Genomic DNA, 123,193 nt, shown 5'->3' with positions numbered 1-123,193 from the left:
GCTGCCAAACTACATAAACTTAAAATATCGAAAAATATACAGCGCGCGAATTTTAAATGAGAATTTCCGAAAACTTTTCGGTCTTAATGTATGTACGTATAATATTAGAAAAAGTACAAACTAAAAACTAATTTATATTTACATATGTATGTGCATATGTATATCAGAATGTTATTAAAATTGAACACTTTCTGTATATCTTGTAGGGAAAAAACGGCTTCGAATATAAATAAATTAATAAAGCGCTTACCATTTTACTATTTTGCTTTGCAATACGCAATACGTATTTAATGGCAAAGGTTATATTAGTATTGTATTTTACTTATATTAAGGCTTAGATAGGCTCAGATATTGCTTAGGATATAACTATTATACCTACATATAATTCAAATGAGTACGGTAGTCAATATGACACACAAAATAGACTAGCAAGAGTTAACCAAACCTTAATATATGTATTGTCGTATAAACATTTGGTATTTCGAGTCAATTTTAGATTTTATATTGTTGAACTTTGATCGCCACTGGTTCTTCGAGATGAAGGTATTACTTACAGCAAGTTGAAGAATTTTAATTGATTCCTTTTCATTACGATCAATAGAAAGCAGAGCAAAATCGTCAGCTAGGTCTTTATATAGTTAAATTTGCAACCTATGGAGAATTTGTTACAAACTGTAGCAATTCTGCATATAATTCACATAATTTTACAATTTACTTGTTCAAATTCACAAAACAAAAGTTCAGCAAATTCTCAGTATATTCACAAGTGGTTCAAACTCTATATTCACAATATATGTTAGAGATTATCAGACTTTTAGTGATTATCGTCAAATTTTAATGATCATCGATTTAATTTATTTTTAAATATAATATTAATATTTATTACCACATAGATTATATTTAATTTTATAAATAAATGTATTATTACTTTAGCCACGTGAACGGGTTATCGACATGTCACCCGAAGATCAGAAAAAATGGGAAATGGAAGAAATGTTAAAACCTATTGATCTCGAAAAAGCAAATATACACATCGATCCATCACCATTTCAATTGGTCGAACGTACTTCGATACTTAAGGTGCACTCTTTATTCTCCATGGTGGGAATAAATCATGCCTATGTCACAAAAATTGGTCGCCTTGTGGGTGTGGTTGGTCTGAAAGAGGTAATATATTATATTTAACGCTATGTAAAAGATTTACCAACAACTATAAATATTTTCTCATATTTTCCAGTTGCGCAAAGCAATTGAAGACATCAATAGTAATAATTTTGTTGTACAAAACCAAATTAAAGTTGAAGAAAAACCCATAATCGAGAAACCCTTGCTTCCCGACGCTACAAGTGACAAGCAAGTGAACACTACTGTTACTTCAATGGATTCGGCATTATCGAATTCCGACAATTGTTCTGATATTGAAATGGAGAATATTAAGACTCAAACACAGCAACAAGAGCAGCCCCAAGCAACAAATCAAATTACTTGCGAAAGCAATGAAACCAGTAATAAGTGATCTAATTGATGCCATAACTATTTTATTATCGTAAACCACGAACCTCATCCAAAGTTTAATATAATAGCATAGATCAACTACTTTTAATTATTGTGTATTCTGAATTGTTATTTTTTCTATACTATAAAATTAAAATAAATTTTTATATGTAGATATTTAATATATTGTAATTATTATTAAATAATTTAATATTTCATGCATTATGTTTTAGACAATATTTCATTGTTTGAATAGTTTATTCAGAAATTTTGTATTATAAGTCAGTAATTGTTATATTTAGTTTTATATAATTTATACTTCTGAGGAAATAAAGTCCCCGAAAATATGTATATAGTCAAAATGTAATAAGCAACGCCTTAATATTAAATCAGTCACAAAAATAAACGATTTTATTCGAATTAAAATATATTTTCTTCTATTCATTTCCCCAAAAACCACTAAAAAAGAATAGTATTATAGTATCCGACATTAGCTTCAAAATTTTATATGTTATATATTATGATAAATAATAATATACAATGCTAGCTTTAGATTTGCCGAAGCTTAATTACCCTTAACTACCTTTATAAAAAACTTTGAATCAAAATTGAAATCTCATATATATGGTGACAATATAAAATGTGTAATAACATATAGGGTAAGGCGATTGAAGTGTTATGATGCTTATCAAACGACCATATCTTTTTTGTGTGAAATTATTTTTTATTAATTTAAATTACAAAAATTTGTGGAAATAACCAAATTTTCAGAATCCATTCACTCTAGCTCGAGATGACCACTTTTTGCCTTCACCTTGACTATGGCTTTCAAACGGTTAAAGAATGAGTTTCATGCTTCACGAATGTGATCTTTCGATATTTTGGTTCATTTCTGAACAATGGCTTTTTTCAGCGCATCCATCCATGCTGGCATATTTTTAAACCTCACTTTTTGCTCTCCAATATAGCCCAGATGGAAAAGTACATTGAATTTGCATCTGTCGAGTTCGAAAGCCATTATGTGAACGAAATGAAGTGTGGAACATAATTTTTTAACCATTCGTGGTTCACAGAAGTTTTATGAGACCAAAACCAGTGCCGAATCTTGTTGGAATCTTGTGGCCATTCGTAATCTCAAATTTTTTTAGGATTCCAAATATTGAACCAACTAAAGGACTAAGTCAGTATGTTGAACAATCTAAAAAATAAAGATTAAGTAGAAAAATGGTGCCATTGTTCCTGTTGAGAATATATAATAAATAAATATATAAATAAAATAATATTCTAACAGATTACAGCTCCTTGTTTTCCGATATATAAAGGGCGATATACGCTCCTTACATATCCTTTTAGAAGACTTTCGAAAAATGAACTACAAAAATTAAAAAAAATATATATATTAAATTGAAAACACATTTTATTTAAAGTTTTTTTGCATTCTCTGCATTTTATTTACTCTCTGTTTGTTTCTGCTGAAATGTATAAAACAATAACTTTTTTTAGATTTATCAGTTGCTTAAACTTTAAAAACATTCTCCTTTTTATAATTTATATATATTTTTATATTCTCGTATTAACTTTTCGTTTTAAACTCATAATCACTCCAATTTAGGTGACAAAAACCCCAATGTTTTTAACAAAAGTATTTTTCGTTTTACACTTTGCATCTTTAAGATACAAATTTATTTTATTCGTTTTTAATTAACTTAAGTTGACTTCAAACAAATAAAAACCAAATACTCACTCACACATATTTGTTAATTAAAAGTTAATAAATGTTTAACTTAATATTATAATGAAACATACATTTAAAAAGTGCGAGAGCAACTTAACGATGTTAAAGAATGCTGTAGATAAAAACTTGATGAGAAGACTTTTTTTTTGTCAAATATTGTATAAATATATACTTTTCGATATTTATTCTCTTACAAAATTTAAAATCTTTATCGGTTATTGATTTTTTTTTTTTCATTTTATGCTTAAATAAGTAGGGATTGCTAAGTAATTACATTTCTTCTACATTGTTCTGTTCTTTTATTTATTATTTTGTATTGTTTTAAAAATGGAAAAAGTAGTGAACATTGAGGATTTTTGTTTATCTTAAAAATTAATGGGGTTTCGGTTTCATAGTGAAAATAATTTTAGAAATAAATCGTTATTTGCTCTAAACTATTCCTACCAAAGAAAAGTTAAATATTTCTCTTTTCATTTAATTATGAAATATTTTGAAATTTCTTTTACACACTTGAGCATTGTCTTTTCTGTAAATATTTTACTAAAATAAAATGCATTTTTAGATGAAGAAAATTATGATGGCACATTTTAACAGTACGTTTTGTTTTTAGGTATTTATATAGTTAGATCTGCAAACTATGGAGAATTTGTTCCAAGCTGCAGCAATTCTTCATATAGTTGTTAGATTAAAATTTATACATAATTTTACAATTTAATATCACATAATAAACCACTAAAATTTTCAAGTGCAAGAAATTAATTTCGAAAATATAGCAAAATAAGAATTAAACAGTTTTTTCATTTATAATCGCATCGAAAACTAATCAGACTTAGTAGATATACTACATAAAATATTGCACTTCAACTACTAACAATGTTTAGCATTCGATTTCAATTATTTATATGAGACAATGGTTTTTTCTTTAATATATGTTTTGTATTACTTCATCAATCAACTTATCATTACAGAAAGATACTTAGATGTATACACCGCATAAACTGATCTCGTCTGTTAGATCCTTGTTACATGAAATATTACATATTTTTATATGACTTCTGATAATAATAATTTTTATTCTCAATATTTAGAGAAATTGCTTTTACACTTTTCTATTAATTATAAACATTCGTACTTCAAAGTTGATTAATAAATCAATACCTGATTGAAATAAAATATTTTTATCATTATATTATAATTTCATAGTTTCTTTAAATAAATATCTTGTTACTTTTAACAAAGTTCAATCGACTTTCGATATGATATAAATATAAGATACTTTATGTATAAAAATAGTTACTTTTTATAGATGATACAAACTAAACATATTAGCATTAAATTTTTTACAATTTCAACAAAGAATATTAGTTTAATCTTATAAGGATTTTTTGTACAATGTGTATTTTATGTATGTGTTGGTTAACCGATAATATGAAAAGTTGCTGGATAAATTAACACTAAGTAGTAAATAGAAAAAGTATTGTTAAGACCATATGAAAATAATTTCAATAAACAAGTGCCTCTCTTTTTCACATAAAAATTTCATTGTAATTCTGTAATTATTAACATCAACATCCATCAACTATTATCAAAAAAGTATGCAAAACTATTCTACACATCAAATTGAATATATGCAATCATGCACTTACGATATTATATATATGTAAACATATAAAAGAAATTTTAAATGCATTTTAAGTTCTATCATAAACAGTTTATCACAGGACATCTGTCTGTTTTTGCATTTGAAAATTTGATATGCCGTGATACTATAATTTGAAGACTAAAATATTTTAAATTTAACTTATGCAGCGGTGTTTAGTTTATTCTGTTAATGGCGTTTTTATTATAGCCGTTGGTGATCTATTCTTACTTCATACTTCTCTTTTTCACTGCGAAATTCATACATTTGATTCGAATTGAAAGCTGATGATTGTGTTGGAAACACAAACCAAAAAAGGCAAATGCAAAAACTATATTAAAAAAAAATTATTTTACAATACTACGATATTGTTTTGTTTACACTTACAGAATTCATTTACTTGAATATTACGAAATATTAAATTAAATTGTCCATTTCAAATGCCGTTTTGAAAATTGTTATTTTGCAAGCTAGTTATTGATTTGCAAGACTACTTTTAATGTCTTACATATGTTTGTATTTGCGTGCTCTTTACTGGACTTTATATGCTTTGAATACTTTAGAATCTCATCGAAGTTCAAATTTTTGAACAAGACAAGTGTTAGAGACAAGACAATACATATTTGTATTAAATATTCTTTTAAGCATTTCAATATAATTTATTGTACCGGAAATATTATGCTTAGAACATTATTCTAGCAATTAAAATATTTTACAATTTTTTAAGAAGCTATAAAAATTAAATAAAATACAATTATACTTTTTCAATAATGGCAAATAAATAGTATAATAATTAAAAAATTTTACCAACAACTTTAAAAAAATCAGAAATTTCATAATTAAATAAAAAAATTAATATAACAAAGTTTTGTTTCGTTTTTTTTTTTGGTAAGACAATATAGATTGTCTACTAATAGAAAAAAAATTTAAAAATGTATTTAGTGTAAATGTTGTGTAGGAATAATTTCTTAGTTGTTTTATTACTTATTAGTATTTGTTTAATAAATTTTCTTTGTTTTGTATAACAATTCCAATAAAAACATATTTCTTTAACATTTATTTTTTAAGGTTTTTTATTTTTTTTCTTTTTTTGGCAATAAAATGTTTTTTGCTTGTAAGTAAAATATATTCCCCCTTTTTAAAAATAAAAACAGTTCTATAAGTTCATGAATATTTTTTTTTAATATTTTCTTTACATAAATCAGCGAAGAAAATAATTAATTATACAAATTTTAATTATAAAATGGTCAAAATTTTTTAAAAATGGAAAGTTATGAACGTACAAAAAGTATGGTTTGTTTAAAGTTATTATTTTCAAAACTGAGACTACCAGAATTATAAATTTTTTTGTTGCATATTGTAAGGGGCTAAAGATGACAAGTAATAAGTAAAAGAAAATATTAATTTTTTTTACAAATATTATTTATACTTGTATAAAAATGAAGAAAATTGTATATATTTGAGAAAATTTATAATTTGAAAATTATAATTTATTAAACAAGGTAAAAAATTTATTTTATCTATATAAAAAAAATTGTTTTTGTCGAACGACTTTTAGCATTTCGTAGCTTTTAATTAAATTAACAACAGTTGATGTATGTTACAAAACAAACATATTAAATTTTTTCGATTAAAAAATACTCAATGATATAACATTTATTTAAATATAAAGAAACGCTAAATATTTCTTTAATGAATGTCGTTCATATAAATCTAAATATTTTAATTGAATTTCTTTTTAAATAACCAATTCTTAACCAGAGCTTTTAAAGAAATACTTGAAATCAAAAAATTTTAATATGATTATCTTATTAAAGAAGCTCTTTGAAATATTACAATTTAGAAAAAAAAAAAAAGAAAAAAAAAATTTTTTTTATTTAACACCCTAAACACATACCTAACCGTTTGCTGCAGCTGACTGACAAAAATCACTGACCGCTAAATCGTTACGTTGCTGCTGATGGGGTCCACCAACGCCACTATTATTAGTTGCAGACATACGCATGCGGCGTTGTAACAACAAACTTTCACTTGGTGGTGAAAGACCAATTCCTAGTGGTCCTGTTACAACCTGTTCTTCACCATATACGGCTTTTGGATGCATATAAGTGTTAGAATGGAAAAAGCGTCCAGATCCAATGCGCGGTTGTTGTTGATGAACCGCAGGTGGTGAGTAACGTTGTTGGTATTGCGGTTGTTGATAATGCTGATAATTATTTTGATATTGTGGTGATGAGTTCATACCGCAATTACGAACTGAGGAATAGATACAATCTTTACGCCAATTACGTATTTTGTTAGAATTATTAGTTATATTATCATCTGATGGTGGTGATCCACTGCTACCACCACCGCTGCCACTGCCACTTCCACCGATGTTGCGCTGTTGATGATAATAACTAGGCAATACATAGGTGCGTTGTGCTTGTGATCCACTATGTGAAAAGCTGCCAAGATAATTATGCTGCTGATTATCATAGTAACCAGCAGAATTGTTTGGTCGATAACGACGGAAGGAATTTTGTTTCTGTTGTTGGTTATCAACATAATTCTGTCCTCGATAACGCCAATTTTCATTCGAATGTTGTTCATTATGTTGGTGTTTTCGTTGACCCATATAACGCTTCCCATTCTGTTGTCGTTTAGGATAGGTATGATATGGTTTTCTAAATGTATCTACTTCTTCGTCAGATGCATCATAATTTTGGTAAACATCATCTCCATAATAATCATCTGCAGCAGCAAAATATACATTACGGTTTTGTTGCTTGTTTTTAGGTGAACGTTTATATTGCGATGTTTCTTCTTGAGCTAATTGATTTTGTTGTAGTTTGTCTTGCTCTTGATTGCCAAAAGTCGTTCCAATTGACATCGACTCAATCTGCGGTGTAACTGGTATGGATATTTTTTCAATTTCATTTGGTGGGTACAAAACTGATGTTATTGTTTCAGTTGGAGTGTTCGTAGTTTGCTTCATTTCTTTTATCTCTTTTGCTGCAGTTGAGTCGATACCAATATTTGCAGTCTCATTAATTTCAGGTAGCTTTTCTTTTAAATCACTAATACTATCCAATAATTTAGCATTTTTATTATCATATGAATTTACTATTGTTGTTACTATTTCAGATAAATTTTCATCTTTATTATTAATTTTGCTACTATTGTTGTTTATATTATTAATAATATTCATATTGGTGGTATTGCTGATAGTTACAGAATTAATATCACTTAATGAATCTTCTTCATTTGATAACAATTTATTTTTAACATTATCTCCATTGCTGCTGATATTTTGTTTCAAATCATGGTTATTAATATTATTATGTAAATTACAATTTATACTTGTGCCAGCAAAGTCATTTTGCTTGTCCAAGTTATTTAAATCAATCTTATAATTATCATCATTAATAACATTACTTCTATCATTCATATTCAATTCATCATCAACTATAACAATTTTATCAAAATTTTCATCATTTCCAAACTGTTCATTCTTTAATTTTTGATGTTGAATTAAATTGTACTGCTCGTCAGCACCATATTGCCAGGAACTTTGAAACTCATTATCATACTCATCGTCCTCATAATCGTCATCTTCTAGTTCACGCCAATGATGATAACTATCAACCTCAGCATTTTTGTCTTCAACAATTTCGTCAGTGGTATTCCGTATTAATTTTCCCTTTGCCCATTCATCATCTTCATCTAAACGCCCAAACTCCTCTAACGCTTCTTCTTCATCGTCATCATATTCTTCGTGTACATTAAGTCCTTTATAACTTGAAGAGCTATTATAAATACTCGATGTATTACGAGAAGGTGTTAAAGTATTGCTATTAGCATATTTATTGATCGATTGCCGTTGCGTATAATTGCTGCTTCTTTTGTTAACTCCATACGTAGAACGATTACCACTCGAGGTCGTATTCATTGAACGACTTTTCAATGGCGCTTTGATTGGTGAATTAGGCTTCGTATCTGGATTACCACTATATGCATCTAAATAGGACTGAGAAGGTTGATAGATATTTGGACGCTCCTTAATATAATCATAACGCATAGAAAAATGTTGTAAAATCACTCTTTTCACAGCCATAGCTGATTCGGCAAAGTTTGAAATTTCACGTGCTGATTGATTACTATATAAAAATCTTTAATCAAAAATAATCATTTTTAAGTATGAAACTGAACTTACCGTCTTATATTACCAGGTGTTCGCAATGCCTTACGACGATTTTCCATTCTTACACTATTTAGTGGTTCTTCTTCGGATATTTTAATCCATGAATGATTTAACACAGCTGCAGCACTTAAACGTTTTGGTGCTTCCTTGACAAGTAAACCACAAATAAGATCTTTTGCTTCGTCACTAACATCTTTCCACTCAGCTTCGGGAAATGAAAAACGTCCTAAAATATTTTAATTAATATATTTAATGTGATTATTTTTTTAACAATAATGAATATTTTAATATATATAATTGTGATGTTTTCTGTATTCGCTTACCTTCTTGAATGGACTCAAATAATAATTCTTGGCATTTACGACAATTTTCACCACGATTCCAACCACAATCCTCTTCACAATTGCCTGAAAAAGGCGGATAGCCGCATAATAAAATATATGCTATAACTCCCAACGACCATAAATCGCAACGTTTATCATAATAATTTGCTTCACCAACAAACAAATCAACGACTTCAGGTGCCATAAATTCCGCACTACCGACTGGTGTCAATAATTGTGGTGTAGCCGCTGGCGAAGATATATCAGTTGTGAATTTAATGCCAGATCCCAAATCAAAATCACATATCTTTATTGGGCATAACTTATCCGGAAATACACACAGTATATTTTCTGGTTTTAAGTCTCTATGTGCTATACCCTTCTTATGTAAAAAGTCTAAGCCAGATGCAATTTCTTTAATTATTTGAGCAGCTTCATGCTCGGAAAAACAAATATGCTCCTGAATACGTGTTAATAAAGGACCACCGTTAATCTGTAAAAAAAAAATATTTTTATAATAGTTAAACATTTTAATTGATGATCTGATTAACTAAATTACCTTTTCAAAAACTAAAAAGAATTTTTCATCATCTTCAAAGAACTCAATTAATTGCAAAATGCCTGGATGTCCCTGACAATGATGGAATGTTTCCACTTCACGGAAAACTCGCGCACGTGCATGCCCTGGTATCTTATCAATCACTTTAACAGCGTACTCTAAATCCGTGTAGATGTTGACACATGTCTGAACTGATGCGTAAGCTCCTTCACCAAGTATTTCGCCAGTCAGTTTATAAAGCTCTAAAAACGAAAACAAATTTCTTTTTAGTCTTTAGTCTTTATTATACCACTTTAACTGATATTAATATGCAAATTAGTTTTAATTTAAGAACTGCAAAGATATACTATATTAAAATGCAACTGAAAAATTATTATATATTAATATATATTCGTAAAAATTAAAAACAAGTAATAAAAATACATAAATATATCCTCGTCGTATTTCCAAATCGTATAAATTAGAAAATAAAAAACGATATAGATTATAAGAAACCGACCTATCTCAATAGTTGATACTTCTTGGTAAGGAGAGGTCTCTTTAATATGAAATTATATGTTATTACTAAAGGCTCTATATTGGTCTAACTGTTAACGAAACATACTGATCCATAGCCACCATAACAATCGACTCACCTTGATTATAATTGCTATATCATCCAGTTCTATTTATAACAACTAAACATTGTTAATATAATTTACCTTGAAATGTTGAAGAATGCAAAGAAGAACTTGTTCGTTTCTTCTTACGTCTTTTTTTTTGCATTTCCTCTTTATGACGGTTAAAGTCCGCTTGACGTTCAGTTTCCGTCATTTTTGGAGCCTCATTGGATTCGTTACCTGAGACATCCTCGCTACTATAACGTGTTATTTCATTGCGACCGCCTAAAAACAATTATAAAAAGACGTACATTAATATAATTGTGTATTATTGTGTTATTAAATTTATATGAACAAACAAATGAAACTATATATGTAAATTAAATAAAGTTTTATACACATGTTTATACTCGTATTGTATCCCAGAGACGTTGACGTTGTGTAGACAATAAATATTTTGTTAAAATAGGACAAATTGAAACTTTTATAGATAAATATTAGAACAACATACACAGACCTATACAATGGTGTACACAAACACTTTCAGATAAGATAACTCAAATGCAAAGCTCAGCTGTGCAAAAAAAATTGGCATTGATGACTACTACCAACTAAAAATATACTTTAGGTTATTAAATCAATTTTGTTTTTTATCTCAGGGTCAAAATGATATTATACTTAACTAAATAAACTAGTACACAGTACACATATTTAATATGTACTAAAAGGTTTTAAAAACTTTCCATTCTTCGTCATCTTATTGTTGTAAAAAAAAAAAGATAATATATTCATTTTATATTAATGTAAATAATATTTTAAATGTAAAACAAAATTTATGGTTTAACATAATGTAATTTATGCGTGATCCTCGCTGAAAAGACGCAATTTTCTTTTAAGACGACAATTAACGATCCATATTTTCTAAAAATAGGTATTTTTTGTCTGTATTTTTAACTTAAAATATATGATAATAAAAATGCGTCTGATGTGAAGAAATGAACTTTATATATATATACAATATTTATTTAATATACACAACATCTAACTACGCATTTTCAAAATGTTAATACGGGATATATATTCTAAAAACAACTTTTGTTTTTACATTTATAATATAATATTTATTGTATATTAATCTCGTGAATTGATTAAAATTAAAGAAATATGTATTAATATGATATAGGTACGGGTACGGGTATGGGTCTGACATTATTTTAAACAAACAGAATTTATTTTTAGTTAATAATGGGACACAATTATTGGCTGAATTATTTACTGTTAATTTTTACTTGTAATTATTCAGATTTATGTATTTGTATTAAAATAAAAAACTACAACAAATTAAAGAAGAAAATGGTTCAGGAAAAAAAAAAATTACTATCAGTACAAGGTTTATTAATATTAAACACAGATGGACGAAAATTTATGACACACTTCAATTATGAAAACAAAATTATTTTTATAACAGAAGAAACATGACTACTGCCATGCCACAGAATGAAAGATTCGTAGTAAATCAATTGGTTTGATTGAAATACATACATACGAATTAAACATACCAGTTGAAGATATATCTGAAGGCCGAGTGATAAGGAGAACGAGATATAGTACACCATTTTTGAAGCCGGTACTTCCCTTTATAAAACCAATATCTTTTAATCTGGAAACACTATCTCCAACACCTCAGTGAAAAAAAAAACCAAACATCGCAATGATGCAGTTAGTGGCGTATGTGTGTCGACATTGGTCGATAGACGTATAATTAACATTCTCACTACAATATTTAGGAAATATTTTTTATTATATTGCATTTCAATCGAACTAATTAAATGGTATAAATTGCAATCTAACAATCATTATATGTTTAAGTATATTTTTGTGAATATTGAACAAGAGTAGATTGACAAATTATAATCAATTTCCAAACGACTACACTAATTTATAGAACTAGAACTATAAAACAATTGCAATTGCAATAATATCTGCCTGCTTGCCATTGTGATATTAAATTATTTAACATACACGAAAGTTTTAAGTGAAAAAAAAAATAAAAATCTGTAAGGTGTATCTACGCTCAATTTTTACATATTTTCCAGAAATGGAAACAGACACAGTAAACTATTACAGATATATCCACACACCCATTAAGACATGGTCTGTGTACAACTTATGGGTATGCAATACAAAGAAATATATGAAATATGGAAAATAGTATTTTTAATTAAATTAGAAGATTTATGTTTAAGATTCAAGAGTAAAGAAAATTGTATTCAAAGAATGATAATTTTTAGATTCGTGAAAGAAATAATGAAAATTAATAAAAACGAACATAATATCACACAATCCTCAAGATAATATAAATGTTAGACATCAAGTTTTAATTATTAAAGTATGATATTATTATATCATACTTTATGATATTTTACTCGGAAAATTCTGCATCATTTTGCAATAAAAATAAAATTTAAAAAATTTATGTTGGAACTATACCTTGCTCTAATACAATTAGTGACATTCTTTCAACTTGCAATGTTTTCCGGTACTAAATACTCGCGACGTATACTATATATATGACCGATGTCGAAAGAGTGTAATTCAAAGTTTAATGATTTTAAATATAATTAAAATGAATATAACAAGCTCATGAGTAGATAGATTATAACTATTTTTATATAATTTTCGTTTATAACATACGTTTTAATATAGATACGCCGACAAAATCGCACGCTATTTATTTTTTATATTTGATGCCATTTTCTAGGTTCTACTGCATTCTTATGAATACGTTGAACCTTCTTTACAAGTTGCATAGATTTAAAAACATTTTAATTAAAATATAAAGTAAGAAAAAAAAAATATAATACTAAAAAAACAATATACAGAGCCGATGACTGACTGCATATGTGTTATTTAACAAAAGCAAATAGAAGCATAGAATTGTGTGAAAACAAAAAAATGAGGGACGGATTAGACTATCAGCACAAGGTTTATCAGCATTAAGCACAGAAAAACGGAAATTTATGACACACTTCAATTATTAAAATTATTAAAATTATTTTTATAACACAATAACAACAAAATTAATTATTTAAAAACAATGTAAGTAACTAAAAGTTGCTACAACAAGTGAAAGAAAAAGTTATTCAATACTTTAGAAAAAAGAGTGAGAACGTAAATGCAATTATGTAATTTTTTTTAGAGATTGTTTCCTACTTGTTTGCATCAATAGGTCTGTTCCACGAGCTACTCATAGTAACTTTGAGTAAACACTGTGTATACACAAGCGCGTTCCACCAGCAAATTTTCAAGTATTTTTTGTAAATTTTACTTCTGTTTTACTCATATGTTACTATGAGTAGCTCGTGGAACAGACCTAATATTGCTAAAGTAAACATATAAAAAAAAGCTTAAAACTACTACATATAACACAGACATTTTGAAATTCCTAGTCGTTGTGGTACATTGTTAAATTGATATGGATATTTATGCTGATTTAATAGATATATATATAAATATACAATTTCTCCATAACATGATGACAAGTTCTTACTTTAATTTAGGCAAAATAAAAATACGGAATCTGAAATAGAATATGCGTTAATAAAGAGGATCCCACTCATACAGAACCGAACTATACCCGTTTATTATAGTTTTTACGAGCAAAATATTCCATTGTACTCTAAGTCGATATAACAGTATCTCAAAAGTCAAGCTATATCTTATGGGAAAAATGCTCATATACTAAAGTTTATCAAAAACGCCGTTTAGTGGAAAAATTTGTTTACCAATTATACACTGAAATTAATACAATTATAGTACAACATATATAAATAATATATATATATATATAAATATATAGCTTACATACAAAGTGCGCGCAATTTGAAACCGCTCCGTGACTTTTAATGTTTTTGACCGAAAAAGCGTCGGAAGTGACCCGAAAATTGCTAAAATCACCTGAGCAAGTAACTTTAAAGTTTAAACTATTAAGCTAGTATACTATTTCGGGGTGAAAAGTGAAATTTTTGTAAATTTAAATCACTGTGTATTCTAGCAAAGTAAATTTAATTTGCAAAATCAGTTTGATAAATTTGTTTTTCCATCTTCCATCACATTCACTTAAAACAGCTGATAGAGACAGCACTTGAAGCCCAAAAGCTCGAAAATAATATAAGAAAAACAGTGTTGCACATCGATAAAAAAAAAAAAAAAAAAACAACACTAATACGTGTTATTGTGTAATAGTGTAATAAATTTTTGCTAAATAATTTTTTTTCTAAATTTTTGCTAAATAATTAAATTAAATAAATAAGCGAAAGGACGCATAAACTATAAATTAACATCATTTCATATTAATTTTTATATATTAACTAATATTTATATATACTTATATAGTTGATTCTTAGTGAAAACTAAGGATCAGTTAATCAGACTCGTGCGGTTTGGTACGTTTTTAGCGTTCTTATTTTCGGTCGCGAGTTCGGCGCGACAATATGGATTGCTCGAAATGTAATAAGTCGCTTCGCAATGATAGCTTCATAATATGTCAAGGGGCATGCCAAAAACGATTCCACCGCACGGTTAAATGTAGTGGCTTAGACGATTACGCGGAAGGAGTTTTGGATAGGCCCTTTGTAAGATTTATGTGCGATGACTGCTTTACACTCATCCACAACATCGATGAAGTGCTTGAAAAAATGCAACGAACAATGGCAAAGGATGGTCAACGCTTCTGTGAACAACTGGGCGAATACAAAAACCATTTCGAAACAGCACTAGCTAAAAGTCATGACAGCTTAATGCAAGCCCAGCAAAAAAGCGAAAATGAGCTAAAACTCTTGCTAACAGCAGTCGAAAAAAAATTCAGCCAGCGTTTGGAAAATATGAAAGAAGTGAAACGGGTATGTGAAGAGGGTGCCATAGAAGTTAAAAAATTTCGTGAAATTGCAGAAACGATAAAAACCCATAACGAGAAAGTGCGCGATGAAATCGAAAGCAATAATAAGCAAAACAAAAAAATTTGTGAAGAGCTAAAGGAAATCCAAAGTAACGCTTTACAGCCGCACAGTTCAAAGCAAGCTTCATATGCCGAAGCACTAAAAGCAAACAAACCCAAAAGGGTAGAAAAAGTGCCAGAATTCAGAAAAGAAGTGCCTCTCGTGATCAAACCTAAATCCAAACAAAATATTGCAAAAACAAAGCAAGACCTAAACAACAAGATAAACCCGGAAAATTTGAAAATCGCTAACATCTACGAAAGAAACAACGGCACCATTGTTATTGAGGCAGAAAGTGATTCCGAGCGTGAAAAAATAAAATGTGCTGTAGAAGGCGCTATGAGCGAGAATTATGAAGTAAAAGTTCCGAACTCTATTAAGCCACGATTTACTATCTCCAGAATCAGTTTTAAATATAACGAACAGGAAATTATCGAAAAATTGCGAAAACAAAATCAGTGCCTCTCTGATTGTGAACTAAAACTAGCAAAAATGTACGAAATAAAACGAGATAATAAAGTATTTTACAACGCAATATTTGAAACGGACTCGAATACTTTTACAAAAGCTATGGAAGCAGAAAAGCTAAACATTGGCTGGGAAAAGTGTAAAATTTACGATGGAACGGATTTAATGATATGTTACAAGTGCCAGGGCTTCAACCATAGAGCGCCTTACTGCAGGTACGACGAATGTTGCCGTAAATGCCATCAAAGACATCGCACTCGCGATTGCAATGAGGAGCCGGTTAACAAATGCATAAATTGTATACGTGCAAATGAGAAGCTAGGCTTGGGCCTTGACGAAAATCATGCAGTGCTTGACAAAAACTGTCCCGTGTATCTCAAAACACTTGAACAGAAGAAAAAGAAAATCGGTTACTAGCAGAGAACAAACAAATCGTGCAGTCCTCTCCCTGGGCCAAAAGGGTTGAGCGCTGGGTTCACAACCCGCCTCGTCAAACATATTGTGACTCATCATCAACCAAACAAAAAACATAAAACAAGTCAAAAAAAACGGAAGCGTGATATAATTCTGGGAACATGGAACGTACGTACGCTGCTGAGAGCAGGAGCACTACAAGAAACAATTAAGCAAATGGAAAAGTACAACGTTGACGTGCTAGCGGTCCAAGAAGTACGGTGGCAAGGATGTGGTGAAATTGAATGCAACGGTACAAAATTCCGTTTTAGTGGTAACGCTGAAAGGTCTGGTAGGTCGGGGACTGGATTTCTGCTTAACAAACGAGTGGAAAAATCGTTTTTGGGCTTCAGACCAATAAATGACAGAATATGTGTAATCTCCCTTAAAGGAATGTTTAGCAAATTTACGCTGATAAATGCCTATGCTCCAACAGAAGACGCAGATGATATCGCTAAAGAGACCTTTTATACAGACTTAGACGAGACATTGTGCAAAATTCCATCACATGATACAAAAATATTACTTGGAGACTTCAATGCAAAAATTGGAAGAGAGCAATACATTTCTAATGTAGCTGGCTTACACTCACTACACACCGTGTCATCAGACAATGGTAAACGGTTGTGTCAGCTCGCAACTGGCTCCGGTATGTACATTAGCAGCACGCATTTTCCACACAAAAACATACATAAGGGGACATGGCAGCTACCAGGCTCAACAACAGCCAACCAAATAGATCATGTTCTTATAGACCATATTAAGAAATCGTTTATCCTTGATGTTCGTAGCTGTAGAAGTGCGAATGTCGATAGCGACCATTTTCTGGTAAAAGCCACAGTAAGACAAAGTCTAAAGGGCGTGCGTAGAAATTACGGATCTAGAAGGAAAAAATGGGACGTTGACAAGTTACATGATAGCGAAACGGTCCATCAATATGAGCAGAGAGTAAACGAATCACTTAGACATATCACGAACTATACCAATATAAACGAGCATTGGAAAGTTTTTGCAAATTCAATCACAAAAGCAGCAGAAGAAACCGTTGGTGTGAAAAGAAATCGTAGACGCAACAATTGGTTTGATAACGACTGTGCAGTTGCAGTGGAAGCTAAGAATGTAGCCAGGGAGCAAATGTTAAATGACAACAGCACTAATAATCAAAACAACTACAAAAACAAACGAAAAATAGCAAATATAATATGCAAAAGAAAAAAAAAAGAAGCCGTCAATAGAGAAATCCTAAACATCAATAGAGATTTTGCAGATCGAAATGCTAAAGGTTTCTTCCACAACATCAAGCATCAAACAAAGGGTTTTCAAGCGCGAATCAACATGTGTAAAGACAAAGATGGGGAACTACTAGTAGAAAAAGAGGGCATTATCAAAAGATGGCAGGAACATTTTCAAGAACTTTTCAACATTGGTTCGGAAAGTAATAACCTATCCTTAACAGACTTAGCTACAAGTACAGAACAAGAACCTGAACCCAGCCTTGAGGAATTTACAGAAGCCATAAAGCAAATGAAAAACGGAAAATCACCCGGTGAAGATAGTATATCAGCAGAGCTCATTAAACATTGCGGAGAAAGCGCAAAAATAGAGCTGTTTACATTAATCAAGCGTGTCTGGGCTGAAGAAAGGCTGCTGGAAGCGTGGCTCACTGGCGTAGTAGTACCACTGCACAAAAAAGGTGACAAACTAGATTGTAATAACTACCGAGGCATAACGTTGTTAAGCTCATGTTACAAAATTTTTACATGCATTTTAAACAAGCGACTAAAGAATGCAGCGGAGGAAATCTTAGGTGAATACCAAGGGGGCTTCAGACCGAATCGTTCAACGACCGATCAAATATTCCTGCTTAAACAGAACTTGGAAATGAGTTATGAGTTCAATGCAGTAGTGCATATCCTTTTCATCGACTTCAAACAAGCATTTGACAGCATCGATAGAAAAATGATACAGGAAGCTCTACAATCACTCGGGATCAATCAGAAGCTCATAAAACTAATAATGATTACATTGTGCAATACAACTGGAAAAGTGATAGTGCAAGACAGTCTAACAGATGCCTTTGAAATTAAAAGTGGAGTGAAGCAAGGTGACTCGCTTTCAACTACCATTTTCAACCTAGTCCTTCACGATGCTATTAAGTCACTGGTGGCAACAGGGAACATATTCAACAAAACATCACTGACCATTGCCTACGCAGATGACATAGCCATCCTAAGCAGATCACTTCACTATATGAAAGAAAAGTTCATCGACTTACAACTCAGAGCTAAGATCGTTGGGCTAAACATTAATGAGAACAAAACAAAATATATGAGGGTTGGAAGAAACATGCACAGCCGAATTTTAGAGCCCTTTCAAGTTAGTGAGTTTACGTTTGAAGAAGTTGAAAGCGCCAAATACTTGGGTGTCCTTATTAATAAAAACAATGAAATCAGTGTTAGTATACAAGACAGAATTGTAGCAGCAAACAGAAGTTATTACGGACACGCGAAAATCTTCAAATCTAAAATCGTGACCAGAAGTGCCAAACTACACGCTTACAAGGCAATCGTCCGCCCGGTATTATGCTATGGGGCCGAAACGTGGACTCTAACGACAGCAGATGAAAACCAAATTAGAACATTCGAAAGAAAGGTGTTGAGAAAGATTTATGGTCCCATCCGCCTGAATCAAGAAGAATTTCGTCGGCGTACGAATGCTGAACTACTACAACTTTGTGATGGTGAAGATGTGGTGAAGTTCGCAAAGTCGCAACGCTTGAGATGGTTAGGACACGTCATGAGAATGCCGGACGATAGACCACAAAAGCGAATACTCCATTTCACGCCGTATAATGACCGCAGCAGAGGTAGACCGCGTATAAGATGGCTCGACAACGTGACTGAAGACATCAGGAAAATGGGTATACAAAGCTGGAGATCTAAAACATCATGCAAAGCAGAATGGAGAAAGCTGGTTGATGCAGCTAAAGCTCACCCCGAGCTGTAACGCTGATGATGATGATGATGATAGTACAACAAAAACAATACTAATATCTAGTGCGTTATAAATATAATTTCTGTAAACTTTTTCTTTGCGTTATTTATTTAAGTCAGCTAAATTGGTAATCTAAATTGTGTCTGTTAAATAAGTAGCAAAAATACATTTCTTTAAAAAATATATTGTACCCTCTATTAGCTCAAATTAAAAAAATTCGGAGTTTATTTTTTTATCAATTGTTTGTTTATTTGCTTTTTTTAATATTTCAGTTAATTCTATAAACATCTATCTATCTCTATCTCTACACTACACATTCATGTATATTTACAAAAAACATTCGTACACAACAATCGCACTATACATAAGTATAAAAAAAAAACAAAAAAAATAAAAGATACAAATACAATAGAAAACATTTTATATGCATACACCCAACACCCAACCAAGCGGCCGGCTTAGCTTGACTTAACTTGACTTTGACTTGGGACTGTAGGTTCGTTCGACTACGACTCAAGCTCTGACTCTTGCCACAATTTTGTTTACTTATTTTATTGCGTCTCATTTATTATAAATATGAGCTCTAAAAACAAATATAAAAATTCTTATACTTAAGCTGACTTACACAGAAAATATCGTAGATATTTTTTCGCAAGCAAATATACATATATATGCATATTTTGTAGATATCTTATAAATATGTACTTTAAAAAATTCAGAATATGAGTAAACTTTACACAAATGTTTAAATATATATATATATATACATATCATTACGCAAAATAAAAAAAAAAACAAAACTAACGAAGTTGAGGTGCTAAAAACGGCCGATTATCATATTTTCAGATAGACAAAAGAAAAAAGGAGTTGCAAATAAAACATAAAAAATATCTATTAGATTAAATGAAGTAAGAAAGAATGGAAGAAGAAAAAAAATTTTAAATAAGTTAGTGCAAAATAATAAATGAATCAAACCTGATAAGAGACACACAACATAACTATAAAGAATGTAAAAACAAAGATAAAAGTAAAGTGGAATTTTAGACAAAACAACAAAACAACAAAACGAATATAAATTAATTTAAAAAAATAAGAATATTTACTATGTTTGAAGGAAAAAAAAAAAAACAAATTTTAGATTTAGCTTTGCCGAAGCTTATCATAAAAAATGACTGGACAATTACATTCATGGGCGTACACAGGTAGGGGCAAGGGGAGGTGGAGGCGCTCGCCCACCCTAGATTTCAAAATGTTTTTATTGTTTTGAATAAAAATTTATACTGTTTACAAGAAAAGTTTAAAATTTGTCTTTTTTTTGTGAACAAAATCTAATTTTCCAGTTTTCAATGAACTATAACTATGGGTGAAATATACTAGCAAATAAAAGCCTTAGCACACTTTAAAATATATAATAATATCATATCAGTATATCAGCGCCCCCTCCCCCATCCCCTAATTTCGGTCCTGGGTACGACCATAACTACATTTTATGGAATAATCTTATATATAAAAATGTCATTGTAAGAGCAAAAATCCAAATCATTAAATTGCAATTACAGCTAAATCCAAATCTGTTTTTTTTTGATATTCTTGAAAAGCTCTAGCGCTCATAATTATCACAATTTTGATCATAAGAACTTGATAAGAAAGTATTAACGATATAATATAAAATTATTTTAAAATATTATTATAATTTAATTTTTTCGCTCACGGTTCTTGCAAACAATTGTTGCGAAATTTTCACAATACGTCATTTTGTGTAAAATATCAATTAAGTAATTTATGTAAATAATAAACAAACAGATATGGCTTATTTATATAAAATTTCAATGAAACGTAAATTAAGTAAACGCTAATAATTTTTTACGTTTTCTATGAAACGGCACAGCTCTGCGTATTTATGTTTTACTAACATTTCGTGTAATTATAAATTATTATTGAAAAGAAGGGATCGTGCACTGCGACCTAAAAGATCTATTGTGCCCCTTAGTCGGATTAGAATTTTTCTCCAAGTCCGATTTCTTTAATGAAAGACAGTATAGAGCCTACCCTGGATCCTTATACTACTCTCCTAGGTTTTTCTTCCGCTTGTTCATCAGTGCCGGACACTCCCCAAATTAATAATATTGAAATTTAAAATATCAAATTAGTTAAAACGTTGAAGACCGCATTGAAAAATCTTATTTCTCACTTAGGGACCGGCATTTTTTTTATTGTTATGTATGTCATTTTTTAAATATGTTTTTAGTGTACAATAATTTGTGGAACACATTATTTAACACTTAGATTTATTTCAATTAAAGTGCCCACGGGTGATCATCCGATCTCAACAAGTACATTTACTTTCGTAAACCGCATGCCCACCGGTGAGAGTCAGTTTGTTTTTCACATTCTAGCTTCGACGAATTGAATCTTGTCGAGAATCCTCAGCTAAAACATGTCGTGTGCCCACCCGTGAATAAGCGGGCCGGTAATGTTGTTGTGGAGTGACTCACCGGTGAGCATACGGTCTCTAACGTATGCTCACCGAGAATATTAACGCAGAATATTCTTGAATATATGTTCTCATAATTCGCTAATACAGTGGACGTCCAATATAACGAATTTTATGTTGCACCCCTTGTTCGTTATATCGAAAAATTCGTAATATCGAATGTTATACATTTACCTACCAATATGGTTATTTTTAGGAGATTTCATATATTTGAGTTCATAAATTAACTTATAAACACGTACGAGTATATATTTATTTAAAAGTATTTTTTATTCGGTTGTTACAAAAATTATTTATAAAAAAGGACGCATTCAATCATAGTGTAGAGTAAAAAAAATCATTAATTTTTGTTTGTTTTTTACTACACTCAAGACTTTTCTGAACAGCTTTTTAAAAACTAAAATTTAATTCACAACGATTTAAACGTCTGCTTTGTCAAAATTAATTTTTAAATGATATTTTCAAACAAATACATATTAAATATAAACACCTTAATATGTACATATGTATGTCTGGATAGTATTTCGTATATGATAAACTGAATTTGTGAACAACAGATCAGTGGCGCCTGCATATATGCATTTTGCCATATATAGGCATTTTTCTCAGAAAATAAAAAAAAACGGACAATTACATGCATATTCTAAGCTGAATAATGCTAGTTTTATAGTAAAATTATATTCAAAAGCATAATTTGTATAAAACAAAAACGAATAAGAAACAAAAAATTTTTTGTTCGTAATATGGAGCAGAATTTTTTTTTTCGTTCGTTATATAGAACAATCAATGTAAATATTTTGGGTGTTCGTTATATCGAAAATTCGTAATATCGAGCGTTCGTTATACTGGACGACCACTGTAATTGTAAAAACCGTATAAAAAAGATCGATTTTAAACAAGTGTTAAAAACTTTGTGTTTTTGTTCGCTCCAGATCAAAACTTGTGTAGGTGACTAGCTATTGTTTTTAGATCCTAAAAATACTGTATTTAACGATACCTATACTGTACTCATCATTATTAAAATATATATTATATATATATTTACATATATTTTAATGTAAATGCAAATAAATAAAATTGACTAGATGGTTATAAGCATTTAGTAATATAGCTATTGCCATCATACCGATATCTGGTTGTCACATGTTATTGTAATGTAAGACACACACATTATTATTGTTGTAAAATGAATTCGTAGGGTTAGGTGCAAATGAAAAGATTTTGATTATTGGAGGGCGGAACTTTTCATTGTAAAGTAGAGTCTTATGGTATGTACAACAGGTTACAATGTATATAGCTTATAAAATTATTTGTAATATGTTAAATAAAATTATACGTAAAAGACTTCTCGATTAGCTTCAGATAAAAGTAAGAAATAGAAGACAACCGACAAAATATAACCTAGTATTTATGAACTAGGTATAATTATCGCAATACGCAATATTCATGCGGTCTTATAATTTTAATATGAGTTCATAAATAGTATTTGTTGTTATTGGATGAAACAGCTTGTAAATTAATGGGTTTAAACGACGCAGTATTTGATATTGTAAACTATATTAAAACAGCATAGTAAGCTTGTTAACACTATTGCTATTATATCAAAATAAAAATTGAAACGTTAATACAAGCTTAGAAAATTACAAATATCATAAAATGATTCGTTGAAATAACATATATACTCGTTCTCCTATATGCAGCAACAATCTTTATTACAGAGGTTTTTTTGTTTTTTTTTTGCAGATTTTTTTAAAATTTATTTTCGAAAACACAATGCTATATTATTTGGTTAATTAAAACAATAATATGTCTCACATTACTTGAAAATTTTTAAGTTTGAAATCAGCACGTGTTTTATTCAAATAATTTTATTAAACATATTTGTAGTTTAAGTAAATTCAATTTTGCGGCTTTTAATCAACAAAAACTAAACTACAAAATAAAAATATCTTGTATCTTAAAACAATTACGCCGATAGAATCGAACAAAGCACCAACAAGCAAATACGCATAAATTTCACGCCAAGGTCGTTCATACTAAAAAGCACATTGTTGTTTTCATTCTGTTCCACTTTTATTAAAGGAAAAAAAAAAATTCTAAAAATTTGTTAAAAAAAAAAAGAGGAAATGCAAAAAACAAAATCAGCATATATAAAAAAATATATATATTAATATACAAATATAACAATTATATTAGATTTATTGAAAAAACGAAATTTTTTTGTAGACGTAGCCATGTGTTTGATACATCGTTTGTTTGTTATTGTTTTGATTAACTAATAATGATATATATATATATATATGTATATATTATGCATTAATATATTGGACACACACACGGGTATATAATTATACATGTATTTCTTAAAGCTGACGTCGCACAATAATAGCGGCAAATTTACGTATCGGAAAATGAAAATATTTCATCAGCAATATAAACCAACCATGCGTTTTTAAGTTTTCAATTTTTTTAATTTTAAAGTTATATACGAAAATTGATTTTTAATTTCTTTTTTTTTTAAACTTATTTTTGCATATTCATTTTTACAATTTTTCCACTAAATTAAATATTCTTTATATGAATTAATGTTATGAAAAATATATTTACCGATCATTATGATTCCTTTTCTATTAAGATTATTTCTGAAAATAGTTTTAACCTAATTTTGACTAATTTTAAAGTTAATACGCAAAAGAAATCGCCACACAGCATGGCAAAAGCCCCGCGTCCGTCCACAAACCAATAGAATATTTTACTCAGCAGCCGAACACGCGACTAAACTTTGACGAGCTGAACAAACCGAAAATACATAACCGACAAACAACAAAACAACATACAGCAACAAAAACAAATGGCGCGTGTTGAGTAAAATTGTATTTGCATGTGTTAAAAAAGCTACCAGACTGATAAAAAAAAAAAAAAAAAAATATATAGAAAAGGGAAAAACAATATCAAGGATTTGTTTTTAAAAAATAACAACAAATCTGTTACAAGCTTTAAAAATATTAGTACATAAATATGAGATATCTTTTGGAAGATTTTTCATATTTGGTAAATAGTTACTATACCATTCTTTTTTTCACTAATCCATACACATTTGTGTTGGCAAAGAAAATTCGAAAATAATACAAAATAATTACACTCAAATATAAAAATTTTGCCAAATTCTATCCAGCATTGAGGCGGGCAGAGCACGATCATATAATCGAGCATCAAAAAAAAAAAAAAAAGATAGATGCAATAAGCTATGCAATCACTCGAATATATAACGTACAAGTGCAGTTGCAAATAGAAACAATAAATGGAAATTGCTACAACATTGGTTTCGTTAATAGTAGGATTACACCTAATATCTCAATGTTTACAACAACAAAAGTACAGACACAATTATAACAATAAGAATAATGAGAACAATTTTAGCATTTACATTAAAAACAAAAGACAAAAAAGTACTATATACGATTACTATTTCTTTGATCCTGTAATTGGAACACTGATGTTTGTGGGATTTCTAATGTTATTTTATATACACATATTTTATATATGTATATGTACATGTTTAAAAAAATTGCGAAAGAATTTAAGAAACACAAACAAGTAATATACAAAACATCCTTACTAAACTAAATCAATAATAAATGAACACAATTTTTTGAACTGGAATTGTTTTCTATATGATCGGATTTAATTAAAAGTTGAAGACATTAACAAATGGAAAAATTATATCACTTGTGTATGTGTATGTGTAATAGATATTAACGTAAAGTTTATAGAATTACACATTTTTGAAACATTTTTACTTTTTCTTGTAAAGTTTAATACTTTAATATACGTTATTGTAGTTAGCAATCATAGTTATTTTACAATTATGAATATTTTAAAAATTAAGCTCAAAAAAATAAAACAAAATATATTGTAAAATTAAAACAATTTAATTCCTTAAATTAAATTTTATTATTAAAACTATGTATTACTATTATTAATAATATGTAATATATCCAATGTACAAAAACAGAACAATGAATTAATTTACGTAAAATATGGCTACACTTTTCTTTTAATTCATGAAAATAGTAAGACTGGGGAAAGAATATGCGTTCAACAAACGGCATAAGTAAGAGCAAACCGGCAACAATTTATCAATGATAAAAAAAAAAAGTTGAAACTAAACATACGTAGTGTATGTGTATGTTCAAAACAAAAACGCAAATACATAATTTCATATTACGAAAAAAAAAGCATACGTATGTATATTCATATGTATATATATTTTTCGTTTTTGTTTTAATCAAATTTTGAAGACGCAGGCTTACTGAAATAAATTTAAGTAACCGCATGGCAAATATGGTTGCCATTATTAGAAATTGTTATTAATAAAATTTCTAGTTAAAAACGAATTTCATTTATTTTTATTCATCATCCCATATACCTCAAAATAACATCTACAACTTAAGTTAATTTACTATTAAAGGTTTAATCAATAAAGGCAATATAAAATCTGTATTTAAATAGTTACTTTGATTTTCTATAAAAAAATATGTATATATAATGTACTAAAATATAAAAAAAATCTGAAATTCTATTACTATAAGCAGAACATAAACTGCGTCATTTTTAGCATAATTATTAAATAAAAAGCGTAGTGCATATTTTTTTGGATAGAGGTACGAGTGAGAAAGATATAGAAACAGAATGGAAATAATAAAGAGTAAGAATAAGAGTAAAGCTTCTGCACAATAAAATTATAATTTCCGCACAGCTGTAGTTAAGCTGTTTTTGTTGCACTACAAAATGAACACGATGTTAAAAAAAAGTTTCGTTTTAAATAAACAATTTTATAAAGTTGCTTTACGAGCGGGGGAGAGTTCCGCAACAGAAAAGCGACCGGTACAACCACGCAATTAAACATAACGTAGCAAAATATAAATATCAATACAAACATATATATTATACTCATATAAGAGAAGATATATAAAAACACAATAAGAAGTATAAGAAGGAAAAAGGTGAAAAGAGCGTAACGAAATAAGACATCGTATGAGACATTGTTGTTTTAGTTTGTTTATCATATTTTCTGACTTGGTACAAATAATGATTAAAAAATATAAATATTCATATATATAGACGTTTTATATTTTATGGCTTACCTCTTTGAGTTTGTTATGGAATTTGAAATAAAAACAGAGGGTTGCAACTAGTTTTTAAATGCGTCATATATGTGAACACAAGAAATGCAGAAGTTGTTTTCATTAGAATATTAATTCTTTTCAATATTATTACTTTACATTACAAATTATTTATTGTTATTGTTTTTATAGAATAAAGTAAAATACATCCCACATCCCTATCGATTTACCTGTCTATAAACATAACATAAATGATTAAGTTTCTTGTTCTACAAACTGTACAAAAGTGCAATAAACGTCATCAAGGTTAGTTGGTGGCTCTGCATTCTCAATAACAAAAAGTCGCAAGTTGTTATTAGTTTTTTGTTTTTATTTGCATAGCCTTTCGCTATTTCTTGTTCGTTTTGTTATGCTATTTAAACCGCAGCGGCAAAATTTATTGATTTATCATAATTATTTAAACAAGTAGTTTCGTTTATTTATTATATGCAATATGCATAAAATGACATTATGTTGAAATTCTTATTTCTTACTGTGCAATCCATTTTGAGACTCTGACTCATTCGAGGAAAACAATAATTTCATAAAAAATATTATTTTGGAAATCAGCTGTTCGAATGTTTTCGAATAAACATTACTTTATCTACAATTACGATGCAATTGCGTTATTTAATTTCAGATAATTTACACTGTATTTTCCACTTCCAAATAAACTGTGTTATTCATTTCAAATTGAGTCTTATTGGAATTTCCTATAGCCAAACAAAATTCCTTCCCATTCCCTCAAAATGCCTACGTGACTTTGCAATCGTTACATATTACATATCAGGCAACTTCAAACACAGAGGTATGCATTGTTTTGAAAACTATTTATTAACATTTAAATTACCTTTAATATATTACTATACTATATTCTAACTTTTAAATAACAAAAAGTAAAATTTACTTAGTCTTTAGCATAGAATCAAATCTATAATAAAACAATGACTAGTAAAATTATTGATATAAAAAAATTATTTGGAACTTAAATATATGTACACTATATAAAACAAAATACATATTATGCATATATTATTATAAATTATTACTCATATCCAATAAATTATTGTATTTTTTAAAACACATTTCGTTTAGGTTTTTTTCCTCACTCAAACAACGAGAATATTATTTCGTCAATTTAAATAAATTGCTTTAATTAAATATCAAGACAAATATATAACAAGCTGTGTAAATAAAGTTAAACTTACCAGATTGACTGCAGCTGTTGTCGGTATCAGTGCTGGTACCATTAGTAGTACTCTCGACTGTACGAGTATTTTCTTCTAAAATTCGTTCGACCATTGCAAGAAATTTAACTTAAAACACTTTTCAAATAAAAAAAAAGGAACACACGATACTGTTGTTTGTTACAGATTTCTGATTTTAATTTGGAATCGAAGAAAAATTAGTGTTCCGATAATTTTTTTATATATTTTCATTTAAGCGTGCCTGCACCTTCGTTCTTCTGTACCCTTTTCCAACAAATTAAAAACAAACTGTATTCGCGTTCAGCTGCAATTGTTGTTGACGTATTTTCTTTTATTGCTGTCAGCGTTTCTTCTTCCTTCTCGTTATTTTACTCAGTTAATTTCTCTGCTGTTTTACTGATTCAAAATGGTGGATGCGTACATATAAAACTTAAAATTTTCTTTCCCAGAATGTATTAAAATATTTATGAATATATTAAATTTCTTTATATTGGTAAAAGAAATATTATGTCCAGCTTGGTGTTTCTATTGCATTGATTTCAAATGGATTTTAATATAAATGGATATGAGATGAGCGTAGTTTTGCAGCACAAATATTGCGCAGCATGAAAAAAAATTAAATATTTCACAATTTCTTTAGCTTTAAATCAACAAAGCTCTTTTTGTGTTCCTCAAATTGATGTAAGCAATTTATTGGGTTTTGAAATTTTTGCTGCTAAATGGTGGAAATTTTTAATTTGCTAAAATTGCCGTCATTAACTGCTCTGCTTGGTAAAAATCTATAGTCGCTGGTATTAGGCTCTATTGTTGTTGTAGCTGTGATTTTCTTGTTGCAAATTGGATTTTACATTTAATTTTCTCATTACAAAAATTTTGTTTTTTTTTTGTAATTGTTAAATGTTTTAATGCTGTTGTAATAATTGGTAGTAGTAATTCGTCGTCGTTGTTTTTTATTTAACAAAAAAAATTCGCTGAAATAGCGGACAAAGGCCGTTTCTTTGCGTTTTTAATATTAATTTCATTAGCTACCGCTCCATTTTCCACACGCAAACTTCGATGATGAACTCCGACTAAATTCAATACGAAGATACGATTCGTTAAAACAACGAGCAGACACAAATGCAAAGTGATGCCAGATGTAAAGATATGTTTGACCATTTCGTAAATATATGTGAGATTACAATATTTATGACCCGATCAATTTTTAGTCCAAGTAGGTGCTTAAGATAGCTATTTTGATTAAATGCAGTAAACGAAACACAAATGTTTGATTGTAGGTGCAATTAAATTATTGTCGTTTATATTCCTCATGTTTTAAAACAAATTATGTTATTTGTTGACATCTTTCTGTACATGTGGAGAAAAAGCACAATAACACGTTTTAAGGGCTTAATAGACATATATAGCGAACAAATATATTAACTTTGTGTACATGTGGAGAAAAAAACACAATCAGCGCTTTTAATAAAGCTTAAGGGCTTAATAAACATATGTGGCGAACCCATTAACAACTGCAACGCCATCTCGTGTGTCGAACAAACAAAAACAACAGTCAATGGCCGTAATTTTTTCTTTCAGAATAGCAAAAAAATAGTCACAACTTACGTCATTTAATTATATATATAGTAAGTGTTATTCGATATGCGAAATATTAAAATCAGTTTTGCAGTCTTTCAAGTGTTATGTTTTGGTAAATATCAAATCTTATATATGTGCACATAATGCAAGCAAAAATTTGTAAATAAAACACTAAAATTTGTGATTTTTTCCGAATTTTCATATATATGAAATTTTTGAATTTTGTTTCAATTTTTGTTTACATATGATTGCAATATTTGTTGGAATTTTGAATGAATGTTTCCAATAGTTCGCTTAAGCATGATATAGACGATGAAACATGTTTGCAAACCAATTATGCAATCCGAGTATGCGTTTTGCTATACACTTTGAAACAAGGTTTGCATACTTCATTTTGATTTATTTTCTACAGCGTTCATATCAACAGCGGAGCAAGTACATAGTGCAAAACAATAATCGAAACTTGTAATGAACCTTACCGCCGAACCTTTCGTTCGTCGGATCCCAGAGTCGTTACAAGAATATTTTTTTGTGACCCTGAATCTCCTCGTAATACAATAAGTTTGGACACTTGATAATTTTTTTATACTTTTTTTTTATTGTATATTTTCTTTATTTTACAATATCTTATAATTTATACTTATTTACTAACAAAATTTATTATAGTTACAAATATTCAGTGTTTTTATAATTCCTGATCCGAATACCATTAATTTTTTTTTTGCATGTTCTAAAGTGGCATCTAGAAAATCTTAACTTATTCCAAACTTGCGATTTCAAATATTTATTTTTATACGCATCACTTTTAACTTCTCACAAACACCGTTCGCTTTTGTATTCTTCAATTAATTCTTTATATATATTATTATGGGGAAAAGCCATATTAATATTTTATTCACACACAAAATAATTGTTTTTAACACTTTTTTTCCAATTTTACTTTTTTTATTATTTAAAAATTTTTTTTTACCAAAATTGTCAAATAAATTTGTAGATTTCGATATTTCACTTTTTTTATTATTATATAATTTTTTCCCGAGTTTTTTGCACATCCGACGTTCACCAAAATTTTCAAATTATGAAAAGTTTGCAAACTTCGATATACACAAGCAAATATGTTTGCACACTTAACAAATAATTGATAAGTTTTAATTTCACCGCAAACTTGTTGCAGACCGAAATTTGGTTTGCAAACTTGAATATAGAATATAAACTTGAATATAGAATATAAACTTGAATATTGAAACAAAATTTATAAGACGCAAAAAAGGTCGATATGGTAGCAACACTTTTTAAGGTTACTTGGCAAACAAGTATTACCATATACATATTTTCAATGAATTTTATTTTTTAGCATAAATAATTTTACATTCTGGAAACATTCTTAAAACAGTACTGTACTGTGCTGTATAGTACTAAGTAAAATTTATCTTGGTAAGATATTTTAAATTAAATTTTTAATTACTTTATATAAGTTAATGCTGCTGACATTTAATGTCATAATAATACGTAATATTAACTCAAGCAAAGGTTGCAGCAGTCGCCAACGGAATTCAAATTATTCTAAATAGTATGCAGGTGCTGCCATAATCATTGCTCTTACCTGTTGCAGGTGCAACGTGCATTACAGACGATCATATTTTTCGTGAGAAGCTACATGAGCAACAGTTCTTGTTGATGCTGAATTTTCTATTACTAATTTAGACTATAAGAATCGATTTAAGATTTTGTTCAGTGCAGTTACTAATCGAGGTTAGAATAAACAGTTCGGAGTATTCCGAAAAACCAAATATCGAACATAACTCATTCATTTATATATTGGCTTACAGATCAAAATTTCTAACTACGAAGCTATCGTTTCAGTAGTGAAATATTTTGTAAAACTCCAAAATCATAATTATTTTAAATAATAATAATTATTTATTTATTTATAATTATTTTCATAATTATTTTTATACTTTGTGTCTTCAAAGAATATGATGTATATATACATCAAATTAAAGCTGAATCTTGTACTAAAATTCTAAGGTGCATAATGTCGAATTTGCTTAAATGTTTGTCTAATATGCTATAAAATGGCTGATATAAAACCAAATAATTCGCGTGTCACTTCTATATGGATGAGTGGCGTTTAGCAAGGCTTCACCAGCTAAAAATTGCACAAAGCCAGGCTCTGAGAAGACTTTTCAAGATGACATGGTACATTAGGACGAATGACATCCTCAGGGACTTCAAGATTGATCCTATCAAGAAATACATAAAGGATAGATCCCTGAAATTATTTACAAAAACTGACCAGTCTACCAACACCACGTTTTCGAATCTCAGAATGGTTACAGGCTGCTCGGGGAGATATGCAGATCTGAGGATAGTTATTTCTTAGTCTGATAAAGTGATAAACAATAATCCAGTCAAGACGTAGAGAGGAGTTATGTAAAAACCTCGCAGTTAATAGAGAGTAAAAATGCTCAAGTGTACTGACTCAACATTTTTCTATTTTCAATGCGATGGGACGGCCACAGAAATATAAAAAAAAATTTTTTTAAACTGTGACAAAGATGATTAAATACGAACATTTTAAATGCCTTACTAAATGAACAATTCAAACTTTCTTTTCATCATAATTTTCTTAACAGAAATTATTTTTTTTCTGTAAAATGAATCACAGTAATAACTTAACTTAATACGCTGTTCAGACACACCTTAATTTCACAAAAATCTTAATTTCATCTTCGTTTCAGCGCAATTTAGTTTTTTTTTTCCTTACAAAACTTAGTTTCAATGTCAGAATGAGACTAAGGAAAATGGCCTTAATTTCGCTGAAACGAAGCATGGAATTAAGGGAATTTTCAAATGCAACTATGTAAAAGACAAATTTTAAGCAAAAGATAAAGTGGAGATAACGAAAAAGTGACATGTATTTTTCAAAACAGCTGACTTTAATAAAACCGGGAAAATATTTTGAAACTTATGTAAAAAAAATAATTGGTGACTTTAAATGAGAAAACATCAAACAACTTCAAATGGAAAATATTAATGGTAAATAAATATTAAAACATAAGTTTTTTACTCAATCTGTTATTTATTTGTTATTTTTATTATGTTTATCTGTTTAACGGTTTTTTCAATATTTTAGATGCAAACTTTCATGACGATTACCTGGAGAAGGAAATGGTAATGTCATCATCCCATATGTTAAACTGGAATCTTTCTGGAACACTTTCAAAACAAACTTAATTTCATTTCTCCTAAATTAAGGAAATTTGGCTGTGTGAACATAGCATATAAACACATAGTATATTTTTTACATTGACGAAATATTCTCATTGTTATTGTTGTTGTTGTAACCCGATGAGACTTGTAAGCAGATAACATAAAAGGATTAACAAGACGATTACACGGATAGGGAAGTGGGTGGGTGTTGGTTGAGGGTGATGGAGGTGGAAAGAGGATGGAGCGGATTGGGTGGGTGAGATCTAATTGAACGTTAACCTGAATCCAGACGAAGAAACTTGGCCACTTCGATGGGGTAGGCCCAAATGTCAATTGGTCGAAGGTTTGTGTGTGTAGAAGGACAGGAAAAGAGCTGCAGTTAGGAAGAGACGTGTTTATGTTAACTGTTTAGCACTCGGCTATATCCTGATCTCAATTGAGCTAGGATTGTTCTTGCATCATAGAGATACGATTCAAAAAGAATTACGTATTTTCTATGATATTTGTAATTCGATGAATTTTGTCTATAGTCCGGAATCCAAACTGGTGATCAGGTATAACATCATTTTCAGATATAATTGGATTAAGTTTTTTTAATATCGATTTTTCAAGCAACTTTAAAATCGTTGAGAGTAACGTTATAGCTCAATACGGCTTGACTTCATTAGCCAGCTTGCCTGGCTTAAATATCATTAGCACTTCTGGCATTTTCCACATTTTCAAAATGTATTTAAGTCGTTGTATAGCGTTGAGAATTTCCGTTAGCTTAAAGATACTTTTGATGGATAGCTGCCTCAGTATCTCAGAAGTAATCAGGTCAAATCCAGGTGATTTCCTTAGTTTTAGCTTAGTATTAATAATTTGAATGACTACTATTTCCGATATGCTGGGAATTTCATTAGATGATGATGAGAACTGTATGTTATCCAAGTCCAATTCGTTGGTATCGCTATTTCCTAAAGCAAAAACGTTGGATAAGTGCTCGCAGAAAGCATTCGCTTTTTCTTGATTATTTTTCGCCCAGTTACCAGCAATTGTTTTAATATGTTAGGCGAATTTTGAATAGCTGGTCTTTTTAAATTCTTCGTGCATTTCCATAGTGAGTGATTAATACTACTGTCATATGTGAGCTTACGGAGGTATTTGTTAACAGATTCGTTTTTAAATTCTTTAATCTGCATGCTCAATCGATGAGTGATTATCGTTATCATATGGTGATAACGCTTTTGTTAACAAATCAGCTAGCATTTCTTCTGTTGGACAGTGCTTCCACGATATAATTTGTTTCTTCACATAATCTTTTACAAAGTTTTGTTTGATTTGACAGTTTCTCCTCCTAAATCATTCCTAAGCAGATTTGGTTGTCTTCGTATAATTTTACATTTGAAATGCCCTTCTGATTCAAGTTTTCAGTAATCGAGCAAGCCAAAATGTTTATTGACACGCTTCTGATAGTGTGATAAATTCCGCTTCAGTTGACGATAGTGCCACTCTACTTCGTTTAAGACAACACCAGCTCAATACAGCTCCATTTACAATAAAGACGAAACCACTGTTGGATTTAGGATCGCTCCGATTTTTAGCCCAATTTGCATTTGCATATCCATATAACAGTTTTCTCTTATGTCATAGAACTTGCTTTAACCATTCCAGTCATCCAACAATACCAATAGATATCTTTTCCATAGTTTACATCTATTGGTTTGTTAGAGAATTTTGCATCACTAAGATCAAAGTCAGATTTAACTTTATTAATATATGCTGAGATTTGTATGATATATGGTATAATTGATAGAAACTATCATTAGTTTTTGTAATCCCAATTCCGAGGTACTGTTTTATTTCAAATCTTCAATTTCAAATTTTGAGTTGACGACGTTTTTGACTTCTGTAATTGCTCTCATGGTCTTGACTGCAAGAATCATTTCTTCAGCATAAACTAATATAAAACATCAATTTTCTTTAATCTTCTTGAAGTCTTAAAAAGCTGTATGTAGTGTATCGTTCTATAACTCAGCAGATTGCTTTAAATCATACAGACTTTTCTTTAATAAACATACTGTTTATTTTATTTTTATTTTATTATTATTAAGTGCATTAAGTACATGCTTTTTATTGCACTATCTTAAAAACTAACTTAAAAGGTAACAATAGCTGCGTTTCAGCAAAGATGATCCGCTCAATTTTACATGCAAAACAAAAACAATGGGGTGAACCAGCAATTGATCTGGTTCACTTTCTGGTTCAATGTGGAATGTATGTAAAAGATAAAAGTGGAACGCATTTTAATACAAATAAGGTTGGCAATGCGATACAACGGTGCAGTAAAATTATAAATAAATCTACATTTATATTTATTTATTATTGATTTTATTTATTTATTATTTATTTTATGTACTTATTTATTTAATATATCGTTATTATTTACTTCTTTGTTTAAAGTTATATTTTAACTATTACTATAGTTAAAATTATTACTTTTGATAATTTATTAAAATCAATTAATTTGAAATGAATATATATAAATTAAGTTGAATACATTTATTTAATTAAAACAGAACAATACATAAGGAACCAGGCTCTCCAACATAAACGTTTATAAAAAAACCATTTTCATCGCAAACTGCCTGCAAGATTAAGCCATAGTCATGCTTTCTTTTGAAATAAGCCTATTTGCTATGGTGTGGTGCATTTATATTTACATGTGTACTGTCTATGCAACCAATTACGAACGGGAATTTTTTCGAAGTTTCCACTTTTGCATTATTAGCAAGTGCGGATTTTATAAGTTAGTGTCCAATTGATATACGCTAAACACTAGTTCTTTTAATTATTCTCTATACAGAAGCTCTTGGTATGCCAAAACAAATACCAAATTCGCAAAAAGTATTCATATTTGCCATATACCACAAAAATATATAAAATTCCTTCATTGCTCTCGTCCGATTGTGATCATCACGGTTATTTTGCATTTGCTTATTGGAATTTATTAACAAATCTATTAAAATATGAAACATAATTAATATATAGCAATTGTATTTTTTATGTGCAAATACCAATCAAATAATCTTTAACGGAAAAATTATTGATCGTTTCCACAAAACTTCCACTATATCCATGCTGATGCACTTCATCCCTTGAGCTTAATACACTTGAACTAGTATTTAAAAAGGGAATGGAAGAGTCAGTTTCGCTCGATGATTCTAATAAAATCTGCAATTTTCATTTATTTACTATAGAATTAAATTTAACTTTTTAAGTAAATACTAAATAAAAACTTACATTTAATACTTCAGACATTTCAACAGATTTTATTTTTTTCTATTTTTTAGATTTTTTGTATTCAAAATTTCCTCACTTATTTTTTTCGCGCCAAAATTATTCACACAAATCAAAAAATTTTGAACACAAACCCAACTGGCATAATTCATGCGTTGCCAATTATTTTCAAACGTGATCCGTATCGTTTCCGCAAAGATAATCCAGATCATTGAGCGGATCATGTTTGCTGAAACGCAGCTAATATACACTTAATTATAATCTATTTAGAAATTACAATAATTAGAAAATATAATAATTGTGCTGAAATATTAGTGTGCTACAATTTCAAATTAATATTATTATATAATGATAAAGAAATAAAGAAATTAAATTGAAGTTAACATTGAATTTAAAATAAAAATTATATATTTAAATTAGGTTAGTTAACAATAACTTTTTAAAAACTCTAAAATTACATGCATATCGGGTTGAGCTTGGCAGAGCGTTCCATAATCGGACTGAATGAATAAAGAAAAACCTGGTGGTAGCAACAAAATTAAATCTTGGAATTATGAAAAGAAGAGATCTGTTGGAACGAGTAGGCTGCAAGTAATTATAAAGCTACTCCGGATATTTAGTAGTTTTCAATTTAAACAGATATAAACAGATTTAAATATTAAAATACTGCTCAATGTCACAGCCCAGAATAGCATTCTTATAAACTATTAGATGATCAAACCGTTTAAGGCCGTATACGTATCTAGTACTACAGTTTACTACAGCTCTCAATTTAGCAAGGGACTCACAGTCAAGTTTAGAGTACACCAACGCGGCATAAGTAATTATAGGCATTATCAGTTCTTTGACCAATAAGCCACGCACATCGACTGGGGTATACTTAGTAGATAAATTTAAATATCTGAGGCAAATAAATAAATTCCTAACGACGTGATTGACATGATCAGAGGCAAGTAACTATGAATTCAAATAAAATCCTAGACATTTAACTGATGTACTATATTTAATAATTGAGTTTCCAATAGCCACCGAAGGTAATTCGTCTAAATTTAATTCTAACCTAGTAATCGGCAAAATGACGGTTTTATCTGCGTTTAGAAGCATATTGTTTTCAACTGCCCAACGATTGGCTTATTGGCCGACCGATACCAGTAACACTCCTGATTTGATCGATTTTGGTGTCATTAAGGGTTTGAATAAGGATTATATCTCTGCTGACAAATATTTCCGAAGGTCAACACTATAATATTAAAACATTTGTCAACTGGCGTAACTTTAATAGAGAAGTTGAAAGAAGTCTTCCAGAAATTTCTGCACCCCGTCACACCGATAAAATTGAGCACGCTGTCGATATATTTAACAAAACTCTAATTGATGCGGCCGCTGAGTCTACTATTATCCAACAGGACCATGTAAAAAGAACAATTTTTCCATCGACCTTAAATGGGCTTATCTCTGCTAAACGTAATGCGAGACGAGATTGGCAAAGATACCGTTCTCCCAGATCTAAACTCAGCCTCTATGTAGCGACTACAGCCCTGAAAAAAGCCCTTGATGAGGAAAGAAACAATTCAATACAAAACTATTTAGAAAGCCTTGGCTCTCAAAAAGAGCATAATTATTCCCTATGGAAAGCTGCAAAGAAATGTAAAGCCCCAATTAAAAGAGAACCTCCTATACACAAACAAGATGGCTCTTGGGCTCGTAGCGATGAAGAAAAAGGAACTACTCTGGCATTACAACTACAGAATGTTTTCCAACCAAATCCCCAAATCAATGATTTCCAGCCTAACATATCTATCTAAGCTGACATACAAAACCCTCCAATTATAGAGCTTTCGGAATTGAAAGAAGTTTATTGAATCCAAAAGATGTCAATTCAATCTTAAATATAGAGAATTGTACTGGTTTCTAAATTGCAACTCTAAACTCAGTCTCGATAAGAAATTGTTAATTTATAAATCAATATTAAAGCCGATTTGGACTAATGGTATTAAACTGTGGTGTTCAGCGAGCAATACAAATATAGAAAAAATCCAGAGAGTACAAAATAAAATTCTCCGACAAGCTACGTGCGCCCCGTGGTACGTCAAAAACAAGAACCTACACAAAGATCTTAATTTACCAACTGTTGAAGAAGTTATTCGTCAATACATACCTAAATTTCGAGAGAGACTCAAGTCGCATCCAAATCCTCATGTTCGATACTTATCTTCTGCAACTGCACCAAATCGTCTTAAAAGAAAATCCTTGATAAATATGAATTCTCTAGCTCAATAGCATACATTTTAGTTTGTTAAGATTTGCAAAATTATTGTCAATTTCCATTTTAGAAAGATTCAATAAATAATCAGGTTAAAAAAAAAAAAACTGTCCAACGATGTATGCATATTAAATCTATATTAATTTTTGTGACAAGGTCATTTAAGTTAACACTCCGACATGAATGATACATTTGTATATCATCAGCATACCCATGTAGCCTCGAAAATTGACAAACTGAGAAAACGTCATTAATATAGATCGAAAATAGCAATGGCCTTGAGGCCAAAATCGAGCCTTGAGGAACCCCAGAAAACAGATGTTCAAAATTTGAAAATTTATTCTCAATAACTACTGACTGAGATCTCTGTGTTAAATAACTAAAAATAAATTTAGAAGCGAAACTTATTTATAAGATTTTAACAGAGCAAAGCGTGATCAACTCGATCAAATGCTTTTGAAAAATCGAGAAGACATAAGTAAGTAACCAAATCACTATCATAACTCACTCTAATATCTTCTAGGACTTTCGGCATAGCAGACGCACAACTAAGACCTTTTCTGAAACCAGATTGATAAGGAGATAGCAGATGGAAAATGTTTAGATGACTACGAATCTTATAATTCGTAGTCATCTTATAACTTTAGCTTGGTACCATACCACTGGAATAGTAGAGGTAGTACTACAAAAGTTTATAATATGAGTTTATGGAGATATTATGATTGGTAAAATAAGCTTTATGAATTTAAGATGAATTTCATCTAAAAACAATATCTTCACTGACGCAGTAAAAGCTAAAGCCTTCATTACCGTCAACAAAATCCATATCTAGGAACACTGAAGAAGAGTTACCATTATCATCTACAGAAGAAACAAAGAAGTTATTTAGAGCATTTGACTCCATATTATATATATTTTTACTTTTTCTTGTAATCCCAAGCATTTTGATATTATTCCAAAGGGTTTTAGTAGATTTAGTACAACCAAGCTTAGATTCATAGTAATCTGACTTAGCTTTATGAACAGTTCTAGCAACTACATTTTTAGCAATTCTAAACTTCATCCAGTTAAATTCAGTAGGATACTTTTTCCATACTGCATATTTTCTATTTCTTAAATTTATAAAACGTTTTATTCTAGCATTAAACCATGGGCAAGAAATATTATTGACGGTTATAGTACGAAAAGGTACATAGCAATGACGAAGGCTAAGCAATTTCTTATTGCATGCATCTAACTTTTGATCAGCTGAAATAACAGACCAACATTCATTCCATTCAGTTGAATTAAGTTTAGAAAATATATATAATCCCACTGAATCAATTAACTTATAATCCCAAAAAAAAAATCTAGTTGAGATAGATTTATTAATTTTCTTAAAGTCTAACGTAACAAATAGTAGGTCGTGATCTGAAACAAATAAAATCTGATCAAACAACAATAATTTGCTACATGCTTATATCAGAAACTGCGATTATGTCCAGAAGACTAGGCTTAACATTATTGGCATATCTAGTAGGTATGTTACCATTGACAATACTTAAGCCCGACATGGCAATAAGATCATTTAAACGGGAAACATTACCACAGTTTGAGAGAAGATCATTATTGAAATCACCAAGTACTGCTAGGAAGTCAAAATTAAGCGCAATGGGTTTGTTGTGAATCATAAAATGGATCGCAACTAAAGCGCTTGTGTGAATTATACTTATACACACACCCAACCAATTTTTTCTCTTACTGATAATATTACTTTTGGTTTCATTGAAAACTTGTTTTTCACCATTGCTACGTACTCCTTTAACTTTAGTTCGACTACAGATTTTTGCTTCAAAAAGTATACTGTAGCGTACCTTGAAAAATTATCGATACATGTAAAAATTTATTTGTTACTACTTGGTGAAGCTGTTTGCATCGGTCCAAAAACAAGTGTATTTATTAAATCAAGAACTTTTTCGGATTTCTTTGATGCGAATTTTGGAAATGATAAACGAGTTGATTTTGACGTAAGAATAATTTCACAGGTTTCCTTAATATTGCAGAAGATAAGCAGTGGCGGAGCTAGACCAACTCTGCACGACGGCGACATCAGAATTGCGAGGTCCCCTTTATAACCCAGTTGTAAAAGTAAATAAGTTAAATTCACTAATACGACAAATCATGATTGAAAGTTTTATTGCTAATCAATTTAAAATAAACACAAATTAAAGTAAATGATTTTTCCTACCTTTAGCCTAACTCAATTCTTTTTAAAATTATATCATAATTTGCGCCAGCTGCTATTTTTGCTCCCATTTATAGAATTTCCAATGGAGATAGTCTCTCTTGGATCATCATACTTTTGTAGTACGTCTTAATCAATTTTAACTTTGAGAAGCTTCTTTCCGTCAAAGCTATACTGACTGGAACTGTGAACATGAATCTTGTTACTATATAAACATTCGGGAACACTTCGAATATGGTTAATGCCATTATCAAACAAAATTGTTCAAAATATTTATTAAGTACTTAGAATCCACAGTCGGTAACTTTCTGCGAGGCCCCTATGGGCGCGAGGCCGTCGGCGGTCGCCGACATCGCTGACGCCTAGCGACGCCACTGAAGATAAGAATATATAATAAAAAACAGTTAGCATGGTTGTACTATTTCTCCGACATAGATATAGTGTCGAATCCAGGCCCATAGCCAGAAATTTAATTCGATGGGGTTTTCAGATGAAATACTCTAGCGACTATACCATTCGGTCATGTCATGATGCATTAACAATGAATACATGTGTGTAAACATATAGTCCTGGCATTAATTTTGGACGGTTTAACTCCTGAATTCCGCCCTTAACTACGTGCCTGTGATAATCATACTGAAAAGTGATTTTTTACAAAAACAAACATTAACCCTGTGAAAATAATAAACAAAAAACTAAAACGTACTTTTTAGAGTTTATACCTATATTATTAAACTTCCAATGATTAATTTAATTAACTTCACATTTTTGATTTTTGTTGATATATAAATAGATATTATATAAAATTATTTAATATATAAATAATTTTTGCTTAATAGGAAATAACAGATATCCTTGCAAGTAAGTTTGTAAGTAAGTTTTTTAAATTTTTTAACCAATGAGCGCGAAGGGTGGAGCTTGTGGTATATAAGAAATATCTTGAAATATATCATATTTGTGTATAAATATGGCATTCAAGGATACAATAAATAACTTCCCTCACAACCTTTATTCCCATCAAAACAGTACACGTAACGAGCTCACGTAACGAGTTTGCGTATTTTAAGAAGTTATTTAATAATTTATTGCAACATTTTGGATTGTTTCAAGAACGAAAATGTTTTTTAAAGTTAGTTTCATTTTGTTACGCAGTAGTAACAACAGCTTTTATTCTATTATCCTTATGGACATTAAGTCAGGATCTTCGTTTGTTGAAGTTGATAATAAAGTAACGATATGTTCGCTGAAAAAACCACGGACTAACCTTCATAAATCAGTAAAGCAAAGAGATTCAGCAACACCGAAAATATCGAATCGTATACCAAAATGTGCACGCTGCAGAAATCATGGAATTATTTCTGAATTACGAGGCCACAAGAAAGTGTGTACTTATAAAAGCTGCAAGTGTCCAAAATGTGTACTTATATTTGAAAGGCAACGAATTATGGCCGCACAGGTAAATAACAGTTTATTAATTGTAATTTGTTAGATCTAGACGACTAGATCTATGATATTCTAGATGACATAATTCGAGATGGCATTTTCAGGATGTAAACATTTTCTTTACGAAGCAAAGAACTTAACCATCGGAATTTTAATTTCATAATCATGATATTCACAGGATTTTATGCGATCACAATAGGACCTGGCACTTATTAATAAGTGTTATGGCGAATACTACTTTTTTCACCATTTAACCTTATTCCATTTTTAAACTTGTATTGTTTGAATATATTTTCCGTTTCAGTTTTAAACTTAACATATAAACTGTTTTCATAAAAGTCCGTCTTTGAATGAATCATGAATTCTATAAAAATATAACCTTAAATATAGCTTATACAGTTAACATAGTTGATTAGGAAATTGTGTTTCCAGATAAGTGAATCTGCGATGGTTTGCTGGTTTTAGTAGCTGCTAAGGTTTTTTTTCTACTCAAGTAACGCGCCGTAAGGCGCCGTTTTAATGTCACAATCGTTTTGTGAAAAATCTAAGATCTGAAAACAATTTGTGCTTTTTATAAAGAGAATATTTTTTAAAGAACTGAATTTGACATTTCCGCCAGACTCATTAGTTGGTAGACTTCCATAGTGGAGTGATTAGCTAGTTCATCTATTATTGCGTTTCCTTGCATTCTTTGATGCCTTGGCTCATATAAGAATGATATTGTACACTGCTTACTCAATGACCTCAGTTGAGTAATGGTCTATTTTAATTGCTTTGATTTCGTACTATAGTTAGACAACTCAAAAATAGCAGCAGTGTCTGTCTCCTTAATAGAACATTGCAGCTGAGAGGACTCTAATCGAACTCGCACGGTATAAGAATCTCGTCATACCTTTTTCAGCTTAAAAGATTCTAACGTTCACACCATATTCTTAATTTGAACCATCCGTGATGATATGGTATTCTCAATTAACTATGTTAAATCCATTTTTTGGTTAAGGATTTGATGGGAACATTCTTTGAAATGATTTTTAGAACACATTTGTGAGCCAGGTAGACCCTGCTTACTGTCAGTTCATGTGGTAGGATCGCAAAAATGGAGCTATGCCCCTTCGTTTTGGGATTCCAGAATCCACTCTCTTGCAGTCTAAGTGTCAACAGTACGACACTACTCTTTTAATCTGTAATTCTATAACCAACAACTGGATAATAGCTGCTCGAGTTAATTAATGTCATTGCTAACATAGTATTGATTTTTATTCGTTTCGATTCATTCGATTCAGTAGAATTTTGTAACTTTTTATGACTTTTTATTTATCATATATCTATTGCACATCTTAACATATGTAAACTTCTTATCAAATAACCAATATTTTCCGAATTTTTTCCGATTTAATCTTATGACAATGAAGTTGTTAGTTGACAATGAAAAATATACAAAATTGTATTAAAATTAAAATTTTAACATAACGTAACGAAATTAATTAACATAGACATCTTCTCGTTTTACTTGAATAAATAATTTCCATTGTTTGGCTCATTATATCATAAAACTAGTATTTATTTGCTACAAGAACTCCAAAAAACCTAAGACCAAAAATCCTAAAACCTAAGGAAAGCAATGATGAATATTGTCAACCAATCAATCGAGCGTTCATTTGTTTACACAAGTGTTCCTTCCGTTGCTAAATGCCAGCAACAGCTCATATTACTTCAAGCGCATTAGCCAGCATTTCCAACTCCAAACTGCCATAAGAAACCCCAAACGTTTTGTTAGTATTGTTTGTTGTTACTATTCCCAAAGGATAATAGAATTTTCTCTTTATTGACAAAGGCTAAAAAGTTAATGTTGTGCATGTTATCAGATTTAGTTGCGGTTGTGTACAAGTATATCCGCCTCCGGGGGAGAATGTATGTAAACATATGAAATGTAAGCCAAATCAAACTGAGCCACTTGTAAATCACACTTGCCGTGCATATTAATTTCAATTCTACTGAAAATTGTTTATAATCCATTTATTTCTATTATTTTGCCCATTTTTTTTGGTTTTCATCGTGCAAACATTTAAGGTTGCCTTAAAGCGCCAGCAAGCTGTTGAAGATGCCATTGCTTTACGTTTAGTGGCCACAAAGACGGGCAAGCAAATAGATGCACTGCCACCTGGAAATATTTTTGGATTGACTGTAACAGAACCCATCAATAAACCAACTGCTCGGAGCTATGAAAGACAGGATAGGAGTGTCGCCGAAGACCTAAGTACTCACAGTGCAAACGATAGCGTTTGTTGCGCTGAGATTGAACTTTTAACAAGTGAGTTTTTCTTATGATATTTTTGTGAATTATATTTATTAAAAAAGAAATTTAATGAAAATAAGCTACTACTAATGCCACAACTACATCAACTTCAACATCTGCGAGTGAAACACCAACGACAGTGTCCCAAAATGCAATTGACATGTTGTCTCAATTGTTTCCACACCGTAAGAGGTCTGTACTTGAACTTGTGTTAAAGAGATGCGACCTCGATTTGATACGTGCTATTGAGAACGTATCGCCAAGGACAACCGCAACAGAAACAACAGTAACTCCACACTTCACTACAATAAAAAGTGCTTTTAGGCCCGTATCATCCGAAAAGGTGAGTTCATTGCAATGTTTTTTTTTTTAAGTGAGACCCTTTGCGATAAAAAAACTTGAACCCAAGCATAAAAATTCTGCTATCGCATAAACTAATATATCATTAAGGCTACAAAACAACTGATTTGTCCCAATCTTAAATTTGTTCCATAACTGTTTTATTTTGACGCGCATAATTACGTATGTGAACTACCATAAATCTGATAGAAGGAATACACTACACACTACACCAAAGTTTCTTTTTTAAGTTTTTTACTAAATTTATTAAGAAAAAGCATTAAATCAGAATATTGTTTAATAAATTTTACAAATTTTTGTGTAGTATGACAATTATTATATATCGGAAAACGAAATAATATACGTAGTTTGTAAATTTATAGACCAAAAATTTAATTATTAATCAAGTGAATTATTTAAATTTGACAAATATCCATCAAATACCTTGGTCCATTCTATCACGTCTCCTAGTTTATTTGTTCGAATATAATTTTTTGGACTCCAAGCTACAAGAAATAAATCCTATCAAATTTAAGTATCACAATAAGTGAAGCTTGGGTATTGAAATTATTTCCGCACTAGGCGATTGCTTAATTCGAATCGTACTAAGATTCTGTTGAAATATCGTATTCCTCGCTATCATTGACTGGGTTTTACTTTTAGAGTACCATATATGTAGCACGCATTTCATTTTGTAGAATTTTATGCCAACCCCAGCAAGGCAATATTATAGGTCTGTTCCAGGAGGTACTCGTAGTAACTTTAAGTAACACTGTGTATACACAAGTGCGTTCCACCAGCAAATTTTCAAGTAGATGAGAGCACCTCGGAGAGCTTAACATCCCTGCCGAAATTTGAAAATGCTACAGAGTCTTTACTCCTACATTTTATTCCAAGTAAAATTTGTGTTGATGTGTGAATCAACTGTTTTGGTTTGAATTTGAATTTTTGTATTGTTTATTTGCGCGGCACTGGTATTCTCGCCAGCTTTTACTAAAAGCTGTTCTATGAAAATTTGTGTAAAGACTGTAATTTAGCACTTTATTTGTGCTACGCTCGCAGTTTGTGTTTTACTTGTGTTTTACTTGCGTTTTACTATGAGTAGCTCGTTGAGCAGACTTTAAATGAGTTTATGGCAACAGGACTGACTTGGCAAACCTTCTAACCATCTGGTTGTCATTTTCGTAAAACTGATACCATGGCAATCCTAAAATAAGAATGACATCATCCGGTATGTAAATAGAAAAAGAATGTCCTTGTATTCTTGAATAGTTTATATTATTGTATTTGTTTGTATTATATAAAATAGTCGAACAAAACAAGTAAAGTGGTGACCTCGACGTGAACTAGTGACCTCGAACTGTTGCTAGTAATTCTATCCACGATTCTGTCTCGTGACACTTAAATGTTACATTTAAAGAACGATGCCAACGTTCTATAATACCGTTCGCTTGTGGGTGGTATACCATGCTATGGATGTCTTTTAACCCTATGAAACATTGAAAAGCGATCGATCATTCTTTAACAATAGCGGTTGACATCACAATCATGTCGATGTGTATATGGTCAAAATGGTTGTCTGGCAAATCGATTTTAAATGGCCGAAAAGCATTATGTCTGTGTATTTTTGCTTTGTAAACAGTTTCGAGCCCATTTAATTACATCATAAGCAATTATTTGTAGCTTTAAAGATGTTTTCCCTTGCAACAGTGTCCTAAATTCGTGATCCATTAGCAACATCAGATGCATCACAGATTAGTGCTAGTTCGGTATCAGGTGATGGATACGCAAGTAGTGCAGCATTCGTAACGCTATGTTTACAAATATTAAACGCTTTAAGAGTTTCGGATGTCCAAGAGATTTTCCGTTTGTCATTCTTTTTTATGTTTCGTAAGAAGGCACGAAACAGTTGTGTCTGGTGCTGCGATTAGTGCGACCGATACCCGTAACACACCACCGAAATAATGCTATATATACTAAAAAATCTCTACAACTGTCCGCACGTCCTATTTAGGACAGATGCTGTTCCACGTCCTTTGAAATCACCATACTCTGGACCATACAAGATACTCAGTGGATCAACTGATCGTACATTTGGTATTGATATGAAGGGCAAAGAAACCACTGTTTCAGCAGAAAGACTTAAACCTGGTTTTATTACTAAAGAAGAAAATGTAAAAGAAGTTAAGGAAAATCTGCGCACAAATTCATAGAAAGGTCGAGTGAAGTTTTCGCAATAATAGACAGTACTTGGTAACCCTTCCAACTGTCTGGTTGTCATTTTCGCAAAACTGATACCAATGCAACCCAAAAAAAAGAGTGACATTACGTGGTTGTATTCCTAATAGTTTATACAGTATAATTCGCTTAGTAGGCTCGATGCTTAGCTGCATCGATAAGACAGTTGACTTAAATTATATTTACTTCTACATTTATGGTTTTATTTGTATGAAAATAATTGCGTTTACTGTATCCAAATTAGCTGTCTGTTGCACTTAAGTGCCTCGTATTGGCAGAATTGAAATGCCATTTTCTATGAATGTCGTCCAACTTAGCTGCGCCACCTAGAAAACGAATTTGCAAACAATTTTATTAATATTAAAAATAATTTTGTGATGAAAGGCACATTATTTTAGGCAGACTATTAAAATTACGTTAGCTGGCCCTTAAGATAGCTGCCTCCAAAATCTCTGCAAACGACTCGAGATAGAAACAAACAAAAGTTCATATTTTTCTTTCTGTATTATAGCCTATACCAAAATTGAGTCTCATTTTCCATATGTGCTTGTACGGAGTTACCGTATATACCCATTTCCCACCCAAAGTTAAGCACATATACATAAACGATAACAATAAAACACGGTTATTATTATCTTTGTCAGTTTCATCGTTTATTTTAATGTTCAATTCATTATATTCAATATTATCCAATCTTATTACTTCCTCTGCTGTATACTGGAAGTCACCGCCCTATTTAGCTTATAAAGTGATCATCAATAAAATTTTTATCAATCCATTCTTTCTGTAATATAATCAATGCGATGTTTTTTTTTTAATTTCAAAGTATTGTTTTAAATGTAGCAAAATATATGTGAGATTAAGAATAGGAATGGTATTAAATTTTTTTTTAAAAGTATAAGAATATATAAGAGTCGATCATATCGTCACTTTTCACCCTTCTACTTCCCCATTTATTTATGCTAATAAGCAGAGATTAACGGGCCACGGTTGTGTTTATTAAAATATATTTTTAAATTAAAAAAAGCCGGAAATATTTACTAACTAAAGAGTAATTAATTCATACACGCATGTATATAAAATAAAAAGTTAACGCTTTTACTTCACTTCCGCCTAAAGTCAGAGAACTACAATCCTACAATATTTAAATATCCGTACGTTATTACAGGCAAGCGCCAAAGAGCTGGTTAACAGCACCAAGAACCTAAAAAAAACCCAAATAAAAAAAAATAAGTAAAGAATATAATAAAGATATTTATATAAAAAATGTATCTAATAAACATTTTCATTATAAAATTAAAATTGAAGTGTTTACAATGACCGTAAAAAATTTCTTCCTTATTGCAGTATCCAACTTTAGAACACAAAATGAGCTCTTTCACTACGACAACAACTCAACATATTGGTACTGGTACAACAACTGCAATATGTGCTTATCCTAAATGGATAGTGCCGCTATCATTTCCAGTTATGAGTCATCTATCAAATTTAGCACCCCGATGTACTTTGCCTAATTGTAACTGCATGGAGAGCTATCAGTTTAATTAAATTAAAATAATTTAAAATTAATTAAATTATATAAAAAGTTAAAAATATATATTGTTTAATATTTTTTTATTTTAGAGGTTACAGAGGTTATTTTTATATAAATCCATTAAAAGTAAATTCACGCTAAACAAACTTACAAACTAAAGCTTAATACACTCAAGACGAGATAAGGAGAAAATTAATCTCTGATCTCAATTATGTTTTAAAAAACTAACAGAATTTATAAACTAAAACAATTCATTGAATTTTTAGCTTGTCAAGAACTGATGGGAGGTTTCCAATCTTTATTTTAGAAATAATCTTATTTGTAAGCTGGCATTAGGATACAACCCAGCATCATCAAGTAGAACAAAATTACAATTTAATCACAAGCAGAAAGAAGATTCCATAGCTTTAAAGTGTCATTTACTTTGTCATCGAGTATAATAAAACTGCTGAAGAAACTCTCAGAAATGTACGTAAGTATTAATGGTGTTCAAAAATCGAATCAGTGCAACTCCTTGAAATGTGACCTAAACACTTTCAAGTGTTACGTACATCATAATTATTCTTCTCATTCTAATAATTCGTAGCTTTAATTAAATGAGCGAAACAAACCCATTTATGACCATTAGGAAAATACTCAAATATACTTTATAGTCGGCTTATACCCGACTAAATAAAGTTGTGTATATTTCAATGTGGAGGGGAGAAAATATGATCATAAATTTGATAATTCGGTTTGTAAACTTGACGTGAACAGATTTATACTGGTTAAGTTTTATTTTCCACTTATCAGCCCAAGCAATAATGTCATTGACAGAAGATTGCAGATGCCTGGCTGCTGTTAGTTCACCATCTCCAATCGCAAGGACAGCTGTATCCTCCGCGAACGTCGCTGTAAACGTTGCTGAGCTCGTTGGCAAATCATGTGTGTAAATTAAATATAACAGAGGACCAAGTACACTGCCTTGGGGTACCCCAGCGTTGATTTTTTGGAGTCCACTGTAATCGTTTCCATGCTTAACACGGAAGTAACGATTGGACAAGTAAGAAGAAACCATATCGAAATACTTCAACGGAAAAATGTCTTTTATTTTCGTTAGTAGACCTGTATGCCAAACTTCGTCGAAAGTCTGGGATACGTCTAAGAATACTGCTGAACAGGCTTTCTTTTCCTCAAGAGCGGTTTCGATTACGTTGGTGATTCTGTGGATTCTGTCGTGTGATTACACCTGAATCCAAATTGATGCATTAGAATGGTCTGCTGTTGTTCAACAAGCAAAGTTGCTTGTATTTTTAAATTTAAATATATAAATTTATGTTAAATATATTCCTCCCTTTTATTAACGCTTTGCTTTAGTAACAGTCTACTCAAACGGTAAACTTAATCCTTATTAACTGCTGATCTGGATTGAGTTGTTGCTTAGCAAAGTAGATTTTAGACAAAACAGTTTTATTTTTCTAATTTATATATCTATATGATTAGATAGATCTCATAAAATTCAACGTGCGCGCTATTCTGGAATCTGGAATTATTGTGGAAATAGGTTAAAAAGTAAAAACTTAATTAATATGCAAATCAAATAAATATACAACAGATTTTTTGCAAAAATAACTTAACTTAAATAAGCAACTACAATATAAATTTCTTAGCGATAAGCCCTTTCCATCATAATCTAATTACGTCTGATTATGAAACCTCTGATCTAATAAACAAATGAAAAATATATGTACACCAATAAAAACTAATAAAATTCTAACAATAATAATGAAATCAATTAATTTAACAACTAATCACTGTCATTACTAACAAAATACCAACGCGATTGTACTTTACTCCACTTTAAATCTATAAATGATATCGCCGATATTGTTATTGTTAAGTACAACTTTTATAAAATTATTGCTAATAGCAGTAGCAATACCAGTACACGCTCATTCATTATATATTATGTGGAACTGACTATCTTAACTAAAAGTATACCTTATGAAATGACAACAACAACAACAACAACAACAACAACCGAAATGAATTAATTAAAAACTAAATAAATGAACTTAATATGTTAACTGACACTTTAAATTATTAGCAATTATCAGAGACAAACAATGTGATATTACTTTAGTATTGAGTATAAATTCACCAATTTTGGACTCTGATAAGACCCAAAAATATGATATAAGCATATAAAGGAAAATTCCTTTTTCTTTTTCTTTATTTTTATTAATTTATTTTATTCATATCAGGCATTTGTAGTACAATATCCAAATTTATTATCAAACCACAATACCAATAACAACAGAAACAACAACAACAATAACAATAATAGTTACAGCTCAGAGAATGAATAAATGAATATTTATGAAATATTGAATAAATCGCATATATTGAATTATTTATTAGAAGTCACATTTTATCACCCTTTTGAAATGACAAAATAGTAAAGTAATCCATCAAAGTAGGCTTAATAAATTAAAACCAAATGAAACTTATTTGGAAGCTATTGACTGGAGATAGCTAAAAATATCACAGTTTTCGTGATGATATATATAGAGGCTTTTAATACTAGCCTTAAAAATAATTAATATTGTTGTACAATAGATATCATATACTTGTATGTTAAATACACATATATATTATATTTTTTAAATATCTATTTTCATATATCTTTGTTCGTATTACAATAACAATCCAATTACCTATCTTTAATATAGATTATTGTACAATAAAACGTTTTGATTTCAAAATGTTAGAAAGTTATGGTATCCTTAAAAAGTTGACAAAATTTAAAGTTTTAAGAAAAAATGACACCTCTATTTTCCACTATTTTAAACCCCATCTATTAATTGTTCTCGACATACGAGTATCTAAAACACATAGAGAGCAATACATACATTTGTTTAACAGTTCAGAGCAAATTTATAGAAAGAATAACACGATTTTCCAACATAAGGAGCAACGTAATGAAAATGATGAAATTGATTATGACCTTTTCCAAGTCGTCACATACTTCACAAATCAAGGTACAGGTATATAGAGTGATAACTATGCAAAAGTATGAAATAGATCGTAATCAAAGTGTTAAAAGAATATACTTCTTGGCACTGAGTTCTGTTAAATAGAGACTAGTATCTTGAAGCGTGAACTTTTTATTTGCATTAATATAGTTGTTCTAGTATTATGCTTCTTGAGACGTTGCTGATACCAGAATCTGGTAAGGATAGTATATTGAATGTCTGAGGAAAGCACATTATTAAACTGACAGAAAATAACAACGTTCTTGGTATTTGTTAAATACTGAAGATTAAATTGGATTGGATCAGTAGTTATTTGCTTCAATAAAAGAAAATTTTACATTTTTGTCGAGTTTTCGTCATTCTCGCCGTAAGAGTTTAATAAATGTTGCTATAAAGCTGATGAATATATATTAATGAGAAATAAGTAGAGTGCTGAAAGTAAGGAATAACAGTTGTAAATTGTGAATCTGCATATATTAATTTATACTGCTAATTATATTGTGCGGTATATTAAAGAAAATAATTCAGAGGACTGAGTTCCAGTCAGTTGATGAATGCCTACTTGAGACAACGATGATGTAGTGATTATTAGTTTTTTAACCTTATATTATTATCGCAGCTTATCGGGAAATACGTAATGAATTAAAATTGTTTAATTAAAAACAGATTTGAAAAGTATTAATATCAAGAATTAGAAAACAGAAAGTTAAAATTTAAACAGAAAATAAGAACTTTCAATATTTATTATTATATAAAAATTATTTTAAGTTATATGATTTACCCATATATTAGTAAGGTATGTTTCTAAAATAGATAGATTTGAGTTGCAAAAGAAATATGTTCATACACGAGGCTCATCTGATCAAAATGAGAGCCAACATCTTTTTAATCCCAGTTGGTAGTGTCACAGTATATTGCATTATAGGTAAACGCACTTAGAAAACGAATCTTATATTCAATTATTACTATTTAATTCCTTTGGTGATAAGAAGGACCAAACTACGAAACACCTTCTTTGTACCTGCTGAACTGTAAGCGTGCAATATCACTCTAATATAATATTAGTATTAAATGAAATTAAACTTTCTCGTTACCAACGTTCCTCAGTAAAGGACTCTACAAATTATAGCATCGATAAAACGCTTCAACTATCCTACTTATCCCATTGGTATTGCAATAAGTCACTTTAGCCTAAGTTTGTCAATATCTGAATAATGGAAATCGACAGCCATATGCGCCCACATACATCAAAAAGTTTCTTCGATAACCAATCTCCTATAGTTCTCCTATAGAAGTTTAAAAGTATGCAATATATACGTTTCTGCATAAATATGCATTCGGTATACTATTTTTTTGTGTTATATTATTTATTCAATCTTTTCATTGGAAACTGAAAATAAATATTTCCAGAACCACAGTACAAACAAAAATAGAGTTATCATAAATTTGTTGCAATGTAATAAACAGGCTTATATATATAGATTCATTATATTATTTGAACAATTATAACAATATTAATGTTACAATATTTACAATAATGTTAACAAATAGTAAAAAAGGCATAATAACTTCTGCGTTCTGATCTAGTCGTAAAAGGGTCCTTTTTTTTTAATCTCTTTGGATTGTGTCTTATTCAGAGTTTTCTAGTTAGGTGATACGGATGTATTAATGATCTGAATATATAATTATTGCCTAATTTTTCCTTTTCCTCCTTGATCTTATTGACTCTTTGATCTTATACTCTCTAACGTTTTTGATTGCAATGTTTTAATTTTGTCTAGAATTGAATTAGAAGCAGTACATCATAGCTGCATCGTATGAGTCCAAAACGCTTTTATCATTGCATTAAATAAAAACATTTTATTATCTTGTCTAAGTTTTGATTGAACACCAATATACCATTAAAATTATTATGATATGTGTACATATATAACTTCTATAATCAGTAGCGAGGCGTCAGCTTTTTGGCAAGGTGTTCACAATTTGAACAAAACAGAATTCCAACTATAACGTATTCCCTTTACTTCTAAGTTTTGTCCTTTCCACAAGCAAATAGCATTTAAGACCAACAAACCAATTTATTTAAATGTTCGCAGCCAGTGATCCACTGGTTTTTATGGTAAATAGCTGTAGGAAAACGGCGACTTACCACCGATTTCGACATTTTTACATCAGGTACCAAATTCTTCATATCTGGAGTTGGTGTATTTATTTTATGAAATAAAATCTTTTTTTCAGAAGATCGTTTAAAAAAAAGATATTTGAATCAAATCTTTAATTACACATACCATATATCCATTTTAAATATTATTTTTCACTTCAAATTTCTTTAATTTTTTTCTTTACTTTTACCATTTGCTAGTATAAAATTGCAATAATGACTTTGTTTTTGGTTTATTTCCAACCTCTACATAAGAGTAAGAAACTTCATGCATTCATTTACTCTTTTACTTTATATTTACTATGAGCGGTTCAGTTTCTTTACTGAACCATTTGCCCATATAAAACGGCAACCGTGAGGTTCACTTTTTTTATTGAACCGCTTGCACGCATTAATTTAAATCCCAATGTGAATGTTGTTTCATTTGCATGCTTTGTAAGCAGCGCGGTGCAGTTTTTATTCTGAACCTTAGTATATTTTAAGAGGAATGTATTTTCTCTTTTATTAATTATAAGTAATGTTGGGTGTAACTAACATATGTATGTGTGGTTTTGTTTGTATTATATGTTTTGTGTTTATGTTAATATGTTTGGAAAAGCTATTATAAAAAATGTTAAGTAGCAAAATAGCGAGATTATTTACCTAATAAAAAGAAAGATCTACAAAGGAAGCTTTGTTAAGGTGTTCAGTGAACACTCTGAACCATTCGACGCCTCGCCTCTTTATATAATATAGTAAAAAATGGACATTTAATAAAATTTGTTGTCTTTACAATATACATACAATATGTCGGTACTTCGTAAAAGATTGAGCTCTTAGTAAAAGGACAGACATATTGCAATTAATTTGATGATAATTACAAACAGTTTGAATGTATCTATTATATAAGCACTTCTTTGTATATATCATGAAATATAATATGCAGTATAATATATAATCTAATGAAATTGAGAATTGTCTATTTATGAAGTAACTACATTTTATCGACCATTTTTGTTGTTGTTATATCTCGGAATGTTTACACCGTCAACAATAAATAAATCGTGGAAAATGTATAAATATAACATAATTTAACAGTAGCACTTCGAGTTACCGATAACGAGGTGATTAACAATTATACGATCAAAAGCACCGCACATTAACGCACACTCAAATCACAACACCAACCAATGACTTACGCTCGCATATCGACCAATTCCAATATACGATATTGAATATGACAACAAATAGATTTACTATGTATGAGCCTTATCACAACCCCAATTACTGCAACTACTCCTATGGGCACAATAACGTTTAGGTTCAGAACTAATACGAATATTTTGTATTTTGTATTTTGTATTTTGTATTGGAGACGGATGGCATAATGAATTGGTAACATTATCACGAAATGTACTCGTTCATTCTATTATGGAGTGAATGTGTGTTCTACGTTCAGCGTTCTGTGTTCTGTGTTCTGTGTTCAAATATTTTGGGTATTCAGGCTTTCAATATCAAATTAATCAAATGATATCTATTACCTGTACATTAATTTTTTTATTAATTTGAAGTGAAATCTGATTTAGTACAATTTATTAGCTGCGAACAATTAGTTCAGTTTAGTGTGGTCAATTGGAAATTAAACACGGCACGGAATTACGGTATTGCTAATATATCAAAAGTGCTCGAACGTAATGGAGTCTACTAGTGTGAAAGGTAGCAAATCGGCATTTTCAATTGATAACATATTAGACCAGAAAGTAACAGTACAAAAAAGTTATACAGAACCTAGCAGTAAGGAGCCCACACTGGCGAAGGTACCGGTTATAACACCAAGAACATATGAACAAGGACTAAGCACATCAAGTAGCCATGTTGCAGTACCTAAGGCTATCGCAGCCATATCTTCAGTCGATGCGGCTGCCTATAACATGTTGAAAAATTTGTCATTTAAAAATGAACATTCCAATAATAGTAGTAGTTTGCTTTCTCCTGCTGCAACATTACAGCGTTTCGACCCAGTCGTGTACGATCCTGCCTCATTATTTTATCAGCAAGTTCTGAATCTGCAAAAAAACTCAGCGCTATTTATGCCTCATTTCCAAGCCGCGGCAGCTGCGGCTTCGCTAACACCGTCGGCATATTGCGACCAATATAATCCATTTTTGGAATGTGACGGTAAGTAACATATCCTGAGAAAATATTAGCTGAACAAAATGATTTGCTAAACAGAGAATAAATACGTTCTTTTTGGAAATAAATTAAAAAAAGTTGCATGCTCTTTATGTATAATTAATATTTCATATAATATATCAGTCAGGTAGATTAGCTTGTCACGATTGGGGATGTTCTAATCGTTGCCATGTCGCTAAACTTCTGAATTTGAAATTATTTTCTAATACTTATGAAAGTTTTAATGAATAATACATAGTAAAGTATACTTCTATACATTTTTTATTTTTTTTATAGTGCAACTAGAAATATATTATATTCAATACATTCAAGTGTAGGGCAGAAGACTAGCGAAACCAAATATATACTGAGTTTTCCTCATTTTTTACAGACTATAATATAGTTATATGGCTACTTGTAGCTAAGAGATTCCTGGAAAACAGAATCATTTGCTAAAATAATTATAAAATAATTTATAGTTATTTATTCACGGTTCTTCTATGAGGCGTGTTAGTTCCTGTTCATACTGTTCAATGTTTCTTGAACTGATCTAAATCTGCTTCGGAGCAATCTAATTTCAAATATAGTAAAAGTGCTTACACTATTTTCCACTGTTCATCATATTGTACTAAATATTTCTACCGTCGGAACACTTTCGACACTTTAATAGAGTTCGGTTTAGTGAGTAACACTTCAAGATATTATGTATTATGATGTTGAACTCGCGAGCGATATAACCATGTTTTGTTTTGAATATTTATTTACATTTTATACCAACTTTGTTTATCTCCTATATTATTTCTGGAACAATTCAATTAGCGTAGAATAGTTGCACTGATTAATTATTATATTTTAATGATTTACCTCTACGTTTTTTAATAGCACGTAAAAGAATCTAACATTAAGTTAATAGCTAAGGTCGAAAATGAATCTCAATTATTATTTGAAAAAAGTCAGTTTGTTTGTCTTGAGGAGTAAAGTTAGTTTCTGTGAAATTTCTTACATCAACAAAGCGGTTTGGACTTCTTTACGATTTAAGCTGTACAAACCGTAAAAACTCTGCTAAAATTTAAACGCAGGCAATGAAGGTTATTTTATTTTTGCAGCTTGGGATATAACAAATACTTAAAACGTTATTCCTCTGCATCTTCGAAATCCGATCTGTGGTCTAGCAAGTACCTCCTAGATACTTCTGCAATTGTGTGTCGACGTACAATTTCAATTATTTTTAAAAGTCTAAAGCTTCAAGAGCCACTTAACTCAGACAACAGAATTTCTCAAGTGTTTTATTAGCTTTTTAATTTTAGTAATCTTCTCGGAGAAGTATGCAGACCTGAGGTCAATTATCGCTTAGTCTGATGAAGTGATAAACAATAATCTAGTCAAGGCGTAGAGAGGAGTTATGAAGAAACCTCGCAGTTAATAGAGAGTAAAAGTGCTCAAGTGCACTGATTCAACTAGCCTCAACTTAAACTAAGAATTTTAATATTTTTATATTTATGTATAGAGTTAATTTACAGAATGACATTTTTGAGTTATTGCCACTGATGTAAAAGAGTTCCGACATATATCATGTGGAAGTGAAGAAATGTTTCAATGAAATCGATTCCAAAAGTAATATGTAAATATCGTTAGCAGTAGCGAGGCGTCAGCTTTTTGGCAAGGTGTTCACAATTCAATCAAAACAGAATTCCAACTTTAACGTATTCCCCCTACTTCTAAGTTTTGTCCTTTCCACAAGCAAATAGCGTACAAGACCAATAAAACAATTTATTTAAATGTTCGCAGCCTGTGATCCACTGGTTTTTATTTACCATAAAGCTGTAGCTGTAGGAAAACGACGACTTACCATAGATTTCGACATTTTTACAACAGGTATCAAATTCTTCATATCTGGAGTTGGTTTATTCATTTTATGAATTAAAATCTTTTTTCAGAAGATCGTTTAAAAAAAGACATTGAATCAAATCTTTAATCACACATTTATCCATTTCTAAATATTATTTTTCACTTCCAATTTCTTTAATCTCTTTCTTTACTTTTACCATTTGCTAGTATAAAATTGCAATAATGACTTTGTTTTGATTTATTTCCAACCTCTATATAAGAGTAAGAAACTCTTATGCATTCATTTACTCTTTTACTTTGTATTTACTATGCCCGGTTCAGTTTTTATACTGAACCATTTCCCCATATAAAACAGCAACCGTGACTTTGATTGTATTTGCACGCTTTGTATAAACTTTTGGTTCAGTTTATTGGAATGATCCTCTCGTCAAATGTAAAGCGATTTTCGCTCAGTTATTTCTTTTCTCTTTTGTATTTACTTTGCATAACATTGGAAGTGCACTTTTTTATTGAACTGCTTGCACGCATTAATTTAAGAGTAAAGATTATTTTACGTACATATATTTGTTTGTATGTTTTGTGTTGTGTATTTAATATTGAACATAGTCCCAATGTGAATGTTATTTCATTTGCATGCTTTGTAAGCAACGCGGTGCAGTTTTAATTTTGAACCTTAGTATATTTTAAGAGGAATGTGTTTTCTCTTTTATTAATTGTAAGTAATGTTGGGTGTAACTAACACATGTGTGATTTTGTTTGTATTCTACGTTTTGTGTTTATGTTAATATGTTTGGAAAAGCTATTATAAAAAATGTTAAATAGCAAAATTATTAGATTATTTACCTAATAAAAAAAAATCTAAAAAGGAAGCTTTGTTAAGGTGTTCAGTGAACACTCTGAACCATTCGACGCCTCGCCTCTGATCGTTAGTTACACTGAAAGAAAAATATGTGATATTGAGAATTAAAATAATTTAGTTGCTTTTATAATTTATATAAATTAATAATAAAATTTGATTTGATATTATTAACTGGCGTCTGAGCAACGACCGGATTCAAAAGGCAACGATTTGTTCATATATAATATGAACAAATCGTTTCATGACAGAAGTTGTAGTTTATCACTACAATTTAAACCAAAAAACGTTTATTGCATTTTGAAGAAATTGTAAATTCTTTTAACGCAATTGTAGGTTAAAGATGAACATTTTAAAATGATTTTCGGATTAATATGATGCATATAAAATCTTTTTGCTTTACACTGTATTCTTGATTTTACCCAATACATCAGTTAATAACAGTTTTTAAAATTAATAATAAATAAATTAAATAAATAACATCCATTTGGCTCCTTAATGGATGGCAGAGCTGGTGCTGGGGTTTACTCGAAAGAGCTAAATCTAACGTGCACTCTACATCTAGGAATATATGTTTCCGTCTATCAAGCGGAACTTATGGCGGTCTCACATGCTCTGGATCACTTATTGGATTGTCAGATATATCAGAAAAAGATTCTGATAGCGCTGGACAACCAAGCAGTTATCAAAAGCATGCAAAAGACATACATAACTAACAGCTTAGTACAAGAATGTGTAACGAAGCTCATGGAATGTGCTCATGGAAATGAGATGACGATCATGTGGGTTAAAGGACACATCGGTATTGAGCAAAACGAGAAGGCAGATGAACTTGCAAAGCAAGGATCAAGCCATAATTTCTGTGGCCCGGAGCCCAGAATACCATTGGGGTACAGCATGACGGCAGCCTATGTCTATAAGTGGATAATCTCACTTCATCTTAATAGATGGAGAGAGTTGAGCACTTGTAGACAGACCAAACTCATGTTACCTAAACCGTGGGCCAGAGAAGCAATAAAGGTGCTTAGCTATTCGCGGAGCACCCTAAGCTGGCTGACCTCACTAATTACTGGACATGGCAACTTCAAGTATCACCTCAAAAAGATAACTCTTGCTGAGGAAGACACTTGCAGACTATGTCTAGAAGAAAGGAGACAGCGGTGCATATATTGTGCCAATGTCCAGCACTGGCAAGTAGGAGGAAGACTGTCTTGGGACACCATTGGGTTGGTGACGACTTGCCAGGAAACCTCAAGCTAAATGAGATGCTTGCATTAACAAAAGATGTAGTTATGCGAACGGAAGCCACTCCAGCTTTAACTCAATAACAACATCCGAGAATCGAAGGACGAAAAAGGACCCAAGTCGTTTCGTGGTCTACTTCAACTAATCCTTCACTTCAGTGGGCCACTTGTTGGACAGTGCGCTGTACCAACGTCCCACCATATAAAAATAAATAACAACAAATTATTAAATCCTGCACCCATTTGTTGATGTATAATACAATCAATACATCTAGACACATCTGTCAGTTTTAAGATTAAGCCTGGTCTTGGGTGGGATTTTCAAAATTGCAAGCCTTTCCAAAAAATAAGGTTTACGTTAATATATTGTTTTTTTGGAGTAGAATTTTCACATTATCATAATCTGGTTCGTGACTTTTAAATGCAATGTGAGGCAAGCGCTGTTTAGGCTTTCATTACGATCTTATTATTTTTATACTCTGTCCTATTTATGTTTGTGTCTAGCCATTTTTATTTTGAATTTATTTTTCATCGTTCCAACATATACCTGGTCGCATACGTTGTACCCGTCACCTCTGCAGTTGATTTGGTATATCACGTTTGATTTCTCTAAGTTTTTGATTTTATTTTCCATGTTGGATGTATGGTGTGTTCATTGTGTTTCCAAATCTTTGTGTGATGTGTGTCATTTGATATAAAAGTTTAGGTATATAAATCATAAAGATTTACTTTCATTGATTTTGTTATCCTTATTTCTAGTATTATCCTGATTCTTATTTGTGGAACATAATTCTTTTAATAAAGGGTTATTCTAAACACGGCATCCAATTTTATTAGAAGAGTTCTGATACTTAGTGATAATGTATTCCTAAATAAACAGAAAAATATACAATGCGTGACATTTTCAAAAAAAAAAATGTCTCCAGTTAAAATTATTAACACAATTGCAGGTCTTACCTGCAAAAATTTACACTTGATAAAGAATAATGACAAAAAGATATATGAAGTGCTTTTGAAAATCGAGAATATTGTTCTGGTGTCTTTTTAGATGTTGCACAAACATTCGATAAAGTATGACATGAGCGCCTGATACCTCGTTCACAAAATACAACAAATACTCCTGCAAAACTCACTCGCAGTATTTCAATATTACTTGTTAGACAGATCTTTTAATGTAAAGTATAATACGCACACAACTAAAGACTTACCAATAAGTGCAAGAGTTCCACAAGGTAGCGTTCTTGGTCCATTCTTGTATCTCATCTTTACTTCAGATATCCCTACAAATACCAATTAAATAATATCAACATTTGCTGACGATACGGATATTTTGTGCCGACATAAGAATGCCACAATCGCTTCCAGTCAACTGCGAATAATAGTTCCGCAAACAGAAACAGTGACGTTCCTTGGTATTCACCTTGACAAACGCTTAACTTGGCGGAAGCATATTGAAACAAAAAGGACTCAAATGAAGCTAATCGATCATCAGACTCCCTTATGTTTAGAGTACAAAATCTTGATATACAACCAAGTCTTAATGCCAATCTGGATATATGGCTAACAGCTATATGGCAATGCCTGCCTGTTCATCAAATGTAAAAATCCTGCAAAAGGGTCAAGCAAAGATCTCAAGAATGATAACTGGTGCACTCTGGTATATCAGAAATGAAAACATACATTTCGATTTAAAAGTTCCGATGGTTAAAGTCGAATTCGAGAGAATAAAGCAGAAACATATTTCAAATCTTATAAACCATGTGAATCCGATGGCCAGACCTCTTGCTAATATGACAACTTCCTCTAGACTAAAACGGAATGATAGACCCGCCATCCAGCTTCCCTAAATATCATCCTGATTAATTCAACTTATACATCGTGATATCTGGTAAATAAGCCCTGGCCACTTATTCAAAAACCCCTTGAAATAATTAACAAATCATTATATATATCATTATAGTATGTTTATATAAAATAATTTGTATTGTAATGTTACTAGTCTTTAAGATTCTAAAACTTATTGTTAGGCTTTAATTTAAAGCGATTCAATAAAGATATATTGTGAATTTAAAAAAAAAAATTTTTTTCCATAGTTTATGGAAGGTAAATCTTACAGGTCCTATATTAAATCCTACATTAAAATCATATATAAGCTTTTTTCCTTAAAAAGTTCTTGGTAAGAAAATGTCAAATATAATTATTTGTCTTTTTATATAATCATTTAATATAGTAATATAGGCAACTGTAACTTATAATATTTACATATTTGGATATTTATCCGATCTTTGAATTTTGTCCATCAAATTTGTCCAATACAAGTTGATTTCGAATTTGAAAACAACTTAAATACCCCTTTTACAACTCTTTTAACTCTCACCAATAGTTAGTTCTCTTGTCATATCTAAAATTTAGGTGTCAAAACCTCTAAACCACAAAACAAACCAGAGCTTAACAATTTAGCAATTTTTCTCAATTATACATAATTTATGGAATACTTGATCATTTAAATATATGTAATATATAAAACCTCAAATGATACTTCCGCTACTCCCCTAATCACTCACTCCCCCTTCTTAATTAACGCACCGAAAACTGTGGATAAAAATTTAACCCACACCCTAATGCAAATAACCCATTTTTACTGTCTATACAGTTTTCCAATGCATTAAGTTTAATCTTAAAATGTTTACAACCACATTTGAAATTGATTAATTATTATTATTTTTTATTTGTATTTACCTTCGTTTTGTTTGCACAAATCAAGTGTTGGCGCCAAAGCCACTCAGCTGAATTTCGAATTCTTGGCCCTTTTTGTGTATCTTTATTTGATGTCAACATAAATTAACTAATGCAATTGTAACTGTAACTGCAACTGCAACTGCAACAGCAACAGCAACTACAAGTTTGGGGAAATATTACAATTGTGACAATGAGAAGAACACACAAACAAACCATCAAAATTGTAATACAAGAACTTCTTATCAATACCACATATGTATGTATATAATTATAGAAAAAATTAAAAAATTGGTTTATCGGTGGAGAACATTATTAACTGCGATTAATAGCCGCTGCGCTGTCGATTCCCATTAGAGATAAAGATAAAGTTACGCATTATAATCAAATAACTTGAATATCAATTTGAAATTAAATATAATTTGATTGAAGAAAATAATCGAAATGTTAATGTTGTTAATGTTTTTTTTTAATAATAGGAGTGTTGTGATTACTGGTTATTACAGTGAAATTGTTGTTGCGCTTTTAAATTCTGTTCACTTATCACACACTTAAGAAATAACTTTTAATAAGTTATTTGTTACATTTAAATTATGACATTTGGGAATTCCTTATTTATTATCGTACTATCGGACTGCAATGAATACATCAATTTAGTTTTGAGACGATAAGTAAAATCTTCAAACATATACCAAAATAACGAACATATCAAGTCAGTTTGATTTTTTCATTAATATCAAACAATTTATTTAACATTCTAACTTGCTAAATTCGTGTAAGTTTTATAAAGAGTAGTGGGGTATTAGAAACTCTTTAATAATAAATTATTAATATATAACAGCAGAATTTCATTGTTAAAAGAATAACAATTTCAGTTAGAATTGCAAATTGAAAACTTTGAGTTTGTAATGGCGTAATTACAAGTAGGCGGCCAAAATCAACGTTACTTACGTATGTATGTGTGCTATATAGCATTTAACAGGCACGTGCGTTATTGGCTGATAATTGAACCAATGAAATTTCAGAAAATTTTGCATTTGTACTCATATAACTTATTTTGCTCTTTTGTAAAATACATTCAGTTATATACGTAATTTTTGCTAAGTCTACACAATTTTCCATTGAAATAATAGTAATGAAATATACTTTGAAGAGTGACTATCGTTACAGAAAGTGTACTTAAAAGAAATTATAATTTTGCAGAACTTCCAAATCAATTCAGACATTTTATAAATGTTATAAACCAATTTATCAACTAAATATTATTTTAATATATAAAAAAAAATTATGATTTAATAAAGGAAATTAAAATATAAAAATTGAAAATAAATGTGCAATTAACAACTAAAACAACATTTATAATTCACATATGCATTTAAGTGATGGTATAAAGTAAGCTTTTATATATGTAGGTACATATTTATATTTTTTAGATTTTAACATGAGTGTAGCTAGAATGCAAGAAAAAAACTCAAGAAAAAAATTCCCACATAAAACCTAAAGAGAAAAAAATTTAGACATTTTACTGAAATAATCACTATAGTGCTAATAAAATACATATTAACGTATCATTTACGAAATAATTCTAATGCATACAAGAAAGGTCGTCCTATTTAAATTCCTATTTAAATTTGTTATTGCCTTTGAAAAAAAATTAAGGAAGGAACAGAGCACGTAAAAGTCATAAATAAGGATGACTTAAAGGATTATAAGCAATTGCTCTAATCCTTGAAAAGGCTATTCATATTGAGTAGCACAAATACTCTTGGCGTGGATGACGAAGCTTAAATATAATCCGATCCAAAACGAGATCTCACGACCATTGAAAATCAGTTCATGAGTGTCTTTTGTTGTTAGAAAATTGACGTTCCAGCTATACAAAACAGTTATCCGAAAATAAGAAAATCAGAAAATCAGATTTAGATATCATATAAGGTGCAAAAGATTTAGACATCATAGGAGGACATTGAAACAACGCACAAGGTGGATTGGCCATGTCGTGAGAGTGCAAAAATCAATAGAAAGAAACTTGAATATTGGCCAAGCAGAAGGAAAAAAACAGTCTAGATCACTTTGATCTCAATGGATAAATGAACTTGAAGTAAGAGTACGAATATTCTAAATTTTTTTTTAATCCTTTTATTTTATTACAATCCGTCAAGTATGAATGACAAAAAGTAATATTTACTACGAGCTATAAAAGAAAAGCGCGTATGGACTATGCCCAGTATGTATGGATAATACATACTTAGAATGAATATTTGTGACCTACATATACATATCCAAGACGTTTCTCGAAGTTATTCTTCTTAGCCATGTAAAAGTGTTGAATGATCGCTATATGCGATGAGCGTCTTCATTTCAGTACGTTTCCAGGGGAACATTGGGCTATAACGAACTTTTTCCAACTGTCACGATTTCTTGCCAACTGCCAGGTTTCGCAGCCGTAGAGCAGAACGCTCTTAACATTACTGTTAAATAACGGCAGCTTGGTAAGTATTGGTAAGTATTGAAGAGCTCCAAACTTTATTTATTTGGATGTCGACTACCGTGCCACCGTTCGGCGATATTATACTGCCTAAGAATGTGAAGCTGCTGACGTTATCGTTTTCTATATCGTCCAGGTTGAATTTGCTGGTAGGGTCAAAATTGTTTATCTTTATTGCCTTCGTCTTTGCCGTGTTCACTATGAGACCAACTTTTCGTGATTCGTGAACTTAGTCGTTGATTTTTTCTTGCGTATCGTTCTGTCGTGTTGAGAGAGGACAAATGTCGTCAGCATATTTTAGATCCGCGAGGTGGTTTAAAAGCCTTCAGCGTATACCCCGTTGTGACTGGTCAATAGCTTTAGTAAGGACGTCGTCTAACACAATTAAAAACAAAATAGACGACATTAGACAGTGGCAAATACCTGAAGTAGTGGCAAAGGAGTCGTTATATTGTGCTTTCATGAGGTCAACAACTTCCCCGGAAATACCCCTTTGTAAGAGAGAATTCCGAATGCAGCCTCTATTGACACTGTCTATAGCGCAGCTGTAGTCAATGAATAATATGTTTATGGCTGTCCGCCATTCTGCAGATTGTTCGACGATGATCCTGAGGGTGTTCATTTGGCCCACACGAACGATTTAGTCTAAAGCCTGCATGTTGTTTGCGAATACTGGCTTCGAGTTTAGTGTTGATGCGGGACAGAAGAATACGAGTTAATATTTTCGAAGGAATCGACAACAACATAATGCCTCTATAATTTCGGCATTGGCTCAGGTCACCTTTCTTTGGTAATACAGTCAGCAAGCCTTCCAGCCAATCGTTTGGAAGACGATTGTTTTCCCATATGCTTCTCAGGAGAGGTTGAAACATTTTAACGGTAGTCGAAGGACAAGATTTTAACAGTTCCGCAGTGATATTATCTGGACCAGCCGCCTTATTGTTTTTTAAACTGCCTATAGCTTGAATAATTTCTTCTTAATAAGGTACTCTATTCATAACAGACGTACTGAGGTTGCTTAGGCTGGAGAATCTATTTTGTTCTGTCGGTGTGACGGTGTTGGTAATAGCATTGTTACAAAGAATTTCTGAAAAATGTTCCCTGAAACGTTGAAGCTGGTTATCGGCGGATGTGAGAAGTCGTCCATTTTTGTCTCGTATAGGGCCTATTCGGCGTAATCTTCTGCCTGCAAACTCTCTGGTGACGTCATATAAAATATTTATATTTCTCTGTTCGGCTGCTGCTTCAGCTTTACTTGCAAGATTGTCATATCAAAAACGTTTGACCCGCTTGCAAGGAAGCTTCACTCGTTTCTCGATATCGGCACTTCTTTTGACGCATACGTCCAAGAGGCTGCTCCTCCACATTTTTCCTATACAGAAGTGGTCAATCTGGTTTTCAGTTTGACCGTCGGGTGACACCCAGGTTGACTTATGACAGGCTTTGTGAGAGAAAATGGAGCCCCCGATAACAAGGTTGGCGTCATTGCACACTTCAATAAAGAGTTCACAGTTTTCGTTTCTGGCCACCAGACCATGTTTTCCGAGTATGTGTTCTATGTTTGTATTGTTCGCACCAATTTTGGCGTTTAGGTCACCCATTACAATTAAAGTATCTCGTTTATGTGCTTTATGAATAATAGACGAAAGCTGATTATAATAGGTCAGTTTTTCATTGTTTTCGGCGAGTTCACTGGGAGCGTAAGTTTGAATTATAGTTACGTTTCGTGCACGAGAGTGAAATCGGCACCAAATTACAGTTGTGGTTACAGTTATACCTAAGGAATTGATTCTGTTTAAACGTGAGTTTCGCACCTCCCAATCCATTGTGCGTGCTGCCGAAGCAGGTGGATTTGCCGTAATAGTACGGGTACCTAACCTGGAGAACAGACGCCTTCTGCAGACTGCGCTTAGCTTTATTACTCCTCATTCGTCCTTACCGGCAAGGGAGGCCCTACCAGTAGCAAGCTACCGCCGGCATCACACGAATATTCTTCGTATCTACTGAGCCTCCTCACCACGTCAAGGTGGCAATCCCCGAGAAGAAATGTGATTAGCGTAGTTCTTTAAAATTCGAGATATTTCTTCCTTTATTGTCGGAACACGTAGTTGTTTATGCAACGATTTATTTGTTATATACCAAGGTGCATTTGTGATCATGCGTAGTGTTTTAGTTTGGAACCGCTGGATAATTTCCAGGTTTGAGTCTGCTGCAGTGCCCCATAATTGGACTCCATAGATCCATATGGGTTTTAGTACAGTTTTGTATATTAGCGGTTTATTATTAAATGATAGGTAGTTCGGAATTTCAACTGAGGAACCAAAGCTTTATGCTTTTTGAATATGTGTCTTCTTCAGATTAGTTTACTATCCAAATGTATTGCCAAATATTTTCTTTCTACAGCTTACGGTAATTGGGCATTGTTTATTAAAACAAGCGGACAAATAGAACGTTTTGTAGTAAATATTACCTGGACAGATTTTGTTTAATTTGGTTTGATATGCTAATTTTTCATCTAGAGAACAACATTGTTAAGGCTGGTTTGTAGTTTGGTAAAAGCACGGATTGAGGGACTGTCAACTGATAAAACAGCTATGTCGTCTGCAAATGTACCGATTACGCTCTCATCGGTAAGGAGAATGTCCGCGGTATACAAAAAACAAAGCATTGATCTTATTATGCTACTTAATGAAAATGCTTAATGCTTAATAAATATGAAAAAATTTAGGGGCAGTTTCAGTTTTAGTTTTAATAGAAGGCTGTCATGCCATACTCGATATAGTGCTGGTTAAAAACTAAATAAATACCGCAATGCAATATTTCTTACCATCTATTGCGGTATGGATATGTCTGACAAGTCAATGAATTTATTCTATTGTGCTATGTTTTTGGCGAAAACCGAATTGATGATCAGGGATGAGTCTGTTTTATTGAATAATCGATATAAGACACTTTAGGCACAAGATTTCCATAGCATTCGTCAGGATTGACAGTATACTTATTGGGCTATATGATTTGACGTTTTCTGGACTTTTCGGGAATGTCTCTGCTTTTTCCATGTCGCTTCTTGTCCACGAGTAGTCGGTCTTGCGTATAAGTGGTTGATGAGCGATCGGTCTGTTATTCTTTTTTATGGCTTTACAGAGGGAATAGTTTGTATCACTTGAAGCACTTAGGTTTTGGAGGTATAAGGACGTGCAACTATTTTTGTACTTTATAAGAAGAATTTTAACGAGTTTACATAAATTGTTTAAGCAAGTTTTATCCGCAGGGAAACTCTTCTTCTGTCAATGTATTCTCATATTATGCTTTTCTTTGATTAGGTATCTAATGTCAAAAGTATTTTCCTGTCTATCAATTTTAGAAATCGGTACACTGAATTCCCAGGCTGACATTTGGAGACGTCAGTTGAAATGTTTTACTGGTTCAGCTACATCAGATTCAGTTTTCAACCAATTGTAATTAGTTGCCGATAACTGTTCCAATAAGTATTTTTGTTATGAAAAATACATTCTTCCATATTGTACAAAAGCCGTTGAGGGCAATGATTATTGGCGAGTGTACAGGAATTGCTTCGAAAAGTTGTCATTCTTTTGGAAATTATAGGCGGGAATTACTAAGTACTGTCAATAAGAAAACTATCAAATCATTTCACTAACAGTACAAATGACTGAAAATTTAAATGAATGGTATTTTCATGCAGAGACATCTAAATCTTAATTGCTGTTAGGAAATCTAAAGCTTTTACATTTAATTATTTATAAATAAAAAAAAATTATACGACCGCCAACACTGTAATGTAATAAAAAAGTTATAACTACTATCCTGCTGGAGTTCTGACCTTACTATTGCTCACCTGGAATAGGAAAATGGTTACAAAGTATATAAAAAAAGTTTTTTTCACAACAAAATTAAATTAATGAAATATTCAATTGTTTACTCATACTTAATTCCAAATTTTGCCATTTATCTCGAAAGAAATTAGAAGAAAACGGAATATATGTACATAAACATGTATTTATTTTATACTGATTAATTAATAAATAATTTATAAATTAACATTAAATATTGAATAATTCATATAAATTATTATATATATTAATTTATATATAATATATGTATGTTATATGTTTCCTCTTCTTCGTGACAAAGTCCGCAGCTTCGTATCTTGTAATACCTAGATTCGATAGATGTTTTTTAACTCGCAATGTTCAATAAGAAACCTTGTGACAAGTCGGATGCCTTTTCTGTCCAGCATTAGTAGTTCCCTAGTTCTGGCTCTTGATCGATTCGGCATGAATTCTTTAGCTTGTCTGCAGACAATTGTATTATCCCATTCAGTCTAAGCTGCTTTTTCCAGCCATTCATTCATTTTAAGTTTGAAAAAGCTCCGTTAAGGACCGCAAAATGTTTTTGGCGCAATATAATATGAGGCTAGTTCATCGGCTTTTTCGTTTTCTTCAAATCCGCTTTGTCCTGGGATACATATTAAGTAAACCCTGTCCCTTTCAGCAAAATCTTTAAGAAGTTGAAGGCATTTCCATATTAATTTTAAAGTCACTCGATTTACTGTCAGAGAAAATATATATATGTTTTTCACGGTTGTGGGCTTCTCCTTATATTCCATTAGACATAGTTTAAATGCGTGTACTTCGGCTTGAAAAACTGAGTTTGCTTGACTCATACTCGCAAATGTATCCTCTTTTAGCTTAACCCCATATACTCCTGCCCCCACACGTGTTGAATTCATTTACCCCTACCCGTCTGCTTGTTCCAATTTAAACTATATATTTATATTTACATAAGAGAATGCAAGTATAGCTGCCATACGAGTATAAACTGTAAATCCTGATACATGTTTTTGTTAGAAAAACCTTTATATTTTCTGTTGTATATTCTTCAAATTTGGAACCTTATTACGTATTATAGAATAAAAAAAATGTGTAAAAAATAGTTGATCAGTTAATTTTAGACATAACTCGCATATAAACTGACAATTTAAATACATGTTTTCCTTAAAAAATTTTTTTTTGTTTTTCAATCTATTCGATTTTAATTAGTATTTTTTTGTTTGCTATAGAAGAAAATATTCGTTGTTTAAATGATATCGATGGGTTCAGATCTGGAGACAGTTATCTTACAAACTGATAACTGTGATTCATCTTATAACATTTTTGGACTAGCCACACTCACTGAAAGTTCCTCCAAGTTTGTTAGCTGGTGTACAAAAAATTTATAGCAACTTTTTTTAGTATTATGAAATGTTATTTTACACGTACATTTTTTATATTTTATATAGATTTTGTGAAACCAAAACTAACATGTTCACTTATTTTTAAAGTAAAGAACTATTAAAGAAACATATGCCTTTAAACAAATTTACTAAAAAATTTTAACTCAACAACAGGTTTCTCCAATAACAGCGCGGCTGCTCTTTATTGCAATGCATATCCAGGATTTTATTTACAAAACTTTGGTGTTAAACGTAAAGGTGGTCAGATACGTTTTACATCCCAACAAACCAAAAATCTCGAAAATCGCTTTTCCAATTCAAAATATTTATCACCTGAAGAACGTCGACACTTGGCTTTGCAATTGAAACTTACAGACCGTCAAGTGAAAACCTGGTTCCAAAATAGACGCGCAAAATGGCGACGAGCCAACCAAACAAAACGTTCGCTTGGAACAAGTACAACAATTGCTGCAAACTTAATGAATGGGACTAGTAGCACAACAGTTATAACCAGCAGTAGCAGTAGGGGTACAACTTCCTTAAATGATGTAGATGATAATGATCTTTCAATCTCAAATGAAGAAGATGAGGAAATGGATGATAGTGATGCCGAATAATAATTATTTATTGAAAAAAAAATAATTAAGTTAAATATTAATATTTATTATTGTGTATTTTATATTAGGATTAAGTATAACAAAATAAAAATTTAACAAAATATATTATATAAAAGTAATGAATAAAAATTATGAATGGAAATCATTTCGACTCGTTATTTAAATATCAGATTGTAGTGTGTAGAATTACTTTTTGGAAAATTACAAACATATGAACATTTCAATTTTATTAAAAAACAAAAACTAATTTATTTTTGATTCCATATTTTATTATTTTGCATGACCTCGTTTCAGAGCAGAGCGTATTTTTATATATGTATATATAATTAACTTCATTTGTTTTCGTTTTAATAAAACATATAAACATATATGTATATATGAATGTATATGTTACGTTAATTTTGAAATTTGTTTAACATATTTAGTAAGACTACCGTTATACAATAGTTAAATTAGCATAATTTATTGTTTTTTAAATAATTTAATTTTTTTTAATTAGCACATACATTATTGTTAAACATTTTATATTACTTAATAAATTTTCAGTACATAAAACAAGCATATAAACATACATATAAAAAATCTTAATAAAAACTATATATACATTTGAGTATATATATATATATATAATAAAATAATTAAGTATGTTTAAATGCTTGCACGTTTTTGTTAGTAATGCAATGTTTTTAATTAAAATGAGTAGGTTTTTAAGAGAAAAAGGTTTAGCATCGCAAAGATTTCAAGTTCTTAAAATAATTTCTCACTGATTTCTATTGCTCACTGTTTATCTTAATTTATAGTCGTTCAGTTAAGTAATTATAGCAAATGAATTAATAAGAAAAATTAATTAATGTACATACATGTGTAATATACGTAATAGGTTTAAGTTTATTTATCATTATACAAATATAGTTAGTAAATACAATATATATTTTAGCAATTTTATTTTTAAACGTTTATAGATTAATAAGCATATTATTATAATTTTTTATGTTTACATTGTATTTAGTTAAGAAATACTTTTATAGTATTGAAAAAGGATAAGATTGAGGATATTGAGTATTTTATATCATTTACTTACTTTACTTATATATCACCGATAACTAAATATAATAAAATTTTGTTTATTTTTTAATTTAATATTAAACTATTTTATATTTTTACATGTATCTAGTAACATTCATACGCCTTTTATACTGTACCACAATAAAATAGTTTAAGAGGCATACTTTAAAAATACAAAAAGGTTTGTTATTATATATTGTATTATTAACTTTAAACTAAATTAGCCACATTTGTCGTACATACGCCTTTTATGCTGTACTACAATAAAATAGTTTAAGAGGCATACTTTAAAAATACAAAAGGGTCTGTATTATTATAAATTGTATTATGAACTTTAAACTAAATTAGCCACATTTGTCGTGTCCATGTGCTGTATGAGTGTGCGCATAAAAGACATTTCTTTGCGAGCATTTTCTAAAATCACTTTGGGGTCATCTGAAGTACAACGTAGACAATTCGGTGCAAATACCATTGCCAGATTTGATGAATCCATTTTTGTACAACTCACAACATCCGAATGCGAAAATTGTTGCAAAAAATGTATTAAATAAGTTAAAACCTAAAAACAGACAAATAAATAATTGACTGTGATAAAACTGTATTACAAAGTAATTAATAAAATGCATACTAATTTATTTAATTCTGGCAACTTATTTACAATCTCCTTAGCTTTATCAGGGTTTTCAGTATTCACACATTCCTCGTATAATTCATCAGGAATAAGAGGATCATATAATTCCCTATACCATAATTTAAGTAAACTTGCAGGAGCATGAGCATCAACTGAAATTAAATCGCACAACTAATTATTTATTTATACTAAATTATGTCGTATTATATTCATATACCCATTGTATTTTTATAATCTGGAACTTCCCATCGATCCAAACGGTTTTTCAAGCAATTTACTTCATCCACATCAGCTGAAACTCGAAATATACCTTCAGTTTGTTTGCCATTAAGCAATAATACCTATCCAAAATTAAAATAATTATTAAAACTAAATTTTTATCCGAGCATTCCATCACATTACATGTTCAGATAAAGTAGTTTGTATCCAAGGCAATTTTCTAAATTGAAATTTATCTTTTTGTAATTCCATAACCTCTGACAATGTGTTACCAAACATACTGTTGCGTAGAATTTGATTCTAAGATATATATAGAATTGTTACATATATAATTCAATTTTTGTACAAATATTTTTTTGTATTTTGTTTACCCTCGCTTGCTCTACTTCATCTTCTGTTGGCTTTTTGGCTTGTCGTCTACCATTACTGCCAATTCGTTCTAAACGTCGGCAGCAAACAGTAGCGTAATGAGAAATTTGCACATGTATTGGCCACTTTCCCACTTCTGGAAAAGACGTTGCAAACGATGGATCCCGATGGCGATTCACATAGCTAAAAACAACCATATATTAATAATAAAGATATATGTAAAGAATGTGTATTTAATACTTGAGTAAAGTTGGTTGAAAAGTCGGTGATGGTGGAACAAAAGACAAACAAATAGCCATTAATTCCCAACCACGTATTAATGATTCCCGTTTCGGGTTTTCTGTTGTTTGACGACAAAGCTGCACATATAATTCATCACGTAATCTATTTAAAAAATTCGATTTATATGTACTGGTGGTTGATTTTTTAAATATAAAAGTCTTACTGTTGTTGCGGTAAAGATGATACGATTATATCAATTGCAACAGAATTCAAACTCATACCGGCACGCGCCTTTCGATCGGCCATATAGATTTGCACTAATTTGAACAATTCAATTGCAATTTTTTTTTCAGCTTTATCCCGCGATAATGCCAACATTGGACGACTTATGGCCTCCGCAGTCCAACTTAACATATCGCGTACGGAAGACTATATACAAATAAAAATTTTAATTGAATTTAATTGAATTTCAAAGACAACAATTTAGCTAACCTTTTTTCGAAAAATACCCTTTGAGTGTAAATTCAAATTATCAGCAGCAAATTTTTCAATATCACATTCTTTCATACATGCCAGTGTTGGTATACCACCTAGACCTTGTGGTACACGTTCTGTTGGAGGAAATATTTGTTGTATGGTTGGTTTTAGTGAAGGCGGTGGATATTTATTACGAGACATACTAGACGCTATAGAAGCACTGGTATTTGTATCATCTCTGTGATAATGTTGCATATTCACACCATCAACAGCAGATTGTGCAATGCGTGAAATCTGTCGATTTGGAGATGGCAGCGTTTGCGATTGTTTTTGTTTATTATCTGTTTCCTGGTGTAGTTGTTGATGTGGTGGAGGTTGCGGCTGATTGTGAAGAAATGGTGGAGTATTTGAATATAGTTGTGTGTGATTATTTAATGGAGATGATGGCGCTTGTGATATATTTGTTTTATCATAAGAGATTTGATAACCTTGCTTTGGTTTGAGTGGTAAATCGTTACCACTGCCTATACCTTCAAGAACAGCCTCCACATTTTCAGAACTTAACATAAAAAAGTATTTCAATTATTTTATATATATCTGCGGTAAGTAAATGAATACCTACATGTCTTCACGCCCTGTTGGATCATATGGAGGATACTGATACCCATAGTATGAAACACTATCTCCCATATTTGCATAATCTTCGATCATGCCATAATTGTGTTCTAAATAACCACCATGTGTATCGGAGCAACCATCTGAGTCTTCGTTATCTGGTTCATGTCCAGATAATGAATGCTCTGATTGTGTATCTGAATGGTATGAGTCAGAATCAATAGGATCTCCAAATACGTAACGACCAGAGAGTTTAGCTTGCTCGATGATATAATGCTTAAGTGGAAGTAAATGCTCTTGCATTTCCTAATAACAAATTTATCAATATAAATATTGTACAACGTTTCTTAATAAATAATGTGAATATTGACAATTAATTTAACATAAAAAATATTGACTTCTTAATGTTAAAATAGCCAACGCTAGTACTTTAGACTAAGTAAAATATGTACAAAAATATTACATCTAAATCATTGTCAACTTTATTACAACTTTATTTATTTATTATTATTTTAGATTTTATATACCTGATCCCAATTGCTGTATAATGGAGATATGTTGCCATTATCGTATTCTACATCGCTATTATCTACATTTAAATGTTGATTATGTTTGTGTTTTCCCTTACGTGATTCACGTCTATCGCGCTTATTGTTATCATAGTAATGTTCATTTGAATGCCGATTATGTTTATCCTAATATATATACAATTTATTAGAAAAAAACTGTGCTTGATTACGGAATACTCACCAAACTTGATGTATTGTGCCTCATAGCACGTATATCCTGGTTGTGCGTTTGCGCTCTAGATAGGGATGATTTATGTTTTCCACGTGAATCATTAGATCCTCGAGATGAATGTGTAAGCATTCCAATGTTATCAGATGAGGGAAAATTTTTGAGAGATGTAATATTATTTGGTGAAGACGAAACAACTACCACATCGCTTAAGTGTGGTGAAGTTGGTTTATTTATAGAGATTTTATCCAAATTTAACAAATCCAAACTGCAAGGAGTTTCTTCATTAAAATGTCTTTGACTAGAAGCTATTGTAGGACCAGCTGAACTAGAGGAATGCCCAGGAGAATGAGCAGGCGCAGCAAATGATATATGACTATTTATGACATTATTAGAAGATTGTGCAGGCTTTGTTTTAACCTGAAAAATATATTAACTGTTATAGTAGCACCTTAAAGTACGCCAAAGTTTAGAATTACATGTGGACTGATAGGACTTTGTGGACTTGAGTCACTTGAGTGTTTTTTGTGATTCCCACTACCATTTGTGCTAACACTACTACCTCCAACAAAAACACTACCGCCTCCACTACCTTTTGCAGTAGTTGTATGCCGTCGTCTTGATAGTGGCGTATTTTCAACAGATTTAAAATATTTTTCATGCATTGAATCATCACTTGCAGCTCCACCATTAGTATCACCACTTGATTTGCGGTACGATTTACTATGATGTCCAGCAGCAGCTGGATTAATTGAAGATGACATAAAGCTGCCAGAGCGTGCTAAACAAACTTTTTGCTCACGATCACGCTCTAAAAACAAAATTAACATAAAAAATATTTAGTAATTAAGAAAACAATCAAAACAAAATAAATAATTTTCTTCTACTACCGCCTCCAAAATCCAAGCCATATTGTGATGGTTTACCTCCGCCACTACTACTACTAACTCTTGAATGATGCGGTTGCAACTGCTGTGATGTTTGTTGCTGCTGTTGCTTCTGAATTGGTGACGCAGCAGCACGCGAGAAAGAGTATTGCTGAATTGAGCCTGCATCTGGAGAGATTTTTTTCTTTGGCTGGGGTGTATGTATTGAATGAGTAGGTGATGCTATATCAGATGACTTAGAGGAGCAATAACCTTGCATGTGTGTTGGCAAAAGCTGATGTTCGTAATATTTGTCACCTACAGCGACACTACTGCTACCACCAAAAGATGATGCATGCGGTAAATTGTGCGAACTTACACTCTCTTGCAACATATCAAAGCTAAGAACGAAACGGAACCATAGTGAAGAAATAGTAGTGAGTTAGAAGGAAAATGATGATATGTAAGCATAAAGCATTAGTAAAAGTAAGCACAAAAGATTTTCAAAATAAAATTTTAAGCAACAAAAACCAAAAACTTTTAGAAAACCTACCTATGTATGTAAATATAATAACAAAAACGATTTAAAGACTTACCCGCCTTCTTTGCGACCGCGATGTTTTTGAAGTGAGCCCAAGCGTAAACTTTCATTAGCAGTACCATCATTAATACGCCGATAGCCATGCAAACTAGATAAACTGGAATCGCTTGATTTACCCGACTCCTTATAATGATTGCACGAATCTGCATAAAGAAAATGCAAATTAAACATATTTATGTATATATGTTATTACAGTGAGAACTTCACCTTGTGACCGTCTTGAGAATTGTTGCATGTCAATTGAACGTGACTCACCACTACTCCCAATTCTAAAACCATTAAAGTAATGTAATTATTCCCTTTTTGTTGACTTAACTCATTAAGTGAATTCTACTGAACTTACCGAAAACTCTGACGCCCACGTGGACTAGATATAAATTCAGATGTAAGCTTCTCTTCTGAGCTAGCATGCACGGTCAATACCCCAGCATTGCTACAACTATTACCGCTACCACGTTTATATGTTGGCAACACATGACCGGCTGCATCTCGTCCACCACTGTTTCGTTGTGATGCACGCAGTTTTGCATTTGCAGCTGTGGTTTTTGGTGATTGGGTTTGTGTGCTGCTCTCTTTGCGATCATTTGGATCAGTGTTCTGTTTCAATGTTTGCAATTTCGCTAGCGGAATGATGTCACACTTGCTCGGTCGATGCCAGACAGTCTTTTGTGTAGCAGCATTATAGTAGTAAAAACGCTGCGTATTTGTATCAAATAATTCCCACCACTGTGATGAATCGGTCCGTTTAATTGGCACATCCTGTATATGGCACAACAAAAAATCATCAAAAAACTTAATAAGAATTTTAAAACTGAAGCTTAATAATAATAACTAATACTGAAAAATGAAAACCTTATGTTATTTGAAGGATTTGTACAATTTCATTATTAATTAAATTGTAAAATTTTATGCTAAATACTTTCTAAATTTGCCTATGTGGGGCTCTACTTAAACAGAACAGACATTTTAATTATAAACATACACACACCCCAACAAGCATGTCTATTCTGTTATAAAACAATTTAGCACAGTTCATACAGAAGTGCTTTTGTTATTATTACTGTTGTTGTTGGTACTACTGGTTTTGTTTTTGTTTCAATATTTTTACTTGTGGTTGCCGCTTTGGTTTTGTTGTTGGCCCGTTGACCTTGAACTCTTTTTTTTTTTCATACATATTTTTTCTTTGGTAAGCTCGATGAGGTTGAAATGTGAATGCAAATTTCAATTTCATTTTACATTTCTAAAGCACATACACACATATACCCGTACACATATCTACGTGCATACATATATGCAAGAAAACGCTTTGCGTTTATGATAAGAAGCAAGTGAAAATATGTGGGTAGGTGTTGAGTTTTATTTTTCTTCCATCTGGCCTTGAGGCAAGCAAGCACTTATAACAATGATTTCGCTTCATTTTCAACATAAAACCAAACGCGTCTTTATCTCACCGCAAATGAAAATGTGTGGCAACATTTTTATTTTGTTTTGTAATTGTGGCAAGGTTTTTAATTACCAAATAATTAATAGGAAGTTCATACAGAAATACTTTACGTCAGCAAAATAAAATCAACCAAATTTGCAGTAACATACTGTAGTGACGTTCATGGCTTAAGTAAAATCGCAACTAAAATATAAAAATGAATATTAAATACAAAATACATACATACATATTACATACATATGTAAGATATGTAAGATATTTTTTAAAACTGTTTTAGTTTCATTTGCAAAAAATCTAAAAAAATAATTTAATCTAAGCTATTTTCAAATATAATGCATCATTGATATAATTTCTGCAATTTTTCTATAAATGTATATATAAATATGGTTCTTATCTAAATATGGTTCGATGCACTATAAGTGTAAGTATGTGGAGATCACGTCGGCTACTGCACATAGGTAAGTTAGAGCCCACTTGAGCGCAAATAATGGCCCATTGTAGTACCACAGGAATAGTATTGGTACGTACATTCGACCAACACCGAAAAAGGTAACGACTTCCCCATTAGGTAAAAAAAACTAACTTGACAATTCTATGAGTTTGGCTAAGTCCCTAATATTACAGGATGATAGCTCGGTTAGGTCGGTAAGAAAAGGAGCGGCGAAAACTTTTGATCTTCTCCTAGCTAAAGACCAGCACTGACACATGAGATGGAACATGGTCTCTTCCTCATCCTCATAACATGCCTTCCTATGTCGCAGTAGCCTCTCAGCACAGATACCGTGGTGCTGAGCAGCCTTTGTCTACCTTTGCTGAAGTATCTGACTAGTGGGTTTTTTTTTATCTAAATTAGACCAAATCAAATTAGATATCTAACAATGGGTATTACTTAGTTATGCTTAGGTCTTTTTGTTTAAGTGACACACTCGTCTACCCTGCAGTTGCCCGAGGTGTTCCTATGTCGCGAAACCCACCCATATGAGTTGGACCTTGACACGCCTAGCTAAGTCATTTAAGGAAGTTCAGCAATTTTGAGTGATAGGTAATTGATGTGGCTGAAGTGCCCATCAGTGATTTAATGGCAGCTTGGCTATCTGAGAAATTTGAAATAGAACTGTCGGGGATTTGATTGTCAAGAACGCATTGTACTGCATAATGGATTATCATTACTTCTGATTAAAAACCCCGCGGTAGTTTAGAAGTCGAAGCGAAAAGCTGAGACCTAATTTTCTAGAGAATATGCCACAGCCGATTTGATTATTTATTTTGGAGCCGTTTGTGTAAATGTCTACCGTGTTAAGGGTAGCCACTTTTTTTAAGATCCAGTCTACCCTGTTTGGTATTAGAGAGTCTAACTCCCGGTTGAGCTCTAGGTTAGAGAAGTTGTAATCAATCGATTTAGGGACGGGCTGAAACTGATTGAGTATGATCGCGTGTCCTAAGTCAATTCTTGACCAATGCGTAAGAGCGTTAAGTCTGGTTGCCACTAATTTATCTTGCAATATTACGAGAAGTCGAAATGGCAGCCAGTGAAGAAGGCGAAAAGGGGAAATTTGTTATCAGCATCTTTAACATTTATCGATCTAAGCAAGAGTGCTTTAGATCAACTGTGCTTCATGGGCTATTTACTGAATCAGTGATTGAAGTAATGAATAATCTGATTTATCAGTTCATCAGAAATTGAGTCGCTTCAAATTGGGTTTGCGACTCATCTTGCTAGATGTCAATATTTAACTCAAATACTTTATAATAACTAACCAAACCCTTATTTCTTAAAAAAAAAATAAAAAATTGTTATTAAATTGCATTAACAATAATTAAAAATGAAAACAGAATAATCAGAAAATAACATTGAAGATAAATTAAAAAGTTTGATGCACATTACTGAATGCAATTCTCCTACTTCATATAGAACAATCTCTCTCCTGCCAGCCATAGGAAAATTAATTGAAAAGCTCATCTGTAAAAGTCAGTTTGGATTTCGAAAAAACACTCAACGATCGAGCAAGTACACAGAGTTACGCATGAAATCGAAAAGGCTTTAGAAAACAAGGAAACTTGTTAAGCTGTGTTTCTTGATATATGAAAGGGTTTTGACGGGGTTTGGCACTCTGAACTGATATATAAGCGAAACACTATCCTACCACAGCAATACTGTAAACTACTGGAATCGTATATTGGCGAAAGGTACTATTGAGTTAAACTACTTGACGTGTATATCCTATACATCGCGGGGAGTATACTAGGCCCATTGCTGTACCTACTGTACACATATGATTTGCCAGTGAACCCAAAGTGTATTGTCGGAACTTTTACAGATGACACGATAATAATGGCTACAGGTCCAAACAACAAGGTGTCTACCACCAAGCTACAAATCGCTTTTCAAGAAATTGAACAATGGACAAATAAATTGAAACTGACAGTAAATAGTTCAAAATTTAACCATGCAGACTTTACTAACAAAAGAGAAAATCATAGCTCTGTGCATGAGCTTAGATGCCAAACTGAGATGGAAGGTACACGTCAAGAAATAATTAACTGAGCTAAATATAAGATATAAAAAGTTAATTTGGCTTATTGGAAGGTATCTCAGCAAAACATACTTATGATTTACAAAAAAGTCTTCAAGCTGGTATGGCTCTATGGTGACCAAATTTGGAATGGTGCAAAAAACATATAATAGATATGATGCAAAGGTTCCAAAACAAAGGATGCAATTATCGCTCCGTGGAATGTGCGAAATGCTGATATACATCGTGACCTTGAAATACCTATTGTCAAGCAAGAAATACAGAAGGCTGCTAAAACACATTATGACAGGCTGAGTCAACACTTAAACAACACCATTCCGACGTTACTTTGCGATGTCACACACAGTTGCGTATGTCGCTTTAAACCAAATGACCTTTTGAGGCGTTTCAACCAGCAAGGAGATGACTAGCTCCGATCTATATGCTCACCTTAAATAAGTAAACTTACTTGTAATATTAATTAAAAAACCTCTTGTTAGTCAATATGATATCAATATTAGTCAAACAAAAAAAAATAGGAACGACATCTAAAGAAAATTTGTTACAGAGGCAATGGAGTATGAATATTTTTTCATTTTGATATATAACTCTTGGTACATTTCGTATGCTAACCTCGGCCATATACCTTCCCGCTGTCCTTGCAATGCAAAGAAGTTTTAATTTTCTAAATGAAGAAATAAAATTTTTTACAGAACGCTTTATAGCAGTGAATATCGAACATTTATTAAAATAAATACAGTCGATCGACTTTAACTCATTATACAAACACAGCTGATTTTTTGTTATTATTTATAAAAGTGTTTAGGTAAGTAAATAAAACTAAACCAAACATCAATATTGAATTTATTTTAGTATCCGCTGTATATACTAACTATTACTACTGCTATCCTTCTTTTCTAAGTGGAGGATAGGGTTTATATACTTATGGTCATCTTAAAAACATTTGTTTACTCAAACTCTAATAACTTTTTTGTGAAGAGTTTTTGTGATAAAACTAAAATTAACTTATATACATATTTACTTTTGGGAACAATTCTCATTACCTATAACTTGAATAGATAGATCGGTGACTTCATTATGACATAATGTTAATATTTAATACAAATCGAAGTTCTGAAAGATATGAAACTGACACTGTGCCGTTTAACCTCGATGAAACTCTAATCATAAAGCTAAAATAAATAATTTTTTATAGGAAATTTCGAGATATAGGTTTGCAATTTTATTTTGTTATATTATAGATTTAATTAAAATGTCCGGAATTATTATGACAACAATCAATTTAATTAAATATTTTCCTACATACAATAATCTTTTTTGAAAAATTTATATATTACATACATACATAGGTCGGTCGCTTACAATAAGATGCTGCCTGAGTTGAAAAGTTAAAACAAATATATGGAAGAAAAAAATTTACTAAATTAGGTCATCATCAACAGAACAGCGGAATCATCAACAACAACAAGAAGAATTGAGAGCTCTATTGATACATAGACGAATATATACGTACTTGCATACATACATATAAATTAAGTGAACTAAACAATCCAAGAAACATGTGTTCGCTTCGTAAGAATAAAAATATTTGGAATTTTTAGAACTGAATAGTATAAAATATTTTAATTTTCATATAACAATAATGAGATATAATAATATGTTTTCACAAAGTGCATTCAAATTTTGTAGTTAAATCTAAATCATAGCTTTTTCGAGAACTTGGAAAAGAATTTATAATTTAAAAAAGGATAAAAAAACAATTAATTTTGGGAAAGATTAATAATGCAGACAAACATTAATGGAATGTAAAAGTAAAGAAGAATAAAAAAAATTATTGAAAACTATTAATATTTATAATGAATATGAGTTTTCCTCTAAGCAGAATTCTACTCAGTAAGTAAATTTGCATATACCTATTAATAATAAAATCAATAAAAAATTGAACTATTCTTTCAATACATGTTAGTGTTTTAGGAAAGATATAATCATACTAGTCTAACCTGGCCACGCTTTCCTGTGGAGCAGTCAGTTCGATTAAAGATACTTCTTAATAAAAGTATTCCAAGCGAGCAAAAATGTACGGAGGAGCATGTATGCGTTGCTGTTAAATGAAATGGGGGTTTTTCACTGAAAAATTAAATGACATTTGTCTATCCGTTTTCTGTGTAAATATTAACATCAAATATTTTACCGACTCTGGAAAATGCAACCATGAGAAAAGTATTTATTTATTAAATTCAAACGGAATACTTGCATTGTCCTTTACCTTTTTCGATCGACTATATATTGAAATGAGTGGTATTCATGGAAGAAATATCATTTTACCTTTATGAGGTCAACTCTAAATTGTTGCTTCAATTTGATTATTTATGATATTTTTAGCGTTTACCATTGCAAAAATGTTGATTATTGATGCTTTAAAGTACTATTACTTAAAATTCTCTAACTTTAATTTTTAAATAAAAAAAAACAATTTTCATTTAAAACTTGATCAAGGTATGTAATATGTAAGATATGTAAGCAAAAATTTGTGCCCATTAAATTTAGACACAACCTACAAGTACCAAAATAGTAGTGAAAGTACGAAATTAACAATTAACGATATTACTCTTTATATAGCATGCCTTATGGTCATGACCAAAGAACGTAAAATGACCATGACCATGACCATTCGTCGAATGACTGTCTATATAACATAACTAAACCACGTTCACGTTCTTAAGTAATAAAGATTTAAAACAAATTCTGGGTATAGTAACATGTGGAAGTGAAAAAATGAGACACATATAGTTATATGTCAGATGTAATTGTTTATATTTAAACATTCCAAAACACTTGGTATTTCCTATTTTCTGACTCTTATGAGTCAGAAAGAATATAGCATACGAATACTCTAATGTAGAAATTTAATACTGTGCACAAATTTCAAGTAAATCCATCGAGAACTTTTTGAGTTTTGCGGTAACTAACACACGGAAGTTTGATTTTTATATAAAAAGGATGTAGTTAATAATGCGAATATGTATTTTATTAATAAACTGAATAATAGATTATTTATTGTGCGTGTATATTAGGGTGTCCTAGAATATAAGCGCGAAATATTTTTTTCACCTTAAAGTACGCATACCCCTTATTATTTTTATATTTGATTCTAGTTAGTCAAATAATAAATATTATTGGTATCGGATAACGATAACCAAGCCGACGTGAACTCAAACTTTTAACAGAAAGTTTGTATAAACAATAGAAGACATTTTAGATCTTAATGTTTACTCAGTAAATAAAGCCCTACTTTATCTGAATCTTATATTTATTAAGTATTTATTTATTAAAAAACGTTAATCATTTCATTGGGTTTTCAGAGTTTACTTTTTACAGTCAGGATAAACTTGTCTATGTTCTTGTACGCATCGTTTTGCCATGAAAGCCTTCAATTAACTTAATCGCTCTTTCTGCTGTGTCATTAACTGCTCTTAGTGTCAGCACCTGTTATTTTAGCGTATTGAAATGAAGCATTACTAGACCATGACGTAGGATAATCGTTAACAAATCTGATTGAAACAAAGCTATAGATGTTTTTCTCATAAAGTGAACCACAAAGTTCATCTTTCGAAGGGGTATATCGTTTACTATTGGCTGATAGGTTTTCTTTGGCTAACTTATTAACTATTTTTGCCTTTTTTTCATGAACTACATATTTGTCAAATAGAGACAAGACAGGCAATAGAGACAAGAACTCAATAGAGACAAGACAGTCACTTCATCAATCAAATACCAAAAATGGTAACAGAACTTTCGTAAAGCTGTTTTTAAGATAATTTTGTCGATTGTTTCGTAAGCCTTCATGATCTTCAGACCACACAAATCCTGGTAAGATACTTTTACCAGGACGCTTAAATGCATTACAGCCAAGGTTTGACATAAGATGTCACGATGAATAGGCAGACGTCTAATATTATAAATTATTAGACATTATTATTGAGAGCTTACTAATGAAATTTTTAATAAATAAATTGCTTTCACCATTCATCGCGCTTTGTGCATGGCAGCCATTTCTTGGAAATGTATTTTCACTAAGAAATATTATTGATTAATTCTATATTCTATATAATTCTAATTATTATTAATTTTATATAATCGTTTCTAACAATTTTCTTAGTCAATTCAGTTTGGTAAATTTGAACACCTTATCAATTTCTAAAACATTCAGGTATAATAGCCTTTCTGTATGATACTGTATTATCTCGGGATCGATATATTTTTCCAATTTTCTTAAAACCTTTTGAATAATGGAATGTAAGGGTTGTTGGTAGCTTGGCTAATTTTATTCAAATACGACTTTCAAAATCAATTCGTAGATGCGATAAAATTTTTCCTCATAGAAGTTTTATTAGTATCGGACTATGTGCTCTCAGTTTAGATAGGTACATGTTTTTGTACATCCATTGATGTGATTTTTTTTTGATGTTTTTCATCTATTAAAAATATTTTTTTAAAAATGCGTAATCCCATTGAATGAATGAAAATAATGCGTTTACTACTAAAAGAAACAAATAATAACAAGCACTTCGATAAGTTAGCTGCACTTAGATGTAAGTTCTAACATATATTGGTGCAAGTCGGCACGGGTTGCTTTATTTCTAAGTACATTAAATTTTATTTACAATTGTTTTGACCCCTTTCAAACATAATTATAAGGTATGCGTTGAGAAAGAAAGACAAATTTGATTTTGTTGGGACACCCTAGTGTAGGTATATGACACGTTCTACTTTACTATATAGAACTATTTTGCACCTAATTCAAAGCTAAACTTAATCGAAACCAAGTCGGTTGATAAGATGCATAGATGTGTTCTATTTTGATTGTGTTTAGCATAAACAAAAAGGCTTCAATCTTTTTTAAGCTAGTGCATGAAGTCCAGCTGGTTTATAAGAAAGTCTTAACTAATTAAGACTAAGCTGTTCTTGAAAAATATTCAGTATATTCAGAAGTCATATATTTTCTTGAAATAAAACTATTTGTAATGCATTTTTTGAGCAAAATAGTATATTTAATGATATTTACATTTACAACTTTGAGTTCAACTTGGCATGGGATGGCACAATGCGATCGATCTAAAATTTTTTTTCTCTTAATTTATCATCAAAAGGAATGTTTTAAGAAACGCAGACATAAAACCCTAGAAAAATAAATTTCCCATATAATCAATGACCAGACCAGTATTTTCAATGAGAAATTTAACAAATCTGTGCTCTCGTTCTATTAAAAAAACTGTATATTGCTAGTAAACATTTTAACACTGTCTGTTTGCAACACTTATACATAGGCTTAAATTACTTCCAATAAAGAATACTGAAAATACAAGGATGTCAAAAAATCCATGGAACACCTTTTCAATTACTGCCCGTCTATTTGGAAAACACTAATAAAACTCTTTAGGAGTTACCTGCTTGTGGGGTTCAAAAAGTTCACACATATCTATAGTAGCGCATCCTGCCTTTAACCACATTTAAGGACTCTAATATAGCATCGTTACGTAATTTTTTGGTCCGTGCGTGCTCTCGTTTAGCCAATGTTATGTTCAGAAATACATAAAATAACCTAAAGCACCCTTTTTATATAGAAAGATATGTTTCGGTAAACAAAAATTACTTAAACTAAAAACTTTGTTCAAAATATATTTATAAGCATTAAATATGTAATAAAAGAATTTTTCATTGAAAAAAACATGTACTCAAGAATGTTTGGGTATTTATAAAGTTTTCTGTTCTGTCATACTTTTTCGGTATCAGTTACCGGAAACTTTGAATAAAAAAAATTGAGACAATAAAACAAAAGAAGCAGTAAAGTAACTATATGCAATTACTAATTAGCAACAAGGTGAAGAGAGATTTGTGTAAAAAATACATAAAATTTTTCAACAATATAATAAATTTCTTAATTCAAATCACGTACACGAGAAAGGAACCACGATGAGTATAAAAGCAAGCACACATAGAAGAAGAAGACGTACTGTGGAAGAAGTTTCACCCACAGTACTGAGCGGAAGCAATAACTAAATGGCACTCTTTTCATAACCATAAGACAAAAACAACAGCTGTATTTGTTATCAATTTTAGAATCAGTGCTATGAGGCATTCAACATCATTCAGTAATAGCAACAGCAACAGCAACAGCAACAGCAGCAGCAGCAGCAATTTCTGTCCGACGCTTCCAACCCTCACCGCTAGCCGTCATAGATGCAATTCCTAGCGCATTTCAAACTTTTTTATGTACATGCTCTCATTTTTAATTTATTAGAAGGATTAAGGATATTTGAATGCAAAAAATTAGAGCAAACTATAAAAAGTGCATTTTAGGACAGTGCACAAGCGCATGACTGCATTGAAGAAAAAAAGACAATACTGAGGGAGGCAAACTGTATTGTCTGAGATGAGATCGAGACAGGGAATGACACTAACCCGTGTTGTTATATTGTATTAATCAACTAAATTTAGTGAAACCAGTTTATTTATAAAAGATATTTTAAAGCTGTTTTTTTTTTGCTTAGAATATGTCGTTTCCACAACATATGTGCTAGATTTTATTATGAGTTGGCTTTAAAGTGTACCAGCTATAACACGACTTTAAATTGTCTATACATCAAAATATTCATTTCAAAACATATTTATAAAATGTGATGATTAATAACAAATACAAGATTTACCAACAAAATAATTTCAATATAAATTAAAACATATATTGTCGAATTAAAACTCTACAAATAATTACAATGAGGTTTATAAAACCCATTTTTATTTATACATTTTTCCAAATACTCAAATACTGGGACATAAATTACATATATAATTTTGTAGTATTAGTATATAGTATAAATAACCATCTTTTTCTAGTCTTTTTTTTAAGACTACGACATATCCTATAAAAAATGTTCTTTTATTATTTTAACTGGTGTTTTTTATTTTTTTTAATATTTTTAATATTTTATTAATATTTTTAATTTATTGATGTATACGTTTTAAGCTATAATAATTTAAGTACTAAATGCATTCGCCAGTAAAGTGAAAGGTTTACATCGTAATTGATTTTTTTTAAATTTATTTTATAGAAACGAAAATGTCTGCAACAATATCTGACTAATTAATTTTATAAATTCACACCAGCTTTTTGATGACAAGCAAATCAGCAAATAAATATTGGCATAAAAACGGAAAAGGAGAACAATCAACGAATGCTGAGAATTGAGATACTTTCTTAATATGACTTTTTAATTCTATATCCTTTTTATTTCTTAGAAAACCATATATATAATTTAAATCTAAGCTCAGGACGCTTTCCAGTAACTGAAGTAAAATGGGAATATGCAAATGAACGATGTTATGAGTTTTAGAGCTGCGTCTTTATGAAAATCTGTTAAAATTTATCGATATATACATATAAATACATAGCTTGCAAAAGCTCGTATATTTGTGATACATTGAGTGATAGCAAAGAATCGACATACTATCTGCATATGGAATAAAGGGACTCTTTTGACTAATCGATGGGATTGTTTAGAAACAAGTATTAATATAACAATATAAACCGCATCTATTTAGTATTTAGCAAGTGGTTAATATATTATCAAACACTACCTTCATAATTGGTTATCAGATTTGGTTCGAACCTAACTCCAATGATGTAGAATTATTATATTATAACACCTTATAACACCATATTATAACACCTTGTACAGTACAAGTCATAAGTTCACAGAAAAGAATATCCACAACATTCCAAAATTTTAAAATCCATATTGGGTAATATTGTTACCAAAAAACTCTTATTGTGCATAAATAGTTATACGGTTATTAGATTATATATAGATTTTATAATTTTATTTATAGAAATCGTACCGAAATATCTTTCTCAATATTAACTGATTACTATAATCGATTATTTTATATTCAAGACTTCTGCAGTTATTTCTTAAAAATTAAAAAAAAATGCAAATAGTTTTAGCCTTAGAAGGTGTCATGACATTAATTGTGCATAAACTGGACAATATTCAATAACTTATTATTTATTTAAATAAAAAAATGTATTAATAATTTTATATACAGATGTTTGTGTTAATATTTTAAAAATGTTTATAAAAACTTGTAAATGTTATTTTATACCCAAGAATGTATAAAAAATGTAATAAAAAAAATTTATAATATAAAGATTATATCATTGCTTACCTCAGGAGGATCCCAGACACATTCCCCAGTAGTAAGATTGGCATACATATGCTCTTTGGTACGTGGTTCGATTATTTCCACCCATTCTATTCTGTAATTCATAACTTTTTTAATTAAAATTTCACTTTATTTTAAAATTAGAATAGATAAGATTAGGAAAAAAACATGTGTGCATCCGTAGTGGCATTAAGGGATGTGAAAAGGAATGTCGTATTAATTTTTCAGTAGTGCACTATTATAACGACACATAGATATTTATAAATTGTCAAAAACATAATTTTTTAAACCACTTATGCATGAATATTTCATTTCATTGCATTTAAAAATATATTTACGGTTTTTATCCGGATATTCTAGTCACTTCATTATTTTAATTTTTTTCAATTTATTTTTAAATGAACACTTATGATTTTTAGGATTATTTCATCTGGTGTTAAATAAGATAAAAATAATTTTACAGAAATTGATTGAAATTATTTTTCTATTTTGTATGCATTTTACGAAAAGCTACACCCTGTTAGAATCCTTGCAAGATATCGATTTTGACAGTTGAATTTATGCAAAGGAAAACAGGATATAAAGTGAAAACATAAAGAGGGGAGTACATATAGAAAAAGCGCATATAAGAAAAGGGGAGGGGCGCAATGCACTGCGTAAAATGATATGAAAGTAATTATATTATGATCTCTTGACCTAATTTTACCAAATTTAACATTTTTCATTCATCATTTTAATAACATATTCATTTGTTTTTCACCAAATTTGGCAATATTTTCTTTACTACTTCTGGTGCCTACACACAAGCAATTACATACACACACACACACACCTTTCACAACTCGAACTCATCTTTTTTGTTGCTATTGTTACAATTTTCTTTTTAAACAAAGAAATACTATTAATATTTCCGAATATTATTTGTGGTCATATTTTACACTTGTTTAACATATTTAATCTATTTTTTTGTTTTATTAAACGATCACATTTTTTCTTGCATTATATTAAATTTTGCGACTGAGAAAAAATACACAACTTTACTCAATGAATGAAAATAAATAAATGCGACAAAAGAGTAAGAAATGAAAAAATACCGACTCAGGGTTGCTCAATTTAAAAAGTTTTAGAAGTGTGTGTGATGTGCATAATGGGTGGAATTAATGGATGTGACAGTTTAATGTTTACAATTTGAAAATAACAGCTGTTATAATAATAAAAAAAATTAATTATATAATTTTACAAAAATACTTAAAAAATTTAAATCATTTGCATAAATTAAAAATAATTTTAATAAATATTATTTAATAAAAATAATATATTTATATATTATTTAAATAAAATAATATGTAATCTGATTAATAACCTACATATTTTCAAATACATTTAGTTATATATAATAATAATGATATGAACATAAGAATTTTAATAATATAATAAAAATTGTAATAATTTCATTAACTATTTCATATTATTTCCAATGCTTTAATTTAAATACTACATCACAATTTATTTTTTTGTAGTTTCATTTTAAGAACCTATTTATAAAAAAAACTTGAATAATATATGAATAATGTAAATAAAACCTAATATTTTTATTTTCACCAATTTTATTTATATAAGATCAACTAGTATCATATTAATTTAAAGCTTAAATTGAAATTTATTTCTTTAAAGTCGAATAATTTAGCGACACTATATTCAACATAAGCCGACAGCATATTTATATTTATATAATTAATTATTAATAAAACAGCAGTTATTTATTATGTTTAATTTTTTTAATGTATGTATAGTTTAAAAAGATATTTCAGAATTTAAACAATAAAATTCATGCTTCAATTACATTATTATAGTTTACTATAAAATTTTACATATATTACACTTAAAAATAATCCGAAGTTGTCGCCAGATTGTGTTGGTACCCATATATTTTGCAATAACACAAACGAACATGTGTTTTAAAGGTGACATTTCAAGCTATATATTTTATAAAACAAAGTAATGCTTTATTACTATAAAAAAGATAAAATGAAGCAAAAACATGTCGAAAAGTTTTGCGATTTACGGCGAAGATGCTGTGAGTGAACACTGGACTCGGTTGTGAGTCGGGTTTGCCCGGTTCCGCTCCGAAAATTTCAAGCTAAGGATGCATCTCTCAACCAATACATCTTCTTCTTCTTCATTCCATTACGTTCTCAGGGGAACATTGGGCCATAACGAACTTTTTCCAACTGTCACGATTTCTTGCCAGGGTTTTTATACATACTGATTTAAATTGATTTTCATTAAAGATAACATTTTTTTCTCATATATTGTAATTTTGTCAAACTAATATTGTGCACGACAGTTTTATTTTTTTCAAATATTTATTCGGGTCATAATTCGCTAAATAAAATCTTTAACATAAAAAAAAACAATAATTAATCAGTAGCAATCTGGAAAATTCGTTAATTTCCCTGGATCTGTTGCGAATATTATATCATCCAGCTCAGATAAAAAACTATCTGTTGATTTCAGCCACCCTTCACGACTTTGCAGCATTTCATTTAGTTGAAGAGATTTTATTGTTGACAGAAATTTTTTAGCATCTACATCTGAATACTCTTTATACAGAGTTTTATTAATATTTCGTATTTCCTCATTTTCACCATTTGTTAACATTGTATTTGCGTAGGCCATAGTTAAAATTTTAACATCTTGTTCTAATATAATATCTTCTATAATTTCAGCGGCGCGATTAGACGTGTAAGAACTATCTAAAAGTGTTTGTTCATGTTGAACGGTTGGTGTGGGAACGTCGGAGTTAGTTTGTGTTTGAGGTTTGTTTGTTGAGCTTTCCTGAATTTCGATTCCATCGATAATAGACTCATAATTATATTTTTGCAACTTTTCCAGCAATCTATTTACAATTCCAACCGCTGTTCTTGTAACCTCTATATCATTATATTCAAGAAGGCACTTTAAAATAACACCTAAGCATCCACGCTGAGACAATTCATTAAAAACTTTTTTAATACGCAGGGTAATTTCTTTCTCTGTTAATTGTACTATTTTTTTGTTTTCTTTCGAAAATGTCACTGGAGGAAATGTGCCGTCTATCATACCTTGATTTGTTAATTGTTTTTCTATTTCCATTTCCCAAAATTGTAGCGCATTTATTTGAACTTCCCAATACAAATCAGAAACAACACAATGAGCAAAAGCTGAATATAGTACATCAATATGTTGTGTAGGTATTTTGCGATGTTCATATATTTTTGATAGCGTAAACACAGCTTCTTTTCTTACAATACCTTCTTGATCATTGCAAATTACGTACAATATGTGCTCCTAAAAAATCAATATTTATAATTATACCTTATAAACATTTCTCATATTTTACTACTTTAAAATACATACTATTATATCAAGTTTACATAATTCTTTTTCCCAAAGAATATTTATTGGCACCATAAAAGCAAGACATTTGAAAGCGGACGCACGTACATATGGTTGACCATCATTTTTGGCCATTTGATATACAATGGGACATATATTAGACTCCGCCAAAAATTTTTGAAAAGCTGGGAACTCTGAAAAGTATATAGTAATTTTTTATAGTAATTTATTTAATATTATAATAAAAAAAATTTACTTAAACGTGATATACTGACAATTGAAGTTGTCAGCTCCAACGTACTATCGCGCACTTCCCAATCAATATCATGGAAACGTTTCAAAATTATTGGTCCAAGACATACTAATCCTGAACCCTGTAAATTATCTACCAACAAAGCCATATTTGGGGAAAGAAAATGTTCAATTCCTAATTGAAGTAATTTAAGCGCCTGCACTGATAACTGTAAACATATATTTTTTACTATTGCATTGTCTTCTTATATAAATTAAGATTACTTACAAGTGTTGTCATATTTGGAGTTTCTAATAAATACGCCAAAAAATTAACTAAACAAATTGTTTCAATCGATTCTTTCCACGTAATTCTAAACTTCTTTATCAGTGATTGTAACCCAATCAGTACTGCATACAAGACCTTTGGTATCTTTACTATCAATTCAGCACCAGTTTGTTTTTGATCTTGTGCAAAACAGGCTGGATTCGAGTTTATAATAAATTCCTTAAGAGCATACATCATGCCCTGAAACACAATAACAGCTTGATCACGCTCCAAAATATTTCCAATGGAAAGTATTCCATGTATGGACTTATATGATAATTCTGCAGAGGCTTCTACGGAGCCACTTTCTTCTTCCTTTTTTAAGAGTACATCACGGTATCCGTAACCAATACGTAAAGTGTGTTCACATAAACAATCAAAGATTTTATTAAGATATTGTTCAAAAATTTCTAACTTATGGAACTCCTTTGATCTTAATAGGAATAATAATGGCATTAAATGAAAAATTATCAACTGGTTCTCGAAACGGATACGTTTATCCTCGATTTCTATATCTATTGGTGCACGTGATCCTAATTTTTTCCACAGAACATGATTCAGTTCGGCCAATTTTATAAAATTTAAGCTCTCATGTCGTGCTATGCAGAATTTCATCATATTGAAGAATGTAATACCAAATTTATTAAAACCTTCCGGCGCAATTTGACTCTTACCGTCCCACTTTTCGTATACTAACATAGCGAAATTGAAACTAGTTAAAGTTGTCAATATGTTTAACATAAAAGGTTCCTTTTGAGACATTTCACAGAGTTTCCAAATTGTTATCTCAAAATTATGATGCTTTTCTAGCAAAAAAGCAATATTAGTCTTTTCTTCTGATATAATTGTTTGTTGTAATATGTATGAAATGAGCTTTAACGTAAAAGAGAGTTTATCTATTAATTCCGAATCGTCAACATTGATTAATATTTTCCCATTCTGTTCTTCATACAAGTTATCATGAATAGGTTTGAGTACTTCATTTAAAATTTCTAAAACGATTTGTTCATCATTTGTTTTAACGGATAATTTATAAAGAACTTCATAAAGAAATTGTTGAGCTTCACGAACCACATAAACAGTGTGATCTCTATTGCAATAATTAAATAACAAACGCCACACGCCTTCTGATCTTATATATCCCAATCCAAGACTATAACGAGCCACTGACGCAAATAATCGTATTATACCAAGTTTAATAGAAGAAGTAAGTTTATCCATATCGCGTTCGATTAAAAATGTTACCCTAATTAAAAAAAATAATGCTCAATATATTATTTATATAAACTGTAATAAAAAGTAAATAAGTAAATAATTACCGTTCAAAAATTCGCTTCTCTTTTATTTCTATTACAACCCACTCATTGGATGTCAGAAGACTGCAAACATTTAGCATAAACGAAATAACTTTAGGATCAACCTTAGTAAAGTCTTCACTCATCATTGTTATGCATTTATCAACCCATTCCATAGCAAAAGGTGCTTGTAAGACATACTCATTTTCTAAATTCAAAACAGAAAAAAAAAAATTCAAAGTGTAAGAAATGAATAATAAAAGTGCTTTCTACAAAATTAGTTCCAATTGCATACCTTTAGCACCAAGATGTATAAGTAATTTCTCAAAGCAAACATTGTTTGTTATGATGAAATTTGGTTGTAAGAGATTATTAAATATTGTGTTTAAGCGCTTTAATATTAATTGCTGTTGGTCCATGTTTTATGTCTGTTTTAATATATATTTAATATCTTAAACATATCACGAAACATTTTAATATTAAAATAGTTAGTATAATTTAAAAACACTTGTTATCACTAGCCGAAATTCTTTTAAAATAACACACGCACTTGACGAATTGAAATTATTTATGTACAAAAACTACAATGGTATGTTCAGTGAAGTAAGTTCATATGTTGATAACATAACATAACATTACATATAACAATGTGATATACAGAACATTTAATAAAATCTATCAGCTGTAGTCAATTACAACGACTAGAAACTCAATAAAAAATTGTACAATTAGTGCATAATATTTGAAAAATTTTATGTGATTAGGATATAATAACGAAATAATAATAATAAGAAAGACGCAATAAGTAGATAATCAAACAATTCATGATATATATGCACATAAATGTATAATAGATATTTATACTATATTGTTTATTTTTTATATTTTTTTAAAATAATTCATAATTTAATATTCTAATGTTCATAATTTAATATAATATATTGTTTCATTTTTTTTGTAATGTAGACCAATTCAAAATTTATATAAAGAATCCATTTTACAAATTTTCTGTGGAAAAATAACTTATTAGTATTAACTGAACGAGCCTTTTTTGACCGAAAAACACGTATTTAATATATTACCTTTTAGAAGTGTTACATTGCTTAATTATTTTATATTTATTATTAAACAATAAATCATAGCATATATAATTTTAAAAAAATTCGCAGTTTTAAATATTGACGTATTTTATACAAAACCTTAAAATTAGAGAAATATGTTTATGTAAATAGCAACATATAGACAAATACATAAAAGTTTAAAATTTATTTATAATATGGACAATAATGTAAACAGCAGTAGCAATTCAACAATATCTACGATAGCAAATAACAAATTACAGAATCTAAATAGTATTAAGCAAAATTCCAATTCATTTTGGAAAAATAGTGGACGTCCAGTACCAGGTGGAACAGTCGCTGTTAGTAGCGCAAAGGCTATGGTGTCCACATTTCGCGACTACCAACAAAGTGTCAGCGATGCCTGGGATACTGGCGATGATGAATTTTGTATTATGTCAAATATCGGTGCTGGTGCACCAAACGGTAAGTTGTAACACAATAATCAATATGTCAGCCCTAGTAATGAAAAATCATGTCTTTGTTTTTTTATAAAGATTCTCGAATATCAAAAAAGGTATCACAATCGGCAGCCCTTAATGTCATTGAAACACATAGAAATGTTAAGAGTAGCAATGATAAAATAATATTAACAACAACAACTCCAATAAAAGAAACCAATATTAACCAAACCCAAGAAGAAATTCAACGAAATGATCATTTAGAAAAGGAAATCAAGTAATGTTTAAAGAAAATAATTGAACCTATATATTTCTTAACCAAATCGTTTTTTAGACCAAAACCACGTAATTTTCATGCTTATCCAGGACGACCTCAATTACAACGGTTCAGCTCAAATTCACAAGATACAGAATATGAAACAAAAATTGAAAAGTTTCAAATATTGTTAGACTCGCCTTTACTTGATTTAGTTGCACTAAAAAAAATTAGCTGGTCAGGCGTGCCAAGAAAGGTAATAATTTTTTTTTAAATTATGCTGTGCAATATTACAAAAGGATATTCTTTAATAAAGATGCGTGCTGTAAGCTGGCGTTTACTTTCGAAATATTTACCACCTTCTGGAGAAAGACGCGATGCTGTGCTGGAGAGTAAGCGTCAAGGCTACCAAGATCTAAGACAAAATTATTTTAAAGTGGATAGTCAAGACGAAACTCAACAGGATACTTACAGACAGGTTAGAAAACAAATAATTAAACAAATAATTAAACAATAATAAATAAATTATTTATTTGTATATTTTAATTTACAGATACATATTGATGTGCCCCGTATGAATCCCCAAATCGCATTGTTTCAACAAAAGTTAGTTCAAGAAATGTTTGAACGTATTTTATTCATATGGGCAATAAGACATCCAGCTTCCGGTTATGTGCAAGGAATAAATGACTTAGTAACACCATTTTTTATTGTTTTTTTACAGGAGACATTAACGCTTGGTATTTGACATGATATATCTGTAAATTTAAAAATTTTTATATTATATATTTTAGGTACAGATTTAGAAAAATTTGATATTAGCACACTTACAGAAGACTCGCGCAATTCAATCGAAGCAGATTCCTTTTGGTGTTTGTCAAAATTTTTGGACTGTATACAAGATAATTATATTTTTGCGCAGTTAGGGATACAAGAAAAAGTTAATCAATTAAAAGATTTAATACAAAGAATAGATGGTAAGCAAACAAATATGATCTTTACAATAAGTGGAACAAAAATAATTTATTCCTATATTTTATAAGGCAATCTACATCGTCATTTGCAGACACATGGTGTTGATTATTTACAATTTTCATTTCGTTGGATGAATAATTTATTAACACGAGAACTTCCACTTCACTGCACAATACGTTTATGGGACACTTATTTAGCTGAATCTGATGGATTTGCTGTTTTTCATTTATACGTTTGTGCGGCCTTTCTGTTACATTGGAAAGAACAGTTAATGCAACAAAATGACTTTCAGGTATGTCACTTCTGAAATTATTTTATACATAGATTTTTTGAAAACAAAAAAAAATTTTTTTCTTCAGGGTCTTATGCTTTTGCTACAAAATCTGCCTACTCACAATTGGTCTGATCGTCAAATAAATGTTTTGGTGGCTGAGGCATTTCGTCTGAAATTTACATACGCTGATGCACCTAAACATTTAGAAGTGAAAAGTTGACAAAGACATTATGTTTACGTGGCATAAAATCGGTTTATATATATTTATTTTTAGGCATATATGTATTTAAAAAATTGGTGCCACATATTAACAGTTACATATGTTTAAGCGACGGATAATTCAATGGTTTTTAAACATATATTATGTGTATATAATAACGATGTTAATGAAAGTTATAGTAATAATTATAAGTATGTCTACAAATTACAATTGCTTACTAATATCCTAAATTTAAGTATTAATATAAAGAATATTTGCAAAACTCCAAGACTATTAAAAATAATACATGTCTAAAACAAAATATAAAAAATATGTATGTATATGGAATGAATTTCAACTTTTATTACATACCAAATAATATTTTACATTAATTTTTTTTTTGTTGAATAAAATTATATATAAATATATATTAATACATGAATCATGTAATAATCATACATTTAAAAATATTAAGTTTGCTTTTCTGCTAAATGTTTTAGTTGTTTTAAAACTGTTTCTAACAGTTTCTTTCTATCATTTTTACGTAATACAGAAAACATTGTCTTCTTATCAGCTTCACGCATTTTTTCTAATATCACAATTAATGATTGTGGATGAACCAAGTGATAACAGCGATTGCCTTCTTTTCCATAGTCATGCAAATAGCCACTCCATTCCTCCATTATCAGTAAATCTAGTAATTGACGATTCTTAAGAAAATATTTCGAAAGTTCACCCTCACTTAAACCAGGCACCGGTTCCGAAGCGGCAAAGAACTCACATTGCAATAAATCCAAATTTATTTGTTGAAGTGCACCGGTTGAAATTTGTTTAACTTCTTCGTCAAAAAGTATAGCATACATTTTGTCTGCAATATGTTCGCAGGTGCGTCGACATGCTGCTTGTGCAATTGTTTGCAACTTGTATGCAAAACTTTCAAATGTGCTCTTTAAATAAGATATCATATCTGTTATAAACGCTGATGCAATACCTGGAGGTTCAACCAATAACCAATCATACTCCGATAACTCAAAGAATTCATCAATTTTCGAACATATTCGTACACCAACTTGCTTTTCTGCATCTTGCCGTGCTACGTGAAACATTGCAGATGGTGTTTGAGATACATTACTCTCAGTATTGGTCATGTGGCAAACAAATTCATCTAAAAATGGTCCAGCCTTTTCCAAATATTGTGTATCTATAATAATTTGTATAAGTTGTGTCAGTGCTACACTTGGATTACGAAATACTACTGACAAGCAACCACTGAAACTACGGGTCAACAGAAGATTGGCAGCTTTGCGAACCATAGCTGCCACCTCATTTGGTAAAAGTGTTAACTCTTCTGCAAATTTCATACATGCGTACATAAATTCTTTAGCTTGGTGGTATACTTCAGGCACCATCCGTGAAAAAGGGAATTTCTTAGGAAATGGAGTATTTTCCAACTGCTCCGAATGAAAGGGAAAACGTTCAATGATAGCTTCGTATTCTTCCTGGTTTTCTACAATCATAGGCAAAAATTGCTCCTTGTCCAAAATATCACGAAATACATGCACCCAACGCTGTAGAAGAACCTAAAATAGAAATTTAAATATTTGAAGTCTAAATTGTTTTAAGTTTTAAATATAGGAATAAGAAGACATTTTTCTAATCATTAACAAGGTTATACACTTTACACCATAAAAAAGGGCATATACCAATTAAATAACCAAGCTTAGGGGATTATAAAACAGGAGACAAACGAGAGACAGAATACCATTGTAAAACATCATAAACATATAACTGCGCCTACAGATCTAGTGAGTCAAAGATACTTGTACTTTTTCGCGCTGGGCTATTAACCGGCCGAATAACATCACGGCCAACGATTCCATGCATTATTTTTTGCAAGAAATGAAATTACATTACGCCCTCTGCTCATTTCAAGACCTGTGATACAAGCCAGTTGATAATGAATGACAATGATAATGAATGTTATTTGTAATGAGGGTAATTTAAAAAACAGTGCTTACCTCATTATAATGATCCCTCATATTATGCAGTAATTCCCACAACATATTGACTGTATATCCATAGCACTTGAATGTATTTATTGAAAGCATAATTAAGTTTTTAATTCTTAACAAAATGTTTGGATCTGTACAAGAAGAAGAACTCATACTTATTTCATTAACAAATTTTGTTAGTGATGTGGACCATAATTCTTCTAAATATGAAGCAGTTACAACATCACCAGCTGTATTTTTTACATGATCTTCGACAACGAAGAATCCAACTATTGCACAAATATATGTCTTGTATGCCTCTAAGTTGTCATGCATAACTGGAGGTGGTTGTAATACTAATTTTGCTTGGTCACGTCTTTGTTGACGGTAGTCTTTCTCAAAGTATTCACGTTGACCAAGTACCATATATATATGTAAACAACGATATATTGGTGAAAAATCGATTAAGTCTTGTGCACTTAAATTGTCATCATCGGCGCCAGCTACTGTACGATGTAACTTATGCTCCAATATAATGGAATTAATATCACGCTTTTGTAGTTTTTTAGTATGAGTAATGGCAACTTCACCTATTTTTGGTGAAAATTTACGTATGTTTTCTAAAAATTCACGAAAATCAGATTCTGCCGATCGTCGTATATTCTCTTTAATATGTGGTATAGACTGCCGCATTTGAGTAGCAAAACGATAATTACCAAGATGTGCTAAATGTTGCGTTTCTAAAGTTTCTAATGTACGCAAAGATTGATAATATTGTTTGTTACTAGCTTGTTGTGTGAATTTTATATAGCATTCCAACGCAGGTAAGCATGATTTTAGAGCTTCTACCGCATTAGCTAAATTTGTTTCAATTTGACGTGCACGTACTAACTCATTGCCTTGTTTTATTATTGCCGAGCTAATGTGTTGCAAAGAGCGATCCAAATTGTGTACTTCCTCGTGTAGTTGATTCGCTTGTGTTCTTACTTGTAACAACTCTTGAATTGAATCTATAAAGCCTTGGTAATAAAGATTGCAAATACGCTCAATATCTTTATCATGGCTACGAATGCGTTGATCTAACTGTTCTGATATCGAATCGCTATTGTTGCCTTAAAAAAAGGGTGTAACTGAAAATGTTTCCATTAAATGTATTTTGTATAATTTACCTTCAAGAATTGAACGAAATGTTGGCCCCCAATAATCATCTACTGCTTCAATATCCTGTACAGTTACTTTAGACATTGTTAATTTTTTCAATTTGTTATTGTTTTATTTTTATTCGATTTTAAACAATACAAAATCAACAATACACTTCAAACAAAGTTGTCAGCTGATAGCGTTACCAATGAAACGAATGCATACATTTGTTGGGATTTAACTAAATTCATTTAAACTATACATAAATTAATTGCTGTTATTTAAGTTGGCAATTCTAATTTCTGATTTTGTTTATTTAAAACAAAAACTCGTTCTCTATCACATTCCGGTTGTGTTGATACGTGGTTGTTGGGAGTTTTGTGTCTTGGTTGTGTTGTGTTTTGATGTGGCGACAGTAAAACTTTCTCTACGGGAACGAATGTTAATTTATTTTTAATCGGTATATGTAATGTTCAAAAGAATTTTTACGCGTTTTATAAACATAAAATCATAAATCATGACTACTTTCCGAAAACGAACAGGATATCAAAACGATAACCACAATAACAACGTTTTGCCAAATCAACATAAAGTAAAGGAAAATGGACCACCAAAGGAACGAACTAATAAAATGATATATGTAGTCTTTATTTCATTACTGTTCGATTTATTAGCATTTACAATTATTCTCCCATTACTACCGTCATTACTCGAATATTTTCGTCAAAATGACACATCCGGTTTGTACAGCATACTAACTGAACAGGTACGTTGGTTTCAACAGCTTGTTGGCGCACCAGAACGATACAGCTCTGTATTATTTGGTGGTCTACTGGGATCTATGTTTAGTTTTCTACAATTTGTTGCAAGCCCTATTGTTGGTGGTCTTTCGGATTACTATGGTCGTAAGCCAGTAATGATTATATGTGCGGTAAATATATAATATATAAAATGATATAAGATATTATTATTTAAAAATTCTGTCTATTTTCAGTGTGGTATAGCATTATCATATTTTTTGTGGGCAATATCAAGGAATTTCGCACTATTTGTATTGGCACGTTTTGTTGGTGGCATAAGTAAAGGAAATATTTCATTATCTATGTCTGTAATCACTGACGTATCAAGTGTGCGTACACGAGGTCGTGGTATGGCTCTGGTCGGCGTTGCATTTTCTCTCGGATTTATAATTGGACCGATGATTGGGGCGTTTTTTGCAATTTTTGCAAAGCAATCTTCTGGTCCATGGTTCGTACTACCCTCATTACTAGCATTTGCACTTGCATTAGCCGATTTACTTGTACTAATATTTATGTTAAAAGAGACTTTACCAAAGGTAAGATTGATTGATTGATGGATTTATATGGTAATGTTATAAAGTCAATTATTTTATGTTAATTTATGTTTTTCAAATTTTAGCAAAATAGAGTTAAGGAAATTTCGTCCGCAATGTCATATGCTTTGCAGTTGTTAAATGTATCATCGATTTTTAAGTAAGTAAATCTGTAACTGATTACTTTGAATTGTTGAATATAAAACCAAAAATAATAAGCACAGATATTTAGTTTTAGATTTATTTGTATTATTTATTGCTCTTTGTAGCTAAAATTTAAAAGATATACGTTTTATCAATAAGGTTAAATTAATTTAAGATAATAATTTAGCGTTTCTAATTTTTTATTAAGTATATTAATACGTAAATAGAGCAGGGTATATGGTGGTGAACATGTAAATAAGATTAATATCTTATCAATATTTGTACCTATTTCTAATTATTTAAATGTATTATATTATCATATGTATTTACTCTATATTTTAATTCCCATAAAATAAATAGAACAGTAGATTGTTGTAAAATAAATATTCTTTTATTTGATTTTTTTTATTTACTTTAATAATTTTTTTTTTATATAGGTTATATAATTTAAATAAATTTCGAACTGATTAATTTTTCAACTTAAAATAATTTTACTTTTTTAACAGGTTTTCTGCTATTAAAAATGTTGCTACAAATCAAATACAAGCCTTGCAAAAAATTGGATTAATTTATTTTGTATATTTATTTTTGTACTCTGGTTTGGAGTTTACTGTCACCTTTTTAATGTTTCATAAATTCGGTTACGATTCTATGGGACAAGCTAAAATGTTTTTAACGACTGGTGAGATATGCAAGGCAATCACAATTACCAAAATAAATAGCTGCAAAACCTTGATATATTTGTAAGCCGATATTTTTAATTCCAGGTGTTATTATGACAATATTGCAGGGTTCTGTTGTACGCCGGTTACCAGAAACTTCCACAAAAATATATGCAATATTTAGTTTATATCTTATTGTACCAGCTTTTGTATTAGTAGGATTGGCTGAAAGTAGCGTTTTATTATACAGTGGCATGATTCTATTTTCAATATGTAAGAAAAATGTACAGATTTTTTTTTATGCACTTATTATTATAAGTTGTTGTATTAGCTAATCATCTCTATTTTACAGCTACAGCATTTGCCGTGACTTGTTTAACAACTTTGGTTTCAAAATATGGCAATGACGATCAAAAAGGCTCAGTTTTAGGTATATTTCGTTCTTTAGGTGCCTTAGCTAGAGCATTAGGACCTGTTGTTGGTTCAGTTTGTAAGAAAATTAAATAAATTATAAATTATTATAGTAATTCGAAATTTTTGTAGCATTTTGGTGCATTGGCTCGAGATTAACTTATGTACTAGGAGGAATTTTCCTACTTTATCCTGCCATTGCGTTACAACGGTCTGTATTGTAATTTAAAAAGATAGAATTCAACTTCTTTATGTTATCTATTATTGTTATTATTATTTTTTGTGCAAAGCACGTCACTCAATTACATATATAATTTTTATACAATGCATATGTATTCTAAAATTGTTAGTATTATATAGATTTGTATTATATACTTTTATATATATTTGTTTATTGTACATTATTTATATTAAAAAGAGAAGTAAGCAACTAATAGCATTTTTTAATAAACATTATAAAAACGATAATATATTTCCAAAATATTAATTATATATAATTTGAATAAATTGCATATGTATTTCTGAAATTGTTAGTATTATATGGATTTGTATTAAATGCTTCTATATATATTTGTTTATTGTATATTATTTATATTAAAAAAAGAAACTAATAGAATTATTTAATAAATGTCATGAATACGATAATATATATTAATAACATTAATTTTTTATTATACTATTGTAGGTAGAGCTAATAATTTGGCTCCATTAAAGTATTAGATCTTTGTTTCATCAGAATACTGTTAAGCAAAGGCACAAACTAAAAAGAAACTATTAGATTAGATTAGATTATGATACTAAAACATCTCATCTTATTTTATATTATCTTATTTTGAAATGTGTTCCTTTACAATATTACTTAACAACAATTTCAATATATTTAGCTAATATGTTACAAATCTTGCAATAACACGGATTGCAATATTAAATATTAATGGCTAAATAGTTATAAAAATTAGAATCTCAATTTTCTTCACGAATCAACTTTATAAATTTCAACATTTCTAATTTTTTGTAGAGTCAACTTATTAAGAGCAGGTACTTTAGCTCTTTTCAAGTTTATTTTAAAACTTTTTACTTATATCAGGAAACTCAAATCATCACGTTGACATAGTAAAACCGGCAGCCAAAATACTAAAAATGAAATATTTTGTATACCCAATTTACTTAATTTATTAATGCCCATTTTGTGACTTATAATAATTCATAACATAACATACTAATGATTATGTTGGAATAAACTAATTACTAAAGTTTATTAAACATTTACTTAAAATTAAGGGATAAAATGTCAAAAAAAAAAACGTTAAATTTTTTTACAGTTTTTAATTGTTTACTGAAAAAGAATTTAGTCTATTAACTAACACATGATTGTACCAAATTTTTATAAATTTTAAAAATATAGTACAGATAGATTATATCAGAGGTTCGTTATGGGTGCATTGTGAGTTAAGTTTGTAAAAGTATAAAAACGATGACAAAGAAGAAAAGTACTACTCAGCATATACTGTAAGTTGATCTAAGTAATAAAGATAAACATTGAGTATATCAAAAAAAATAAGTCAGGAAATTAAGAAAATTATTTACAAATACAAATACCATATACATATTGAATAAGAATATATAGTTCTAACATTAGCAATGAAAACAATTAACAGTAGGCCACAATATGGTTATTGCATATAAGTTCTGGAAATAAATGAAGTTTCCAAAAAAGAAAACAAATATAAAATAGTTAAACTAAAACTTGTAGAATTAAATACGTATGGTATAGATAATAAAATTTTTGTATGCAAAACATAAATTATAGAAACGTTGACTATGATAAGGTCATTAATAGAAATATATGGGATATCTAAAAATGGGAACAAGGAAGTTGAAATTGTGAGAAACTGAAACCATACTCGGTCAAAGTCAAAGATTTAGGAATCTTATAGGAAAACTTCCACAGTTATAGCCTTATGACAAAGCATTTATCATAAATTAAATTACTGATACTGATATTCAGCATTCCAAATTTTTAAAGTTTGTTTGTGTTATTAGTGTTGTATTCGAAAATTAGAACCGGAAAAATAATATATAAAAGAATACAAAACTGTACAACGAAGTGCGATGAAAAAGGGAAAGTATTATTCGAGTAACGACTTCAACTTTTTTTTTTGACAGTTCGTGAACATGGCTAATATTTGTTTTATTATTATTCATCCTTATCTCTCGGATAAAAATCTTCTTACAAATAATTATAATATATAATATTAAAATATTCATCAATATATTTTTGTATTTTGAAAAATAAAAATAAAAACAAAAGAATAGAAAATTTCATTCTAAATATTATATTATATTGATTTGAAATTTTATTGCCAATATTTTTTCTATATAAAAAAAAACTATTTTAATTAATTATTGATTGATTGCTTATTTATATTGAGTTCTTTTGTCAAATTCCCATAATTTGTGGTTTGTTTTTTGATTTTACATATTGTTGCGAAGATACAATTCAATTTAAGTTAACTGAGATAATTTTGAATAATGTCAGTTAGTTAGGAAATAATTTTTAAATATTGTTGGTTATTTTGATGAATAAAGTGTGTGTGTTTCAAAATATAAGTAACGGTTGTAATAAATACAAGTTCAATATAAATTACTTATCAGGATCCAGTGATATCGAACGAAGCGTGGGAATATTCATAACAATATTTTAATAAAATATTTTAGGATGCAAAGGGCAAAAGTGTGTGCCTCAATGGGTGAGGCACACACGATGCGAATACACAGCCTAGCCTTCTGAATAGCCAACCTCACCTACACGTGGTGTATCCTGTTCTCGCATACGAGGTCCTGGTCTGGCACCCGCTGCGCAACCTTCTTTAAAACAGAAGGAGGCCTAGTTTCACACTGGACTGTAGTAGTAAATAAGAAGAAAAAGAATAAAATATTTTATCATGTTTGACATTGAATAAAAACAATCATAATTGGATATTGAAAAATGTAAAGCTTTGTGTCTAAATGTGACGTAATTTTTAAAATTAACAAATATAATTAAATGGCTTTTTTGAATGGTCAATTAATTAATAAATGTGTAGTTAGATTAGTAATTAATTAGAAAATTACTTTGCTACATAAATTACAATAATAATTTACTTCATTTACTTCTATATATATTTTATATATATTTTTTTATGTGCCTCAAAGCAACATATAAATAAATTAATTTACAAATTTTCAAAAACAGAGTTACACTTATATATTTTTCGGCAAAAAAACATCTCATTTCTTTATTCGGTAGCTAGAAAGCATCGAAAGTCACAGTGTAAAACATTTTTTTTTCCGATAGATGGAAAGCACCAAAAGCTATGGTGTGAGACTTGAATCCACTAAAACCACCTCTTAGAAATATAAAATGGACAAATTTCAGCGCATACTAGTAATAAGGGAAAGGCAGACATTAAAATACAGGAGGCTTAGTTTTTAGATAATAAATATATCTAGGCCAAGATTGTAAATAAGTGAGCGGAGGAAGAAAGAATGTTCATGTTAAATAGTAATTACTGACTAAACTGTGTACAACCCCTTAAACCTCTTGGGAATGCAAAATGAACCCACTTCTAGCAACTAACATCAGTTGACTGTGAACATCATACCAAAAAGAAAAGATACCAATACAATTATTGCAAAAAAGTTACGAGGTTACTTCGAATTTTTCAAATTCAAATTTTTATATATTTTCTTTTTCTTTAAAGTAGTCCTATTTTTTTCAATGTCTAGTTTTGGATTCTCAATTTGTTGTTTTTGATATTTTTTAATTAGAAAGCTAATTTGTTTAATATAATTACGCAGATTATGAATATTTTATATGTAAATATATATATAATAATTTACATATTATTATATGTAAATAAATTAATAGCAGCTGATTACATACTTAAAATTAAATGAACAACTGCTGTGCATTTTAAAATGCTAAAGTTTTAAATATTGACATAACATACAAATTATTTATCACATATTTAATATTTAAGCACAAGCTTGTCATGCTATATAAAAATTGTATAACAAGTAGCCTATTTTAAATATACATATATTTAATTTGCTATGTACTCGTATGGCAATTCAAGATTTGTCAAAACTTTAACTAAAATTGGCAACACTATTTAAATATTCAACAATATTCACCAACAACAACAACAAAGGAAACTTCGCTGCACAGCCATATTGACGAAAAATTCTTGTGTCGTATAGTAAGTCGCAAAACTCGCTATTTAACAAAATAATGTAATTTTGATAAAAAGTAATTTGCAAAGAAGTACACAAAAGAATAAATTAAATAATTTTTTTTGGAATTGCATGTTTCTAAATAAAAAGTGTTCGAAAGAGAAAACTATTCATATTACTTTTTTAAACGCCCGTCATTTCTTTATTTAACAATTTTTTCTTTTCTTTTCTGCTTTTCCTATTATCGTCATTGTGTGTTTGTGTCAATGTACAATTGGTGAAGTTCTTTTACTAAAAGAACACATTTTACCAGTAAAAACGGAAAAAGTGAATAGATTTATTGCAATATTAAAGAGTATATAACGGAATACGAAGGACATCAAGGATAGTTTCAATATCTTTATAAAAATATACTCCAATACAAAATGGGCACAAGGGAAGACGAATATGATTATTTATTCAAAGGTAATTATTTAATATATAAAAACAATATTAATAAGAAAACTGGTGTAAGAAGGAAATGTGTTAATTGATAGCAGGCAGCATTAAAATGAAAAGTCAGCAATTCTGTCATTTATCAATTTGTAGCGATGACGTCGATTAACTGAGTAATAGGGAGTATTGAAGTGTTAAAGTGAAGTTTTAATTATAATTAAAAATTTTTTGAATTAATAACCGATATGAATACAAACACAAATAAATCTTCATCAATAGACGCCCACTTTCTAACAATGTACTCGTATTAAAACAAATATTGTTAAAAAAATAACTTAAATAACTTAATTTTTACATTGTATTTTCACTCAACGCCACAACTGTGTGACACGTTGCAAAATTTTGTAGTTTCATTGATAATGTTATATAGTTATTTTTCACTTCATCGCCAAGATTAGATTGAAAGTCTTTGTTTTTTATCTATTTCTTTAGTAGTACAATTCATATTTTAATAAATATAATTCGAACTAAATTACGTCCAATGCAATTATATCATTTCTAACTCCAAAATAACTTTATACAACTTAAAACTATAAATAGCTGCATAAGGTTGTACATTATTACACTACAATACAAATAATATATATATATATATATATATATATATATATATGCAATAATCCGTTATCTTAATAATTATCTTTGTACAAAGTATTATCATCACCCATATACAGGGTTCTGTTCTAAACTATATGCATATGTTAATTATGGATAAATGAATGGATAAATAATGAATTAATTATATCAAAATTGTTGTCTACTTTCTTAACACAGTAATGTTGTTCATTATTGGTGACTATTATTGTATTATTGTAGTATAATAGTTTGCTTCAATTAAAACAGCTGTTTCCTTCTACTAAATCATTTTTCTAGAGAACGACGCCACACACAACAATAGGTTCTGTTGAACTAAATTTACTCATGATTGTAATTGCATCTTAATTAACATAACAAATGCGAATATGTATGCGAATAATGGGTTAAATTGAATAGAATGTTTTTCTTGGATTCGTTTTTCTTGGAGTTTTTTTGATTATATCAAAATACTAAGTAATAATGCTAAAAACTCAGAAAAATGTTTTAAAATTTTTAATATGCATAATTGCTTCTTATTTGAACTTTCTATTTCGTTTTTAAAAATGTTATAAAAAATTAGTCACAAAGGCACGTCACACATTTTTTCTGTATTATTGTGCAATGTATTACTTTTATATATTAAGTTCTTCACACTGAATATATAGAGATTATTTTATATATGTATGACTCATATTTTTTCAAGATTTAAGCTACAGTTTTTTATCGCTAAAATGTTGATAAAATTTGTGTATTTGCTAATTAAAGGAGAAAAATACTTCAAAAACTATAAATAATCATATTACAGTATTATTCAAAAAAAGACTTCTAAAAATAAGATGCAGAGTTTGTTTACTAGCATTTTCTATTACCCTCGTTACTAATGCAACTTGCTTTGCTACTTTATATTATGCATTACACAATTACTTGGGACGAATAAATCCGATATTTTCGAATGTTTCTGGATGCAGAACCATAGATGATATTACAGAATGATGAAGTAGTACTGGAAGTTTTCGAGACAAAAGTTCTTCGTTCTTGATACACGAGCAGTACGAGCTTTATCACTTAGCGGCTTCGTCGACTTGTTCACGTCGTGAAAATGTTAAAATTAATGCACTTCATGTACGACGCTGCGCAAAGCGCGCACTGTACAGAGACACCTGGAGAGCCATGCTGCGTCAGGCAAAATCTGATAACAGGATATTATAGCCATTGAAGTAAGCAAGAACGGTTCAGTCCCTAAGGATTATTAAAATATTAAAGGATTATTAAAATTAGAAGAGCAGAAACAACATATTCTACAATATATAAATGAGGAGTAGAAAGTACTTTTTGTTATATTAGCGAGATAAAAATTGATTTATATTTCCTTACTATCTACCTATCGATAATATCCTAAAACATGGCATTAGAAATACGAGATTTCGTACTAAAAAACTTTTGACAGTTTAGTAATTGGTTGATTCAGTTTGATTTGAGCGTGCTCTAAAGAGACACTAACAAACAGAAAACACACCATATTTTACCATATTTTTCTTTGATAAAGGCGAAAACGCAAGCCATGTGGCTGAAAATGTAAATAGTGTTTATGGTCCTAATACTGTAATAGCTAATAATGCGCAATTTTGCTTTCAATTCCGTTCCTGTAATTTTGATGTGAAAGATGCACTTAGCACTGGAAGGCCAATTGTCGATAATCATGCACGAAAATGTCGATAAAATCATGGAAATTATCGAGTCCGACAACCGATCATCATGTAAGCACAGTTATGATTGCCCGAGAGCTAAAGATTGCACAAAAACCCATTTGGAACCATTTGAATAAGGCTGGATACAAAAAAACCTCGATGTAATGGTGCCACACGAGTGGCACTCAAACGTAGAAAGAACCTCATGGATCGAATTTCCGTCTACGAATCGATGCTAAATTGCAACAAAAATATACCCATTTCTGAACCGATTGGTGATAAAAAGTGGATCACTTAAGACAACCGAAAACGGTCAAGCGATAACGGTCGTGGTTGAATCGCGGTGAGCCGGCTGGAACGGTGGCCAACCCAGGATTGTCGTCCATGAAGGTTTTGCTATGTGTTTAAAGGGATTGGCAGAGAATCATCTACTATGAACTGCACACCTACGCCAATATTCTTTACTGGGGACTGTACTGTCAACAATTGAATCATCTGAAGGAAGCAATCGCCCAGAAACGATTAGCTTTCTTTGGGCTATAGGAGATGAATTCTGTTCCATCAGGACAACGCCAGGCTACACACATTGATAATGACTCCGGAAGTAGCCAAATGCTCCGGGAGCTTGGTTGTAAAGTTCTTATACATTCACCTTATAGTCGAGACCTGGCACTAAGTGATCACCATCTGTTCATGTTCATGGCGAACGATTTTTCTGGTGAAAAATTTTCTTTAAGATAGGTTTTTGAAAATCAACTGTCTCAATTTTTTGACAATAGGGATGAGGACTTCTAAGAGAGAGGCAGAATTAAATTACCTTCAAAATGGCAACAAATTATCGAACAAAACGGCGCATATTTGATCTAGATCGGATCATTCTAACTATGGTAAATAATCCTTAATTTCATGCAAAAATAATGGATTTCTTTTTACTACACCTATAATATGCAATCATTTAAATGACTTTAGGGAATCTTTAATAATATTATTTTATATTAATATGTATATAATAATTTCAGTCTTCAACTCAATATAAAAATAAGGCTAACAAAACTTTTAACTTTAAAAATATTACTAATATTTATAAGGCAATAAGAATATTAACCTTACCAAAATTTCAAGAAAAAAAGCAGGGAACAGTTGATGAAAGCCATCCTAACTGTACACTCATAAAAAATGATGGAGACTGAATATTTATTAAATAACTTAATCTATAAATTTCTTTTTCGGTGCTTTTAAAAATTATGTTTTATAAATTTAACTAACTTATTACATGTGTTAAAAAATTGTATACAATTTCCAGATATCTTTGCCTTTTGAAAAACCCCTAAATATCAAAATCTGTTTTTCTTATATATCAAAAGTGGATTGTTGGTGCTATTGAATAATTAGGTTATTGTTGCGATTGTACCAATTCAATTTAACATATTGAAGACATAAAAATTTGACAATGGATTAAATAGAATAAAAGGTTGTTAGGGCAGGTGATTGAAATGTGAAGATAGTAGCTGCACTTGGGCTTGTTTTATTGTTTGTTCGACCATGCCATACCTCTTATAGACTTTTAAATATTTATTAGACATTAATTTCGCAGATTTATGAGATGGAAATCTAATTCTCAATTTTGGATAAGGAAGGAGAAGATCGGAGTCATATTCTAATTAGCTAAATACAGTTAAGCTGGTTAAATAGACTAGCAATTAATTTTTACAATATCTGAAAGGTATGATTGTCTTGAAATTGTTTTATTTTTATGCATTGAAGGATTCTCAATAAGGTTAGTTAATAAGTCCACTATATTTAATTACACTTACAATATATTTCGTTGAACTATAGAGTTAGTGATTTTGAAAAAGTTACAAAAAGAAAAAATCATTTAAAGTTTATTATTATTAAATTACTACCTGTGAGATTGTGTTCTTATCTGAATATATAAAAATATATATTTTATTTACTATAATGTATAAGGTATTAACTCTTAATATAGTTAATAGTTTTAGGCGTTCACTTTACTATCAATATTAATATTTATTTAATATCTATTTTTTTGTTCTTTTTTTTAAATATATTTTTAGTTGTTCTTATCGGCGACTCTGGAGTAGGCAAAAGTAATTTGTTGTCCCGTTTTACGCGCAATGAATTCAATTTAGAGTCCAAGTCGACAATTGGTGTTGAGTTTGCTACCCGTAGCATAGAGGTAAGTAAAAAACGGCGGGGAAAAAGTGGAAGTGTAATGCAAAAAAGTGGGTAGTTGAAATGGGTACGGAGGTTGTTGTTATTGCTTTTGTAACCTATCGATTTTTAAATATGTATGCAACGGTTGGTGTTGACACTTAAATTGCCATTTAATATACATTTTATTACTGAGGTCATGGACAGTAGAAGCACGACAACCAAGAATTCAGTTCAGTTTGACTAACACCTCTAACAACAATAGAATTTAAAAAGCAACTTAATCAGTTAATTAATTAATAGCGTATACAATATACAAAGGGTGCATTACGAATTTTACGTTGCGAATTTCTGTATTCTCGAAATAAATTTCAATTATAAAAATTAATTAATGAATGTTTTTGAAAACAGGTTGATGGTAAGACAATAAAAGCGCAAATATGGGATACTGCTGGGCAGGAACGTTATCGTGCCATCACATCAGCGTACTACCGCGGTGCCGTAGGTGCTTTGCTTGTGTATGACATTGCCAAGCATTTGACCTATGAGAATGTAGAGCGATGGCTACGGGAGCTACGTGATCATGCTGATCAAAATATAGTTATAATGTTGGTAGGCAACAAATCTGATTTGCGGCATTTACGCTCTGTGCCAACAGAAGAAGCAAAACTTTTTGCCGAACACAATGGACTTAGCTTCATTGAAACGTCAGCATTGGATTCTACAAATGTTGAAACTGCATTCCAAAATATACTCACAGGTACTACACACAGATTGTAATTGTAATAGAAACATTATTATTAATTTAAATTCGAACCTTTTCTCGTTTTTAGAAATATACCGTATTGTTTCGCAAAAACAAATCAGAGATCCTCCTGAAGGTGATGTTATTCGTCCTAATGTTGAACCAATTGACGTTAAGCCGACTGTTACGGCTGACGTACGTAAGCAGTGCTGTCAGTGACCGCCTCAAGTCCAACATGTTTTCAACTACATTTATGCATAAATACAGCAACAGTAAAAAATGATAAAAAATGATTTATATAAGAAAGGCAAATTATATTTCAACATTCTTATCACCGAATTGTGTTATGGTGTTTAATACTGAGTTGAAAACGAATGTGGGTTCCTTTCCTACACCGAATTAAAAGTAAATCTAACATAACCCAACTATTGAACAACAATAATTAACACATTTCTTCTTTATTATTATTATTATTTTTTGTTTTTTTTTTTTTTTGATTAACTAAAACTTATTGTTTTGTTTTTTAGTTTAGTTTTTGAAAAAGTATATTTTCTCATACGATTTTATTTGAACATTTGTTCTTTTTATGAATAAAAAGAATTTTTTACTCTTTAAAATAATTAATTAAAAAAAAAATAGTTTAAATTTGTGCATTATTAAATCAAACAATTTAGATTAAAAACGAAAGCAAATAAATATAAAAAAATTTTACTGAATTTGTTCTCTCTTAGATGCAAAGAAATCTTATGCTTTTTTAAATGAAGTTTTATATATATATAAAATATAATTATTATATTATATAATTATATTGTACTAAAATATAATTATAAATACACACGGAACACGGAACAAGAATAAAATTAATTTAATTTTGCACCGCTAACCTTAAATGCAGAAAGTTGCGAGTGGATAATTTTTTTTTTTTAGAGTTTAATTTAAAAATTAAATAAAAACAATGAAACAACATTACAGCAAGTTGTAGATTATTAATTATAATTGAAACAATTAAATTGTGTTTTGCTATATATATCTATGTTAAGTGTATCTAAATAAAATTGATAAATTCTATCTATAGATATATATTATACAAATATTAATGTATGCACTTAATAATGAATTTAGGAAGTATATCTCCTATTACAGTAAACTAATTTTAAATTAATTTTATGCAACTAAAAATTACTACATTTATCTATTATCAGGGGACTATATATCTGGTTTAGTAATTTTAATTTTGTTATAAGCTTGTAAAATATCTTATTTTAAACGATAAAATTGGGTACCAGAAATAGAGTTTTACGTTTTAGTTTTTTTCAAAGATCAGCAATTCAAACTTTCAGTTATGGTTGAGTATTTTAAGCAATGCACTCAGCATAGCTAAAAAATTTGTGTGTATACAAAGCAAAACTCTCCATGTTTTCATTGTTAATAAATTTGTTAATAATTCAACTATTCCTGAAATATTCAATGCCTTTAACAGACATTTTTAAGAACCATATTGAATTGTTGCAATCATAGTTATATTGAAAAGCAAAGTTATAGTGAATTTCGTTAAAGATGCAGGTCAGTGATGGAATTATGTATATATTATATATATATAAATATGTATTATAATAAAGATTCTAATAATTAATAACGGTACACAATACTGTATGTGTCATTAACGAATTTTACGAGATAGTATACTCTTAGATCAGGGACCCCCAGTTTAACTGGGTTTAGCTCAAAGCATTTTATTCGAATTTTTTCGGGGGCCAGACGAAAACAGAAAAGATCTTTCAGAATTTTCTTGATGATCTGCTCTTCACAATTCCAGCAAACAATTTGGCTCCTGCCTCAGTTGGTGAAGTTTGGCTTACGAGTATGAGTGTCAACTATACAGTGCTTTATTAAAATACCAATTAGCATTCTGAAGTTTTTTCGATCGAACTAACTGTTCGTCTAGTTGTCTGTATATCTCGTGCAGAGTCCAATAAGTACCTTACCTCTTTGGTCCTCTGCAAGGTTAGCGACAATTAGCAATATTGTTAACTATTTGTATTCATTTGTGGCCAGGCAACCAATATACATATATCCCAATTCTTTGGGTCTATCTATCTACTACCTGTCTAGTGTAATGATATTGATTTAACGGATACTTGCCTTTTTACAAAAATATTTATTTTGCTTTACGTAAGCAGGACGCGCCGCTTAACTAAACCTACCTACTTTAGCTCTTTAGCAGCTCTTTCTCGTATTTTAAACTGTGTGAATGTGAATTTTGAAGGTATTCCATTCTTTATTTTCGATAATTGTTTTTGTCCTTCCTTGATAATGCGTACCAGATATTCATGTTCACTTAAGCCTAGTTCAACATATTACACTCCAATTGAAATGCAATGTAGAAAGACTTTTGTTTATGTTCCAATAAAAATGCATTTTGCATTCGTCAATAAATATATGAAAATTCATTTGCAGGAAACATTCATTTTACTTGCTGTTAAGATGTAAATAAAAGATGAATTATGGAAACTTGGAAATGATAATGGTTTTCACCTCTGTTTTTAGTTAAATACACCGTATTACCTGAATGATGGTACGCTCCTTCGAATATGTAGAAACCAAAAGTTGGAGACTAGCTAACAAAAGTCTATCGCTTTCGCAGAAAATTTGAAATACATCTACCATCTACCATTGAACAAATGCGGGATAACAGAGGCCCACAGGTTGACCCAAAAGTTTGGTTTGGTACAGGGACTGATCAAAAATAGATGAATCATTCGGCTCAGGAATTATTATATTTGATAGCCAGGCTGCAAGCAAGCTCTGATTTCTTGGACTTTCAAGTCGAAACAGGTCCTCGTGTGTTACAAGCTCCTACACTTACTTGCAACTCGGAATAAGGTAAGTCGTTATTGGGTACTGGCCCACAGGGGTGTTTTGGGAAATGAACAAGTTATTGCGCTAGACAGAACTTCATCAAAAACTGCTTTAACATCTCAATCCTTTTGTGAGTTAAACTGGGCCAGTACAAAACAAATAATCACGCAGAGGGAAAATCCTGTAAGGAAAGAATTTAAAGGACTTAGACAAAGCAAAGCACTGATCAAACCATACTGCTACAGAAACATTCTTAAATTCTCAAAAGGTGATTTAAGGTTGCTAACGGATTTTGTTACGGGTCGTTATGGTCAGAAATATCGTCTACATAAACTTAGTAATCTGCTAATTCGGAATGAAGATCATGTCTCGGTGAGGAAATAACTATGCATATTCTTTGTGATTCTTTGTGAGCTTAAACAACACTCAGAAAAAAGTTGTTTAATGTGGAATTTCTGAAATCAGTACAGATTAAGATCTCTTCTCCAGATTTAGTTCTGGACTTTAAAGGGCTTTGTGTAATTAAAAGTGAATTTGTTACAATATGACTCTTCTGGCCGCAGTAACAACTGTTGGGCGAATTTCACGACACTAGTTTAAATAGTTAATAAAATAGTAACCAAATGTTTTCATACTAATTAACTATTAAATTATAATTAATTATAATTTTAAATTTTATATCATGATGTTTAATTTTTTTAACGTCATGAGAACAAATCCGAAAGGTTTATGTGTAAATTATGGTACTGACACTAATGCTATATAACAATAACTCTTTATTATTGGAATCTTATCAAATGGATATCAATAAAAAAGTTGTGGGAATAATTAATAAATTAAGAACAACAGTCTAATGCTGTACTTAAACACATTTTATTTATCGACCCTAATTATAACATTTTTGTATGGTTTTTAAAAAAAGGAATGACTATTATCCGGCAAAGATATTACATTCAATTCGGCAAATATGCAGCAATAATTGTAATTTGTACATAAAATCTATACAAAATGTGATAATGAAGTTGATTAATTGTAAATGTAAACATAATAGTTGAAATTAATTTCAAATTTGTCCACATATCACAAAGCCATATATTTTAAGTAATTAAACAGTTTTCAAGAACTAAAAGGTTAAACAGTTTCAAAAAATTTTAATCAGCTGTTTACAATAAACACAGCTCATACGCGTTTTTGATGTTTATTTGTCACCTTATTCTTTATTACGAATAAGAGCATTTGCAAAACACAAATAACACGCGGTTTGTAGGACGCATTTATAGAGAGAATATATATTTTAAGTGACAATAAATATGGGTCGTACTAAAAAGAAGAAATCATCTGGTAAAACTGGCCCGGTTAAAGAATCAGAACCAACTGAACTAGTGGAAGCACCACATTCCTTCGTTATACGACGTGGACTCTCTTGTCCATACATTACAGATTTAACAATTGATTTTCGTAAAATAATGGAACCATTCACAGCTACAAATTTAAGAGAGAAGAAAATGAACCGTATTAAGGATTTTGTTAGTATGAGCAGTTTCTTCCACGTTTCGCATATGGCTATTTTTAACAAAGCCTCCACCCAATTATCATTTAAAGTTTTACGCATGCCGCGCGGTCCAACATTAACATTTAAGGTACTTACCTTACAATTATGTAAAATAGTAATATCTTATTATTCCGATTAATAATTTTATTATTCTCATGATGTTAATATTTGTAATGTATTAGGTACATCAATTTACTTTAACTCGTGATATACTTTCGACAAACAAACGTCAATTCGTTGATGATGACATTTTTAAGCATTCGCCTTTGGTGATAATGAATAACTTCACTGGAGAAGGCAAGCATTTAAAATTGATGGCAACAACTTTTCAAAATATGTTTCCAGCAATTAATTTAGCACAAGTAAGCTTCTCAGTACATATGGATTATATTTAACTTATTTTCTTGAATTCCACTATATAGGTTAATATAGCTACTATACGCCGATGTGTACTTTTTTCCTACAATACTGAAACAAAGCTTGTTGAAATGCGGCACTATAACATACAAGTTGTTCCGGTTGGACTATCGCGTGGTGTCAAGAAAATTATTATGGGAAAAATTCCCAATTTAGCTAAATGTGAAGATATTGCCGATTTTATTATGCAGTATGAAAAATTTGTACTTTTTATTTTATGAAATTATGCTATGTATATAATTTATTAGGGATGGTGCCGGTTCGGAATCCGAAGCTGAAGATGAAGAAACGCAAGTTTTACTTCCGCAGACATTGAAACGTAAAGGAAATTTAGAGAACAATAAGTCTTCAATTCGCTTGCATGAAATTGGTCCGCGTCTCACATTGCAACTTATGAAAATTGAAGAGGGATTGCTAACAGGCGAAGTTCTTTACCACGATCATATTATAAAGTCAGAGGAAGAAAAGGAAGCGTTACGTAAAATGGTTGAAAAGAAACAAAAACTAAGGGAACAAAGAAAAAAAATACAAACAGAAAATCGTAAAAATAATTTAGCGGCAAAGGAAGCTAAACGGAAAAAACGGAATGCTGGTGGTGACAATGAACAAAGTGATCCTGAAGATGATACCGAATATTACAAAGAGGAAGTAGGTGAAGACCCCGATGAAGGTAAATAGTATATAATATAATATTGATATAGTTTAAATAAATTGTGAACCTCGTAGAACTTTTCAAACCAACTGAAAAATCTTCAAGGAAACGAGTAAAGCCGCCTCATAGTATGAAGTTTAAAAACAAACGATTGAAGAAGGATAAAATAAAAAAATAACTGTCCAATATAATTAATATTTAATGTTTGTCAAATATAAAATATTATTTTTTAAATCAAAATTAAAAGTAACTAAGTGTTTTCAATTTATTTTACTATTTTTTATTTGAACATGCGTTTTAAAATATCTTTGTATTGGTTGTTACTCACTGTCCAGCTTTGCTTAACATTTTGTTGTAGTTTTACAAATTCCTTTTTTTCTTTGTAGTTAGGCACTTTTTCAATTAATTCTTGTGCCTTCGCAAATTCTTTAATATTATAAAATGCAACGGCTCTTCGATAAATGCTTTTTTCTGAAGGATCTGCAACAGATTCAACGAATTGTGTTAAATATATTACATCTTCGTATCGTTCTTCCATTAGCAAACAGGCTGCCAAATTTGTTTGTATTTGTATCAACAGTGCCTTCATTTCTTCTCCGTCAACACCATCTGCATCAGCTGTTAAAGGCTCAAACGGTTGGTAAGTAATTAAACATTTAGCCGCACGTGAAAAGTAATCGTGCGCAAACTTCGGGTATTCCTTGAACATTTTTACACCACATTCTTTGTACTGAACAGCTAAGTTATACATTTCCTTTACATCTAATTTATGAAATTCTTTGAAGCTTATAATTTCTTCTAGTGTTATTATAAAATTTAAATCACTGTCTTCGTTGTCGTCATTTTTATGAGACGCAGTACGCATAAAACAATGTGCTTTTTCTCCTAATACCATTTGTTGCACTAACATTTCCAAATAGTAATCCACTGGTGTTATAGCCGTTCCCATAGTTAGTTCCTGACTATTGTCAATTTTGTCCGCACGTAAATATAAACTTGGCCGATCATTGAGATTTCCAAATTTTGCTACTTTTATAATCACTTTTGACACTTTGTTCGGCTTTTCTAATTCTGTGAATTTCAAGTCGATAACCTTTTTCTTTAGTCCTTTTTTTTCTAATTTCCATTCAGTACCAATATACCAATCCATTTTTATGTACCAGATTCTTCAAAAAAACCTCTTTAGGTTATTGTTTATATTCCAGAAAGCTACTTCTTAAGAAATTTGCATTCGCAATAATGAGAGTTTTCGAACAAAGTAAATTTTTAAACAAGTGTTGGAAAATTTTTCTTAAGTATTTGTATATGGTACGTGATTTTTGTTTAAAAATCCTTTTACATAAAAACATAAAATAAACACTATTTTTAATAGCAACTTTGAAAGAAGTAGAAAGTTTGTTAGGCTTATATATGCGAAAAACTTAATAAAATTTAAAATTAAAATTTCGAAAGTGAATAATAATTCTTTGCAAGTATAGGTAAAAATATTTTATTTTTTACGTTTTTGTGAATAAAATTTCTACTTTTAGGCTTTATTGATGTTAACATAAAAAAATAGTAAATAAAAAATAATTGAGTATTATATGTCAAATATTTGTTGACAGTTAACTGGAATTTTGTACATACTACTAAAAACCGTTCACAATAGACGAATTCGTAGTTTTGGCAACCACGCGATTTGAGTTGCTTTTTAGGTAAGCATATCACAATAGAACAACCGGTTATTTTAAAAATAACATATAAAACAACAGCACTGCTGGCTTATTTAGTACAATCTTTATGAAATCGCTTTAATTAATAAGCAGCTTGGTTGCCAAGACTAAAAATTCGTATATTGTGAACGACTTTTGAAACTACCTACGAAATTTCCAGTCAACTTTCAACGAATGATTTCGTTAATTATTCGTATTTCGTGTCGTCATTGTTTGTAAAAAACGCATTATTTTTTTGCATTTATTATTTTACTTTTTATTATTTTATTTTTAAAAGCCTAACAAAATCTTCATTTTGTACAGAGTTGTCATGGAAAGTAGTGCTTATTTTATTTGTTCTTTTGTGACATGCTTACAAAAGAAAAGGCCTATTGTTTTTTAATCAGTTCAGTAGTTTCATTGTAATGAGCCAATATAAATGAGGAAATATGTTTTTTTAGCTATAATAAAAGTTTTCACTATACCGACATTTTAAAATATTAAAAGAAGGTATAGTGCACTGCGACCTAAAAGATCTAGCCCCTTAGTCGGATTAGAGTGTTTCTTCAAGTCCGATTTTTTTAATGAAAGACAGTATAGAGCCTATCTTTCCTAATCTTGAATTCTTTTCATCCTTGAAATACCCTCCTAGATGTTTCTTGCGCTTGTGCATCAGCGCCGGGCACTCTCCAAGCGCATATAATCTGCGTTCCAAGTTGGATTCATTTCTTAACTTCGATATGTGATATTCAATCTACAGTGACTGGTCAATAATCCTGTAATAATTATTAGGTTATTTTTTGATTGTGCTATGCAATCTTTGAAGCGTTTTAAGTTGTAAGTCTCTAAAATCATTTTAGATTGTGAAAGTCTTGGTAGCCTTTCATAATATAGTTCTCTTTCTTTTTCTTCTATGCCGTTCATAAGAATAGATAGAGTTCCTTTTCCTAGACCACAGAATGGTTCTGGGCATATTATTCTTGAGATCGCACCTCTTCTTGCAAGTTTATCTGCCATTTCATTGCCTTGGATGCCAGCATGTCCCGGAATCCATATTAGGTGCACCTGATTGTTCCAGCCGAGTATGTTCAGCTTGTCAATGCACTTTCATACCAATTTAAATGTTACCTGTTACCTGGTATGAGTGCCATTATAGCTGCCTGGCTATCAGTCAGTATTGCGATTTTACGATTCCGGTAGTTAATTTTAAGGTTGAAACTGGGGCATCTATCTATCGCGTATATATCCGCTTGAAAGATAGTTGCATTATTTCCCAGTGCTTCCCAGTAACCTTTGCCTGGTCCATAAACACCAGCTCCAACTCCCTCATTGGTAAGTAAGCCGTCTATATACCATGTAATCATGTTTTCTTTTATTATTTGGGTATTGTGCAAGCCTTCCCAATTCTTTTTGTTGCCAAGTTCAGTTTTGCTGTTGTTTTGAAGCCCAGTCACCCTGTTTGTAATTACTTTTAGAGCAGTCCTCTTCGTCTGTGATTCGTCTGTGATGGATGTGAAGAGGTGTGAGTTCCAGGAGTACTTTAATTGATGACGTAGGACATGTTCTCATTGCTCCTGTTATGCTTACACATGCAAGTCGTTGTACCTTGTTGAGTGTTGTGATAACGCTTTGCTGTTTTGTGCAGTTTTTCCAGACTATTGATCCGTAAGTAACCAATAGTCTGATTATTGCTGTGTATATCCATCGTAGTGACTTTGGTGTACACCCCCAATTCTTACCTGCGATGGATCTAGATGTCATAAAGGCTTTGGTTGCCTTTTTTATAACTTCATGGATGTGATATTTCTTTAGTAATTTTTGCTCCAAGATTATATCCAAAAATTTTACCTCCTTTCTAACCTATCTAAGCGGATGGGTTTAAGATGTTTTACTTTGTATTTTCTAGTGAATAGCACAATCGTTGTTTCTGCTGGATTAATTTTCAGCCCAGCCGAATTGCACCATTCTTTTGTTAGTTTTAGGCCTAACTGGATTCTCTCGCACAGAGTATGTTCAAATTTTCCTCTGCAGATTATTACCACATCATCGGCGTAACCCTTGATTCGGAAGCCATCCAATTTTACTAATAGTTCATCCACTACCATACTCCACCCTAATGATAATATTCCACCATGTGGTCACCCTCGCGAAATATTTGCAAAAGTATTGATATTACTAGTCCGAATTTCTACTCTCCTGGTGCGGAGCATGTTGCGCATCTAAAGAGTTGAGTTTATGACCTCATGTAGTGTTATTAAAGGCTCCTTCAATATCTAAGAAACCGCATATTGCTATTTCTTTCTTATCTATGCTGTCCTGAAGTAACACCTTAACACATAACCCAATAAGTCGTGTGACTAACTAAGAAAAACAAATTTTTTCTGTCAAAAATTGATTTTACTTGTCAATTTAATTTTCTTCAAGGGCAATACAAGAAATTTCAACGCTTCTCTAACTTCTCGATGCTGTGCTTGTAGAAGAATTTGACCTTTACCTAAAATAGATTTCAGTTTTAGCGATTACTTCTTCATTTGAGATAAATTTCTTTCCGGCGAGAATTTTTTTGAGATCAGCGAATAGCCAATAGTCGCTGAGGGCCAGATCTGGACTATACGGTTGATGAGGAAGCAATTTGAAGTGTAATTCGTGCAATTTTGCCATAGTTTTTATTGAGTTGGGAAATGGTGCTTTGTCTTGTTCCTTCACCATATGCGATCGTTTTTTCACAATTTCTGCTTTCAAACGATCCAGTAATACAGTGTAGTAGTTACTATTGATGATTATTCCCTTTTCGAGATAGTCAATAAAGATTATACCATGTGTATCCCAAAATACTGAAGCCATAACCTTCCCAGTTAACTGTTGTGCCTTTGAACGCTTCAGACGTTGTTCACCGGTTGCACTCCACTCAGATGATGATCGTTTTGA

The 123,193-nt window shown here is 30.4% G+C and overlaps 12 protein-coding genes across 16 annotated transcripts in view; 7 read left to right on the top strand and 5 right to left on the bottom strand.

The window, feature by feature from the left end:
• Positions 1-1,627, top strand: part of LOC119677332 (chloride channel protein 2-like) — a gene marked incomplete in the record, with an annotated part of 57,952 nt that extends 56,325 nt beyond the window's left edge. Inside the window, 2 exon segments of the mRNA XM_038088632.1 lie at positions 934-1,167; positions 1,238-1,627. Coding sequence (XP_037944560.1) covers positions 934-1,167; positions 1,238-1,516 — 513 coding nt within the window.
• Positions 1,628-2,266: 639 nt separating this feature from the next.
• Positions 2,267-29,404, bottom strand: LOC119677330 (5'-AMP-activated serine/threonine-protein kinase catalytic subunit alpha-like). 2 transcript variants are annotated; one of them, XM_038088629.1, is made up of 7 exons: positions 28,312-29,404; positions 10,635-10,817; positions 9,934-10,175; positions 9,375-9,867; positions 9,064-9,277; positions 6,766-9,007; positions 2,267-2,692 (listed from the first exon to the last, which is right to left on the bottom strand). In XM_038088629.1, the coding sequence occupies exons 1-6, from the start codon at positions 28,403-28,405 to the stop codon at positions 6,766-6,768; spliced, it is 3,468 nt and encodes a 1,155-aa protein (XP_037944557.1). In that variant the 5' UTR covers positions 28,406-29,404; the 3' UTR covers positions 2,267-2,692. The 2 variants fall into 2 exon arrangements, with proteins under 2 accessions (XP_037944557.1, XP_037944558.1); XM_038088630.1 differs by lacking the exons at positions 2,267-2,692; positions 28,312-29,404 and adding an exon at positions 24,546-24,693 and having other exon boundaries at positions 6,540-9,007.
• A 12,647-nt stretch (positions 29,405-42,051) lies between these two features.
• Positions 42,052-48,732, top strand: LOC119675514 (doublesex- and mab-3-related transcription factor A2). The gene is made up of 4 exons (XM_038086721.1): positions 42,052-42,324; positions 44,382-44,595; positions 44,688-44,950; positions 48,532-48,732. The coding sequence occupies exons 1-4, from the start codon at positions 42,052-42,054 to the stop codon at positions 48,730-48,732; spliced, it is 951 nt and encodes a 316-aa protein (XP_037942649.1).
• Positions 48,733-55,533: 6,801 nt separating this feature from the next.
• LOC119675513 (hematopoietically-expressed homeobox protein Hhex) lies at positions 55,534-71,066 on the top strand. The gene is made up of 2 exons (XM_038086719.1): positions 55,534-56,050; positions 70,624-71,066. Exons 1-2 carry the CDS (start codon positions 55,567-55,569, stop codon positions 71,064-71,066), a joined length of 927 nt encoding a protein of 308 aa, XP_037942647.1. The 5' UTR covers positions 55,534-55,566.
• Positions 71,067-71,718: 652 nt separating this feature from the next.
• LOC119677329 lies at positions 71,719-90,102 on the bottom strand. The gene is made up of 18 exons (XM_038088628.1): positions 89,900-90,102; positions 89,071-89,161; positions 77,213-77,628; positions 77,077-77,138; positions 76,865-77,012; positions 76,293-76,669; positions 75,882-76,213; positions 75,415-75,822; positions 75,192-75,359; positions 74,672-74,970; positions 74,065-74,608; positions 73,796-74,001; positions 73,591-73,734; positions 73,353-73,533; positions 73,165-73,281; positions 72,980-73,103; positions 72,760-72,914; positions 71,719-72,690 (listed from the first exon to the last, which is right to left on the bottom strand). The coding sequence occupies exons 1-18, from the start codon at positions 89,917-89,919 to the stop codon at positions 72,466-72,468; spliced, it is 4,017 nt and encodes a 1,338-aa protein (XP_037944556.1). The 5' UTR covers positions 89,920-90,102; the 3' UTR covers positions 71,719-72,465.
• Positions 90,103-91,419: 1,317 nt separating this feature from the next.
• LOC119677333 lies at positions 91,420-94,776 on the bottom strand. Its single transcript, XM_038088633.1, has 6 exons — positions 94,595-94,776; positions 94,324-94,507; positions 92,966-94,250; positions 92,702-92,906; positions 92,467-92,639; positions 91,420-92,397 (listed from the first exon to the last, which is right to left on the bottom strand). The coding sequence occupies exons 1-6, from the start codon at positions 94,716-94,718 to the stop codon at positions 91,492-91,494; spliced, it is 2,877 nt and encodes a 958-aa protein (XP_037944561.1). The 5' UTR covers positions 94,719-94,776; the 3' UTR covers positions 91,420-91,491.
• A 704-nt stretch (positions 94,777-95,480) lies between these two features.
• Positions 95,481-97,819, top strand: LOC119677341 (TBC1 domain family member 22B). 2 transcript variants are annotated; one of them, XM_038088644.1, is made up of 8 exons: positions 95,481-95,843; positions 95,915-96,095; positions 96,153-96,330; positions 96,391-96,552; positions 96,628-96,814; positions 96,875-97,051; positions 97,118-97,341; positions 97,409-97,819. In XM_038088644.1, exons 1-8 carry the CDS (start codon positions 95,576-95,578, stop codon positions 97,541-97,543), a joined length of 1,512 nt encoding a protein of 503 aa, XP_037944572.1. In that variant the 5' UTR covers positions 95,481-95,575; the 3' UTR covers positions 97,544-97,819. The 2 variants fall into 2 exon arrangements, with proteins under 2 accessions (XP_037944572.1, XP_037944571.1); XM_038088643.1 differs by having other exon boundaries at positions 95,482-95,843; positions 96,869-97,051.
• A 168-nt stretch (positions 97,820-97,987) lies between these two features.
• LOC119677334 (exocyst complex component 6) lies at positions 97,988-100,851 on the bottom strand. The gene is made up of 3 exons (XM_038088634.1): positions 100,683-100,851; positions 99,541-100,625; positions 97,988-99,102 (listed from the first exon to the last, which is right to left on the bottom strand). The coding sequence occupies exons 1-3, from the start codon at positions 100,756-100,758 to the stop codon at positions 97,993-97,995; spliced, it is 2,271 nt and encodes a 756-aa protein (XP_037944562.1). The 5' UTR covers positions 100,759-100,851; the 3' UTR covers positions 97,988-97,992.
• A 149-nt stretch (positions 100,852-101,000) lies between these two features.
• Positions 101,001-103,652, top strand: LOC119677343 (major facilitator superfamily domain-containing protein 10). Its single transcript, XM_038088646.1, has 7 exons — positions 101,001-101,584; positions 101,648-101,989; positions 102,073-102,146; positions 102,637-102,812; positions 102,898-103,065; positions 103,145-103,282; positions 103,336-103,652. Exons 1-7 carry the CDS (start codon positions 101,171-101,173, stop codon positions 103,425-103,427), a joined length of 1,404 nt encoding a protein of 467 aa, XP_037944574.1. The 5' UTR covers positions 101,001-101,170; the 3' UTR covers positions 103,428-103,652.
• A 3,688-nt stretch (positions 103,653-107,340) lies between these two features.
• Positions 107,341-114,085, top strand: LOC119677348 (ras-related protein Rab-11A). Of its 3 annotated transcripts, none has more exons than XM_038088651.1 (5): positions 107,341-107,444; positions 107,702-107,883; positions 112,253-112,374; positions 112,761-113,109; positions 113,183-114,085. In XM_038088651.1, exons 2-5 carry the CDS (start codon positions 107,844-107,846, stop codon positions 113,311-113,313), a joined length of 642 nt encoding a protein of 213 aa, XP_037944579.1. In that variant the 5' UTR covers positions 107,341-107,444; positions 107,702-107,843; the 3' UTR covers positions 113,314-114,085. The 3 variants fall into 3 exon arrangements, with proteins under 3 accessions (XP_037944579.1, XP_037944581.1, XP_037944580.1); XM_038088653.1 differs by having other exon boundaries at positions 107,423-107,478; XM_038088652.1 differs by having other exon boundaries at positions 107,423-107,494.
• A 3,086-nt stretch (positions 114,086-117,171) lies between these two features.
• LOC119677345 (protein Peter pan) lies at positions 117,172-118,776 on the top strand. The gene is made up of 5 exons (XM_038088647.1): positions 117,172-117,593; positions 117,688-117,867; positions 117,928-118,112; positions 118,171-118,592; positions 118,649-118,776. The coding sequence occupies exons 1-5, from the start codon at positions 117,264-117,266 to the stop codon at positions 118,750-118,752; spliced, it is 1,221 nt and encodes a 406-aa protein (XP_037944575.1). The 5' UTR covers positions 117,172-117,263; the 3' UTR covers positions 118,753-118,776.
• Positions 118,777-118,835: 59 nt separating this feature from the next.
• Positions 118,836-119,900, bottom strand: LOC119677347 (peptidyl-prolyl cis-trans isomerase FKBP5). Its single transcript, XM_038088649.1, has one exon. It carries the CDS (start codon positions 119,722-119,724, stop codon positions 118,855-118,857), a length of 870 nt encoding a protein of 289 aa, XP_037944577.1. The 5' UTR covers positions 119,725-119,900; the 3' UTR covers positions 118,836-118,854.
• Positions 119,901-123,193: the final 3,293 nt, after the last annotated feature.

The sequence above is a fragment of the Teleopsis dalmanni genome, chromosome 2, assembly GCF_002237135.1.
Source record: "Teleopsis dalmanni isolate 2A chromosome 2, ASM223713v2, whole genome shotgun sequence".
Lineage (NCBI taxonomy): Eukaryota > Metazoa > Arthropoda > Insecta > Diptera > Diopsidae > Teleopsis > Teleopsis dalmanni.
Note: the sequence above shows the minus strand (reverse complement) of the source record. Positions and strands in the feature narration are given on the sequence as shown.

What these genes read in the sequence shown, in the direction of transcription:
- LOC119677330 (XM_038088629.1), bottom strand. Translation starts at nt 28,405, where the DNA reads ATGGTCGAACGAATTTTAGAAGAAAATACTCGTACAGTCGAGAGTACT. An exon ending in CAACAGCTGCAGTCAATCTG is followed by an intron (nt 10,818 to 28,311) that starts GTAAGTTTAACT and finishes AATTGTTTTTAG; the next exon opens with GCGGTCGCAATGAAATAACA. An exon ending in ACACCTGGTAATATAAGACG is followed by an intron (nt 9,008 to 9,063) that starts GTAAGTTCAGTT and finishes ATTTTTATATAG; the next exon opens with TAATCAATCAGCACGTGAAA.
- LOC119675514 (XM_038086721.1), top strand. Translation starts at nt 42,052, where the DNA reads ATGGACATTAAGTCAGGATCTTCGTTTGTTGAAGTTGATAATAAAGTA. An exon ending in AACGAATTATGGCCGCACAG is followed by an intron (nt 42,325 to 44,381) that starts GTAAATAACAGT and finishes CAAACATTTAAG; the next exon opens with GTTGCCTTAAAGCGCCAGCA. An exon ending in CAGTGCAAACGATAGCGTTT is followed by an intron (nt 44,596 to 44,687) that starts GTTGCGCTGAGA and finishes AATGAAAATAAG; the next exon opens with CTACTACTAATGCCACAACT.
- LOC119675513 (XM_038086719.1), top strand. Translation starts at nt 55,567, where the DNA reads ATGGAGTCTACTAGTGTGAAAGGTAGCAAATCGGCATTTTCAATTGAT. An exon ending in TCCATTTTTGGAATGTGACG is followed by an intron (nt 56,051 to 70,623) that starts GTAAGTAACATA and finishes ACTCAACAACAG; the next exon opens with GTTTCTCCAATAACAGCGCG.
- LOC119677329 (XM_038088628.1), bottom strand. Translation starts at nt 89,919, where the DNA reads ATGAGTTCGAGTTGTGAAAG. An exon ending in CCAACAGGGCGTGAAGACAT is followed by an intron (nt 74,609 to 74,671) that starts GTAGGTATTCAT and finishes TTTTATGTTAAG; the next exon opens with TTCTGAAAATGTGGAGGCTG. An exon ending in TGCCAGAATTAAATAAATTA is followed by an intron (nt 72,691 to 72,759) that starts GTATGCATTTTA and finishes GTCTGTTTTTAG; the next exon opens with GTTTTAACTTATTTAATACA.
- LOC119677333 (XM_038088633.1), bottom strand. Translation starts at nt 94,718, where the DNA reads ATGGACCAACAGCAATTAATATTAAAGCGCTTAAACACAATATTTAAT. An exon ending in GAGAAGCGAATTTTTGAACG is followed by an intron (nt 94,251 to 94,323) that starts GTAATTATTTAC and finishes TTTTTTAATTAG; the next exon opens with GGTAACATTTTTAATCGAAC. An exon ending in CTCCAAATATGACAACACTT is followed by an intron (nt 92,907 to 92,965) that starts GTAAGTAATCTT and finishes ATATGTTTACAG; the next exon opens with TTATCAGTGCAGGCGCTTAA.
- LOC119677341 (XM_038088643.1), top strand. Translation starts at nt 95,576, where the DNA reads ATGGACAATAATGTAAACAGCAGTAGCAATTCAACAATATCTACGATA. An exon ending in CATTTAGAAAAGGAAATCAA is followed by an intron (nt 96,096 to 96,152) that starts GTAATGTTTAAA and finishes ATCGTTTTTTAG; the next exon opens with ACCAAAACCACGTAATTTTC. An exon ending in TTTAATACAAAGAATAGATG is followed by an intron (nt 97,052 to 97,117) that starts GTAAGCAAACAA and finishes ATATTTTATAAG; the next exon opens with GCAATCTACATCGTCATTTG.
- LOC119677334 (XM_038088634.1), bottom strand. Translation starts at nt 100,758, where the DNA reads ATGTCTAAAGTAACTGTACAGGATATTGAAGCAGTAGATGATTATTGG. An exon ending in ATTTCGTTCAATTCTTGAAG is followed by an intron (nt 100,626 to 100,682) that starts GTAAATTATACA and finishes CCTTTTTTTAAG; the next exon opens with GCAACAATAGCGATTCGATA. An exon ending in TGAGGGATCATTATAATGAG is followed by an intron (nt 99,103 to 99,540) that starts GTAAGCACTGTT and finishes TTTCTATTTTAG; the next exon opens with GTTCTTCTACAGCGTTGGGT.
- LOC119677343 (XM_038088646.1), top strand. Translation starts at nt 101,171, where the DNA reads ATGACTACTTTCCGAAAACGAACAGGATATCAAAACGATAACCACAAT. An exon ending in CAGTAATGATTATATGTGCG is followed by an intron (nt 101,585 to 101,647) that starts GTAAATATATAA and finishes GTCTATTTTCAG; the next exon opens with TGTGGTATAGCATTATCATA. An exon ending in TAAAATGTTTTTAACGACTG is followed by an intron (nt 102,813 to 102,897) that starts GTGAGATATGCA and finishes TTTTAATTCCAG; the next exon opens with GTGTTATTATGACAATATTG.
- LOC119677348 (XM_038088651.1), top strand. Translation starts at nt 107,844, where the DNA reads ATGGGCACAAGGGAAGACGAATATGATTATTTATTCAAAG. An exon ending in ATATGATTATTTATTCAAAG is followed by an intron (nt 107,884 to 112,252) that starts GTAATTATTTAA and finishes ATATATTTTTAG; the next exon opens with TTGTTCTTATCGGCGACTCT. An exon ending in ATTCCAAAATATACTCACAG is followed by an intron (nt 113,110 to 113,182) that starts GTACTACACACA and finishes TCTCGTTTTTAG; the next exon opens with AAATATACCGTATTGTTTCG.
- LOC119677345 (XM_038088647.1), top strand. Translation starts at nt 117,264, where the DNA reads ATGGGTCGTACTAAAAAGAAGAAATCATCTGGTAAAACTGGCCCGGTT. An exon ending in CAGCAATTAATTTAGCACAA is followed by an intron (nt 117,868 to 117,927) that starts GTAAGCTTCTCA and finishes TCCACTATATAG; the next exon opens with GTTAATATAGCTACTATACG. An exon ending in ATTGCCGATTTTATTATGCA is followed by an intron (nt 118,113 to 118,170) that starts GTATGAAAAATT and finishes ATAATTTATTAG; the next exon opens with GGATGGTGCCGGTTCGGAAT.
- LOC119677347 (XM_038088649.1), bottom strand. Translation starts at nt 119,724, where the DNA reads ATGGATTGGTATATTGGTACTGAATGGAAATTAGAAAAAAAAGGACTA.